This window comes from Alosa pseudoharengus, unplaced genomic scaffold, assembly GCF_046254945.1.
Source record: "Alosa pseudoharengus isolate Yale_2024_CS ecotype anadromous, Long Island Sound unplaced genomic scaffold, YU_APseudo_1.1 YU_APseudo_1.1_scf_5, whole genome shotgun sequence".
Taxonomy (NCBI): domain Eukaryota; kingdom Metazoa; phylum Chordata; class Actinopteri; order Clupeiformes; family Clupeidae; genus Alosa; species Alosa pseudoharengus.
Genome location: NW_027468837.1, coordinates 15,782,340 through 15,925,243, shown reverse-complemented (window position 1 = coordinate 15,925,243; position 142,904 = coordinate 15,782,340). Strand labels below are relative to the sequence as shown.

Below are 142,904 nucleotides of genomic sequence, written 5' to 3'. Positions count from 1 at the left end.
TTCTAGAAAGACTGACCTAATGCAGCAAATATATTAAAAGGCTGAAGTCGTACATTGGCTAGGCCTATCCCCAGAATATCAGCAGCAAACTCAGTCTCTGTCGCGCAAAACAGTCTCCGAATAAAACGCACATCGGCCTGTTGCCTATTCTGCCAGCTTGTGACAATATATCGTCCAAAATGCTTGATTGCATTGCATTCTCCACATTTTTAGCTAAATTTTCATGTACCACATCAGCATTTTTGTTCAGTAAATCTTTTGTAAATTGCTTTACAATTACCGTCGGGCCCTTGTCAGCAGACTTCGGCTTGCCTCTTGCCACTATTCACTCCTTGTCTTCCGATGTCATTTCTGAGTCATCTACAGATGTTTACACACATTCACCTCCCTAAATAGAACAAACTTGACGTTGACTTCAACCTGTGTTATATCCTAGATGAGACTGCCTGGGTTATTTTGTTTAGATATTAGCCTATAGCCATTATAAAACACATAATTGTAGCCTACCATTCAGGGAATAGGCATTTAAAAGAGAGACAGAGAGTGATATAACTCAAATGACATCGGGCGATGGCAGTGCGAGATGTTAGAGCTTAAGAGAACGTAAGAGCTAAAACTTCTACAAACTCAATAACATCCACAGCGGAAAAAGAAGGTAAGAAAAATAGTCGGAAAACTTAGATGTGTAAGGCAAGCAAGCAAGTTTGGCGGTTGTTACTAAAAATGTGAACATGCACGTTGCACTGTTGTGCGGTGGACTTTCATAATGAATGGAGTCGGAGTTTCTTTAATATCGAGGCGTCATAGCCTATTTGTCCGATGGCCTGCTATAAAATGAATTGCGTGTCTGTCTGAAAAAGACGCGCTCGTGCAGTCAAAATGAATGGGAGTCTTCAGAACAGGCTTGTCAGTCAACCTGACATGTGTAAAGTAGCCTATAATGCGAATGACTTGTTATTTTATCAAGGATTTCTTTCTTTTTGCAAAAAATAAAGTACAATAGGCATTAATTAGTAGGCCAGGAGCATGCTGAAATTATGTGGCAAATTGCGTTTTTTATTACAATGATAAAATTGTAAAAGGACGTGACCGAAGCTGAGGCAAGCCAGGCAATAGGCCTATAGGCCCGACGGTAATTGTAAAGCAATTCACAAAAGATTCACTGAACAAAAATGCTGATGTGGTACATGAAAATTTAGCTAAAAATGTGGAGAATGCAATGCAATCAAGCATTTTGGACGATATATTGTCACAAGCTGCATGGCAGAATAGGCAACAGGCCGATGTGCGTTTTATTTGGAGACTGTTTTGCGCGACAGAGACTGAGTTTGCTGCTGATATTCTGGGGATAGGCCTAGCCAATGTACGACTTCAGCCTTTTAATATATTTGCTGCATTAGATCAGTCTTTCTAGAACAGGCAAGGGCTTTCTAGCCTCACGTCAGCAGCGCTGCATCACCCATATAGCCTACATTAAAACAACCAACGGATGGTGGGCGGGTGCCATTTTGAAAATTGGTCAACAAACTTTGGTGCTGATGGATGGCTGATGGATGATAAGTTTTGCTATGCAGTTATGGTTGAAATAATAGCCCATCCGCGCATCTCTAGTGTGTGTGCCTCTCTCTCGCTCAGAGGGGAGGGAGAGGCTGAGGGTCGATCCAGCATGGATTCTAAACTCTGTGGTGGATAGGATCTACAATTAGGTGTTAATAATATTACCACGCTAGGTCAAAGTACTCCCAAGTGCTATTGCGCCACACATTGTAGTTCTCCTGTTTATTCGCTTGGAAAATCGCCACGTTTCATGTTGTGTGACGTACACATTTTTATCAACTACTCGTGCAACTGTATTTAAGTAGGGAAAAAATGGAGGTGTTTGATTACTGCTATGTTCCTCTCTACGGCCACGGCAGAGCCCGCTAGCATAGCAACATGCTAACACATTCGCGCCGCGCAACAGAGCGTTTGAGTGCACCTACCGGCGCGGGAGAGGTATGACTCAACTCGTGAAAGTTAAGGTAAGAACATATATTACTACTGATTTTGGGTGGCGTGTTCCTTTAAGAACGACAGACAGATGGCACAAGCTAGGTCAAAACATAGGTCACAATATTGACAGGTAGGGGGAGACAAAACTAACAGTCCAGGTGGGGATCCTGACAAATAGCTGTTTAGGAAACACCAAAAACCATAAACTAAATTGTAAAACAATATCATTCAATTCAATGTAAGGTAAAATTCAGATAGGCATATATAGTATAACAAGTTGGATGCCAGTTGAACAAAGTAAGCTTAACCAAATAACAAACTTAAACATAAATGTAACAATTTATAAAACAAGTTAGATGTTAAATACATCAGATAAAACAATACATTAATAAAGAAAATAAAACAAACCCCAAACAAAGGAGAGAGAGAGAGCCCGGGAGGTCAGAGAAAGGAAAGAGTGACCTCCCGCCAGTGGTAGACCAGAAGAATAAGAGACTTATCTCAACCCTGCTTTATCCCTCTCAACTGGCCTGCAGATCATTAGTCAGTTGGTTACAATACAATGTAGTTCCTAGTCTATAACTATGCACAGATATTTTCAATTATAATGAAACCATCAGACTGCTGCCCCCGTTAAAAATATTAATTCAAGATCAAACATGTGTCATATTCACAGCATATATTTACAGAGATGTTAGAAGTGACAACCAAACCAGTTTCTCCCCTGTGTGGTGAGGAATGTTCTTTGTTTGAGATGGAGGAGGCCATTTGGCTGTCTTAACTGTAAAAGATCCTGGCCTTACACATACATACAACGTCAATGACTATAAAATACAGAGAGGCATATGAATCTTTCGACCAGCCACCACCCCTGACCTACAAGGAAAACGGTGGTTGGCCGGACCACAGGATAACCACAGACAGGAGAGGCTGTGAAATTCCCGAAAGCCGGATTTGAAGTTGTCTGAGTGACACAAAAGCTAAATATCACATAAGATTAAGATAAGATTAACATTTAGGAAATTATAATCTGGATTCTTACAGTTCCCTCTCTGATGCTATGAAGCCATACTGAGCATCATATCAACTTTCCTTCTCCGAGTCCCACCTAAAGAGGTGGCCAGTGGTGGTGCATTTAAGAACACCACAGCCAAGGGCACGGTCTAATATCAATCAAACATAATGGCATCTGACATTCAAACATAAGTAAATCTTAAATCGGCCAAAATGGTCATCAAACATTAGAGCATGTATCTAAACAATTTTAGACCAGTGGCACTTAACTCTGTTGCTATTAAGTGATTTGAGTGTCTCGTTTCGACCCACAAACTCAAGCACATATCGACATATTACAGTTTGCTTAAAGAGAGAAACAGGGTGTGAAAGATGCTATCAATGCCATCCTGAGTGGAATATATTAACACCTTGAACTACCAGCTTCATATGTGTGCATCCTAGTACAGTGGATCCAGGACTTTTTAAAGCCCCCCTAAAGAGTTCCTTACCCTACACTAATGTTTCCAAAATAATTTTGATGGCACATAGACTCTTAATAGGGCGAACAGCATTTCTGCCACACTCTGAGCAGGTCTTATCGCTTGTAAAATAGCTGTTCGGGTAGGATCACTTTTTTAGCCAAGTTAATGGCTTATAAAAGCAATTTACTTTGTCATAGCAAAGTTACCCCCCAAAGGCTATGTTGTATGCTATTCAGTTATACATATTCTGATGTATAACAGGCATTAGAGGCCTATTTACAATTAGATGTGTACAATCTGAAACAATGGTATGATATGATTTTGATAAGGGGTTGAGGATTCCCTGTTTGGAAATATGTGATGACAGAAAACAAGACAAGGTTGTTTTAATTTGCTGCATGACTTTACTTCCATCAAAAGAAAAGTACAGAATCATTCACTGTAGAAATTCTCATCTAGGGAACAGTTTTTTTTGTGCATTTTTATTTATTTCAAGATAGCTATTTACAATTTGCTGGCCTTAGATAGATAGATAGATAGATAGATACTTTATTGATCCCCAGGGGAAATTCAAGAAGGCATTAGAGGCCTTGGTAGACTATGCAGATGACTGACGTCTCAAAAAGGGTGTCCCATTGAATCGACTGTAGTTTTGAGAGGGTGGTGCATTTACACACACGAAACATCATCCATTCTTCTTAATGGAAAGCATTTCATTGAAATAACAAAGATATGTTAGATATATAATATATACTGTACAAAAAGTCCCATTTGTTTCTCTTTTCCAAGTTCCAAGCGATGGCATGTGGGGAAATTATGCAGGTGCCACAGACGAGACTTCTGTTTTGGATGTGGAGACTTCAGATCCATCATCAGCTGCTTTGCCAAAGAGCTCCATGATGCATACACGGAACTGAAAGGTATTTAGAAATTTGTTTAGTTTAGATTTTGGATTTGGGCTAGACAAAGTAAAACTTCAGAAAAAAATCAGCATTTTGTGGTTAAATACAACTCACCTGTCGGTTCATGAAGACATAGATAATGGGGTTGTAGATGGTGGCGCTCTTGGCCATGTAGGCAGGCATGGCTGCAAGCAAAGGATGGAATGGATATCCTGGGTTAGCTGCACCGAAGCAGGCAAAGGCTGTATATGGTCCCCAGCAGACGCAGTAGGCAACGATCATGACAACCACCATCCTGGACACTTCCCTCTCAGCCTTCTGTGTTGACTCAGAGTCTTTCTGCTGTGCTGCTACCTGTTAGCGAGAGAAAAAGATCCCATTTCACATAAAAGTCACTCTTTGTTTAAATGGTTAAACCATATCAGTTTCGGACAGAGAACAACCAAACGTACAGCGCGGATGGCGAGCCAGACAGCAATGTAGCAGAGGATGATGATACTCAGGGGAAGGAAGCAGCAGGTGACCATCAGGATAACCATGTAGGACTGGATCCCAGGGACCTCGGGTCCACTGAACACATCAGGTCCACATGAGGTCTTCAGGCCATGAGGCCAATACCTAACAAAAAAGAAAAACAAAGAGCATGAGCATATTCATACATAAAAATTCAGGGTAGTGAGATACATGATGTTCAAAGAATGGTCCAGGTGTGGAGAACAGAAATGCAAGCCTACCTGCTCCAGCCAAAGATGGGAGGTGCACACCAGAATGCTGCCCACACCCATGAGAAGATAATTCCTCCACTGGCCCATTTGGCATCAAACTTGACATTTCCAAAGGGTTTGCACACAACCACCCATCTCTCCCAAGAGATGATAGTCAGGGACCACAGAGCCGCAATACCTGTTGGAGGAGCCAGTGGTACAGTAAATAAAAGAGTAAACAGAAAAGAAACTAAATGCAGCACACTGTTGGATTCCCTGGTTGTTGCGTTGTGTTTTAGTTCTAATGTCTGTATTGAAGATGGTCGATAAAGCTTGACGGCTGGATCAGGATCGGCAATTAGATGATGATTTATTGTAGATGGTAAAACAATGAATAACAGAACACAGGCTAAGTGTCGAACAGTAAAACTGCAGAGTCTAACAGTCGTGGTTGTTATTAGCATCGGGCTGCTTGAGCGTCCTGACAGAAGGTGCTCCCCGAGTCGCTTCCTCGATCCGTATCAGAGTCCAAGCCTAAGACAAAGCCTGTTATAATAAAACATACAAACGTTAATCATGCCAACGTGGCAGGTGCCAACCAGTGTACAAAACCGGCCCTGACCAGATGGAAATACTAGCCCGAACAGAACAACACGCTATCTCCTTTGGCCCATGTTATCACTGATGTTCCTGAGCACCAGGGCAGTATGATCTCCTTCATGGTAAATAGTCATAGGCCTAAGCCTCTCTTAGTGTCAACATCTGGTCAGGCTTTTGATATTAAACAAAGTTATACTGTATACAATGGTATGGACCTCCCCCTGTTGTATACTACACACAGAAGTAACATATGAACACATTAGAATACAGTGAGAATACCCCAGAATTCTACAATACTCTAAATCATTGTATAACAGTTATTTATATTAAAGCAAACTGTTTATTATACTATATACCTATTCAGCATTTAACAATGAGATTTCAAGACTACTCAACAATTAGATTTCGAGACTACTGTAATGTGAAAAGATGTCATTTAAAATTAATTAATGGATTCATAAATAGACAGCGAGTGAAACATATAGTCCCTTACCGCAGGTAGCCACAGTGTAGCCTTCAAGAATACAACAGGTGTGTCCCAGGATAAAGTAGCCGAATATCTGGTTAATCACACTGATGGTGCTGGCTATGACTGTTTCCCCAAGATCAGCAATAGCCAGATTGACCAAAATCCAGTTGAGAGGGTGACGGAGCTTCTTGAACTTTGCTGTAGCCACCAGCACCAGGCCGTTGGTGAAAACAGAGGCAACGACCACAAAGAACATCCAAAGTGTAGCGATGTTGTAGATCCATCGTGGGGCAATTTGGTAGTTGGGTCCCTCAAATGGATCTATGGAAACAGAAGATAGTAAACACTCTGAACTCCACTACATCAGAACACAGAACTCTACATTGTTGCCTTTTTTTTTCACTGTCGGGCACAAAGTGTTAGAAAAGTATTCCCTTGTGCATAAGTTGCAAAAAGGCCATAAAGACATCCCTTAAGGTATAAATTGTGTGGCACTTACCTCTAGTATTATTTGAATTTGTGTAGGTGAACATTGATTCCCTTGTAGATTCATCTCCTCTTCTCCTCGCAGCAAAGACTGCGTCCTCCCACTGCTGCGCCATGTTGTTGGGTTGATAAGGGTTGTTATTCCGTGCGTGTCTCTGGTGACTTAAATTTATTTGTTTGGCTTTTAATAGTCCAGCAGACCTCTACTGTCAACTGCTCTCAGGCTGGAGGTGCCTGCAGATGTCTGATGTGCAACATGCTGATTTTATATTTTGTATGACGTCACTATCATTAATTAGCTTCGAGGTCATTGGAGTAACTTGGCCCAATGTCAGACCTATCTAATCTCTAAGTCTCTAAGCTTTTCCGAAAGCTTCTCCTTTGCATCCAGATAATCTTGAGTAACATTGCTTGGATTTCATGACATCCGATCTATTTGATTTAGTCTGAGAGAGGATTTTCAGTACTGACCTACTGCTGCTTGTGCTACTTTTGCTGGCATGTCCTCAAACTTTAATTTGCAGAGAGATACAAAAAATGATGGCTCTTGTGAATATGAAAGTCCTACATGCTCCTACAACATTTCTCCAGACTTCATTAGTTTGAAGTATTAGCCTGAACAGTTGGAGGATTCTACTGGCCTCTTGACTTTAGGCTAACAAAAGTTAAAATGATGTGGGCAGCGATAAAAATATTAAAATGGTACAGTATATACTGTAGCTCTGTAGCCTAAATTTAAAAAAGCTTAAATGTTAATAGCCTAAATGTTATTCCATTGCTGTAAGTCACTTTGGACAAAATGCGTCCGCCAAATGAATATATGTAAAAGTAAATATTCTGTTTCTGGCTCTTACAGTGCCGTTTAGCCACTTTAATATTTGTAACATTTCATGAGTTTGGACCATGACTTTGTTAAATGTAACCATATTTATATTATAGGCATTAGAGGCCTATTTACAATCAGCTGTGTACAATCTGAAACAATGGTAAGATATGATTCTGATAAGGGGTTGAGGATTCCCTGTTTATAAATATTTGATAAAAGAAACAAGACAAGGTTGTTTTAATTTGCTGCATGACTTTACTTCCATCAAAAGAAAAGTACAGAATCATTCACTGTAGAAATTCTCATCTAGGGAACAGTTTTTTTTGTGCATTTTTATTTCTTGCAAGATAGCTATTTACAAATGATGTATGATCATTCCACTAGTAGTTACAAATGCACAGCAACTCACAAAACCTTTCAGAATGCAAAGGTTGTAAGTAGGCTGAAAGTAAGATGTTCAATGAATATTAGACAAACATTTTCTTTTTAGAGCTGTGAGGCCATCTTAGCCCGCATCTCTGTGAAGGAGCAGGAACTCCCATTACTGGTTGCGTGTTCATGTCACGTATACAGTTATAATGTGTTATGCACTTTTTCTACAGATATTTGATGACAGTAATACACACTTATGTCCTGTGTGTTTTTCCTCTTCACTGCTGGCCTTGGTAGACTATGCAGATTACTGACGTCTCAAAAAGGGTGTCCCATTGAATTGACTGTAGTTTTGAGAGGGTGGTGCATTTACACACACTAAAGATTATCCATTCTTCTTAACTGAAAGCATTTCATTAAAATAAACAAAAATATGTTAGATATACAATACATTCTGTACAAAAAGTCCCATTTGTTTCTCTTTTCCAAGTTCCAAGCGATGGCATGTGTTGGGGAATTTATGCAGGTGCCACAGACGAGACTTCTGTTTTGGATGTGGAGACTTCAGATCCATCATCACCCGCCTTGCCAAAGAGCTGCATGATGCATGAACGGAACTGAAAGGTAAAAGTTAGAAATTTGTTTAGTTTAGATTTTGGATTTGGGCTAGACAAAGTAAAACTTTGAAATATAGAATCAGCATCTTGTGGTTAAACACAACTCACCTGTCGGTTCATGAAGACATAGATAATGGGGTTGTAGATGGTGGCGCTCTTGGCCATGTAGGCAGGCATGGCTGCAAGCAAAGGATGGAATGGATATCCTGGGTTAGCTGCACCGAAGCAGGCAAAGGTTGTATATGGTCCCCAGCAGACACAGTAGGCAATGATCATGACAACCACCATCCTGGACACTTCCTTCTCAGCCTTCTGTGTTGACTCAGAATCCTTCTGCTGTGCTGCTACCTGTTAGCGAGAGAAAAAGATCCCATTTCACATAAAAGTCACTCTTTGTTTAAAAGGTTGAACCATATCAGTTTCGGACAGAGAACAACCAAACATACAGCGCGGATGGCGAGCCAGACAGCAATGTAGCAGAGGATGATGATACCCAGGGGAATGAAGCAGCAGGTGATCATCAGGATAATCATGTAGGACTGGATCCCAGGGACCTCGGGTCCACTGAACACATCAGGTCCACATGAGGTCTTCAGGCCATGAGGCCAATACCTAACAAAAAAGAAAAACAAAGAGCATGAGCATATTCATACATAAAAATTCAGGGTAGTAAGATACATGATGTTCAAAGAATGGTCCAGATGTGGAGAGCAGAAATGCAAACCTACCTGCTCCAGCCAAAGGCGGGAGGTGCGCACCAGAAGGCTGCCCATACCCACGTGAAGATAATTCCTCCAGCGGCCCATTTGCCATCAAACTTGACATTTCCAAAGGGTTTGCACACAACCACCCATCTCTCCCAAGAGATGACAGTCAGGGACCACAGAGCAGCAATACCTGTTAGAGGAGCCAGTGGTACAGTAAATAAAAGAGTAAACAGAAAAACTAAATGCAGCATACTCTAAATCATTTCTATAACAGTTATTTCTATTAGAGCAAACTGTATATTATACTATATACCCAATCAGCATTTAACGATGAGATTTCAAGACTACTCAACAATGAGATTGAGACTACTGTAATTTAAATTGAAATTATGGATTCATAAATAGACAGCGAGTGAAACATATTGTCCTTTACCGCAGGTAGCCACAGTGTAGCCTTCAATAATACAACAGGTGTGTCCCAGGACAAAGTAGCCGAATATCTGGTTAATCACACTGATGGTGCTGGCTATGACTGTTTCCCCAAGATCAGCAATAGCCAGATTGACCAAAATCCAGTTGAGAGGGTGACGGAGCTTCTTGAACTTTGCTGTAGCCACCAGCACCAGGCCGTTGGTGAAAACAGAGGCAATGACCACAAAGAACATCCAAAGTGTAGCGATGTTGTAGACCCATCGTGGGGCAATTTGGTAGTTGGGTCCCTCAAATGGATCTATGGAAACAGAAGATAGTAAACACTCTGAACTCCACTACATCAGAACACAGAACTCTACATTGTTGCCTTTTTTCCCACTGCCGGGCACAAAGTGTTACAAAAGTATTCCCTTGTGCATAAGTTGCAAAAAGGCCATAAAGACATCCCTTAAGGTATAAATTGTGTGGCACTTACCTCTAGTATTATTTGCATTTGTGTAGGTGAACATTGATTCCCTTGTAGATTCATCTCCTCTTCTCCTCGCAGCAAAGACTGCGTCCTCCCACTGCTGCGCCATGTTGTTGGGTTGATAAGGGTTGTTATTCCGTGCGTGTCTCTGGTGACTTTTAATACAATTAATATGTTTATATTAGTCCAGCAGCCCTCTCTCTGTAGACTGTGTTGCTGGAGCGGCCTGTCTGATGTGTGTGTCTCTACCTTTATATACAATGGTCACTTAGACCACAAAGTGGCTTTTGCCGTCTAAGCCAGACAATACATTTCTTGAACCTGTTTAATCTCTTTATTCTCTCAAGCCATTTAACGCATTCCCATTGCCCCCATTATGGATCCATAAATTGGATTTACCAGGTTGCAGGGGACTTTCAGTGCTAACATACGTTAGCTTCTACAGCTACTTTAAGAGTTGGCATGCAGTGCTTGGAAATTCCACTATCCCTTTACAGACACACAAATCTATTATGGGATCACTTCTTTTGTTTTGTGCGAATAACAATGTGCGTATAACAGGCCTTACGTCTAGTTTCTCAATCTGTTGTAGCCTGTCCAATGTTTTTTTTTTTTTTTTGCCAACTTACAATGATTTATGATTATACCTTTAAATGTTGTAAATGCATAGAAACTCACAAAACCTCTCATGTCACAAATGTTGCAAAACAACCTCTCAGAGAATGTTAAAGCATTTTCTTTTAAGAGCTGTGACCCTTTGATGTGACCCATCTCTGTGTTGGAGCAGAACCCTTTACTGGTGACCTGTTCATATCACTAGCAGATATGATGTTTTGCACACCTTTTTTGATAATATTGAGCATGGTAATACACTCTTACATCCTGTGTACTTATTTTGATCACTGGTCTTGGTAGGCTTTGCAGGCCTCAAAAAGGCTATTACATTGAAATATTGAAAGGACGATTCATTTATACACATTGGAAAACATTAATGTATGATGACTGTCTGGGAGAGGAAGCAGTTGGTGATTATTTAAATAATCATGTAGAAATTCACCTCCGCTGAACATATCAAGTCTGCAGGATATCTTCAGACAATGTGCTCAACAGTTTAAATGTGTCAATGAAAGTTTTGCAAGGTATTATCAAAAGCAATGCCTGAACATTGTATGCATATACTGTATATCAGTGTCTTTGGCCTACTTTTGTAATGTCATGATCTTGGTTGTGCTCTTCTGATATTTGGGTTACCTAGGCACACACACTTAAAGTTAATTGTTTAAAGTTAAAGCTTAAAGTTAATTGTAAGAGAAGTTAATTTACCAAAGCAGCTTATTTGGACAACCGGGGTCCCGAAATGCCTAACCCATGAGAGTCTAATTGAAATCGACAATGATGCGGTTGGCCTCAAAAGCAGGGTTTATCCAAAAACCTTGATGGGGTCAACAATAGTCTTTCAGTGTAGACTGCCACTGTGTTTTTTTCCCCAACTTCTTATCCTCCCTTCCATTTCTACTGTGCAGAGCAAAAGGACACGACTGCCAAGAGACGACGGCTCCACACCATCCTGAAGATGGAATCCTGGCCATCACTGAGAACAGTCTGTACATTTTACCATTATTGAGTTTATGATTGACTAACTATGAAAGAAACTTTGGAATGTGCAGTATTATTGTTGGAGTGTTGTGTGGTTATCTTAGTATAACAAGTTTAAGACTGACAATCTCCAAGATCTTTAGCTACTCAAATGTTGTGCTGTATGTCTTGTTTTGTTAGGAGCTAAAACTTCTATGTAAAGGGTGTTAGACATACTTTATTGTGTATGAAAATGAATGGGTGTCTGACTTTCTGTCATAATTAATCAAAAAATTTGTAATAATAGTCGCTGATATTATTCTCAAAGGAAATATTACATTTCTATGCATGTGTCTATGAATCAGGCTTTTCCCCCCCATGTTGATGTAAACAGATGTTGATGGTTCATCCATTGATGAACATCAACGGATGTTAATGAGGGTTTCCAAATGAACTCTGCCTCCCAACTCGCCCTCTCATCCGACCTTTCTGCGGGAGTATGTCTGGAATTCCGCTAGTTCTGAACTATTCATGATTGGCAAAAGTTCACTACTAGCAGAACTCGGATTTGCACCCGGCTCTCAGCTATTTAGACTGCCCTCCAAGGGGCACCGGACACCTGGTATGTTCTGACACTGAAAAATAAACATTAAATTGATGCATTCAAAAGACTCCATGCATAAGGAATTCAGACCATGCCATTTGTGTGAAGACAACAAGGACAGCTTTTGTATGTGATCAGTACCTTGTTTTCTTCTCACAGTTTTATGGTTTTAATCCCTTAGAGTTTAACTAACGAATCCAGTTATTATGAAGATACTGTTATAAGATACTAAATATTTATTTTATTCATGCAGTTAATTTGTTTTAGGTACTGGAAAATAATTGCACTTCAGAAATATGCTGCACTGGATTGGTAAGTAATACTTTTAAATTTGAATGTTTGTGTAATTTCTTAATGGGAATGCACTATTAGATAAACATCAATGCATGTGGGGTATTTTCATTTCAAAATTAAATGACTAAATCACTATTTTGAAATGAAAATACCCCACATGTATTTGAGCAGCAAATCCAGTAGCATACCGCATGTTGCCAAATTCTTCTGGCTGTCATGTATCATGAGTGTATTACAGAGTGTTATACTCACAGTCATACTGAGAGATTTGCAGGTCACTTTTCCTGTAGCAATTGCATGAGTAGTTAGACTGAGAGCATTCTTAATATCTAATACAACAGTATGCATTTTATTGTTCTCTATTTGCATTCTAATGCAACAATATACATTTTATTGTTGTTCGTTTGGAGGAACATTTTTGCCAGTATATCCATTTTAGCCTCCTTTGGACTTTAATTTACACACCAAACCTCCAATATTTAGGTCTAATTTAATTAATCGAATAATCTGCTTTCTTTAGGCTATGCCAGTAACCTTGTCGAGCTACTTGTTGGTAATGTCAAACCTTCTATCATTTTGTACATTTTTAGAGCATGCAGTGTTATTAGACTGCAACGCCGAAACTAGGCTACAAGTGTCTACAAATGATTTAAGTAACCACAAACAATGTTACTGTTGTGTTTACAGTGGGATAGGATCATCCTTGATCAATTTATATGCCAAGGTAATCTCTGTTGAATTGTTTTAATTCATAAAATGGCTGCAACTTTATCCCTAAAGCCAAATCTTTACCTATTCTTAAAGTGACTAAAGTTTATTTAGTAGTATTTAGTATTATATTCTGGCAAATACTTGCCATGCTTATGCTTATTAAATATAACCTTACTATTGTGGATATTAATTATTGTACATTGGACAGTTATGTGTTTGTCTCTCATTAGCTATTAATTAATTAATGTACATTGGACATTGGACAGTTATGAGTATGTCTCATTAGCTATTAATTGTAAGGGCAGCTATTTGAAGAATTCTTTTTTACTACTATTGTATTATTTTTTTTTACTATTGTCAGTTTTGCGTTACAGTTTAAGGGTCTGCCAGTACATGGTTTTAGAATGGTGATTCAACTTGTGGCATAAACCTAAAACAGGTTTACAAACACATCATTGCCACAACAGAAGTTCAGTTGGCGCTGTTGACAGTTGTCAGAGAGTGGATATTTATTTTCATCTGCTTCAAAGAATTTCCTTTGAAGAATGTACCCTGTTTATATGTTCCCCGTTGCTGTTCCATGTTATAGTGTTGTTATGAGTACATTATATTGATGTAAAATGATTGATGTAAAATTCAAGGGTTATTCAAATCTGTTTTGAAAACTGCTACCCGATATTACTTTGCAAAAATAAAGGCTCATGTTTTCACATATCTACTTTATTCATCTGTTTCAAAATGTTGAAATAAAATGATCTGCTCTCTGAATAATCATAGCCTACCTAATCATGTAATATTACGCTACTACACTGCACATATCTGTACATGTTGTTCATACATTGTTCATACTATAGCCATATCTATTATGCTCTTATAAGGTTACTGCTACACTGCACATATTTATATTTAATTTATTTGACTGTAAACCATACCACCTTCTTAACTGTACTACTGTCTACAATGCACTATATAGCATACTGCTTATGCACCACCTTGCATAACATTGCACTTAGACGCAAACTGCATTTTATTGTCTTTGTACTCTGCACAATGACAATAAAGTTGAATCTAATCTAATACAGATTTGTGGGGACAACTTTGTCTATCTTTAAATTGCTGGAACGTCTGTTTGTCTTGTGTTATTCACATATCTCGAATATCTCACATATCTTAAAACGTGGCAGGTGTCTTACTACGGGCAGAGGTAAGTGCAGTGCCAAGTTTGACGTTGTTTGGATAAGAAATGTATAAGATATCGGTAACATAAGCACACATTGGCTTTCTCTGCTCTACTGTAGCCACTCCCCGGCTCACATAGCACAGTGCAGGTCCAGAGACAGAGAGGGTAAGTGGAGTTTTGGCATCACTCAATCAGGGAGCACAGCACGAGTCAAGATGCAAGATGTTTTGGATGATTATCATGTGTGACATCAACAATAAAGACTCCCTTTATGCAGTTTGCTTGCATAAAATGATTCCGTGGATTTTGTAACAACACACCAACAGACATGGGTAGGCCTATGCAGTGGCTATTTAAAATGACGTAAAAATTATGTACAATAAACTGACACTTTGAATAGCACAAATTACTTTGGACTATAAACAAACAACAATTCCGACTTCAAGGTCCCAAGTTGAAATGAGCGACAGGCTATGGTCCCGAATTTAAGGACATTTCAGAATGCCACACAGCTAGACAACGAGTGGCAGACAGAGCGGCATGTCACTTATACCAAAAACTGTTTTTGAGTCACATCATTGCAAATCTCATATGATGATGAATCTTTCTACAAAATGGTTTGTCTTCTCATTAAGTTATTCAATAGGCTAAACATATAGCCTTACATCAAAGCTTTAGGTTGACATCTCAATCAGGTACAGACTACAAGTGGCAGACAGAGCGTGTCACTTTAGAGCGTGGGTACCAGAGATTGAGTCACACACCACATCGTTGCAGATTTCTTACAATGATGCTACATTCCACAAAATGGTTTGTCTTCTCTATCAGGAAGTTATTCAATAAGCCTAACAATAAACATATAGGCCTGGCCTTAACTCAAGACAGCTGTTAAGCTTGTCATTTTGATCTGTAAAAATGTCACATTCAGACTAAATTCTGTGATGGTTTTTGAAGTCATTGAGTATCCCAAAGCTATGTGGTGCCTCCATTAATATATCAGTTCATGGAAGGTTGTACATGCTCTGGCCGTCTTAGTGACCAGTTACTAGGCAGTAAGTTAAACAGTCATGTTAACAGAAATGTGAGTTTCTTTTGCATTCATCTACATTCCAAATATTGTTGAAAGGCAAACAGTAAAGAAAATGTTGAGTAACCTTTTCTGTGAAATACAACGTAAAAGTAAAAAGAAACATGTACACAAATACTCCTGAAAGTTGGAAGGTGATACTTATATAGCATATTATATTCTCAAACTTTAGACAGCAATACTGGTTGAATCAGTCCTAGGCCATAGATTAGAATATGCCACACAATTCCAAATGAATGGAATATATACTTGGTGGAGCTGCCAAGCAGTGTAGTGTCCAAATAAGAGCAAAGTTAAATTGGAACTAAATTTGGCCACTGCAGAAATAGGTCAGATAAAGATGATTGCAGCATGTGGTGACACGACTAAGGACGTAAGATTGTATGTATCCAGAGGAGACCATTACAGATGTATGAAATATAGTTCCATCAATTCTTTCAAGATATCACTTCACTGACTGAAATCATAGTGCAGCCGCAGAGACATAAGATTGAGGGGCATTAGAAAATAACACACCATAACTCCATCAATGAGTGTATAGAGAGCACAAAAATGTTTCACCATCCTCTACATATAGTACATTGTTTTTTGTTTGTTTGTTTCATAATGTCCATGTCCTCCTGGATTCCTGTTAAATCACTGTCTGATTTTAAGAAATAATCAGCGTGCTGAATGAGGTAACTGGAGAAATTCATGATATAAACCTGTGTGATATGATTAACTATGCCCATTGTACAATACCAACTCCCTTTACCATAGCTGCCTTAGGGAGGGGATCATTGTTGTACTAGTCAGAGTGCACACGACACATTTTGCTTGTGACATGTATCACGCTTTCTGTGATGTGATTCAATGTTATTTTCATGTTTTCAGAGAGAGAGGGAGATGTATTTCCCAGGGGGCCAGATCCGGCCCACCAGAAGGTTTCCTTCACATCTAGTTGTCTTTAACAATGTGTAACAGAGCTAATGAGCGGAGCGGAGCGCGAGCGAGCGAGGAGCGGATCGGATGGAATTTTGCTGGAATTTTTTTATTCAGAGGCCAGAGAGGCCGCTCTTTCTCGCTCCATTTTCGCTCCGATACCGCTCACGCCGGAGTGTGAGGCATGCCCAAATTCACCCTGAATTCATTTCAGTATCTAAGACCGCTACAATTGAATTGAAGGCTAGCTTTCAGAATCAGGGGAGCGAATGGCTTACACATCACACACGAGGAAGACCTAAAAGGGTAACACACTAAAACACGTATATGAAAACAGTAAATAAAGGCATTAACACACACAAAGACCCCCAGAGTTCCCCGTATCCCAGAATGCATTGTCCCAGAGTCCCTACAAGCACATAGGACTAGTCCAGCATGCCGACGTTACAGTAAGTTCGTTGGGGATGAAGTCGCTAAATATTTTTAAAAGGAAACTGAAAGTCATAGGGCTTACAAGCGTAGGCTACTATTCCTACAAAACAACTAGATACTAACAATGTAGAGCAAGAACAACTATGTGACACTGTTCCAGTGAGATTTATTTTGGAATTTAAATTTCGCGGAAACATGAGTGTGCTAGGAGAGCAAAGAAAAACGTGAGCAATTTGAATAGCGGTGTTGGTGTTGCATTACAATACATGTTCTATGAGTGACATTGCCGTTGCTCTTAGTTCTTTGGGATTTAAGTTTTCTAAGGTGACAATTTGGCTTGTAGATTATTTCTTCCTCAATTTAAATTTGGAGCGAGCGTGGAGCGATTTCACTGGAGCGGGAGGATTTTGAAGTGAAGCAGGGAGCGAAATTGAGCGGCGTGGCCTGACGTGAATTTGAGCGGAGGAGCGGCCGAGGGAACAGCCACCTGAGCGAGGAGCAGGATATCCGCACCGCTCAGCTCCGCTCACTAGCTCTGATGTGTAATAAACAATATCTCTCTTATATAATAAATTGATTAAACTGAGAACCTAGCACAAACCGTCCCCAAAATAAGAAAGATACAGAAAAACCTTGCTAAGGTAGGTTTTTCAAGAAAGAGAGAGCAGTATATTACAGCAGTCTATGATTTGTACTTGTTTGCTCATAAGTGGGTGTAGTAAAGGAGTGTCAAACAACAATCTGATCGTGGGAGCCGAACTGGAGTGCATCACTTCAATATCAGACAAAAGGACCCTGAACGAACTGGGCCCGGTTCCCCAAAACGTTCTTATCGCTAAGCAGTGGCGGAGCTAGGGGGTGGCTTAGGGGGCTTAAGCCCCGAATCTTTTTTCAAAAGCCCCGAATCTTTTTTTAGTGTTTTAAATTCCCGGCAATTCTTATTTCCAATATAACTTCCCCTCGGTTTCTCTATAAATGTCACAAAATGCTCTATTACTGAGGAAATATATCCCTTACCGGTATTTTCAAAGCCCAATATTGAAAAATAATTTGACTTGCTACACGATCTATGCCAGGTCTCTGGGCTATCCGCTATGTAATGGTGATTTCAATGGTTAGATTGATTTGTTTAGATCCAGTGAAAATGCTGCCTTGACAACGCTACGTCATGGCTTCGGTGTTCCAAAAAGCCTCTGTCAGAAGTCTGTCACTTTTACAGTCTGTGATAAAACACTTTGTGTACATGTTGTTGAAACGTTTTGGATATTAGAAAGTTTTTCAAAAGACCACCCAGCTCCGTTCAAGCAACAGCATCGCCCAGTGAACTGATGGATAGTGTTGTTTCAGGTTGGTGATTTCACGTTAAGAGCTTTCAGTCAGTTAGACAGACTAACGTTAGGCTACTTGGCTAGCTCCCTAGCACTAAATGCTTAACGTTATATGTCCTCTTTCGTCGGCGGTAAAGGCAAATTCAGTACTCTAATAGGCTAGCTAAGCCTACTGCAGAATAAGAAATTCCAGCTCTCAAAACAAAGTGATCCTCGTCTTGTAATAAATTAGGCTACACTGTTTTGAAATGTCAGAAAAACTCATTAACAGTTATCTGCCCATGTCAACTTTTCAGTGTCATATGTTGCACAAAAGAATGTTAACTGTTAGCCTACCTTAAAACCTTGTTGATATCCTATCCACCACCACAGATCTTATAATCCAAGAGTCCACATAAATATAAAAGTCATGTTATGTTGTTTTGGCTGCCTAACTAATGATATATTGAGAGGAAAGGGCCCTTTCCATAAGTGTGTTAATCAAGCACCATGCAGTCTGCATTCATAATCTAGGTGCTTGATTTTATGCACCTGTGTAAAGGGACCTGATGAAACCTATGAATAATCTTGCTAAATTACAAAATTAATATAATTTAGAAACGCCTATGTCAAGATGATAATGCATTCCTTCTAAAATACCCTTGTATCATGATGACTGGCCATACTGTAAAATATATCATAATATTATGTATATTATAGTATAAGATATTCTATATATTTGTCACACAGATGAGATCAGGGAAGAGGAAGAAGGAGAATAGCAATAATAAACAATAATGTCATATCAAACAATAGCCTAATGAAAATAAACAAATACTATAATATACAAACCATAAGAAACGCTTAATTAACTAAGTACATGCTAAACAGATATGAACAGATATTGCCTCTTGAAAGACCCAAAACTATAATTTTACACAGTGTAGTGCCAGTCAGATACCTTGAATCTGTTCAAAAATGTGAAACTAACATTCAAGTCTCAATGTGTCCATTAGTTTACACAAAATTCACTAGAAGTCATTATTTAAGGGGTTATTTAAAAAAAAAAAAATTAAATGGGCTAAGCCCCGAATGTTTACAATGTCTGGCTCCGCCCCTGTCGCTAAGTAGTTCTTAACCTATTCCTTAACCTCTCTCTTAACGTTATGGCACGATTCCCGACACGTTCGTATGCTAAGTATATCTTCTATAAGTCACACGTTCGTAAGGTTGGTCTGGGCCCACTTCCCCGATAACGACGGAGACACGCTCTTAAGAGGGTTTTCTACGATTCATCTTACGATCGTTCGTTTGGTTTTTCCGACTGTTTCCCGAACATGCTCGTAGCGTGAACTCGCGTGCACTGCTCTTAAGATGCTCTTAAGGGGAGCTGTCCACGTTAATAGTTCTGAAATATCCTCTGATTTGACGGTGATGTCAGGTGACTGCACATCACAGCTATAGGCCTACCATTTAAACTTCGGATCTACACATTAATTCACATCAATACGAAAATAGAAACACTTTGACATCTGCATGTAAGCATCCCAAGTAGGTTATATACCACAAAGAGACATAAATAATTGTCATTATTTTAAGATTAGATTGTTGCAATAATTTTTCGCGGTGCCACTTAAGAACACGTTTGAAGATAAGAAAGAAGTCGAGTAAGAAAGAGAGGAAATGTGTAGGCTTAGATTTTGATGCAGTAGGCTACAGACTAAACCACATGTTGCTTTCTCTGCTTTTTACCTCATAGGCCTAATAAAATATTCACTTAGCAAAGATAATGTCAAACTATTCTGGCAACGTCTCGTTTCATAACTTGATTGCATTTTTGTCCGCTTTTCATCACATTATTATGACCATTAAATGTAGGCTATTTTGCATGCTAAAATCTGATTCATCACAGGTAAAGACAATAAAGAATGGGAACGTAAATTGGATTATGTATTCTAAGTTGTAATTCCTCTGTATGTCCTGTTGGTGACCTCAGTGAGAAGTACTGGCGCTCTTAGCCGGTAACGAGTACTCTGGAGCACTCGTAGATCTACGAGTGTTTTCACGATGCTCTTAAGCTACGATGGTTTCGGGAAACAGTCGGCAAATCTTAAGACGTTCGTAAGAGGGACTTTACGACGCTCGTAGGCTTAAGATGCTTTCGGGGAAGTGGGCCCTGGACCATTCGTAAGCTCTTTCTTAGCGTTGTTTGAGCTCAAGAATAGTCGCCGCCACTGTGCAGCAGTCTTTAGAAATCAGCGCAGCGCAGTACAAACTATGGTAGGCCTAGGCTACAGTATGTTGACATGATGTGGCTCAACGATGATTTTATTTTTTTGAAATTTTAAGACTAATAATAAAATATGTTGGCAATGGATACAGGCCTATTTATGAAGTTTACAATCGATGCCAACTTATTCAGCACCTTCACTTGGGACAGCGCCTTTGTAACGTTGAACGTAAGAGGCAGCTTGTTAAGAAGCATCCTAAGGGACACTTCGGGGAACACACTTAGGAACATAATCAACTTTGGTAAGATATATCTTGTGAGTCTTCTTAGCGCGCTAAGATTGAGCGTTATCGGGGAACCGGCCCATGGACCATTCGTAAGCTCTCGTTGTTTGAGCTCTCAAGACGCTTAGAAATCAGCGCAGCGCAGTACAAGTCAAACTATATGTTGACAATATTGTGGCTCAACGATGATTTTATGTTATGGACATTTTAAGACTAATAATAAAATATGTTAGCAATGGATGCAGGCCTATTTATGAAGTTTACTTTAGGCCTATTTGGTATCAGAACTAATATGGCGGTAATAGCCTAGGCTATTTCATAATGTCATTAAAGCGTTCAAATTGGCAATCATTTTTGATAATTAAAAGCTGGCAAAGAATTTGCCTCTAAATGGCCAAGATCTATAAATGGGTAAGCATGGTGGTGTCCAGTAAGCGACCAACTAGGCCTATGGCAGCGATCCAACGTGTCCTTGTAAGCTATTGAATTAAAAAACGGCGCCTGCCGCGGAGCCGTGAGTCCATGTCGCTCCATAGCTCTTTTTTGTTGCTGTTGCACAAGTTATTCCGAAAGCTGGAAAACAGTGTCACCTTGCAAGCTCACCTCGTCCAGCAAAACTTCAAGTTCTTTTTGGTGCCCTTTTTTTACGTTGCTTCCTCACCATACTGTATCTACTCTCTCTCTGTTCATTGTAGATAGGTTGCTTATTATTGAAAACATTAACCAATGGCAATCAATACCACATTAAACAGAAGTAACTGCAGGTGCTTGCCAATCAATTGTAGGTACCTTCATCATTAATATACAAGTGTATTACATAATTTTTAGAAGTCGTTAAACCCATGTCAAGAAGCGGCACAAGTGGCACAACGGGATAAGGAGGGTGGATGATTCGAGGGATAGGCCTACCCGGTTAGTCTACCCGTCACAACATATCTTGTGAACATATTAGCCTACTGACAATTTGATAATTTAGTTAATAGTTTATATTCCACTGATAACTTAAACTATGTTAAAATAAATGTTACTGAAATAATTTGAGGAATGTTTCATTTGCATAGAACGTGTTGTCTTTCTTAATGCCGTCATGCACCTTCGCGTGAAGTAGAGAATTTTAATTTCATTAGGAGAATTCTCGGTCTAACCGTTCATGTGCTGTTGAAACGGCGTAAATAGGCGACCCATCAGGCCAGTTCCCCGAAAGCATCTTAAGCCTAAGAGCGTCGTAAAGTCCCTCTTACGAACGTTTTAAGATTTGCAGACTGTTTCCCGAAACCATCGTAGCTTAAGAGCGTCGTGAAAACACTCGTAGATCTACGAGTTGCTCCAGAGTTCTCTTACCGGCTAAGAGCGTCTTAACAGTACTTCTCACTGAGGTCACCAACAGGACATACAGAGGAATTACAATTTAGAATACATAATCCAATTTACGTTCCCATTCTTTATTGTGTTTACCCGATGAATCAGATTTTAGCGTGCAAAATAGTAGGCCTATACTACATTTAATGGTCATAATAATGTGATGAAAAGCGGACAAAAATGCAATCCAGTTATGAAACGAGACGTTGTCAGAATATGAATATGAAGTGAATGTAACCTGCGTTGTGTTGAACCTGCGCGATTCAGCCCTGCACACACCCGGACTCGAACCGGCGAACAGCAGCACCTCGGATCGGGAGGCGAGCGCGCTAACAGTTGAGCCAATAGCCCAGGCTACTGGCTCGCATGCCAGCAGCACTCTTGAGGCGTCGGGGAGTGAGGTTAACCAACGTTCCACAAGCACAGCTAAGCTAGCTGGCATCCGTTATATGAAGGCTATATTTTATTAGGCCTATAAGGAAAGGAACATAGTTTAGTCTGTACTGCATCAAAATCTAAGCATACACATTTCCTCACTTTCTTACTCGACTTCTTATCTTCAAACGTGTTCTTAAGTGACACCACAAAAAATTATTACATGGTGCAACAATCTAATCTTAAATAATTACAATTATTTGTAATTATTTGTCTGTGTGTGGTATATAACCTACTTGGGATGCTTACATGCAGATGTCAAAGTGTTTCTATTTTCGTATTGATGTGAATTAATGTGTCGATCCAAAGTTTAAACGGTAGGCTTATAGCTGTGACGTCACCATCAAATCAGAGGATATTTCAGAACTATTAACGTGGACAGCTCCCCTTAAGAGCATCTCATTGAGTGCCAAAAACGTAATATTAAGTTTTTCCTTCCCATGCGTTGAGTGCCAAAAACGTAATATTACGTTTTTAGCTTTTTTTTTTAAAATTACGAAACTAGACACTCTAACACACCTTATATGTGATTTTGGGACCTCTGTGATGAATGGAAATGAAATATATGACGATCGTGAAACTCTTGAAAACGCACAATCTGGACATTTTATTTTGACATTCTATCATAACTCGGTTGCCGCTTTGGGTCGAATCAGTGACACATGCACGTCAGGTCAAAACCAGGCCATTTTCGTGGGTCTATCACTAGGTGGCAGTCTCGCCAGGTCTCGCTGATCACTTCCCGGAAAGTTTACACAAGTAAGTAACAGGCAACACTTCATATTTCATGAAAGACGTTATATCTCCATTTCTAGAAAAAAAACAGCGATTTTGATGAAAACTAGCCAGTTTAGCTTGAGATTTATCAGGAACAGAGGCATGTAGAAATACACGGTTTGCACCCACCGAGAGCTTAAAGTCTCACCTTTTAATCAAGCTATTGTATGTGTTCATAGCTATAACACAGACATGTACAAAACAGTACAAAAATGGTCAACAATGGTCTAGATTGCTGGCACTCTAGGACGAAGCTCCCGAAAACAGCTTGGCATTCAATGAGTTAATGTAGGCTCACCGACTTCTTAAAACTGTTTACTAGCGAATTTTAGCTATTGTAATGTTCATATTCTTTAAGTCACTTTGGACAAAAGCATCTGCTAAATACAATAACCATAACTATAAACAAAATTGTATTGTGTGTATTTAATAGTGTCAAATGAAGCCTAAGGGACACACACACACACACACACAAATACACCCAGATGCACGTGCAAGCATCTTTTCCTACTATAATCTTCAGATCCCTCCAGCCAGACTACCATGGTGATCCATGGAGGTGACACTCAGACACCAGGAAGCCGCTAAAAGGGGTGTGGAAGGTGAGGTCACCTCTGTATGTGTCACTCACTGATCACTGATCTAATAGACCTCTCCAGAATATATCCCGCCTCCTAACTTCCGTATCCATCCAACTTCCGGGCGTGGATTGTCTATGGGAAATAACATGGCGTTTTGAAAGATCGTACCTGTCAAACTCTGTAGGTGACAAAGTAGAAAAAGCTGCTGGGCAGATTGGCCTACACACTTCTGCAATCTAGTTTCCACTGGATTTTTTGATTTTCGGTGCCGTTTAAGTAGTATAGTCTATAGTATACTACTTAAACGGCACCGACAATCAAAAAATCCAGTGCAAACTATATGGCAGAAGTGTGTAGGCCAATCTGCCCACCAGCTTTTTCAACTTCGCTACCTATAGATGTTTTACCGGTATGATATTTCGAAACGCCATGTTATTTCTCATAGACAATCCACGCCCGGAAGTTGGATGGATACGGAAGTTACGGAGGCGGGACTTATTCTGGAGAGGTCAATGACCTGCTCTGTATGGTCTGAGTCTCTGTGTTTGTGTGTGTGAGACATATGTGCATGACAGGAAATAAACTTTTTTTCCATAAAATGAAACTTTGGCTGTTTCATAAAAGTAGGAATGGGTATATTGTTTAAATTTAAAACAAGTTACAGTTTTTTCAACTTAGACTAAATCTTTAGCCTGGAAATCCAGACCCTGGAAATCTAAAAAAAATAGGCCATGACTAATGGCCCAACTCGAGGGGCAGCACCAAGCATGTATTTGAAAATATCACTGCACGCAATTGGATAACACTACGACCAATGACAATGTTTACTGACTGATTCCGGCATACCTCCATGGATTTCGGACTTCAACGTTGCAGCGCTGTCGTCATCTGTTTAGCTTGCCTCTGGCCTGCCTATATCAGATACACAGATGTGATTGGTGCACCTCGCTACAAGGGAATAAGTAATGAGCATCATTACTCATAGTTTTACGGCCCAGGCTCGTGTTTGCAGCAAACATGAAATAGAGGCCAACACCAAATGCAATTTCAATACTTATTTACTAACAGATAAACTGTGTCTAGGGGATATGATAGGGCTACTGGTTGCAGTTGCAAAGATGAAAATGCCGGCAATGACGGAGTAGAGTTTGAAAGAATGGATGTGTGAGCACATGGGAAAGAGAAAAGCGTGTGTGCAAATGAGTGGATGTTGAGTGTCTGGATGTGGTGAATGAAAGTCTCGGTGTGTGTGTGAGTGCAAGAGTCAGAATGCCAGGAAAAAGTCCCAGCCACAGTGAGGCTGATCTTCAGGCTTATATAGACCACGCCCACTCCAGGTGCAATCAGTCAATTAACCACCCCACAGTTGATGCATAGGCCTCTACACAGACAGCAGGGGGAGCAGAGGGTCGTAACAATAGCCAGAGTGACTCGCTGAGCAAATTCAAATTGTGCTCCCACGAGAACTCTGGATTTCCAGGGTACAAAATCTTTGCTTATCACACAATTTTCTAAACATGTCTTTCAAACACCATAACCGCACACCAAATCTGCAAAGCCATACACTAATTCTGGATTTCCAGGGTACTAAATCTTTGCTTGTCACACATTTTCTAAACATGTCTTTCAAACACCATATCCGCACATGAAATCTAAAACCATACACTTATTCTCAGTGTTTGCTTCAGTTTTCAATTTTGTAAAACACATTTTGCAAAATACCACACACAATTTTCTACCAAACACACAAAAATCTAACCGGAAGTACCTTGATTTCATTTTTTTTCAAACACAACCTATACTGAACACCATCAGATCATTGCCGTATAGGTCTCTGAATAGATATACTATATAGACCTTTTTAAATACCCAATACTTCAATACAATAATACTGTGAATTTCAACTTCTCTCTGCACTGTAAAAAAGGAAAAGTCAGGGCTGTTCAATTTATCAAACTATATTATATCACAATTACATAAAACAGTCTAGTTTTGATAGTCTGGCTTTCACCAGACCAAGCTCAATCTTTTAAGATTGAACATTAGTCTGGGGAGTCCCCTGTGTATTTTCTACTGCACAAGAGGCGTGATCAACGGGCATAGTTCAAATGACTCTGTACGTAATTGGATAGTCATTCACCAATCTGACCAACGAACCGGGTGACGTTTGCAGAGTGACGCGAAAACTCCAGGCTCTCCTGCTATCGTCATCGTTTTAAACCTGCCAATAGCGCACCAGGTGGATAAGCCAGTTTGTGATTGGCCCCCGCAAAAGTGTAACGGAAGCAGGAGAAAGAGATGTACAGGTTTGACATATTGACATATTTTGCCACAGCAATGAATTTATCCAACTGAATCATGTAAGATCAATGTGAAGCACCTAAGTACTGAACCAGTAAGGCATATGAACACATGGGATGCCTTGGTGTCACCATTTCATTGTGTTGTCATGCCTTTGCAAGAACACTGAGATAATCACGCAGCTAACAGTGTTGCCAAACATTTTCACATACAGTTTCTTAAAGAGGGTTATGCTTAAAGACCAGTAGAATTTGGAGCCGAGTTGTATCTTATGTTATGCTCTAAGATGAACCATGCTTTGTTCCCACATGAGTGCGTTGTGCATTGAGCATGCACAAGGTATCAGTGGTTAACAGCACATGTTTTCGACCTCAACGAATACTTCTGAATACTATGGCACAACATATTCAGCATGTTTCAATTTAAGACTTCATCTTGAAGTCTTTAATATCAAAGTTATCTTCCAATATCTTGCAATACTAAGTACATCTGAATGCCTACTCTCAGTACACAGTCCACCTGTATACACACAATGACACTGAAATTACATGAATAATTCATGTAAACTAAATTTAAACAATTTCATTGGAATTACTTGATCAAATTGAGTAACCATGGCATGAATTAATTTAGTAAACCAAAAGAGAACTGCTAGACTAATTCTGGACATGTGCAATCGATGTACACAAAAAGAAATCACACAAAGCAAGTGTGTAGATGACTTTCACTCTTAGAAATATACAGCCCGTGAAAGACAGAAGAGCTTTAGGTTTTGAGAAACAGTGTGTACATGTATCCAAATTATAACAAATTATGATAAAAGTGTTTAATGTGAGGCAAATATTTGCTTTAGGGATGTGCTTATGCCATTTTGAAAGTTGTGTGTCATTTTTATGGAGATTTGAGGCATTTTGCATTTTGTGTGAGCAATAGTGGGTTTTGTATGTAGAGTTTTGACACAGACACAGAGTTTTGAAAATGTGTGTAAACAGTTGTTAAAAATGGTAAGTCAGTACTCAATGTTCATATCTTTTGTCACTAAGACCATTTCAGATCACATGGTTATATTTCCGAAATACACCCGGATGCACCTGCAAGCATCTGTTCCTACCATAATCTTCAGGTCCCTCCAGTTCCTTTGAGGTTATCTCTTTAGCAGCTCAGGGCTCATGTGCAGAGCAGGGCTAAAGCTCTGAGCGTCTCTAGGACACCAGGAAGCAGCTAAAAGGGGTACGGGAGGTGAGGTCGCCTCGGAATGCGTCACTCACTGATCACTGACCTAATGACCTGCTCTGTCTGTTTGTGTGTGTGTGTGAGAGAGAGACACATATAAGCACGGAATTTATTTCATTAATGAAACTGACTTTTTCATAAAAGTAATGATACATAAAAGTGAATGGTTATTGTTATTGTTTTATGTATTCTACTTATTTAAAATAACAGAATGTTTTAAACATGGTCTTAAAACATTTCTTTTTAGCAGAGTATATGATTTTTAATTAACCTGACTAGCTGCTGGTTTAAACCCTGATGGCTGCTGCCTTTTAACTTATCTATGTGATTATCTTTCTTTTACAGTTTTTACAGTTTTTTACAACTATATATCTATATTTATTCATAGGCCTATACCAAGGCAATGATCGGATGGTGTTCAGTAAAGTACTGAGTGTTTGTACATTGAAGACTGAGAGTGAGGTTTGAGGTTTTGTTTGAAAAAATAAATCAAGCTACTTCCTGTTAGATTTGTGTTTGTTAGGTAGAGAATTGTGTGTGGTGTTTTGCTAAATGTGTTTTTGGAAATTGAAAACTGTGTCAAACACTGAGAAATAGTATATGGTTTTACGGATTTGGTGTGGGGTTATGGTGTTTGAAAGACATGTTTAGAAAATTGTGTGACTAGCAAAGATTTAGTGTGTAGTTGAAAAAAACTGTATTGGCATTGTTTTTTATTCTGTAGCACTCTGAGATTCCTTGTGAATGTAAAGTGTTTTACAAATAAAATGTATTAATATTATTATTATTATTATTATTATTATTAGTAGTAGTAGTAGTAGTAGTAGTAAAATGAGTTAATTCTATTTCAGTACCCAGTATTCTGTATCTGTTTCAGATCACATGGTTTATCTTAATATGCATTTAGAACTTCTCATCTATCAATTGCAATTGCATTTGACAGGTTTGTACATTTTTACTGCTGTGGGTGTAGACAAATTGCTTCCACATGGTAAATCCGATGACCTTATTTAAGTGAGAGTTGTAGTAAACATGGGTTGTATAAGGGATAGTGGAGCGGAAAGCGGCAAGGTCAAGCCCAGATTGTGGTAGGATGATGCACTCAAGCTTGTACGTTTTCTGGATGAGACTTCCGGATCAATGAGGGTGTAAGTGAAGTGGAATAACATGGCAAGAGGAAGCTTAGTGTTTTCCTGAACTCTGACACACAAACAGCACTTTCCACAACGGTTTTAAAATTATGCAAAATTAGTTGTCTTTGTGGTTTAGCATTGCACCTACGTAAACTGAATGTGGCAAGCTGATCCTATATAGGCCTACATTGTATGTTGTGCCAAAATATTTCAGAGATATTATTAAACACTAAAGCCAGCATCCATTGAATTCATATTACCTAATTAAATCTTCATAAAGCCTCATAATGACATAATTGATGTCCATTTATCCAGTCATACTACAACCCCAAAACAGAAAAAGTTGGGACGTTGTGTAAAATGTGAATAACAGAATGTAATAATCTGCAAATCTCTTAAACTCATATTTAGTTGCAAAAAGGACACAGACAACATATAAAATGTTGAAAATGACAAATGTTACTATTTCATGGAAATATATATGTTAATTTTGAATTTGATACCAGCAACATGTTTCAAAAAAAGTTGGGACGGGGGTAACAAAATGCTGGAAAAGTTGTATAATGATAAAGAAAACAAAAGGAGGAAAATTTCACAACTAATTAGTATATATACTCTTTTGATCCCGTGAGGGAAATTTGGTCTCTGCATTTATCCCAATCCGTGAATTAGTGAAACACACTCGGCACACAGACACAGTGAGGTGAAGCACACACTAATCCCAGCACAGTGAGCTGCCTGCAACAACAGCGGCGCTCGGGGAACAGTGAGGGGTTAGGTGCCTTGCTCAAGGGCACTTCAGCTGTGCCTACTGGTCGGGATTCGAACCGGCAACCCTCCGGTTACAAGTCCGAAGCGCTAACCTGTAGGCCACGGCTGCCCCAGTTAAGTAAGGTAACTGGCAACACGATTGAGTATGAAAAAGAGCATCCCAGAGAGGCAGGGTCTCTTAGAAGTAAAGATTTAGGGGTATTCATTACTCTGTGTAAACCTGTGTGCAAATGATGAAACAATGTAATTTTAATGTTTCTTAAGATGAAATTGTGAAGTATTTGGGGAGTTCATCTACAGGACATAATATTATCAAAACATTCAGAGAAATATTTGCAAACAAGGGAAAGAGCTGAAAAAAAACATTGGATGATCGTGGTCTTTTGGACCTCAGATTGCACTGCATCAACACCAGACCTGTTTCCAGACCTGTCATTGTATGGGCTCAGGGAAACCTCTGATAACCATTGTCTATATGCACAGTTTGATACTCAATTCAAAAACTGCAGCCAAAATTATAACAGCCAAAACAGCCAAAATTGTATTAAGACATGATACAGAAAATACCACGTCTTCTCTGGGCCTAAGCTTGTTTAAAATGGCAACATGGAAAAAGGTTCTGTGGTTTGAAAGTAATTGTGGTGGATATAATTACTTGACAAAAACACAGCAGACTTCAGCAGGATTCCAGATATCCAAGATTCAGGCTTTACTTTACAATAACGCGCGTCAAGGGAGAATATAGCTTTCAGCTTGGAAGCGTCAACTACAATTCTAAAGACTACCGGAAGAGACTGACCTTTTATGCTCAATTTGCAAAGGTGTGGTTCAAGTGGTGGTCATAGGTACAACGTCCTGTGATTGGCTTTCTCTTCCCGCCGTTCCAGTCAGCCACACCCAGACACACCTCACACACCTACTTGCTATTAGCATATTAGGCAGGCTCCTCAAGTAGAAATGTTATACAGGATGTTCTAAACATTCTTACACTTAAATCATTGTACTCCTTGTACTGAGACTATAAAAATTATACCAAACATGAATACATTTACAGTTAATAACACAAACATATAATTCAGCTAAAGTTTAACCAAGGTCTTTGTCTAACCAAAGACGGAACAAAGGAGTTTGTGGACAGATGGTAGCAGCAAATGGTGCCAAGCCAGTGGGGAGCATTTCACACCTACATCTGCATTGAATAGATCAAAGGAAGAGAGAGAGAATACACTTCCAATGTAAATGTGGCTAAGCCTCCATCTAGTCTGGGGCAAGAAAATGTCATATAAAAATAATTCCCATCAGGCTAGACCAATCAAAATTTGCCATTCTTTTTGGAAATCATGGACTCATCTGGGCTAAAGAGGAGAGGGCCTATACAAGTATCCAACCTATCCAACTTGTTTTTGTCCTCAGTTCAAAACCCAACATCTATGATGGTGTGGAGGAGCATTAGTGTCTACAGCATAGGTATCTTGCACGTTTGGCAAAGCACAATGAATTCTGAATTATGTATACAGGTTTTGAGCAACATATACTGCCTTCCAGGCACATATTTAAACAGTATTTCTCCATAGACGATGAGTTCAGGTGCTAAAATGGCCTGTCTGCAGTCCAGATTTGTCAAATTAGGTGCATAATGAAATAAAAAACAGAATACCCCATGGGTCATTCCGTGTCAAATCACCCAGTGGCTGACAGGTCACCCTCTCCAAAAAAATCAGAAAAAAATCACAGGTGTTCGTAGACCAAACCTATGCATAAATCTTACAGTTTTTCTCAGATCAGAATGAAAATTCTCATAACTATTAGTTCAACCTCTACAACATTTAGTCATTTGTGCACATCATAGTAGCAATTTCTCCTTCCTCTGAACAAATTGCAAATGCTTTTGAACATGTATTAGTATTGTCATGTCAGTCAAAATGAACTATACTTATGGATGCTGAATAGTCATTCCCAATAAAACTAATAGTCTTAATTTCATTGCTTGAGTCATTACATACAACATTGGTGAACTAGTTATCAAATTCTGTCACAATGCTGTAGAATTGCAAAGAGCATACAGTAAAACGTACATTCAGTGTCTTGTACTCACTTACTCCCCTAACTACAGTAATTTGTACTTACTGTAGTTTTCAGCATTTCCAGGTAGTGTCACCGAGTTCTGACCTTTTTTTGCATGGGAAAACACTGAGAGCATACAGTAAACTGAAAACATGACAAAGCCATTTGACTATCTTGTTCATAAACGATGGTGTCAAGACTTCTCATTTTGATGACACTGGCAGTTTCATTGACATAAATACTTGCTTTTGAGGAATGGACTATCCATTTTGAGCAAGTGACGTGCTTTTGCAGGTTATCCACTAGGTTTTGCAGTTTGCACTAATTGTTTTAAGAAATGCACTAACTGCTATGCAAATGTTAATAGTGATGTGAGAAAAGCACCAAAGCGACTGAGAAAAACTGTAAATGAGGGGCAGCCGTGGCCTACTGGTTAGCACTTCGGACTTGCAACCGGAGGTCTGCCGGCTCGAACCCCGACCAGTAGGCACGGCTGAAGTGCCCTTGAGCAAGGCACCTAACCCCTCACTGTTCCCCGAGCACCGCTGTTGTTGCAGGCAGCTCACTGCGCCGGGATTAGTGTGTGCTTCACCTCACTGTGTCTGTGTGCCGAGTGTGTTTCACTAATTCACGGATTGGGATAAATGCAGAGACCAACTTTCCCTCACGGTATCAAAAGAGTATATATACTATACTATACTATTTATACACTTAAAGGAACCATATGCAGGGATGGATTACTGCACGGGCCTACCGGGCCCAGGCCCAGGGGCCCAAGGGGCCAGGGGGCCCTGAAGCCCAAGCCTTTGCATGGAATCATTGCCTCAATATCAACAAATCAGAATGTAGGCTATATGAATCTGATTGAATTTAGTATTGGCCATCCCCAAAATGCACCAGAATACATAATCACATCAAACAAATTAAAAATTTGCTGGGGGAGGACCCCCAAACCCCCCCTCCCATATACGACAATAAGTGGGGGGCCCTTAATACATCTGGGCCCAGAGGCCCAAAAGTTCATAATCCGCCCATGACCATATGTAAGATTGTGGCCAAAACTGGTACTGCAATCACTTTCAAAATACTGTAGAGCGGTGTATCCCCTCCCCCTCCCCCCTGACTCGAGGTTGCCAACCCGGATGCCGAAACACGACTGACTTCGTGATTAGTAAATAGGTAGAGGGTGGCGCATCAGGCCAAAACACAACATCAACATCAGTTGAGGGCTGCAACTTCACTTTTTAAAAGACAATATCCTGGCCGGACTACTGTTGTCAGTGATATAAGTATTTGAAGTGAACATGATTTCTTAATGTCTAGTGACATATCAGGGCCATTTTATGATTAATTGAAATACATTTCTTACATACGGTTCCTTTAAATAGTATATCTGTATCACTAATGGTTTCAAAACTACAGCCCTTTGAAGCTTCAAGTCATGTTAAGCATTGTGGTATTTGTTCAAATTCCAACATTATTGGCTCTTTTGGTATTTCACACACGTTAATGAAACTATGCGAATAGAAGTACATTTTCCTGTTGAATTAAAAAATCCAATTGGATCAGACGTATCTTGTGTAATTTCCCCTCTGCAAAGCTCTGAAAATGGTTATAAATTCATTATTTGAAAAGACATAATCACCTTTGAGGGCTTCTCATTCAAAAAGTATGTGACACAAATTCATCAGATTTTCCACTTATATATGGATTATAAGGTCATGTCCATGCATTTTGGTTATTATCATTATCATATTGTCAGAGCATTTTTTTTTTTAATCGGGCTTGATTTTCAAAAAACCTGTTTTCATCTTCTCGTGTCACCACGTGGACAGTTAACAGGATCATCTGTCCAAAATTTGGGCTTGTTGCTGAGTTTCTTTATTGAGATAAGATTTTTGAAAAATATTGTCTATAAATCTTGAATTTGTACTGGATCTGCAGTACCACTTTGCACCACATGTGGTCCTCTTTTACAATGTAATAGTAAGAGAGTCTTGTTTGCTGCACATATCCAATCTAAACACACAGTTTATGGTTCATAGTTGAATTGCTCCAAATAATTATTGCAACATGAACACCATGAACTACATAAATAAATCTTGTTTAGAGAAAATAAACTGATCAAGTAAATTATACACACATAAGACATGCAGCAAGATAAGAGGATTTAACATAATTGCCATCTTTGTAACGAATTTTCTACACCAGCTTCAACCTATCAGTGCCTATGTGAATGAATACTTTATGGATTTGTTTACAAGCCAGCGAACGGTTAGCATAAGTTTGGCAGAACTATGTGGATGTTACAAGGTAAGAAACACGATTTCAAACGAGTTTCTTGTTTCTCACTTCTCTTTCCGGGACAGTCTCAATGTTGCAAGGTTGGTTTTCCGCCTGGGGACGCTAGGCGCAGCGGGGAAAGTCACCATTTTCACCGGAACAGGTAATTTAACCATCCAAATGATTTCTAAACGGGTTTATTACGTTGAAAAAGTTCCCCTATAATGTCATAAAGGAATAGGAACATATTCAAGAAAAAGGGGTTTCTAAAATTCAGTGCATTTCAGATTGAAGTGTTACGCACATCCATAGGCCTATTTACAGGTGCAGGATCAAAGATACGAAGATCCGGTCTGTCTGAGGAAGGGCCGTATAAGGGCTTGAAGCGTTACTAATAAAAAAATCTCTTCGGTGTGCGGATCTTCACTTTTTCTTTTAACTCCATCATCAATGCAATTATCAAAATCTACCCTGATATAAACAAATGCCACACCTGTCAGTCATTTTATACCATATCTGACTTCTGTAGTTCATTGTATATTTAATTGTAATTATAATTGTTAATAAATCACATCTTGATGCAAACTATTCAGATCTATACACAGGGGCGCTGCTAATTTGGGCCCTAATAACAGACAATAATTCTGGGCCCCACTCCCCCCCAGCGACACCCCTGTCTATACATGCAAGAATGGGAGAGCAGACACTAGCCTATACAAATGGTATAGCAAGTAGGCTATATTTTGTGATCAGCATGGTCAAATGGCTACAGTGGACAGAGACATTTCCCCATTTCCTTGTATAGCAGCACGCTTAATAGATGACATGGCCCTGATTAAATTTAAATTGTAAAATGTGGCTTTGACCGACAGAGCTATAGCTATTTTAGGTATATTTCCCCCTTTTAGTTTTATGCACTTCATTAGTTTGCATGAGGCTAGCACTCAGTTGAAGCCACTTTGAGGTAATCAAAGGCCACCAGGGCTTCACCGCCCCCTGGTGTGTGTCTTGCGATATAGACCTACACCAGTTGTAGGGTCTTCATGTCATGAAGTGTCCTCATTTCTATCAATAATGAGAGATTTCCACAGCATGTGAGTGTATTTATTTCCTAGGATACATTTGCAAACATATCAGCTTGATGGCATAGTCATGTGAAGGAGGATACAATAAATTATATAGGCTAAGGTAAGTGTGAACACAAACTATGCCACGGATAGACCTTTAGTGGTAAAGGCACATACTGCAATGATAAAGTCATCATCAGGCAAGATATTTGCTCTCAGTTTTAAAATCCACATTTCTCGCGGGAATAACGTGCAAATCTCGTACAGCACCAAAAACACACAGTATAGGTGGGCGGGGCACACTGTGTGAATTCAATATTATTTATATAAATAGTGATTGAAAAAATGGCCGCCGCGGACAGCGGAGGGAGAAGGCTGTAAGTGTGTATTTAAAACATTGGCCTTGACATGTATCACTCTAATTTGACTGTCAGTGTGGAATTATGTCATGTACAAACTGTCTATTGCTGTTCTCTGAAAGGCGGATAGGATATAGGCTACGTCATAAGCAGTGTGTTTTGCGGTTCATTTGCAAGCGCGCTGGAAATGACTTGCGCGCTCAGCTGAGGAGAGAGGTGCGTGCGAGTTTGTGTGCATGTCAGTTTCACGAGGGTCGTGTCAGTAGTCACATTAGTTGCTTTACTCAGTGCACGAAAGTAGCCTAAACGAGGTACAAATAACCTACTTCGGTTGACTTGACTGGAGGACGCTAACTCTGTTGGCGTCAAGGAAGCCCATCCTCTCGCCTTGCAGATACAACATTTGCTAACCACATCAGTAAATGACCAACATATTTAGATACAAACATCTCGCTCTAAGGGTGTCCTAAGTATGCCCTAGCCTATGAGATACATATGCTTTCATTTGTGTGAAGGTTTAACCTGCTATTTTGAATAGCTGTTTTATTTCCAGGTGCGTTTTGTAAATTAGCTTATTAGAGCTGCATCTCATATTGTTGGAGACTAACGCAGTAATCGTTGGTCCCTGAGATGCAATGTTGACGTGATTTTATTTGCACCATTTGCATGGTGTTTATTATTTTGTCCTGAAAACTCAACTGCAGTGGGTAGTTTACACTGTAAGGGCGCAAAGAACATGTGCTTTTCCAAAACGTGTTACGTTAAACAAAATTGTCCTTGAGTGAACATCACGAAGATGCAGTGCAGTGAAGCAGCAGCTCCAAACAGTCCTTAGCAGTAAACACACTTTCGACAAGATGACTGCACCTCTGTATTGGTAAATTACCCCGCGCTATAGGCCTACGCTACCAACTCTGCCCAATCATGCCGTTCTTCAAGTACGCCACTGATAGAATAGCATGCTTTTGGTCGTAGGGGGCTAGGGCTATGCACGGTTAACTAAACTAATATAGGTGACTCTTAGATCTGGAATAAGCCTAACTCTGACTATCTGTAGGGGTACTGATCAGGCTATGGTAGAATCAATGTGACCTCATTTTGAAACTAAATTGATAGGCTAATGGTTTTGGTAAAGCTTCCACGCCAGACCAGGCAGCTAAATCAGGGATGTTTGTTTCTTATCAGACGTTTTGTCCGACTTAAAATGACATCAACAACCTAAACCTAATTTTAAAGTAAAGTCCCATAGTCTAAATAATAATAATATTAGTCATTATTATTATAATTATAATAATAAAACACAAATATTAGTAATATACTAAATTCAATTTACTAGAATAATAACATACAGATAAAACCCCAAACTCTTTAAGAATTAGTTAGATACATAAATGAGTCTTTCAATGCTTGAGTTTGGGCTATAAGGGATATAAGAAACTAGTCGTTGTGTTTCTGATGAGTGCCTATCCCTTTTTCAATCATACAATTACGTCTGTGTAGCCCATGCCCCTGACGCCATTAGAACAGCGACAATTTGATTCTGTAGTTTGAATAAATTGACTGTAGCAGTTTTACTAGGTTAAAACCTCTCTGTTTACTAGGTTTGTTGAAAATGTATTAAAATAGTTAATTGCAAAATGTTGGATGTGGCCATGGCTTTATGATGTGTTTCTAGAAGATGGATGTTGTGGTCAGCATGTTCCATCCCTATTTCTTTAAAAAAAAAAGGTTGGGAAAAAAACCCCTTCTGTTTTCCCTGTAGAAGAACCCTTTTAGATTTCTTCCATTTGGTCTGTATACAAATATGTCCAATTCCAATCTATATTTCCCCCATGCTATGCATCCAATTCAGGTCCTCTCAGAAGAGAAAAATAGCTTCTGGTCACAATTACCATATAAATGACCCAAATAAATGAGCACATTACAGAATATGTTGGAGGATATCTTATAAAACGAATCAATTGAAAAAAATTAAATGATTAAATAATTCTGTGAGAACATCAGCTGTTTTTTTTACCTATTCAGCCATCAACAATTGTGGACATATCAATTGCTATAGTTCTAACACAATGCCAATATTGTGAATAGATGGCTCCTCACCTAGGTCCTATTGTGTAAGAGCACATCAGACATATATCCAAACAACCCTTTTCTCTTTTGTCAAATATTAGAATTTTAGGAATTGACCATCAATTATGGGTTGAGGCAGGGAATTGGTCATCAGGATCTATCTCAGTCTGGCTCCAGACCTTCATCAGACAGGACTGTCACTCTCAGACACCATCATTTTCATTAGGAGTGGCAATCAGAATCACATTATTTGGTAAGTTTAAGTGTGTCCGAATGTGGCAAGCCGATTAAGTTCACAGATTATGTACGTCAACATTCAAGAGATATAAGAAAAAAAGTAAGAAAGTAGACAGGGCCAATGTGAAGGAGCTCACAATCTTAAGTGAATGCACTTATGAGGAAACATGTAATCGGAGTCTGTTACTTACAGTATATTATACAGCTATGTACACCGCACAGCCGTGCATTATGCAAAGTTTTTAGTTTATTTATATAGCGCATTTCATACACAGAGGTCATTCAATGTGCTTTACATAAACAAAAGCAAACAGTAATAACAAATAAAAGCATGAAGGGCAGTATTGCCAAAGAATAGTTAAAAAGGTAAAGATCATAATAAAAAGAAAACATAAAAGGCACAAGGTAAAATCATTTAAAAATGAAAAATAATTAATAAGACAAAGACAAAGTAATAAAAGTAAAAGACAAGGTATAATATTTTTTGAGGCAGATTCAGAATTTGTAACTCAGTGCAGTTAGCAGAAAGCATGAGAACAGTTTGGTCTTAAGTCTAGATTTAAAACTGGCTACAGTTGGGGCCTTTTTAATGTCATACGAAAGTTGGTTCCAGAGCTGAGCCGCATAGCAGCTAAAAGCTGCTTCACCATGTTTAGTTCTAACAGGAGGTTTTACTAACAGGTTTTTCACCTGGGACCTGAGAGGACAAGAAGGTGTGTACTGCTGAAGCATGTCTGATAGGTATTTAAGTCCTGCTCCATTTACTTATTTATAAACAAGCAGTAGTGCTTTAAAGTCTTAAAGACTTAAGGATTGGAGTAATGTGGTCAGTTAGTTTAGTTTTTGTGAGAATCCTAGCTACTGCATTTTGTATCACCTGAAGCTGTTTGATAGTCTTTTTAGGAAGGCCTGTGAACAGTCCATTGCAGTAATCAACCCTGCTGGAGATAAATGCATGAATGAGTTTTTCTAAATCATGTTTTGACATCAGCCCTCTAAGTTTGGCAATATTTTTGAGGTGCTAAAAAGCTGATTTATATAGAAAATAATTTCACATTTATATTGGCCACAAACTACTAGGCTGTGTGTAGCAGTTAGGGATGCAACGATTACCGGTATAATGGTAAACCGCGATAAAAATGTTGACGATAACAATTACCGTTTAATTTCAAATATCATGATTATCACGGATGATTACCACGGTGTGGAAACCGTGTGTTTAATCCTTCCCAGCTTCATCCGAGCCTGATTTTGACATACAGTAGGCCTGGTACAATGAAACAAAACTGGTACCCTACTGATTCTGTTATCTACTTGATGGATTTAATTGCGGCACAAAGCCAATTATACATGACCAAGGAAAAAGTGAACGTGACAACACACAATGTCACGGTAACGTTATGCTATGAATTAAGAATGCTCAGCTCAGCCAGGTTTGTTTGTGCAGTCAGGATGTAGGCCTATGAATGTGAATGAAAATATGCCCTTCTCCAGTAGCAATAGGCCACCTTAAAATGCACCAGAATAAAAGAATCACATCTACTCAGTAACAATTTTTTACCCTCCCTCAGCACCCCCTCTATGAGCACCGCCAGATGAAAATGAGTTCCAGCGTCCCTGGTTAAATGGTTCGGTTTTGCCTATATTTTGTAATAGTAAATGCTGTCACACTTTTTGAAACTATTTCAGCCTATTAGTCCTTTCTGAACATATTGAACACACTTTTAAAAATATTGCGATAATACCGAAAACCGTGATAATTTTGGTCACTATAACCGCAAGGTTAAATGTTCATATCGTTACATCCCTAGTAGCAGTGTTGTAGTCAAGTCACTATGCCTCGAGTCCGAGTCCAGGTTCAAGTCTCCAGTGTTCAAGTCCGAGTCAAGTCCAAGTAAAAAAATTCCAAGTCAAGTCCGAGTCGAGTCCACTACTCATCCGAGTCAAGTCCGAGTCAAGTCACTGTTAAATGCAAAATAACCTTCGGCAGGGAATTTGGCGCCATTAAAGTTAACGCCCATTGCACTAATATTAATACTACAAATAATTTAGATATTAAAATCCTATACCAAATAATATTCTAATGACATATTACAATTATAGCCTAATGACATTACAAAAAAAAGTCGAGTCCTCGTCTCAGTGCTCAAGTCCAAGTCACGAGTCTCTAAATTTAGGTCATGACTCAGACTCGAGTCCGAGTCCTGGACTCGAGTACTACAACACTGGTGTGTAGTGTTGAGGATAAGGATGAGGTCAGATGCTGCTTAAACTAGAGGACTATCCTTTTGTTTTCCTACGGATTGAATTTGGGTAAGAACATATTGTAATGCATTTTCCTAAATAATATTGATTTTTGTGGATTGTTTGTGGATACACCCAAGTTTATCTTAATACAGTCTGTTTCATGCCGCATGCTGCTGGTGAAATTAGTCTGCCACAGGGCGTGTTGGTGAAAATTAAGTCTTTGATTTCATTAAAGAAAGATTGTTTAGATTAGATTGTTTAGAAGAAGATGAAAAATATTTAATGATTAATTGTCATATACTGCTTTAATCAAAAATAATTTCATCAGGGATCCAGTCAAAATGTGTCTAATAAAATGTATGGCTAACCTGTCATTGATTGTGAGTTATCTATATAGTTTGTTCTGGTAAACATTTTAAAAATGTGTTTACTTCATTATAAATTTCTAGTCATAAAAGGAGTGAGCTATGTAAGGGATAATGTATAGAACGCCGGTCATTATTGGGAAAATAAGTCCCGACAGGGCGAACCGGACCCCGACGCGCAGCGGAGGGGTCTTGTTCCGCCCTGAAGGGACTTATTTTCCCAATAATGACCGGCGTTCTATACATTATCCCGCTTATTACTTGCCAAACCGAAACAATAAACTCCCCACGATATGACTCTTTAGCCTACATAGCCTAGGCTATAGCCTATTTGTTACCGTTTCATCGTGGCTTTTGCAGAAAAACAGATAGCACACGCTGAACTTGAATCAAACATTCTTTAGAACACAGCTGATCAACCGTCCGCTTTCACTTTTGAATGAAAAAAGCAGCGGAGGATAAACTCCCCAGTCCCCACGATGTGACTCTTTAGCCTACATAGCCTAGGCTATAGCCTATCTGTTACTGTTTCATCGTGGCTTTTGGTGAGAAACAAATAGTTCGACAACAGCACACGCTGAACTTGAATCAAACATTCTTTAGAACACAGCTGATCAACCGTCTGCTTTCACTTTTGAATGAAGTTCCAGTCCTTGCGTAGTGATATGAAAGACGTGAAATAGAAGCACAAAGCCCATTTTCCTTGACAGCGGTCTGTTATACTTAGCAACGGTCTGTTATTGAGAATTAGCAGACCACCGAACCTTGGGAAGGCCCATTCAAGTGAATGGAGCATTCTGCAGAAGAGCCGTGTAATAATGCTTGTGAATATGGTGTGCCTCTTTTCACCATGTAATGTAGCCTACACACATATTATTTCTCCATGTTATGTCACTGGCTCCAATTTGAAATGGTAGCCTTCGGGGCTGTAAGACCAACCATGTGAAAATAAGCAGCGATACCAATATTTGTTCACATATTAACAGGATACAATCACACATAATGGGTTGAGTACTTAGTTGCACTTTTTAACACCTTGTGATTTGTACAGTTACCTTTAAATGAAAGCAAGTCGTTTTTCATACAAATGGTGTGGCATTGAAGGTATTTTTTTCTTGTTTGTGTGCAGACACCTGAACTTTGCAGTATGAGCAAAATAGTTTTGCCTATATTAAATTATTGGGCTACAGTCAGAGGGATGGCAGAATCTGCTTCTCTTTTGGGATGAGTTTGTGTAACCTTGTACACAAACATTTACATTATTTATTTAGCTGATACTTTTGTCTTACGATGTTGAGTGACGGATATATAGATTTTTTGGGACTTATGTATGCTACCTGATCAGTAATGGTAGACCCTATGAAATTGACTTGGAACAAAAATGTTTAACTAATGTGCACATTGGTATTCTGAAGATGTGGCCTATAGCTGATTTGCAGTGCTGAGATGTCTATTATTGAAACCTAGCTTGCTGTACTGCAGTTGGTAGTGGTAGTGTCTCTCTTTCTGGATAGGCAGGTCTGGCTGCAAAAGGGAAAAAAAAGTTTGCAAAGGTGAGGTGATGCGATGCTGTGAGAAAGGGCTAAAAACTCATGACCTTCTAATATGCACCATGAGTCCAAGCTTGCAGGCAACAGTTGGTTATTTTGGTTGCCTCTTCTTTATCACATCACAAAGACATTACAAAACAAAGACATTATAGGTGCTATGCATAGGATTTAATAACCATTTTTACGTAATGTTATAGCTTGTAACCAAACTCTCTCATAATACCACTTTGTACCTCATGAGGCGTTGTATAGAATACATGCAAGTCAATGGATGAGTGTAGGGAGTGGATGGATGTAATGATTTATTGAGACTCCTCAAACTCAAAATACAAGGCATCAAAAACTGTATGCTTTTACAGAATCAACACTGATGCATACATGTTTATATCATCTGTGCTTTTTATGAATCTGCAGATATACATCTAATTGTAATAACAGTCAACCTCATCTGTTGTGTCTTTACAGAGAGAAAAAGAGGCTATATCTGGATCAGCAGGGTCAGAAGATCAGTGTTCCTCCACTGAAGGAGAAACTCAACTTGGACCATTGGGATGATGGGCAACTGAAGTCAGCCTTGACCTCGCAGCGACCGCCACACATCACACAGTCATGGGCCGGCCAGGATGACCCCGGTGGGCCTTGGAGGGTCAAGGATTCAGAGGACGCTGAACACATCTCCTCTCAGGAGATCTGTTCAGTCTCCCCAAAGCAGAGGGAGAATGCCACGAGAGATCGGGGGCCCCTCTATGATGACCCAACACTTCCACTGGGCTGGACACGCAAACTGAAGCAGCGCAAGACAGGTAGATCAGCGGGCAAGTACGACGTCTACCTGATCAAGTGAGTTGATGAGATGCGTCTCATATGAACATGCCACGAGGAAATCAGAGAATAAACTCTAGCTGGTGGTTCTTGTTGTTAACTTTACTGTGTGTGTTTTGTTCAACAATCTAAAAATAGATCTGTCAATTTGTTGTGTCACTGGATGAAATGTAAAACTCATCAAACTGTTTTTATGTCCTTGTTGTATGATGATGTCAGATAAATTCTTTACAAATCCACAACCACATTATCGTAAACGTGCTAATTACCAACTATTTCGTTCGAAAATTCTAAAACAACAATGTTTTTTAATACTTCAAAATAACATTTGCTAAATTAACCTTACATTTTTCAGTAGCCATAGTTGTGTAGATTTGAACAAAATCTAGTTTGGTTCTTACCGGGGCTTTTACTGCCTGAAATATCCGATTTTGTTTACCACGCTCTGAGTTTAATCCTGGGCTGGTGGGTGCTTATTCCCAACCTTTCTCACAGCACATCAACGGTTAGCCTGAGAATTCTCGTCAGCAATTCAACATTCCACTGGAGCTCCAAGCAGATTTGTACACGCAGCCTTACAACACTGTTTACAGCTCTTCGAGTCACGATAAAATGTGATTTTTGGTACATAGCTAATTTAGATAAACGTATGGTGTGGGTGCTTGTGTTTCTTTAGGAATCCGCCGTCTTGGTTTGTATAGAAAATGAATATTAAGTGACACATACACGTAAGAGGTTGGACATACGTGACGGTTGGTAATATGTCACGTTCCTATAATAATTTTTCTGTATTCAAGATAGTGAATTTGATCCTATCGACACAGATCTTTGCATGTAATAGGAGGGTAAGACAGTTAGGGCTGTATGCACTGACCATTTTCACGGTTGTCAAACAGATATTTGGTGGAGAGGTCACCTGCTCTTTATTTTATAGGGGGGAAAAATCCTCTGTTTATTAATCTTAAGCATCATTTTCTTATAGATTATGGCCTTGAAAAATACAGAATGCCTCCACAGGAGCTGTCAGGTTCCATAGTTCTCCATTTTACAAATTTGTGTATCTTTTGTGAACTATATTACTCCCATGGTTTGGTGTGATATAATTAGGCAGAAAAATAATTTGTTCTGTCATTCCATTAACATGGCAGATTATGTTGTACTCAGAGGCTATTAATTGTTCTCGCCTAATGACTTCTTTGTCTGTCACATTCAGACAATCACACTGCCCAGACAGAGGGAAAGTGAAGTCTTGGTCACAATGGCTGCCTGCCTTAAAATATATATGACACATAATAACTCAAGCTAACATTTCTTATCAGAAGTACATTGTTATTATGCTAAATTAGCACTATTAACACTATATGTAATAACTGCTGCAGCAACCAACATGCTGGGATAATGTTTGTCTTATTTCCAGCATCTGGTTAGGCTGACATCACAAGTATGTGGTCACTTGGACATGCATTCAAGAAGACTTGTGGTTTACAACCTAAAGTAGCCCCCCCCCTCTCTATTTTTCAGCTCGGAGGGAAAAGCATTTCGTTCCAAAGTTGAGCTCATTGCCTACTTCCAGAAGATTGGAGACATGAACACTGACCCAAATGACTTTGACTTCACCGTGACGGGCCGGGGATGCCCCTCACGGAGAGAGAAAAGGCTTGTGAAAAAGCCAAAAGTGATGAAACCCGTTGGCAGGAGGCGAGGGCGTCCAAAAGGGAGCGGCAAACGTAGGCACATCGATGGCGTGGCAGTGAAGCGTGTGGTAGAGCAAAGCCCTGGGAAGCTGTTAGTCAAAATGCCATTAAACGCTCTGCGAGCTGAAGTAGATGGACCTGCTGAGCTCGCCAAAGTGCCCGTTGCCAAAAAGCGCCGTGGACGCAAAAGGAAGATGGAGCAAGACGTGCACACGGCCCCAAAGAAAAGGGGACGAAAGCCCAAAGGAACCACACCGTCAGGGAAAATCACTAGTCCCAGTATCAATGTGACGCTCCCAGTGACTGTACACATTGCAGATGTAAGGCTGAAAGCAGTCAGGGGAAGTTCAGCCAAGTCCCTCCAGGAGACAGCTCTGCCCATTAAAAAGCGCAAAATTATGGAGGATCAGACAAACTCCTCAGGACCTGTGTTCTCAGAGAGCAAAAGGAGCGACAAGCTGGCTGTAGGCACAGAGGTCAATATGAATGTACTAACCGAGGAACAAAAGGTTTTACACACCGACACCCCAACGGAGAAACCAAAATCTTCCATGTCCATGGCAGGTAGGGGATACGCCGCTTCTGCTGATACTCCTTCCAATAAATTAAGTGAAAACCACCAAACAGCCCAGCTGCATAAACACCAATATCAACACTCTTCCCACAACCAACGCCACTGTCCTTCCACCACCATACCCCCTCTCTCTCTTCACCCAGCCCACGCTCAGCGGGCTGTCACCACCTGTGAACCCCAAGACTTGAGCAGGCAGAGGCCCTACCAGCCCCAGCTGCAGCCGCTGGCAAATAGGCAGGCGGTGATCAGACAGGCCCATACGGCCCACCGCTTGTTGAGTTTGAAGAGTCGTGTAGCGGCCGCCGTGGCCACAGAGCCCAAAACCAAGCACAGGAGTGGAGGGAGGGTTGAGGAAGAGGAGGAGGAGATGAAGAATGCAGTCGTCGCTTCGGCAGTGCCCCGTCCAAACCAGGAAGAGACAGTAGAGTCCAGGACCTCAGTCACTGAGCGACTGTGCTGACTTTGACAGTCAAGAAGAGAGAAGCATAGAGGACAATGCAGAGGCATTGGAGCAAATTGTACATGGTAGATACATGTGTGTATATGTGTGTGTATATCTGTATAGATAGGATCAACAGGCAGCTTTCCCCCCGTGGTTTAGGCTGGTATAACCATGAGTTGTAAGACACTTTTTATGTTTATTATTATATTATTATATATCCCAATGTATTGGCTTTATTGATGTTTTGCGCTTTTAAATCAATAATATTCATAACCCTTGAACATTTTAAAGTGCTTTTAAACCCCCTCTCTCGATCACATTTTCATAGGGGCTGAAAACCTCAAGTGACTTAAGTATGAAATTATTCACTCGTCCACAAAAGAAAATCGAGCATTTATTTATTTGTAGACTTACTTGGAGCTCTTTTTCATAATTCTCCGTAAAAAAACAGCCAAACCCATGTGGCTGCCTCTAGCTTAGAAGATGGGTGTAGCTACTGATGTTACCAAAATATTGCTGGTCACAGATATATGCCATCAAACTTGCTTTTGATACAAGTGCCTGCTGTATGAAGGGAAACCTGCACAGAATACAAACATAATAATGTATTTATCAATGATTGCATGGATATACATTGCCATGGCCATGTCAGTTTTGACTAAACAGAGGGGCTATCTGGCATATTGGGGTGGGGGGTGGGGCCAGGTATCAATTAATTAGCGCCATGTCAAATAGGCGTGTCATACCAACACTGACCATTTTCTTACCCTAGATGACACTCCAGTGTCTTTTACATGTGTTTCCAGATTGATTACAATATCTATGTTAGTCAGAGTCCGTGGATAAAAACAAAATAGCTGTTTATTGTATGATGTTTAACAAAGCAGGGTACTGAAATATTTGTGGATATCTTTGCAAATCATTATTTAATTCACAAAATACTTAGTTTGCAAAATACTAGAGACGGCAAGGGATGTAACGATATGAAAATTTAACCTCACGGTTATAGTGACCAAAATTATCACGGTTTTCGGTATTATCGCAATATTTTTAAAAGTGTGTTCAATATGTTCAGAAAGGACTAATAGGCTGAAATAGTTTCAAAAAGTGTGACAGCATTTACTATCACAAAATATAGGCAAAACCTTGTCAAAAGTGAACCATTTAACCAGGGACGCTGGAACCCATTTTCATCTGGGGGTGCTCATAGAGGGGGTGCTGAGTGAGGGTAAAAAATTGTTACTGAGTAGATGTGATTCTTTTATTCTGGTGCATTTTAAGGTGGCCTATTGCTACTGGAGAAGGGCATATTTTCATTCACATTCATAGGCCTACATCCTGACTGCACAAACAAACCTGGCTGAGCTGAGCATTCTTAATTCATAGCATAACGTTACCGTGACATTGTGTGTTGTCCCGTTCACTTTTTCCTTGGTCATGTATAATTGGCTTTGTGCCACAATTAAATACATCAAGTAGATAACAGAATCAGTAGGGTACCAGTTTTGTTTCATTGTACCAGGCCTACTGTATGTCAAAAGCAGGCTCGGATGAAGCTGGGAAGGATTAAACACACGGTTTCCACACCGTGGTAATCATCTGTGATAATCATGATATTTGAAATGAAAACGGTAATTGTTATCGTCAACATTTTTATCACGGTTTATCATTATACCGGTAATCGTTACATCCCTAGAGACAGCACATCCATCTTCAAAACAAAAGTATACAAGCAAATATGATACACACGTCATTAAAAGAAAAATACTGTTAACTTCAGCCTATGTTCTCTTGTCAGAAGCTGGATGTGGCCTAGCACTTTTGTGCAGTGTACTGAAAGGGGTTGAAGGATCTGTCAATACAATCTGTCCATTAAAACTGGTGAGATGAGGATATATATCTAGAAAAATCATCTTGAAGAAAATAAAGTGCAGCCAGACTGTCCCATGCAAATGCATGATGTGTTCTCAATATACAATCAGTGCAGTCATAATGTATTATTGATTGAGTATAATGTGGCACTGAGAACAGAGCAATCCTAATGAAAAACACTATTATCAGTTAGTTTCCTAGATCACCATTTTTGGGAAAGAGAGGCTTTGGCTACACTGTCAGATGAGCAATACCCGCCACCTGACATTTCCTTTCTTGCAGCACAGTCTCTTACTGATTCTACAGCTGTCAGAAATGGTATTAATATTGAACTGCATAACAATATACATTAGAGGAATTTAGCCAAGCAGCCAAACTCTGGAAGATACAGGTGTGTATAACTGACCAGGTAAAAGACCTGACTATGTTTGAAGGGAGTAGGGTGAGTGAAGCTGTTTGCTCAACCTTACACCTACTGTTGATGATAAACTTTTCATGATGGTATCTGTCACCACAGCACCCTCCTAAAATCCTTTAAATATTAAATCTATGTTGAGTGCAAAATCTCCAAACAAATTAATATGGTCCGTTGGCCTGGAGTAAACATAAGTAATCAGTGAATGTAGCATGGTTTCTTGTGGAGGAATCAGCCTATACTTTAGGAGGATATTTTAGACAATAACAAACTGTTCAAGCCCAGCTTTCTATAATCATTGCCTAGACTATTATTGAAGCCACCTTTAAAACTTAAACAACCATAATTATACATGTTGTGCCTTGATGTTATGAACAATTCCTTTAATTGAAAAAATATATTTTCATTTATTTTAGACCTAAAATCATTGAACTGTCGTATTGTAGCCCTTAAAACATAAAGCAAATGCCAATGCACCGTGAAAGCTGATACATCTGGGGAAATTGAAGATCTGCATTAACTGCATGTTGGGCTTGCCTCCTTTACTATATGATATTACATATTATACACAGATAAACTTATTATTGCATACTGATTGCACCTTATCAAGTATTCAGTAACAGGAACCCATTATCTATTTTGTATATTTCTTTGTGTTTCTCTAGAGATGTGTTATTTTTATAGAGTCCATTTTGTAACCGTGTAAATAATGGGTTTGATTGTTCTGCTATTTGCTTTTTTTGACTATTTCATTTCAGTGGTGTTCTGTTGTTTCAAACGTGTCAATTTAAATATGGCCTATCTTATTAACCTGCTCACTTGGAAAGGGGGGTCCATTGTGATGTGATCAACAAAATAACATCACGTCTTGTTTACATAGAACAAATAAATGCATGCTGATGTTGTCAAGCTCATAATTAAGTGCACTGGCCTAAGAATTGTAGCTCTTGACGATGTGTTATTACATGTGCATGTAACATAGGCTAGATTTGAATAGAAATCAGTATTTTTTAATCTGTCTTGAAGTCCTTCTTTCGCTGAATATCAAACATCCGTAACTGGTGCACACATTTAGGTCTGTGATGCAGGCTAGTAGGCCTAGCTGAATCATTAAAGTTTAGGCTACAAGATTCTGCTTTGCATGTTTTTTGGAGAAAGCAGACCTAGCCAGGGGGCAAAAGGATTTTTACAGATTATGTTGTAAAAGTTAGTGATCCAGAAATCATGTGGCTGTCAAGGATCGCACAACCTGGTCAACAAAACTACTGGAAACCAGAGGTGGACGAAGTACACAATTCCAGATTTTTGAAGTTGAAGTACAGAAGTACTTGCTTTTAAAAATACTTAAGTATTTAGAAGCAGCAAAATCTATGTCACATGGGAACCAAACTGGTAGTATAGCCAGAGACTTTCTAATGAGGAGACGCAGCACTCAAAAAATCCTCCATAGAAATGCATGGGGTTAGTTTGTAATGCCAATAAAGCAGTTTTCTACACATATCCCGCCCCTTCCATGGCAAAAAAGTCGACATGTGAATACATTGTGCCAATCATGTGATGCGTTGTGAATACATCGTGCCAATCATGTGTTGTGATTTCACCGCTGAAACAAGGTTGGTGTCATGAAGCCTTGCGCACGCGCATTTCTGCCGAAATAGATGGCCAATAAATGCCCCAAAAGCGTTACAATATGGCCGCTGAGTGGAGGGACTTGCCTAAAAGGACTTTGGTATAGCCTGAGCACCCTCACAAAAGTAATTACCTCGCCATACCTCTAGGGTGCACTATAAAAGGGACATTTACATTTTGGGTCATATCTCAGGTTCTGTGTGGAATTTAAAAACAATTCTGTCTACAAGGAGGCGCTACATGTCAATAAGATCATATAATGTAAAAATGTCAGATTTGGTACACTTATGCCTGATCTCATTTGGCTACATTTGATCAATCAAATTTCAACAGTCATATGTGAAAGTATAAATGGTAGGTATTCATGAAACTTTACAGGCTAATTTATAACAGCACTTAAGCTAAATATCAAATACAGGGTTCCCATCCTTGACCATGACTTTTCAATGATCTTGAATGAAATTTCCATGACTTTTCACAGCCTACAAGTACAAATTCCTGGATGAACTGAAAGATTTCACTCGCTTATTTCAGTATGAAGATATGTGTATAGCCTAAACTATTTTGCACATTAGAATTTTAACCATGCACACACAGGTGGAATAGTTATGATGATACTGCAATAATATTACAACCACAAAGCATGGTTGATGAGTTTCACATTCTGAAATGGTTAAACAAAGAGCACACATTTCAGCACTCCGTTAAAATTATGTCGAAGTGGTTCCCTGTGTTCAACTAGGTATTTGATAAATTCTGTGTAGATCAGGTCTACTCTAGACTCTACTATTTGCACTAACATAAGCCTATCTTTGAATTTGGACACGTGTGTCTCTGCTTAAATTTTGCATTGCTCCTTTGATTTCTGTTGACATTACGGATTTGACAACATTCCTTTCTTTTTCCGTTATTATCTAAATACAATGTTGCTGCTAAATACAGGAACTAGTTGAACTTGAGATTGTACTGGAGCACAGTAGTTCAGTACTGGGGCACGGTCCCCGGTAAAGGGGATCTAGCGAAGCCTTTGCGTCCTATGACAAAATGAAATGTCATGATTTTTTCAAAGCTTTCAATGAATTTACTAAATTCCATTTCTCCAGGCATGGACAATATTTTACAATTCCATGACTTTTCCAGGCTTTCCATGGCCGTTGCAACCCTGAAAATATGACACAAATTGGCCATCTCTAGTATTGATTTACAATAATAATAGAGAATGTAATTCCAGGGAATTACCAGTGCATGAAAATGCAAAACATATGATGTAAAATATCATACAGAGTAAACACAGATAATGCAGAGATAGCTACAATGGTGTTGCTAGGGTAATCATGTTGGTTGCTATGGTGTTTGCTAGGTTGACACTGTAGTGGTGGTTGCTAGGTTGTTGTTACGGTAAATCATATAGTTGCTAGGGTGTTGCTAAGGTACTTATGGTGGTTTCTATGCAAAATAAAGCGGTTGCTATGGTCGTTGCTAAGGTTATCATGTTGGTTGCTATGGTGGTTGCTAGGTTGACATTATAATGGTGGTTGCTAGGTTGTTGCTAGGATAATTCAGATGGTTGCTAAGGTGGTTGCTAGGTAGACATTATAGTGGTTGTTGCAAGGTTGTTGCTAGGGTAATTAATATTTTGGTTGCTAGGTTTTAACTGTGGCAGTGGTTGCTAGGCTGTTGCTAGGGTAGTTATGGTGGTTGGTATGCTGGTTGCTAGGGTAATCATGTTGGTTACTATGTTGGTTGATAGGTTGTCATTGTGGAAGTGGTTAATAGGTTGTTGCTAGGGTACTTGAGGTGGTTGCTAGGCTGTTGCTAGGTTAGTTGTGGTGGTTGCTATGCTGGTTACTAGGTTAATCTCATCGGCTGCTAGGTTGTAACTGTGGAAGTGGTTGCTCGGCTGTTGCTAGGGTATTTTACATGGTTGCTAGGCTGTTGCTAGTGTACTTGAGGTGGTTGTTAGGCTGTTTCTAGGGTAGTTATGGTGGTTGCTAGGCTGTTGCTAGCTTACTTGAGGTTGTTGCTAAGGTATCCATGGTGACTAGTATAAGTAATAAAGGAGTTACTATAGTGGTTTGCTTGTATAATCATGTTGGTTGCTAGGAAAACTGACATAGATGCTTTATTTCAATGGCTGCTATGTTGGTTGCTAAGTTGGTGGTGGTTTAATATAGATAGATAGATAGATAGATAGATAGATAGATAGATAGATAGATAGAAAGATAGATAGATAGATACTTTATTGATCCCCAAGGGGAAATGCAAGTATAATATAGTTTAATATAGTAAAATAGTATAAGCATAGTTGATGATAACTGAGAGTTGGAATGGCTGAACAGTTAAATAGTTGAGTAGTTTAAATGGTTAAATTACTTAATAGTTAATTATTGTAGTGAGGACTTTTATTTTGAAACATATATGGGCAGAGGAAACAGTTGAACAGGATCTGTAGTCTTAAGAAAGCCAGATTGTATGCTTAAAGCCTGAGAGAGTTAAATGCATAGCTTCAGATGGCCCAACACAATTTCTTGTCATGTTAAGATGTCTTAATTTAATGGGCATTGAAAATAATCAGTTTGAAATAGGGCTGTCAATTGATTAAAAAAATGAATCTAATTAATTACATACTCTGTGATTAATTAATCTAAATTAATCGCATATATAATTTTTGCTGTGAAAGTATTTTAAATATTTAAATTCAAATGAATCATTGAATAATCAGCATTAGTGATTAAAGTTCAAAAACGATGTTATTATTATTTTCACTGTTCAAATAATTGCCATAATAATCTATGATATGACCTAATATGCTGAGGAAATAAATTCAAAGTGCTTCAAATTCAAATAAATTCAAAATAAAGTGCTTCGGGAAGAAGTTCTTTTTCACATACAAGGCATTTCAGGCCACAGATATATCCTAGGGAACACAATGCAAATAAATTAACACTCCCCTCAATGTCAACACTTATTTCTTTGCATTGATGTGCGACTATAGAGTTGATGAATTCCGGTGATATGCAAGTTCCTTGCTGCAGACATTCCAGAGGACTTTATTATCAACACCATCAGGCCGTTTTTCAAAAGTAAATGTTCCAATCAATGATCCAGGCAGCACGTTTTCTTCTCTCTCCTTCATTTTACAGTCTAATTTTTACTGACTAGAACGGCTCGGGGGCAAAGGTCATACGGAATCGATTAATCTGCACTAATTTTCAGTTATTTTTTTCTCAAATTAATTAATCGAAATTAATCAGTTATTTTGACAGCCCTAGTTTGAAACAATTATATTTTTCAAATGTTTAAAGTTGAAAAGGCACCGATTGAAGAAGAAGAAGAAGCACAGTACAGTGCATTTTCATGCACTGTAAATAATAATGTTTCTCTGATTGCCTTGAAGCTCCCAAATCCAGCGCACCCGGCAGCCAGGCCCATTTCCGCATGCCAGAAATCTCTTCCACTTATCATTATTGACTTAATATCACTTGTCATTATTGACTAATATCTCGAATTTCGAAACTAATAAAATTCACTAAGTACTTGTTAGGCCTATCTACAACCCCAAAACAGAAAAAGTTGGGACATTGTGTAAAATCCAAATAAAAACAGAATGTCATAATATACAAGTCTCGTAAACCCATATTTAGCAGCAAAAAGGACATAGACAACATATCAAATGTTGAAAATGAAAATTTGGACTATTTCATGGAAAGTATGTATTAATTTTGTATTTGATGCCAGCAACATGTTTCAAAAAAAGTTGGGACGAGAGCATGTTTACCACTGTGCTGCTTCACCTCTTCATAGAACTGAGGAGACCATTTGCTACAGTTTTGATAATGAAATGTTGCTATTACTCCCCGATTTCAGTTGCTCAACAGTATGGGAAGTCATGCTTTTCATTCCATTATGCACCTAATTTGACAAATCTGGACTGCAGACAGGCCATCTTAGCACCTGGACTTCCTCTATGGAGAAATACTATTTAAATATGTGCAGAATTAATTGTGGCACTGTTTTTCTGAAATATTCAAGGTCGTCCCTGAAAAAGACATTGCCTGGATGGCAGTATATGTTGCTCAAAACCTGTATACATCATTCAGAATTGATTGTGCTTTGCCAAATGTGCAAGATGCCCATGCTGTAGGCATTAATGCTCCTCCACACCGTCATAGATGTTGGGTTTCGAACTGAGCACTAAAACAAGTTGGGTTGAATACTTGGATAGGCCTCTCCTCTTTAGCCCAGATGAGTCCATGATTTCCAAAAAGAATAGCAAACTTTGATTGGTCTAACCACAGGACCTTTTTCCACGTTACCTCAGTCAATTTTAAACAGGCCCAGATAAGAGGGTGGTATTTTCTGTATGTCTCAATACAATTTTAGCTGTTACAATTTTGGCTGTCGTTTTTGAATTGAGTATCAAACTGGGCACATAGACAATGGTTATCAGAGGTTTTCCTGAGCCACAATGACAGGTCTGGAGACAGGTCTGGTGTTGATGCTATGCCATCTGAGGCCATCCAATTTGTTTTTCAGCTATTTCCCCTGTTTGCAAAGATTTCTCTGGATTCTCTGAATGTTTTAATAATATTATGTCCTGTAGATGATGAACTCCCTACACAATTTCATGTTAAGAAGCATTAAAATGACATTGTTTCATCATTTGTGCACACAGGTTTACAGAGTGATTAATACCCCTACATCTTTACTTAAAGGACCAGTATGTAGGAAATAATGGAAAATAAACTGTAACCATTCCAAAAAGGATCACCATATGTTGTCAGAGTGTAAGGTTGTCACTGAGTGCTTATATGTTAGGCTAACAGGCTATCTCTTATTAGGCTATCAGGTGTGAGGTTCCAAATAGTCAGACCAATGTTGCGGTTCTCAAGTTTTGAGCTCAGCTTGGAGTGAGATTTAAAAAAAAAAAACGTTTTACTATACTAAAAGGAGTGCACATATGGACGGATTCTACACAGCAAATTGAAAAGAGTTATTTTTTTGGTGTCAGTGATTTTTTAAGGAGGGTAGAGTTAATTATACTCTGAATAGAGTCAAATCCCACATATTCAACTCTCTGTTGATATATAGTTAGTGTAAAAACAAAGTGTCATGACGGAGTGCTTTTAAATTGACACTTCAAGTGTCATACCTGATTTGACAACTCTGTAACTCTGAACCTGGCCGTGACACTCAACGTGTGAACGTCACCCCCGCCCTCATTTCCTCACATGCACCGACCACCGGCACCGACAGAATCTCAAGAGTCTCTCCTGCTGTCCACACTCGGTCCTCAACAAATCTATGTTGTTCGGTAAGTAATTAATATATCGTATGTTAAAGTAATAGTTTGATATCAATATTTTTTCTTGTTCTTTTTTTCATTCGATGGTAAACTAAACTAACTATACCACCACACTGTTACACGCCACCGCAACTTGTGCTAATTGCAGTAGCACCATCTTGTAAACATTTTAGTTAACTAAAACTTTGCCCTTAATGGTAATGAAAAGTTTGCAACTTTGCGCGAATTTTTCACTTTGAAGAGCTTAAGCTAAGTAAGTTAATGCTAACGTGTCAGTATTTTGATGGCTTAGCTTGGCATTAGCTAGCGTTAACGTGATCATTAGCCAACGTTAACGTTGACTAGCATTAACGAACGCTAATTAGCTATAGTTCCATGTGCGTGAACATTCTGTCTGGCATGCCTCGCTTGCTAGCAAGCGCTGATAGTGTACGATTGTGTAGTGATTGTTTAATAGTTCTATGTAGCTCATGTAACGCGGTGCGGCTCTTGCTTTGTTGTTGTAATTCAGAAGACCTTTGTATTTGATCACAGAAACGTTTGTGTTTGATCAGGTTCATTGTGGAAATAAATGTACAATCCTAGTTCATCTTGTGTGCCCTGACTGCCTGGTAGCCGTTACACTGCATTTGGCAGATGCTCAGTATAACTTCGGTAATGATATAAGGGCTGATTTATACTATAAATTCATACTCGACGTTCCCGACCTGTTGCGTGACAATGTGACGTCACGAGACCGTAACTATACTCGCGCCGGTGGTTGCGACACAGTTACACAGGGCACACGAGATGAATGGGATTTTTGTCATCCCCGTCGTTTCTTGTGATAAAATGTTGTAAAAGTTGCATGACATTGGCTTTCATCGACCACTAATTTAAACTGCATTACATTTGCCAGAGAAAATATGTTGAAAGCTTGAATTTGAACATGAATTTTCTAAAATTTCTACAGAAAATGCTGGCCAGGGTAGAATATAGGAGTCCAAAAATACATGAAAGTTCAACAAAATGATGAAAACTTTGATTTTCTCCAGTTTCTTCAAGCAGGTTTGTATCCACCTATTTTTTAAACTCAAAACAATAATGACTTACAAAGGTCAAATCCAAATGATATGGTTGACATGGTAGCTAAATGTAATTTCTCTTTGTATTATCCTAGTAACAGACATATTTAGCCTGCAGGCTGAATCTCTGAATGAAGGTCTCCTCAGCTTGACTGATACATCAGGTACTGAGGTCGACGCAGACATATTTGATGAGCTGAAAAAGTCAGGGATCCAGAACTTCAAGATTGGATATTGTCAGTATCCAGTATCAGGTATGTTTAATAACGTTATCTTGGTGTAAGTTATGTGTTGATATATCCTAGCAGTTTATGATTACTTATGAGAGTTAAGTTTAGAAATAGTTTTATATAAGGACTTACACCTGTTTATGCATATTCCAAAATGTGTGTAATTTAGGCTGTTTATTTCTTGCCAACTCTAAAATTCTTTTAAGTATTTTAAAATATGATTTCACTGTCATTTTGTCAAGGATATTTTTTTTAACGCTTCTCCCTAATCCTTATGGAAATATTTATTTTATTTCCTGTGGAACATTTTTAGTAGTCGAAGTATGTCTTGTGGCAGACGAGACACAATCCTCAGTATTACCAGGCCCATCAGTGTCACCAGTGTCATTGCCAGCACCCCCTGTGTCAACGTCAGACCGATCAGCATCACCAGCTTCTTCTGCTTCAACAGCTTCTACTATTCTCTCATCCACTAAGAACAGGAAGAGGGGCCTTGGTGACCTGGACCATGATGAAGCAAGACAGGTGAAAACAATGAAAGTCAAATTTTTAAATGTAAATTAGAATGGAAAATTATTACGCCTAGATTACTAGCACTTGAACTGCCACCATGCATCTCATAGCAGGTCATTGTTAGAAGTATATCTAAAATTAATTTAACAGGAGTTACTGTTAGAATAATTAATTTGCTTAAGCTGATATGTAAAAAATGTCTTTGCAGAAGATTGAAGCTGTCCTGAGGTCCAATCCAAAGGGTGAAGAAATCTTCAAAGAATATTACAAAAAGAAAACGCTGTCGGATGCAACGCGTAGACAGATGATCAATATTTTGATTGCAGAAATGACTGAATCCTACGGGTAAGAAATGGTTTGAAACGACCAAGGATAACATGCATAGACTGGATACAAATGTAAATATGCCACATTATAATACATGAACAGCATGCATTCATAGTAGGTTGTACAGTTGATACTTTGTACTTTGATGAACACTTACATGCATTCTGTATAGAGGAGCAAAATTATGACTATGTAGTGATATGCATTGACCAGCTCACTTATTTCAGACCCTTTGATAAACAATACTCTAATGACAGTGACCGAGCATACATTGTTCCATATTATTATATGTCTTAAAATATTTTTTTTAATATGTAAATATGTTAATGTGGTGCATGATTTAAAAATAAAGGTGTTTTAACTGAACTTGGCCTCATTATTTTAGCAAACTTTATTTTGAAAATAATCCACCAGAGAGTAAGAGTTAACATTTAACACTACTTTAAGTGTTGAGAAAATGTTACACTGGTTGGTGTTAAGCAGTGTTAAATGTTTTACTCTACAGAGAGTCAATAAGTAACACTGAATCAGTGTTAATGTGCCAACTCTCCAAAAAGTGTTAAATTAACACTTTGTGGTGTGGACCCATATAGACACTTCAAAAGTGTTGAAATCAACTCTGACAGTGTTAATTTGGGTATACTGATTTTGCTGTGTATCGATTTAGTAAAACTTCCGCACTAGTAAAAGGAGTGCACATATGGACGGATTATAGGGAGTGTGTGCCTGGGCAAAGAAGTAAACTCAGCTAATTTTAGTCTAGGTCAATTTTGAAAATAAATTAACCCTGAAGGCAAATCATGTTAATTTTTGGCATACAACACTTTTAGGGGTTTTGAAGGGTGCTGAATTCAAATCTTCTGTATGCCAGGCTCAAAAATGTCCCATAATGCCTCAAAACGGAGAAATCCAATATCGCCGCCACCGCCAGGTCAAAATCTAATTAATCACTTATCTTTAGGACTGTACAAGGTAAAAACCTGAATGTAATGTGCTTTTATAGGTTTTCACATATAGGGAATTCAATGCCATGCTCAGATTTAAGATCAAGACTAGAGAAAATGCTTGAAATGAATGTACATGGTTAAAATTGTTGTCTCGGATAACGAATAATTCATGAAAAAAGAGGACCATGAAACAGGTTGATGACTTTCTGAAGAATTTACTTGAAACATGTTTTTTATTTTTATATTTTAACTATCTATTTATATTATTTATCTGTATTTTAACTATTTATTTAGTATTTGAAGAAAATGCTTGAAACTCTTAAGCTATTACTACTAGATTTGCCTACTATTGAAATATTGTACCTGAGCCTATTGTTTTGATGTCAGTGTGCTATGATGACATGTTTGCCCATCCCACCCCTACCCGTACCCCTACACACACAAATACCCATATGTAACCCTGAATGAGGCCACACCCTCTACCTATACACTGAGGAGGCACTTTTTAGCAATTATGTCGCTCCTCTCACATGATGCTCAGCAGTAACAGGTAAACTATAACATAATATCACAACAATTTGTTTAGGACCATGTAATACATCTTTATTCCACTGCTTGGTTGAATTTCCCATTGTCCTACGTAATTTAGAATGACCATTAACCGTATGTTATCTGCACACCTATGAAGTAGATCCATTTTTTTGGCCGTATCACACTTGTATATTAATTCACCGAACTCATTGTTAAGTTTAAATTAACTGTCACGTTGCATCCGAGCTGTAAAATGCATACGTTCAGAACATTGCAACATTGTAGCATATGACGGAGGTGGCTTTTAGCTAGATGGATGACAGCAGGCTAAGTAAAATAGCGATGTTTCAAAGCTAAAGTTCATCAGAATCTTGGGATACGCCCGCTTGACAACGGGAGAGATAGAACTAACGACTGGCCTTTGGCCATAGCAACCATCCATTTAGAACTAGTAACGGCAGTTTATCCTGTGAGTTGAGAAATTAGTTGATATGTGTCGGAAGAAATTAGTTCTACAAACAAGACAGTTTTAGCGATTAAAACGTTTAAATTGTAACAGGAAATGAACACAACGCAAGTGGCAACAGTGAAATAAGCGGGATAATGGACTTCACGGTGGTCTGTTCACAGAAGTTAATGCACTACGAGGTTTAAACGGCCCTCCGCTTCGCGTTGGGGCCGTTTTACAACCTCGACCGTGCATTAACTTCTGTGAACAGACCACCGTGTCGTCCATTATCCCTTACATAATAGCATGTGAATATTGTTATGTGAGGATTATACTGAATGATTAATATATCATAAGAAACTAAAAAAACGTTAGCTAGTTAGCCTTTGTGAACAGGCACCTCTGGACTGGGCGCATGTGAAGGGCCATAAGGCCCAAGAGGCGAAGGCAGAGTTTCCACTCCGCCTGGGCATGCAACGTGAAGCAACTGAGACATTGAGACGGTTGCCCTCCTGGAGTCCAGGACCATGCCCAGGAAGGTGGTGACCTGGGAAGGCTCGAGCCTGCTTTACTTGGGATTGGGGCGCAAGCCAAAGTCCTGAATGTGCTTCAACAGCAAGGCCACGTGTAGGCGGCATTGCACTTCTGAGGTTGCACAGATGAGCCTAGATAGTTTAATATCCTCAGCCCCCTCTGCCTCCATGCACCTGGTAAAGGTTCGGGGGGCCAGAGAGATTCCAAATGGGGGGACTTGGAACTCGAAGACCTGACCCTCGAACGCAAACCTCAGGAACTGCCAATGCCCTGGCCATGGGTATCTGAAAATAAGCATCCTGTAGGTCGATGGTAGCAAACCAGTCCCCTGCATTGATGGCCTGCCGCACCCTCGGAACTGTGATGAACCTGCACCTCAGAGACCGGTGTACGTTGAGAGCCCTGAGGTCTAAAATAGGACGAAGGTCCTCTGTGTGCTTGGGTACAGGAAAATAACGGGAGAAGAACCCCGCTTGGGGGTCTGAACTCCTCACTTCCCTTATCGCCCTTTTGTCCAGGAGGGTGGACAGCTCTGCATATAAGGTCTGAGCATGGGTCATGGTGGAGAGCACCCATGGATCTGCTCCAGCCAAGCCTTCCTGCATCGAGCTGAGAGGTGAGGCTGGCTGGCCCGGAGATTGTCAGGAATGACGAGAGCACCTGGAGAGGCCACTGCTAGTAGCACGCTGGCCCCCTGGCCAGCTTGTGGGCGGCCACCCCGCCCCTGGGATGCCTGAAGCCGCTGCCTGAGATCAGTCAGCCCCCAAGACGGATGCCGCAAGGTAGGTGTTGGCTGAGGCGTGAATGCTCTAGGGCGCCTAGCGCCCCTGGTACGCCTGCCAAGAGACCCTCTCACCTCTTCTGCACAGGGCCAGCTGTCACGCGCCTGCTGTGGGCCGAACATGGACCCAGGCTCCACCGGCCCTCTCAAAAGACGTTCTCTGTCTGCCTGCTGGAGCTGAGATTAAGACAGCCAGAGATGGCGTCTAGCTACTTAGAACTGAGGCAAGGAGTGGCCCGATGCCACTGCCTGCTCCTTAGACACTGCAGTGAGGTACACAGAGGCTACATCACTATGGGCCTATGCAGCTTACCCAGCAGAGCCTCCATAGTCCTGCCATTGGCACTGAGGCAGGAGGGACCACCAAAGAGGGAGTTGGGAGAGTTGAAGAGGGGCTCCAAAGCTTGATCCACTGGGGGGAGCGAGCCACAACCTATCACCCCTTCACCGTGCATGTTGGAAAGCACCTTAGCCTGGCCAGACCACTTATGAAAAGTAGTTGGGGAGGAAAACTGGTGACAGACCAAGTCACTAAAGTCTGGTAGGAGGGGAATAAGTGCCGCCACTGGGCGCTCAGTCATGTCTGTGTGGAACCTAGATGCAGAGGCAAGGGGCTTTTCTGGAAGGGGAATATCAAGAGCCCTGGATGCCCTGCCAAGGACCTCCTCAAACAGACGGGCCAGCTCGCCTCCCACGGGGCTGGCTACACAGGGCAGTGCACAAGGTAGCTCCTCTCCCTCAGACGCAAGAACCGTCTCAACGTCCACAATGGCCTCCTCATCTTCCTCCTCCAGCTCATGCGGACTGGTAGAAGGAGCAGGTTGGGGAACTGCAGGCCTTGTGCTAAGAGAAAAAAGTGAGGCTTGTAAGGCTGCTGAGGACTCCCCAAGCGCCCTGGCTACTCTTGCCATCTTCCTTGGCGGAACCTCGGAAACAGGAGAACCCGCACGTTTACCAGAGAAAAAACGACAACGGGCTTCCCTTGTGTGCGTAGGCATAATTAAACAATTCATGCACGACTGGGGGGCGCCAAGAAAGCATGTTGGTGGCCCAAACACAACACACACTTATCAGGCCATCCAAATGTGCATGATCAGTTAGTGCCACAGCTACTATCTCTCACCAATTCCAAAAGCTTGTAAGGAGATCACCTCCTGTGGTTGCGTCAAGGGATGTCTAAGCCAGCGCTACAGTTGCAGGAAAAGTTGCATGTTATGCATGGAGTCATGCAGCTGCAGCAGCACCTGTCAGAACACTGCTGGAGAGGAGGATGAGGATGATTAGGATAGCCTAAGTGTGTAGCCTACCTCTTCATACCAAGAAGTTTAAAGAATTGATTAGAACAGAATGGATTAATTACTAAATAAATAGGTAAATATGCATTATTAAATAAATAGTTAAAATACAGATAAATAGATAAATACAGATAAATAATATAAATATATAATTGAAATATGGTAATCAACCTTGCTTCTAAACATGTTTCAAGTAAATTCTTCAGAAAGCCATCAACCTGTTTCATGGTCCTCTTTTTTCATGAATTATTCGTTATCCGAGACAACAATTTTAACCATGTACATTAATTTCAAGCATTTTCTCTAGTCTTGATCTTAATTCTGAGCATGACATTGAATTCCCTATATGTGAAAACCTATAAAAGCACATTACATTCAGGTTTTTACCCTGTACAGTCTAAAAGATAAGTGATTAATTAGATTTTGACCTGGCGGCGGCCATATTGGATTTCTCCATTTTGAGGCATTATGGGACATTTTTGAGCCTGGTATACAGAAGATTTGAATTCAGCACCCTTCAAAACCCCTAAAAATTTTGTATGCCAAAAATTAACATGATTTGCCTTCGGGACTTTAAATAAGCACATTTTCCAAAATCCTGCCTAGTCTATTTAGGAGGGTCTGGGGGCATCCCCCAGAAGACAATTTTGAAAAAATAACCCCTTAAATAATGACTTCTGGCGAGTTTGAAAGAAACATTAATCCTTTGAGACCTAGGCAGTGTAATTTGTCATTATGAAGGCCATCCTATAACTTGTTTGGTGTATTTCTCAGGACAGTCATGGATTTTTCATGGATCCTATAACTTGTTGCTGTATTTTTCAGAACAGTCATGGATTTTTACCCATCTGGGAAAGTTTAATGTAATAATACTTGCATAGCCTCTTATAACAGCCTTTTTATAATGGAAATTATTTGTGTTTTTGCATTAGTGTCACAAGAAGCATGCTATAATCGTGATGGTGGATATTCATTAGCAATTTGCAAGAATATATGTAGGCTAGTGAGTGACATAAATATTGATAATACTCCTCTGCATTTATATAATAATACTCCTCTGTATTTGTGACCTGAAATAACTTGTTCTATGCAGATGCCATGTACCCAAAAGCACAGTTGATCTGTGCATGCCGAGACCAACTTTTTATACTTTGATAAGAACAGCAAGTTCATTATTTTGGGTTGCTATTACATTCGAATTGCAGACCAAAGACAATGTAGAAATGTGCTGTAATTTCAAAACCGGATTACTCGGGAACATCTTATTGTACCGCGGAATGCTTTACATCTCCGTATTCGGTATCCCAGACAGCATTTACATCTGTGCCAGATCCGTTTTTTAATCAGCAGATACGCGCAGCAGTCGCACTCACTGCAGCTCTGCACCAACTTTGCGCCAGACTTGTCTGTAGCTTCTAACTTTGACAGTCCATCCAGCGGGTGCGGCGCCTATCCGGGGCAGCTTCACAGACCAGACGCGCCACAACTGAATTGAGTCCGCCCGGCGGGTGTGGGCCGGATCCGCAGGAGCTGCGCAGACCTGACGCGCCACAACGAACACTTTCCCCCCACATAAACCTGAAACTACGTTATGTGATGATGCAGAGTGGAAGACTGCTGGCTGCACCGTCTTTGTGATTTTTGGTGCATTAAACAAGTATCATTTTAAAAGTAAACTGGTGTTGATGTCATCTTAGTCTGTTAAATATTTAGGCCTGTATTAAACATGAAAGTTTACAAACTTAGTTTAGGGCCTACTCTGAAATTCTGACAACCTGAAACGTGCCAGACAAGCTAGGTAGCTACGGTTAGCTGGTAGTCTAGGTTCTTTTAAACATGCATTCACAACTAATGTGAACATACTTTTAGGCTGAATTGGTGTGATTATTCACCAAAATTGCTGAATATCGTGTCCATTGTGTGTTAGCTGCACATTCGTAACCATGTTAGCGCTACCCACTTTGTCTGTAGCCTTGCTAGCACTGCAGGTATTGCATAGCCAGCCGGGCAGCGTTTTTTTAAGCCTGTTTAAAATGGATTTAGAGTGGAAAAACTTGGCAGTAAACAATAAGGCTTTTTATCTGTAAGGCCCGTCTTTTGCCCAAACCTTATGCATTTCTAAAGAATGCCTTTTTGCATTTAATTTACATGTGTGGATGCCTGTGTTTGATCTGTATTGTCTTAGGCCTAGTCCACACGTACCAAACACCGGGAAAAACAGTGTTCAGTCCACCAAGTCATAAACTATCGGTGCTGGGCAGCACCAGTTGTGATATTTATCTTACGGAGTGTAATCGTAGGTAATGTCATGTATGAAAACTAGTATTGTTAGGCAATAGTATAAGTGCAAGTCCAGGGCAGCTGACATCATCTGGCGATGACATCATCGATACGCAAGCAGGATGTGCAGTTTCGCTGTCTAAACGAATTCAAACGGGCTACGGTTTCAGATTTCTCCACCCTGGGACCAGGTTTCAGAAAAGTGCGGTTTCGGGCAGTGCGTTTACAGGATTAATTTGGACGCTCGGCCAAAATGTAGCCTAGGCTTAACAAGCTGCAAATGCACACTGGGTGCAGCAAAAATCCCAGCTATCCACACGTTTCCTACATACCACGTCTACTTAATTGTCATTTTCGTTGGATAGCCTATTGCTTAATAGGCCAACCTGTCCAAATATAGTATTTAGGGATCATTATTTGTGAAGCCTAAAGTGACACAATATTGATTCGCATAGTTTATTATCACATATGAACATCACATTAAATAACCTAGGACTTCAGAGAGAGGGCCAACTTTACCACCAATCCCAAAATGTTATCACAACCAATTAAATGAATTTGCGCTTATAACGAGGTGAAGCGCGTTCCCGAACAACTTATTTTCCTCTGAGGGAATGTCCAATCTTCATCAACGACATACCGTTGTACCTTACGTTGTTTCCGTCTGTAACGTGGAATCTATAGGCTACTGTTCTACTGCTACACTGTTTTTCATGCTATATTAACACACATGACCAATGGCTTCTGCTACAATACTGAATGGCTGTAACCCTATTACCTCAACCTATTCTTACACTGAAATAGTTTTTATATTACCTTGTCTACACTATACATTACTCTCTTATCTGTCCATATTATTTATGCTGGTCTCTAGACCTTACTCTTGCACTGTTGGACTACTTTTGGACTGCTTTTTGCACCTTCACCATGACACTCACTCTCTTGAGCACCTTATCATGCACACAGGCCAGTCCCGGCCCTGTCACTGCAAGCGTCTCATGCTTGATCATCCTCAAGCACACTGGATTTTTTAAAATTTAATTTATATACAGGGTTGGGTATGTTAGATTTTAGTGGTTTTCTGTATGTCATTCTTTTGGTTCTTTGTTTAATACTGCAGAAACTGCGAGGACAGGATGTTTATTGTAAGCAGACGGAATGTTGTCACTTTACAATAGCAAATGGTGTACCTAACTAATTGTTCCCCCACAAGACGTCCTAATTGAATAAGGCTATATCACTGTCTGTTTCCCCCCCTCCAATTTGACCCCAGACGTGAATGTATATTCTGGTATTATAATTAGCCAGAAGTTTTCCAGATCTTTGCTTCAGTTTCTTACCTTGGCTTCACCTTGCAACACTGTGCTGTGCTGTGCGTACAACAGGGTTTACCAGAACTCTGTTGTTACATCCAGAATAAAGAACTATTCTTTCGCAAGCCAGCCTCAAGTTTTTACCTGCTCTTAACTACACTGGAAACTACTCGGTCAACTGTGTCTCCATTTGGGATTAAGGAGACAATTTTATTAGCATTCTTCAGGTAGTAACGGATTACATGTAATCTGGATTACGTAATCAGATTACAAAAATCAAGTAACTATAATCAGCCCAGATTACAATAAAAAAAATGGTGTAATCAGATTACAGTTACATTGTTGGGGATTACCTCATTACATTTTATCATGCAGACAATGCAACTTTTTTGTGATAGCCTAGCTATCTTTTAATTTGACAAGCTTCGGGCTTGCCGGTTCGGTCCCCGACCAGTAGAAAAAATGTGGGCGGGGGAAGTGGTTGAGCACTGCTCTCCCATTGCCCACATCCACGGCTGAAGTGCCCTTCAGTAAGGCACCTAACCCCTCACTGATCCCCGAGCGCCACTGTAGCAGACAGCTCACCGCTCCGGTTTGGTTCTGTGCTTCACCTCACTGTGTGCTTCACTAATTCACAGATTGGGAGACCAAATTTCCCTCACGGGATCAAAAGAGTATCTATACTTACTTACTAACTTATTTACTATTGGGCAGGTCTCTCGGCACACTGCCGGATCTTTTCCTCCTAATCTTAATGTAGCCTCTTGTTTTAGTGTTACCGTTTACTTTGAGAAAGTCACCAGGTCCCCCTGGTTGAAAAACATCCCAAAGGAATAATTTTCTCACCCCCACAATTGAAATGGACATGGTGTCAATTAATCTCAGGCCATGTCCCTGGGTCAAAAAAATCCAGCGAAAGCTAAATTCATTGTCCAGGTGTGCCCTTATAAAGGTTAAGCTGAGTTGTGCATGTTTGGAGAATAGTGATCCATTATCACATCCATGATGACTAAGTGATCAATTTTGGGATGGGGTGAACATTTCAACCACCAAAACACCACCCCCAAAGTGGAAAATAGCTATAGAAATGTATTAGTTTTGGGTGTTTTTCAGACAATGGGACCTGGTGACCTCAAAGTATGGTAACACTAAAACAAGGGGCTACATTAAGATTTTTGGAGGAAAAGATCAGTTAATTCACACAGGAATGCTTTACTCAGAGCAAAGAGATTTCTTAGATGTAATGAAATAATTCAATTTCATCAATTCAATGGTGGTGTCTTTTACTTAAGGGACATATTTATTGATGTAATCTAAAAGTAATCCTAAAGTAATCAGATTGCGTTACATGTTTTTGGTAATCCAACTGATTACGTTACTGATTACAAAAATTGGCATGTAATTTGTAGTCAGTAATGGATTACATTTCAAAGTAATCTGGCCCAACCCTGTTTATATAGTATATTTAGTATTTCGTTTTGTTAGTTTTTCTTATCTTCTACTGTCTCTATTGTACAGTGGAGTTTTGTTATATGTATATTCTTATATTTACCCTTTCTCCTGTAAGTGTATGTTGTGTGTGATGTCTGTACTGAGACCTTGAATTTCCCCTTGCACTGTAAAACCGAACAGTACAAGTAAAACAATGTTTTTGATTTGTAAACACTCAAAAATGAAAAAAAGTTAATAGTACTCTAATCGTCTGTGTTACTTGAACAAATTTGAACTTTTAAGTTGACAGCACTCATCCGCTTTAAGTAATTTGAAAAAATAGAAAGCGTGGGAAACTTCGCAAATTGTAGAAAATTTGTAGGCGGATCTTCTGCCATACGTGGACCTTGTGTACAGCACCAACGCCGAGTGACAAGCGACGCCGGCAACGGTCGACGACAAGAGACGAGAACAAGAGCAGTGAAAATAGACAACGGGAGAGGAGACGACGAGAAGAGAGAAAAACCGCAATTAAACGTAAGTGGAAAAGTGAGGTGCATGTTGACCCTAAAGCACGTCCTTTATCATATTGTTTAAAAACCCGAATGTTTGAAAATATTGTCTTAGGCTACGTGACGTAACTTTATCCGGTTAGAACTAGCTAGCACTAGCAGCTAAGAATTTGGCTGCTGTATGCCAGCACTTGCTGGATCAGCCAGCGATCTAACTCAATTTGCCAATGTGAGTACTAAAAATATGAACTAATTAACCCCCGTTAGCACTATTTAACACAATAGCTTGGAAGTGCAAGCTTTGTGGTGCACTGCTTGATAACAGGCCACAGGTCCTGCAACATTATCGTTTACAGCATGTTAGCAATGTTTCCTCCATTAACGTTAGTCCACTGTCATGTTACTGACTGTCTGCACATTTAAGTCAGTAGCCTAAATTCATTTGACACGGTCACACACAGTTCATGCTCAGTCAGAATGTGTATTATTCGCATGTCAGCTGTGTAGTTGAAAACAACCATTTAATGTGCAAACTGTTCTCGGCCATTTAAGGATGCATTTAAAGTGGCATTTAAAGCGACATCATGAGATGGTGGATTGTCCTAATAGAGATTGTCAGTATGTTCAAATGTGTATTCGTCCTTCAATTCACAGATTCAGAAGTTGATGCAAACAACATTGGCATTGAGAAGGAAGGAGATCATATCAGACGTCCTTCCCCGCAGACATAGCCTATTGGTTCGGTGGTGGCCTGCAATCATGTTGGAATCCCAGGTAAGCATTTCTTTTGTACAAATACTTGGAATAGATTCATTTCATGTGTGGTTCTGACCAAATGTGTTTTAAATCTTTACACTTACCCCCCTATTTTGAGTTTTTGCTCGAAATTGCACACCGCCTACTAACAATGGCCCTGTTTCCACATACTAAGAGTGCTTGACCCCCTTTGAAAGCAGAGGTCTTGTAGATTACAACTCCTCCATGGACTTAAGATAAAAAGAATGCTTTGGTTTCAGAAGCTGTACTATCAAAGAAAGGTAATCCTATTGAATTGCATTTTGTAGTTATTAACTGGCTTGACTCCATGTTTTCTCATGCAGGGATCCTCAGATGTAAATATCCGACGTGCTGTGGCGCTCCGTGGCCTTCCTTTCTACCTCCATGAGGATGATGCCACTTTTCTAAAGACATGGGATGTAAGTAAGTATGTTTTCTATTGACATGACAGTTAAAGCGTAACTGTGGCATTAAGCGACCCATGGCCTGTTGTTTCGAGGTCAACGCATGCTATTAGAATGAAAAACAATGAGAAAATTGAGTACAACATAAAGCAAATACTGGTCCAGCAGCTTAAATGGGTGGTTCAGGATTTTGGACATAGGACCTAATTTCCAAGTTAGCAAGTGTGTTATTTATCAGTGGAGACCGTTTTTAACACGTTTCACCCAGTCCTCGTCTATTCAGGCGTTATATTTATTTGCCTCGGTGTACTATGGAGTGGGGAAGACTGTTTTTAGTGGCAGGCTTACACATACTGTTGACTCGCGCCAGCCTAGCACCTGCGAACTCTGCAACTAGAAGGACTGGATGAAACGTGTTGAAAACGGTCTCCAACTTGTGTTTTTATCTTGGATCTTGGCACAAGGGATTATAACACCTAATCCTGTGTATTAATGTAATATCACACTTGGTAACTTGGAAATGAGGTCCTATGTCCAAAATCCTGAACCACCCCTTTAAACTAACCTAACAAGGCATTTGAACTGAACTGAAACTAAAGCCAAATTCCCTGGTAGGTTATCAATAGCTGCTGGGCCATTACTCAGTCTATGTTGCACCAATTTTTTTCATTCTTTTAATTTTATTCTTACGAACAGCCGTGACCTCGAACAACAGGGCTATGTGTCGAATAATGCTGCAGTTACATTTCAAGCTTTTGTTTTTCTGTTTGTTTTTTCACCAAGAAACTCCAGGGAAGTTACTTAGTATTATTTCAAGTAATTATTTCAATAATGCAACTGCCCTGGAAAAGTTTGAAGATAAAATGTTAAACTTAATATGACATGGTATCACTTGACATGTAATGCCTATTAGATATTCAATTAACACACAATTGTTCTTTGTTAATTTCTTCAGGTCTCTCAATCGGAGTCCCCAGATATTGAGGACCTTACTGTTGAACTCATTCTGATCAGCACGAACAGTGCAAATGCATCCCTCTGCCCAAAGAAGACTCCTGTTGTTTTGGATTGAAATGATTGTTGAATTTCCTAGCATTGGTCAGGCATTTGTCATAAAGTATCTATCTATCTATCTATCTAGATAGATAGTAGATAGATAGTATCTATCTATCTATCTATCTATCTATATATCTGTCTATCGATCTATCTAGTCTTTATGCCCTTGATCTAAACTGTGTTTATTTGAATTTAGCCTCCACTACAGCCCTGTTCTGAACTCCAACCTGTATTTGTTTCCATGGTTTACATGAAAATAAAAGATTAAGAAGAATTTCACTGGCCTTTGTCAACCTTTTTAATAATTTTCTTTCAAGTCCTTAGTTGAAACTAATCAAAATTGACAAGTTTGTTCAACTTTCTGGAAATTAAAACTTTTAAGTTTTAAATTTAATTTAAAGAATTGGTTGAAGCAAAATGAAATATTTCAGGCTGACATCAATAAATCCAATTAAGCTATCTAAGCTTAATTTTATTAATTACCGTGAACTCATGTAGTTGATGTTTCTTTAACTTAAAAAAACCTTGTTGAACACACTCAAAATTTGCTAGTGAAGACTAATTAAAAAAGGTAAGTTTCTTTGACTTAGCAAAACCGAGTTACTATTACTTAAATTTTTTTGTGTAATCGGTTTCACCAATTTTTTTGAGTTCAATTAACTTGTCGGGTTTTACAGTGTGGGGATCAATAATCTATCTATCTATCTATCTATCTATCAGCCAATCAGACCTAAGACTCGCGCCTTTTTTTCACACCAAGCGTGTTGGAAGCGTTTCCATTCAAAACAGTGAAGGAAAAAAATTACAGCACTGCATCAGACACACTTCTGGGGGAAAAAAAGCAAAACGCCACACAGCCGCCACGCAACAGACACGCGACGTTCCCGGTGTGAAACGGGCCTTGTCACTCTTGCTTGCTTGCTTGCAGTAGACGGGCTCTGATGCAGTAAATTCCCAGTAACCGGGACCCTGGGTTTTGCCCCCAGAGTGTAGGCTAGCTTCGGACCACTGATTGTTTTTGTTGAAACAGAAAACTCGATGTTCCATGATTCAAAATAATAATTATGATAATAATAATACTTGGACGTATTTGGAACATTTAGTTTGCTGATGGAAAATTCCAGAATGACCTAGTTCTACATTGTCAGCGCAAACTTTACATGATTGCAGCTGCCTGAATAAAAACTTTCGCAGCCTCATGTCGCCATCTTTAGTGAGGGACAATACGGCACATCATTTATCTGTTTTTCCTCTCTTGGCAGATATTCCACAGAAATAAATGTATATCCGCGTATGTTGAAATTCACCAATGGAATACACCGCACTGGCAAGAAATGTTCACAAGCAATCTGTTTATCGTTAACCGTCATGTTTAAAAGAGTCGCCATATTTGTTAGGGATGAAGGCTCCTCGTTCGTAAATACCATAGGGTAAATACTCCCCGAAGGACTCAAAATATGGCGGCTTCCAGGCAAGCATGAGAGTGGATACTTCTGCGTTAATCGAATGATTCTGGAGTATCGTGTCTAAACTAAACCTGTAAAAAATATCTGCTGAAGAATAGTTACTCGAATACGGTAAGTGCATATTGATTTTGAGAAAACGGCTTCCTGTAAACTATGTTTTGTTTTGACAAACGGAGCGGCCATTTTTCTTGAGGGAGCTCGAAAAGTGGGCTGATTTGTCGACAAGATGGCTGCTTCCACTGGACAGCGTGAAAAATCATAACAATTGAAGTTACGCGCGTTAATTGTACAAGGGGTATTTCTATTGTGATTGTTAAATGACATGAATAAATCTGCTGCTCTTGTATGGCACTTACCTATCCGTGCATCTACATTTTAACGTTAGCCAGTGCTAACGTTACGTTGAGTAATTGAAGCTGGCGAGTTAGAATATGTTAGCTTCACCATTCATGTTATTGGAGAAAGTGATACAGTCGTGTAACTTAAGCAAGACGTAGTAGTATACTTGCGCTTGGGTATTGCATACACTTAAATCATTACATACTTAGGTAGGAGCAATTTTCCATTTCTTCATTGAATTGGTGACAAGATGGCGACTCCCAGGGAAGCATGAAAATAGATGCCTGCTATAAATGGAGAAACTATTTCATACATATTGGCTTTGTGTTTCGATGCAATGTGTACTCTCTGTTCTTACATTTCTCGCGATTAATTTCTGAATGAAGCTAAGTAAGTTGTTTGCGTCACCATATCACCAGATGTATGTTACCTTCTTAATTCTCAATATTTTTTTTTTTTCGAGTCGCCATTTTTTAAACTGGCGGAGGAGGTTTATTTGGCTGTTACAAGATGGCGACTCCCATGGAGGGGTACTCTCTAGTTTCTGAGGGATATCGGTGCAAAATGCAATTGCTATATGCGACATTTTGAAAATTTACTATAATATACTTTTTTCTTATTAATGATAGCAGTGTATGCACGCAAGTTTGCAAGTTTAGGAACCTGGTATTTTGTTGCAGACGGACCGGCTTTTTGTCTTCTTACGGAGCGTCTGTAAAATGGCGGCTTCCATGGATTTTAACGTTACATTTTCCTGAAATCATTTGAAATATTTGCAGTGGCTGTGGAAACCTCTTGTTTATCTCATTAGATAGATGTGAATAAACAACTTAGTTATCTTCTTATTGTGCGACAACAGACACTGAGTTTGATTGGATCCTCTGCTATTCTGCCAGCTAGCTAATTAGCCTGCTAAGTGGGATAGCTTAGCAGACGTTTTATTCATTTGGCGTAGCTGGTTAGCACTAGCATTTAGCAGGTTAGCCAGCCAGTTATTTTTGTCTTTAACTATATTTTCCATCGGTTCTATCTAACGGTGGCTGAAAAGGACTGCGCGTAATATAGATATTTTCTATACCCAGAGGACATGACATCCCCTGGTTCCGCTTTGTCTGGAACCAGCGGTTCAACGCTTCAGCCGCGTTGGAAGCGAGTTCTTGGATGGTCTGGCCCCGTCCCTCGGCCAAGACATGGACACAGAGCAGTTGCTATCAAGGAGCTAATGGTGGTGTTCGGAGGTGGGAATGAAGGGATTGTTGATGAGCTCCACGTCTATAACACAGGTATGTATTTTCCTTGGACTGTATAAAACCACAGGCTAAATCGCCTAGCTGAACCTCTCGTCACTTGGCATTTTCCCTACCACCTAACTAGCTGGGTATGCTCGCTATGCTGGGTAGCTCATATGCTAACACAGCATTCTTAGCGGTTTTGTTGCAAGTGGCTAAATCGGCTAGCGTTAGCAATGCTGCCTAGTATGCTTTCATCTAATGAGCAGATAGAGCTTAAATTAGCTGTGCATATAATGCTTTTTTATTTCTGTGTAAACTCGACAGAGTGTGTTTAATGTTACGCCTTAAAAAGTTAATTTCACGTTAATGGAATGGTTAGATATGCATCGGCAGTTTGATAGTAAGTGCTAGGTAAAAGCTTTCTTGTTAGTTGGCCATAAGTTAACCTACATTTACAGTTGCGAGCTGGTTAGCTATCTAGAATGCTACCTCAAGCTATCGGTAGTCTGCATGAGTGCTGGTTGCTCATAATATTTCCAATGTGGTGAATGAATAGTGAAGTAGTGCTGAATAACGTTAATTTATTACCATTCCGTGTAAACACCTAGCTTTTGTCTCACCAATGTCATCTACATTGGGTCCATCGACTCTTGGTAACGCAGCGTTACCCCTCAGTACCCTATCTGTACACATCACAAAAACTGTCCAAAGTGGTCCAGTAATTGTAAACATCAGCCGTGTAGCTAACCTTCGGTAGCGTTAGCCAAGCTATACCCCAGCCGTAGAGAGAAATGGCGCCATGAAGCAGAAGAAAAATGGCGGATTTGGCGTCACACAAGTCTTTCGGTTGCCATCAACTTTACAAAACATGCATCTTTTGCAAATCCGGCTTAGCCTTAGTATTATCATATAATTCAAAATTGATACTATTATGAGTAACATACTGTGCTACGAGTTTTGGAAATGCAACGTTTTGTTGTCTCTACTTTTTGTAATCAACGATCATAATGCGTGATCTTAATTTCAGTGGCAGTCATCAACACTAAAGGAAAACGAAAAAGTTTATCACTGACTGCTGTAAAGTTACTGTAAAACGGCTTAAACGGCAGATTGAGGGACTTGTATTGTGTGGGCGTGTCTGGTTAATGAAAGCTGTCGAAGATGGTTGTTCACCCTCTGCAGTCCATCACCAAATGTTGCACTGTACGATACACAACAGAGTTGATACTTTCCTGCACTGCATTCATCTTTTGTATTTTGTGATGTGTTTTTCTTAAGGAAGGTCGAAGGTCGTTGTTCACCCTTTACAGTCACCAAATATTATACTTTGGTACACTCACCTTAATTGATAGATGTTTTTGTCTGTTTGGATTTGTTTGCAACTGTAAATGTGACATCTGTTTGTCACAGCATGCCAGTAAATAAGCATTTATAATTTATCTAGCATTTAAGAAGTTAACTACCCAGTACCCATCAGCATTTTAGATTATTCCCGGCAATTTCCAAGTCCCTTATCCCATGTGGATTCATCTCTGCACCACAGCATTTAGAGCGATCCGAATATGAATGCCTCCTTACGTGCAGAATAAACTGACGTTTTCATCCATCCACTTCCAGCTACCAATCAGTGGTTTATCCCAGCCGTCCGTGGGGACATTCCTCCAGGCTGTGCAGCATACGGTTTTGTGTGCGATGGTACTCGACTGCTGGTGTTTGGAGGGATGGTGGAGTATGGGAAGTACAGCAATGACCTTTACGAACTGCAGGTAAGATTACCTACGCAACACTCTTTAATTACCCCCTGTTCTCACAGTGCAGAGGTCATGGTTCCAACACAGATGTTGGTTATTGATGGGACTGGCCATTTGACTGCCTTCTAGAGGTGTCCTGAGAAACTGTTACTTACAGGAAATTGTAACAGAATCTAAGCAAGTGACTGTTGTGTTGCATTGGCTGTTCTCTGGATTTAAATATGCCCTCCTATTGCATCATATTTGTCTTTCAAAACAGCAGAGCAACGTGAGCGACAGAAAATAAATAGTAACACAGCATCTGACAAAACATTGTGTTGCATTGCGCTGCACATGTGGTTGTATGATGTTGATTTTTCAGATTTGTAACTGTATTTTACATGTTTCATTCACAGGCCAGTAGATGGGAGTGGAAGAAATTGAAGCCAAAAGCCCCAAAGAATGGGCCCCCACCTTGCCCCCGTCTAGGGCACAGCTTTTCTCTAGTGGGCAATAAGTGCTACCTGTTTGGAGGGTTGGCCAATGATAGTGAAGACCCTAAAAACAACATTCCCAGGTATGCCGCAGCTGCAGCATATATTACAGTATAGCAGAAAAGAGTTGTTGTGCCTATGAGTAATAATAGCAATACATTACAGTAATGTCTTGTGTATTAGCCACATTGTGTATAAAAAGCAGGACAGTGTTTTATGCAAGATAAACAAAAAAAAACCTATATATTAACTGCCCCTGTTTATTAGATTAGATTGTCATTGTGCAGAGTTGTGTGTGTGTGTGTGGGGGGGGGGGGTAGTTATCACCGGAATTCAGAGCTAGAGTTCAGAGTTCAGTAGGGTGACAGCCGCAGGGAAGGAGTTTCCTCTGAACCTACTGGTTTGGGTGCAGAGAGACCTGTAACGCCTCCCAGAGGGTAGTGGGGTAAACAGGCTGTGGTTGGGGTGAGAACAGTCTTTGATGATGATCCACGCCTTACACAAGCATCATCTGTCCTGGATGGTCTCGATGGAGGGGAGGGAGGAACAGGGTTTTCACCACCCTCTGCACTGCTTTCCGGTCGGAGGCAGAGCAGTTGCCTTACCATACTGTGACACAGTTGGTCTCAATGGTGCAGCGGTAGAAGTTCACCAGGACCTGAGGAGACCGGTGGACCATCTTTAGTCTCCTCTCGATGAAGGGAAGTGAGGAACAAGGTTTTCACCACCCTCTGCCATACTGTGATACAGTAGGTCTCGATGGTGCAGCGGTAGAAGTTCACCAGGATCTGAGGAGACAGGTGGACCATCTTTAGTCTCCTCAGGAAGAACAGATACTGGTGAGCCTTCTTGATCAGGGTAGAGGTGTTGAAGGGTCCAAGAGAGGTCCTCAGAGTTATGGGCACCCAGAAACTTGAAGCTGTTGACACGTTCCACCTCAGTCTCGTTGATGATAATGGGGGTGTGTGTGCTAGCTTTAGACTTCCTGAAGTCCACAATTAGCTCTTTGGTCGTCTTGGTGTTGAGAGCCAGGTTGTTGTCAGTGCAACACGATGTTAGGTGCTGGACCTTCTCCCTGTAGGCCGTCTCATCGCTGTTACTGATGAGACCAATCACCGTAGTGTCGTCTGCAAACTTGACAATGCTGTTAGAGCCATGTACAGGTATGCAGTCGTAGGTGAAGAGGGAGTAAAGGAGAGGGCTCAGCACATCCCTGTGGTACGCCGGTGTTCAGGGTGATGGTTGAGGAGGTGTGATTATCTAACCTAACAGACTGAAGTCTGTTGGTTAGGAAGTCCAGAATCCAGTTACAGAGGGAGGTATTGATGCCTCAGCTGAAGAAATTTTGTAAAATCAATGTCATAAACCTAAGCTAATAGTTGGAAAATTACAGCTTACATTTTTGGGCGTAACATTCTCTGCTTAAAAATGCATTAAGAGGGCAGTGGTCTAATAATAATAAAACAAGTCACTCAGCTGTGTAAGTAATTAATTTGTATCTGCTGCAAGGTATCTAAATGACCTGTACACACTGGAGCTGCGTCCTGGCTCCTCTGTGGTGGGCTGGGACATCCCCATCACATATGGTGTGCTGCCTCCCCCACGCGAGAGCCATACTGCAGTGGTCTACACAGAGAAGGACACCAAGAAGTCACGGCTCGTCATCTACGGGGGCATGAGTGGCTGCCGCTTGGGAGACCTGTGGACCCTTGACATAGGTGGGTAAAAAAAGAGAGTGGAAGTCAGCCATGATTCAGGGATTCTAGTGATTCAGTGATTGAGCTCAACAGCTGAAGTGGGTGGTTCATCAAACTAACAAGAGGGTCTAATCTCTTTTGCCCTCATGTAGACACTCTCACCTGGAACAAGCCCGCACTGAGTGGCACAGCTCCCCTTCCACGCAGTCTTCACTCAGCCACCACCATCACAAACAAGTAAGAGTCCTCCCGCATGATGTCCCCATGAACTTGGCTCTGTTAAAGATTCTTGGTTCTGGTCTTTGCCAAAGATTTGGTGTGACATTATGTTCTTGTTTTTGTGCAGGATGTTTGTTTTTGGTGGCTGGGTGCCCCTGGTTATGGATGATGTGAAAGTGGCCACACACGAGAAAGAGTGGAAGTGTACAAATACACTGGCTTGTCTAAATTTGGGTATGAATTTTACCAAAAGCAGATATTTATTTATTTCATGACCTCAGTTCTTCCAAGCCTGCCATACCAGCATTAAAATGGTTTATGGAACTTCTGTTTTAGAATTGCTTTTGTTGTTTATGTTGAAATGTTTTTTATTTTTCCAAAGATTCAATGAATTGGGAGAATGTGTTGATGGACACCCTGGAAGATAATGTACCCAGAGCCCGTGCAGGACACTGTTCAGTGTCCATTAACTCTAGACTGTATGTGTGGAGTGGACGTGATGGGTACCGCAAAGCCTGGAATAACCAGGTGTGCTGCAAAGACTTATGGTATCTCGAGACAGGTGACTGCCCTTTTTTCTTTTTCGTTTGATTTGCCTCAATTTTTTATAACCCAAGGATAGTATGTATGTATGGTTAGTCTAATGCTTCATCATCAGTTTGGGTTAATCTGTTTCTTGACTGAGGTGCTACACATTTAGTTGAACAATATCTGTATTTGTGCAACTAGCATCTTAACCTTTGGTGTTGGCCATCATGTCTAAATTTGAAGAAGCTGACCCAAACTGTCTCCCTGCAGAGAGGCCACATGCGCCCTCGCGTGTGCAGCTGGTCCGTGCCAACACCAACTCCCTGGAGGTGAGCTGGGGCGCGGTGCCTACGGCCGACACCTACCTGCTGCAGCTGCAGAAGTACGACATCCCCTCTGCCACGGCGGCCACCTCGCCCAACCTCAACGCCGCTACCTCTCTCCCCAGCAACTCCCCCAAGAGCCCCGCGCCAGCGTCCGCCGCACCCGCGGCCCAGAGCCTGCCCCACACTGGCATCAGCCTGATGGCCCAGGCCTCCTCCCCGACCGCATCAGGCCTACCCGTCCTGCCCAACATGCCAGGCAGCCCACTGGGGGCCTCCACTGCTCGTGGCCCAGGTGTGTGTGTGTGTGTGTGTGTGCATACATTTCCAGTAGAGGTTCACCATGTGACTGGCTGTCAGGTTAAAGTCAAATGAACTGGATTTTGTGTTTTTCTGCAGCAATCCTGAAAGTGGCAGCTCCCCAGGGTGGCACTGGCACATCTATAGTCACTGTGCGTCAAGCCAACCAAGCTGGGAAGTCCCCAGTCACTGTGACGTCGCTTCCTGCAGGTGTTCGCATGGTTATACCAGCACAAACCACACAAGGAACGGTAAGGACTACTGGCTTCCTAGATCATATGGGTCTATTTGGAATAATAAGAAATATTTTATTTGACATCATTACATCACTTTCTTTAAGTAATAAATGCTCATACTTTTTTAACTGTCTGATGTTCTGCCCTCCACACCCTAATGCCAGGCTAATGCTTAAAGTTCTTTTATGCTTCTCTTTTTCACAGCCAATTGGAAACAGCCCTCAGATGAGTGGCATGGCAGCTCTGGCTGCTGCTGCAGCCGCAACACAGAAGATCCCGCCCTCATCCACTCCCACAATGCTAAGTGTTCCAGCTGGGGCTACCATTGTGAAGACTATGGCTGCTTCACCAGGCTCCACCACAGTCAAAATGGCCTCACCAGTCATGGTAAACTTGTTTACGTGCAGTGTTCTTATCATAGACAGATATGGACACAGCCATCTCATAGACTTCGAACATCACTTAATTGTTTTTTCCCCCTCGATGCTTTCCTAAATATCTTACCTGTGGACTTTCCCCAGACTGCCTTCAAGTTTCTTTTCCAGAGAATATGGTTACTTCGCTCCTATGCTCATAACGTCGTGATTGCATTGTTTTCGGAAAAAAGTTTATTACTCAGCCGTACACTGAGTTACGAGGTTATGGCACCATCACACAATGTTGTATTTCTCCAAAAATAGAAAATGTTCACATAAAGGTTTAAAACGCTTAAAGCGTTTCTAGCCTCAGAGCCTCCGAACGTTCGCCTAGGCCAGGGGTGGGCAAACTGCGGCCCGCGGGCCGGATCCGGCCCGCCAAGCACTTTCATCCGGCCCGCCGAGCATTTCATTTGGTTATCAGGCTGCTTGCTATTTTTTTCCTGTGTTAGAGACGACGTTGGTTAGCTTTTCTGCAAACTGCTTTTCACTCTCCTTAGAGAACAATGTCAATGTCAAAACATCATGTTAAATAGATATGATAGGCTTCTTCGTTATCTCCTTTGCAGCAGATCTAACGTGAATGTTATGCGTTTAATTGGGAATGCGTCATGCGCTCACGAGAGGGAGAGAGAGCGGCACGTTCCAGCTGGCTTGTCATTGATAATCGATATCTCCTTCTTATAAGAAACTTTTAAAAGGAAATCATGAAGGCAACAGTAGTTCCCACTACTGACCATTTAAAAACTGTGAGAGGGCGCAGCCATAGGTACAGCACTAGCCATAGCAGAGTGTGCAGAAGATCATGAGAAGAAATAAACGTGAATTCTTAAAGTGACAGTGCACAATTTATACATTTGTTAAACAGCATCAAATTAGCAGTAATTTTTAAGCAATTAATATTTTTAAACAAATACTTTTGATACACTAAATGATAGGCTATAAAAAACGTTCTTTTTTTATGTATGTGTCGTTGGGGGGGGGGGGGGGGGTGTTGTGCGGCCCACAGGCCAATTTTCAAAACCCAATGTGGCCCTTGAGCCAAAAAGTTTGCCCACCCCTGGCCTAAGCCCTTGGTTATTATGGAATGTACTTGCAGTGGTTAAAAAAAAAACCGAAAATATTAAAGGTCTTACTGTTGCCGAATTTGCATCTCATTTGTGAATGTGCTTGTTATTTATTTATTTATTTATTTATTTATTTATTTATGATTAACTTTCTGCTCTCTGATTACTTAATTCCATTCCAGGTGAGCAACCCCGCCACCCGCATGCTGAAGACGGCCGCAGCTCAAGTCGGCACGGCAACTGTGTCCAGCCCCAACACTTCCACTCGCCCCATCATCACTGTGCACAAGTCCGGCACCGTTACAGTGGCTCAGCAAGCCCAGGTGGTCACCACAGTGGTCGGTGGGGTCACTAAGACCATCACTCTTGTGAAGAGCCCTATCTCAATGGCAGGAGGAGGAACACTGGTAGGACTCCAATTTGAAAGCCTTCAGCTGCATTGTCTGGTTTTTTTTTTAAAGAGTTGCGAAATATAACATTAATAAGCTGAAATGGCTTAAAGGTGCAGTTGGATGATTTTTGGTGAAGGGAGGGCAATCGTTTCTGTGTCTTGTTTTAAATGGATGTGTTGGATGGTTGCACAGAAACAGAGAAACTGAACTGTGAAATGCATAGCATTGGGAAACACTGTGATATGTTGTTTGAGTAACATCATAATCTAAGTCTTGAGGTTGACAAGAAGAGACAAAATAGTTGCTGCACATTTAACACATCAGTGTGCTTGTCTGGCCCTGCTTTGTAGATGTCGTTTGTTTGTAGTTGTAATTATGTTTATGGCTAATCTTTGTGTTGAAAATGTGCAGTAGCTGTTTGCGTATCTGTCTGCCATGCAGTCATGTTTTAAGTGCCTGATAGCTCTTGTGCTGCAGGCTGTCACATCAAGGGGATTTCTCCACATCATTATCTGTGTGTTACTGTAGCTAATATGGAAGAGCATGGCTACTAGCGATGCTGGTAGTGCTTCAGGTCAAGTGCATAGTGATTCATGTCCCTCAGAGCATGCATACTGCTACTAATGTCTGCCAACATTGCACTGTGCTGTACTGTCGCTTTGGATAAAAGCGTCTGCAGAATGAGTAGATGTCGTAATTTTTTGTTGTTGTTTTTTTTTCTTCTCCCCCGTCTCTTGGTTGTTTGATTTTTAATTCAGTTTTTTTTCTCTGCACATATAACTAAGAAATACTTGCCTCCCTTGCTCTCCCCCTCTTAATGTGTAGTTCTCTAACCTGGGGAAGGTGATGTCCGTTGTGCAGACGAAGCCAGGGCAGTCTGCCTTGACCGGACAGGCCTCCACCAACCCACTCACTCAGATCATACAGGTGTGGGCCCGCTGTGTGCCTGTGTGTGCATGTGTGTGGTAGGGTGTGCATCCGTGGAGCTCACTACAACTGCCATCATCGGAGTCTTTCCTACCACCCTTCTGATGTGTTTTCCTGTTTTGCATTTCTTCCATTCCTTTCATGACGCTCTTTTTTAATAAAAAAATAAATACATATTATTTTATATATATATTATTTATTATTTTTTATATTACTATTTTTATCCAAAGCGACTGAGATGTCCTAAGAAGCATTATGCATTCAGCTAGGATAAGTTTTAATACAACACAATGCTGTGTATGCTTTTGTGAATAAATGCCATGCCATGCTAATGAGTGCTTAGTTTGTTGTGTAGTTGTATGCATATCCATTTAACACTAGGGTCTGCCAGTCTTCCTTGTTGGCCTTTCTTTGGATAAATCTAAGTCATATTGTCATCACAGGCCCTATCTCCAAGTGTCGTTGGATAGCCCAGTGCAAATAATGCAGACCTTAATTTATGTTCTCTGTCCTGCAGACAAAAGGGCCCCTCCCTGCAGGCACGATTCTGAAACTGGTGACCTCTGCGGATGGGAAGCCCACCACCATCATCACCACCAGCCAGGCAGGGGTGGCGGGCGGCAAACCCACCATCCTGGGCGTCAGCAGCATGTCGCCGACCTCCACCACCAAACCAGGCACCACCCATATCATCAAAACCATCCCCATGTCCGCCATTGGGGCCTCTGGTAAGAGCCACACATACCGGCCCTGTCAACAGAAACAAGTAATGTTGTTTTTGAGTAATACATGGAAAGTGAATATTTAGTTCTTACATTTTGCAAGAAAAGGCATTGTTCTATTGTGGAATTGGAGCAAATTGACAACCATAACTCCGGTATGCTCTCATAGTGTGCATTGTTCCATGCTGCTTTATTTTATTTTCATGCCGTTTTTCTGTTCTTTAAATCCAGGTGTTACCAGTAGTGCTGGGATGAAGTCCCCCATCACCATTTTCACCACCAAGGCCTTCACCTCTGGCACGGGCACCCCTGGCAAGATAATCACTACTGTGCCAAAGCTGGGCGGTGCAGCAGGCCAGCAGGGCCTTACTCAGGTATCACCACCAAAACCATGCTTACTTCCAGTAGAGGATGTCTATGGGAACCGTCATTTAAAACAAGAGACAATGGAGTTGGAATTTTATATTTTGTGTAATTGTTTTTGTTCTATTCTGTTTTCTTGTAGGTGGTTTTGAAGGGAGCACCAGGTCAACCTGGGACGATCCTACGAACAGTGCCCATGAGCGGAGTTCGACTGGTTTCCCCAGTGTCCGTATCTACTGTTAAGCCAACTGTGACCACCTTGGTTGTCAAAGGAACCACAGGTAATCATTATGACTCCGGTCACTATTTTCCAATTGTCTGTCCATGTGTGCATGGTTCCGTCCGTTACAGCAGAACCAATTAGGTATACAGGTCAAAGGACAAGGTCGTGGGTTCATATTTGAATTATTTTTGATTGACATTTACTTTTCATGTAAGTACATGACATGATTGGGTCAGGGGGTCATGGTCAGGTTCTGTTTCAGACATCTGAAGTATGCTATCTAAAGCATTTAGCATTTTTTACAGAAGCATGTTTTGTTGACAGTGCTACATCTCATTGTATAATTATCCAGGGGTCACTACTCTGGGCACAGTCACTGGGACCGTCTCTAGCAGCCTGGCTGGTGGCAGCGTCCCCAGTGCCAACGCCTCCCTGGCCACACCCATCACCACGCTGGGAAGTATCGCCACCCTGTCTAGTCAGGTGATTAACCCAGCAACCATCACGGTGTCTGCAGCGCAGACTAGCCTCACCACGGCAACAGCCCTCCCCACCACCTCCATACAGGTGAGTTGGCTAGTCTGTTCTTGCTTAATGACCCAGCCAACAATGTTCAGGTTTACTTCACAGATCCGATGTAAAAATAGGGTTGGGTATTTCTTACACTTTAGTTTTTTTCTTGCTTTAACTAATTATTATTTCTTTAGGTTTTTGTAATGTAGAAATCCATTTGCCTCTTACTCTGAACCCCCTTTTAAGAATACATAACCACATCAAATACCCAGACTGACCTTTTGCATCCCTCCCTTCTCTTTATGTAGTCGGCAGGACAGCCTACCCAGGTGACCCTAATCACGAGCCCCAGCAGTGCAGAGGCTCAGGCGGGTCAGGACCTGCCCGTGTCCATCCTGGCGTCGCCAACGTCCGAGCAGCCCAGCTCTTCCGAGACGGCCGCCAGCGACACCTCTGGCTCGGTCACACTGGTCTGCTCCAACCCTCCCTGTGAAACGCACGAGACGGGCACAACCAACACAGCCACCACGGCCACCGTCAACATGGGCGGGACGCAGCGAGTCTGCTCCAACCCGCCCTGCGAGACCCATGAAACGGGCACTACCAACACTGCCACCACGGCGTCCTCGAACATGGGTGGTGCCACTCAGGTTTGTTCCAACCCACCCTGCGAAACCCACGAGACAGGCACTACTAACACATCCACCACAGCGTCCTCAAACATGGGTGCTGGCGACCAGATGGCCACCGGTACCGCGCAGAGGGTTTGCTCCAACCCACCTCGCGAGACGCACGAGACGGGCACTACCAACACAGCCACCACAGCGTCCTCAAACATGGGTGCTGGCGACCAGATGGCCACCGGTACCGCGCAGAGGGTTTGCTCCAACCCACCTCGCGAGACGCACGAGATGGGCACTACCAACACAGCCACCACAGCGTCCTCAAACATGGGTGCTGGCGACCAGATGGCCACCGGTACCGCGCAGAGGGTTTGCACCAACCCACCTCGCGAGACGCACGAGACGGGCACTACCAACACAGCCACCACAGCGTCCTCAAACATGGGTGCTGGCGACCAGATGGCCACCGGTACCGCGCAGAGGGTTTGCTCCAACCCGCCCTGCGAAACCCACGAGACGGGCACTACTAACACATCCACCACAGCGTCCTCAAACATGGGTGCTGGCACTCAGACGGGCACCAGTACCGCGCAGAGGGTTTGCTCCAACCCGCCCTGTGAGACGCACGAGACGGGCACTACCAACACTGCCACCACAGCGTCCTCAAGCATGAGTGCTGGCGACCAGACGGCTACCGGTACCGTGCAGAGGGTTTGCTCCAACCCGCCCTGTGAAACCCACGAGACAGGCACTACCAACACTGCGACCACAGCTACCTGCAACCTGGAGACTGGAGAAGGCGCAGGTAAGTGCTCAGGGCGTGATCAGCAAAGCATCCTTGACGGGGACAAGTGCAGGGTTCTTGTGTTCCTGTGTGGTTTAGTTATTTTTTTTGGTTGACCAAACTTACCATTCCAACTTATTTATCAGTTGGAATGCTTATCATGTTCTGCTTCAGATTGGCATTGAGTGTGTGACGTCAGTAGTCTGACCGTGTGTGTGTCTGTGTATAGCCCAGCAGAGTACAGAGTCTTCGGAAGCAACCAGCAGCACAGAGGTGCCCTCAACATCGTCCACGGCAGCTGGATCCAGTCGAGCGGTCACCACAGTTACTCAGGCCACACCCGCACCTGGACCCTCGGTTCCTGTAAGTGTTCACCTCACTACAACTCCTTTCAATTTGACACCACTGTCTTCGCAAGCATCGAAGTAACGACAGTTTAAATGTTAGTAAAGGTTTAGATTAGTAAGGACTAATTTAAATTTTCTCTGGTTGACTAGGAAAATAATGTACAGGTAAATATTGTTTGAAATAGGACTTTATTCTGCATCAGTTTGTGTGCACACGATGAACGGTTAATAATCTTTTCTCTCTTCGTCTGCCTCATTAGTCCATCTCGTCCATCGCTGAGTCGTCGGGTTCCGTACCAGCAGAGCTCACTCAGGACGAGCTGACTGCAGCGGGCAGCTCCGAGGCTGTGGCGTCTGAGGAGCCCATGCAGACAGACTGCCCACCAGAGGGTGCCATGCCCATGGAGGAAGGAGATGCTGCACACACAACTCAGGTACTGCTGCTGCTACACACACACAGGGCAATTTTGAAATTGGCTTGTTGTGATCATAGATAGCAGTACAGACTGAATTTAAGAATAGTTTTGAGGGACATTTTTTTTATGTTCTTAAAACAGAAGTGTAATGTAGGGAAAGTAGTGTATGTCAACTTGAAATGAGGGAATACATATCACACTTACAAGCTAACAGTGTGTATTGGTTATGCTTTCTTCATAAGCTTTGTTGTCTGACTGAGTTCATGGTGTTTAACAGTTAACATTACACAAACTCATCCTTACTTCCACCCCCCCCCCCCCAACCCTACTAGAGCTACATGTTGCTGGAAGCATCCTCTACCCAGCATTTCGGCATGTTGAGCTCCCCTCTTCTCACGCCTCTTTCTCTTCATGATGTCCAGATGGCGGAGTCCGCATCCCAGGAGGCCGAGGCCCTGGGCCTGCCCCCAGAGCTCATGTCTGAGGGCCAGACCACCACGCTGATGGTGACTGGCCTGACCCCCGAAGAGCTGGCCGTGACCGCCGCGGCGGAGGCCGCAGCACAAGCTGCCGCTACGGAGGAAGCCCAGGCTCTGGCCGCCTCTGAGGAGGCCCAGGCCCTGGCCATCCAGGCAGTGCTGCAGGCCGCCCAGCAGGCTGTCATGAGTGAGTACTGGACTAATGGAGCTCCACAATGAGGGTCTCTGACTCAGACGTTTGAGAGTGATAAAATCCTTGAGGAGACGTAACTTTTCTGCCAGGCGGGTTGGGTTATGCCTGGGCAGTAAATTAAATATTCTGCCAAGGCGTGGATTTTGGTGTGAATAGTAATGCTGCTTCTGTTGTGTTGTGAAACCTAGTTTTATTATGGCAGTGCTGTGAGCAATGTTTGGGTGCATCTGAAAGAAAAAGATAGGCCCACCAATGTAAAAAGTTTTGTAGCTCTGGCAATACTGTGTAGTTTCTCGGTGTCCGGTATGTGATTGATTGACAACTGCTGTAAAGTTGACTTGGTATTGGGCGTTGGCTTGATGCTCACGCTTTCTCTTGTTCCTCCCCAGGCGAAGGCAACACTGGCTCAGAGCAGCAGACCCACACCATCCCCATCGTGCTCACCCCGCAGGAACTGGCGGCACTCGTTCAGCAGCAGCAGCAGCTCCAGGAGGCCCAGGCGGCCGCCCAGCAGCAGGCACAGGAGCAGGCTGCGCCCACCGAGGGCCTGGCCCCCGCCGACAGCCTCAACGACCCCGCCTCCGAGAGCAACGGCCACGGTGACATGGCCGCCGCCGTCTCCAGTGCTGTCGCCGGGTTGCTCCCCAGCACCGCTGCTGAGAGTAAGACCAGACGCTCAGAGCTGTGTTTAGAGTTCTCACACACAGTGCTGTAATTCAGGCATGGGCCAATAGATAATAAATAGTAGTAATAACACTTTTAATTAGTAAAGCCCTTTTCAAGACACTCGAAGATGCTTTACAGTTTTCATGTAGATGCATAACACACAAGATATGAGCAAGGCTACCTAAATACACAAACACTCAGGTACATGGATAAAGCAGAAGACAAAACATAACCAAGACAAAGATATAATTGCATGCAATGGCTTTGAAAATGATTGATCTTTTTCTGAAGATTTTTTTTAAGGTTTTTTCCTGAATCTTCAGGTCCTAGTATTCACATTCTGTTTTTGCTGTGCTATACATTTCACTGCTTTACTCTTGAATTCCAGACATAATATGTAACCAGCCACTGTTTTTACCTGTCTTTGTAGCATTGGCGCCATCCAACACCTTTGCAACAGTAGCAGTAGCCAGCCCCGCCAAGATGCAGGCTGCAGCAACACTGGCTGAAGTGGCCAATGGCATCGAGGTAATGGACAATTGTCTGAGCATGGTCAATCCAGCCATATAGTTATGTGACAGATATTTGATACTTCAAACTGCCATTACTATCATTATCCAATTCCAACTATCAACTATCCAATTAATTACTCAATACTAGAATTGGTGTTGAATATTGTTGGGAGTCATTGGGACTATTGTTTGGAAGGAATAAAGAAATGTTCGTGCTTCCTGGTCTTGCAGAAGCAGAGTGCTCCTCCTGCCCCAGTCCGAGTCCCAGTAAAGAAAGAGAACCAGTGGTATGACGTGGGAATCGTCAAGGTGACCAACATGGTGGTGACGCATTATTATATACCGGGAGGTGACTCTGCCTACTCAGAGGTGAGACTGTTAAACCCAGCCTTTTGTTCATGTTTGCACAAATGCCTTGTATTTGACTTGCCATGGCACATAAACATCCAAGTTGTTCAAATGCATATTGCTGAATAATTTTGTTAATGTCTTGTAGGATGAATAAAAGGATTGTATTTAAAGTTTGCAAAATATTTGTATTTTTCTGCTGAGCACTATAACACAAGCTGATGTATGTATGTATGTGTGTTTTAGGATGACTCGGGAGCCATGCCCGACTACACTGAAATGAAGAGGATGGAGTTGCAGCCAGGCACAGCATACAAGTTCCGAGTAGCGGGAATCAATGCCTGCGGCCGTGGCGCCTTCTCAGAAATATCCGCTTTCAAGACCTGCCTGCCAGGCTTCCCAGGGGCACCTTGTGCCATCAAAATCAGCAAGGTGAGGGAGAGTTTACCGCTACTCGCTTACACCGGCTCTGGTCTCTACTGATCTTCTTTGTGACCATAACTAAACTCGTATTCATAATCACATTTCTGTGACCATGCATTATCTCTTACCTCCCATACTTAGTTCTTTTTTAACTGAAGCATCATTTCGTCCATCTTCTGTTTCTCTCCAGAGCCCAGACGGTGCCCACTTGACGTGGGAGCCGCCGTCGGTCACGTCGGGCAAGATCATCGAGTACTCTGTGTACCTGGCCATCCAGAGCTCGCAAACCACCGAGGCCAAGCCGTCGGCGCCAGCCCAGCTGGCCTTCATGCGGGTGTACTGCGGGCCCAGCCCGTCCTGCCTGGTGCAGTCTTCCAGCCTGTCCAACGCACACATCGACTACACCACCAAGCCTGCCATCATCTTCCGTATCGCCGCACGCAACGAGAAGGGCTATGGCCCTGCTACGCAAGTCCGATGGCTCCAAGGTGGGTCCCGTGCTCCATTTGTGAACATTTGAAGGGCTCGCTGTTGAGTCCAATAGATTCCTTGGCCGTGTCTTCCAACCATATGTGACCCTGCAAGGCGAGTCGTTTTGGTAAAATTTACACAATTAAGTCATTGTGCTCACATGAACGGCCATTGACTAAGCCCTTAAAACGATATGTATATTCGAGGGTATTGCAAAAAGTATCGCTCAGATAACCGCATCCAAAGTTGGCATGGTTCTCCTGTCACGATACGCCAGAAGAGGAGAAAATCACCTTTTTAAGTAAATTGTCACGTGCGATAGTGTGAGGACACGGCTATCATTAGCCTTACGGTAGCGTGAAGCAGGTGACTGACTATGTCCAGTTTCATCAACCGAGTGAGTGTCTTTTTCTGCCCCCTACTTAATACCTGGGACGGTCATAAGGTGTCACTATAGTGTTAATGTATTTCGGGGCAAGTAAGGGGAGAAGAAGTTCTGTGTACACAGATTGTGTAGGCTAAAGGCCCACTTTTAAAATGTGCTACGTCAATGGAATATTTCTCCCGGTCCATAAAATGACGCCAGGATATTTTTAAAAGTTTGTGCTTTTGACCGTTCGTGCACTAAACACAAGTCTTTTCACATTCATATTCGGTTACATCTGCCAAGAACGATAGAGAGCTTACACATTGAGTAACGAGTAGCCTAATGAGTAAATTTTAGCTCTACCGTAAAACCTTATAGCGGCCTGGACTAATGGAATGACTGCTAATGTGTTAAATCTTCACCTAAATAAAGACAGGGTTTAACAGTCAAAACGTATGTTTATCCGTGAAATTAGTTCACAATATGAAAGTGTAGACTGTATACTGTCGAATTATGCGAAAACGTGAAATTCGTCATTTTAACCCGTACGTTTGTTTATCGTGGATTTTCTCAAAATAGCACTGTGCAAGACGACTGGTTTCGCCTTGCAGGGTCACATATCTGGTGTATCTCTAGTGTCACTAATTGTCAGTTACATTGTTATTAATAGATGCTTTTTTTAAAGCCTTTATGCTTATGATGCTTATTTGAATTTCAGAGTCTAGCAAAGATGCTGCAGCTAAGCCGGCTGCCAAGAGAGCAGTGTCCTCCCCAGACGTGTGAGTTTTCAAAAATCACATTTATCCATGTTTCCTACATCTGTACCCTGTAGTAACCTCCTATTCTTGGCACTGTAGTAGCACTGAAGCAGGTGTACGTGTGTGTGTGGGTTTGGTTTTTGTCAGCACTCATGTTGTGTGTTTTCTCTTTTCCAGGAAAACTGGTCCTAAGAAGGCCCGGATGGATCAATGAGGCAATGTTGAGGCCTGTGCCCCCACCCCCCCCCTACCCCCCCTCTCTGCATCCCTCTGCCTCCTCCCCAACCCTTTAGCGACTTTAGAGACTACAGGCACAAACACCATGGAACATTTACTGTACCCAGCCAAGCAGTGTGTGTGTGTGTGTGTGTTTTTGTTTTTGTTTTTCTCTTTCTCTCAACATTTGGCATTGCATCATTTACCATTTACCTTTTTCAGCTGTGAACAAAAGAAATGATCAAGTACGTTTTACTTTTGTTTCCTCTTTTTTGGCGAAAACCCCACCCCCTCACTCACACACACTTTTTTTAAGCGATAGGTGGCATTCCGGAAAAAAGAAAAACCAAAAAAAAAAGCCTTTCTCTTCTGCCAAGTCTTCCTCTTCTTTTTTTTCCCTGGCCTTCCTGCATAATTTCCTAAGTATGCCATTTGCTCCTGGCAGGATTTGATTAGGTGAGCTTTTTACAAACAGCATGCCAGGCTGCTGCCAGCTGGCTCGGGATAAGGAGGAAACTGAGCAACTCTGGCAAAACAGGCAGAGGACTGCAGGGGTGGACATTTCATCCAACAACTTGCAAACCTAAAGTAAAACAAAGCACTTGACCATACACGCACGCACACACACACGGGACACACACACATTGGACACTCTTCCCCCCCCCCCCCCAATTTTTTTTTTCTTTCTGGTGGAAGGACCACCAGCCTCCCACTCAAAACAAAACACATGGAGACGTTAACACTGAACGCGTGCAGCTCTGGAATCCTGGTTAAGGCATCAGTGTGCACCGGTGTGAGAGGAGACCCGTTTGGGATGTTGCCACCATGACGTGAACGGCGGAGTGGACAGGATCGAGTAGAGACAGACTTTGTTACAACCGAGACTTGCAGTATATATTCACATACACGCCACATGCACACCGAAACAGAAAAAAAAAAGAAAAGAAAAAAAACTTCCCAAAAAATTAGAAAGCTATGATGCAGAATATCTTTGTGTAGTTTATTTTTGTATTTTTACGCTTTTCTCTTGTGTGTATGTGGATGTCAAGTGTGTTTTTTTTTTTTTTTTTTTTTTTTTTTTTTTTTTAATAATCCCTGTAGTTATGTCAAACCTGGGCTCGAGAAGGACATCATTTTAAAATCTCAGTTGGACCTGTTCATTGTTATTGCAAGAAAAGAGAAGGGGCTTTTGTACTTTGATTCGGCACGTAGATGAAATAGGAACGAAGGGAACTTGGACTTGGACCCAGGGAAAAGGGGGTTTTTTACCCTTCTTTTGTTTTTCTTTTCCCCCCTCTCCTGTTTACGACTTTTCAAATGCTCGTCATTAATTTAGTGGACATGTATGCCAAACATGGAATTGTAAAGTATATAATAAACTAAATCTGTAACTCATTTTTGACCACCCCCCCATCCCCCTAAGCATACCTTGATTTTTGTTTTTCCCCAGACCTTGGTGTCCATTTAATGCTTTTTAAAATATATATGTATAAATATATATATTACAGGCTCTAAGACTTCATGAATCCTCCCTCAACTACGTTTTTAGATATGTTATAAACAATTTTTAGATATCTTTTCTTTTCCCTTTCTCTCCCTTACCCTCGGCTTATTTTGTGAAGGAAAATTACCTGTGAAGCTCTGAAATAAATTTTTACCTTCATTCTTTTTGGGACTCCATATTTTACAGACTGCTTAAAAGCAAAGAGTTTACTGTGGGTCAAGATTCCAGAAGTTTCCCTGAAGGCAGTGTGTTAGGGAAAGGGGGGTGGGGGGGGAGTGTAGTGAGTTGCCAAGTCTCGGTACTGCATTGTGGATACAGTTGTAAAGGAGTCTATTCACACTATAAAAAAGTTATGAGACATTTGGGCCTTTTTATATAATTAACGGTAAGAGGAAGAAGTTGTTTTTACATGTTAGTCATCTCTTTTTGTGTTGGAAATATTTGAAACGAAAATATAAATACTGTCCTTCATTAAGCATCTGACTTCATATTGTTTTTATTAATTTTGTAACAGAAAATTAAAACAATTTAAACTTTTACATTTTGCATTATTCCATTTGAACACAGACAAATGGTTTGTGAATAGATGTAGTACGCCTTTTTTGCAGATACCCCCTTGTACATAGATTTGTCTTAAGAAGACATGCATGCAAACCACTGTTTGTGTTGTCATGCCTTAAACTCTGACCCAATCTGATGAGGATTGAAAAAAATAAAAAGATTCATTTTAAGTGCATGTTGTTGGTGCTGTTTGCTGTGGACATGCTGTTTTCTGGTGATGTGGTTCAGCTTGTCTTGATAGGGCCTGATGTTGGCAGAACTGGTTCTCAGGTCCAGTGGCGGAGTTGGTCAGCACTGGCACTTATCCCGGCGGATCTCACTCGGATTTTCACTAATCTGGATCTTGCCATCAGTGGTGTCCACAGAGTCCTCCTTCACCTCAAACTGCAGGGAGTGATATTAGATTATAATAGTATATACATGGGGTGGGTTCACCAATGTAGGCATGGACGGATTATGAGTCATTGGGCCCATGGGCACAGACATGAAAAAGCCCCCCCCCCCCAAGACAATCTCCAAAAAGGCCCATGGAATTCTGGAGGGACTGGTCAACAGATTTAACGTTTATGACAACGCTTCTGTTATTAAGTGACATGAAAAAGCCCCCCCTCCCCAAGACAATCTCAGAAAAGGCCTGCAGAATTCTGGACGGACTGGTCAACAGATTTAAGGCATCTTGCTGTGAATAAAAGATGCTGATTACAAAGCATGATTATCACACAGTATGACCTGTGGGGGCCTATTCAGATATCAGGGGTGGAGAACATAATGTAGTAGTAACTTCACACAGAGCTTCAGGGCCCCTTGGGCCCGGTAGGCCCGTTTAATAATCCATCCCTGCGTGTAGGCTACCACTGATTTTAGCTGAATGTAGCATGTGAATTACTTTTCACAATATCAATGACAAAGCCTTTAAGAGTACACAGCAAAGATTCTAGAACAGAGTTCCGCTCTAGAATCTTTGGTACACACTCACATACTGAAGTGCAGCACAAGCAGCCTGATGGAATGATTTCTCCACGTTAATGTCCTCTTTTGCACTTCCCTCGATGTAATCCGCTCCTGCTACCCGACACCATCGTTGGGCCTCTTCTCTGGATACCTTAGGCACACCGTGGAGTAATTTAGGTGTGGCTGGATTAGTCACTGTATTTATACATCACGAGACAGCTGGTCAGTATGGTGTGTACACAAACCTGCCTGTTCTTCAGGTCTGTCTTGTTGCCCACTACCACGAGTGGGAAGTTAGTGGGGCTTAGAGGCTTGACCTGCTGTGAGAGAAATTCGTGAAGCCAAGTGTCCAGGGCATAGAAGGAGGCTGTGGAGGTGACGTCAAACACAAGCAGGCAGCAGTGAGACGCTCTGAAGAAGGCCGCCCCTAAAGACTGGAACCTCTCAGTACCTGCGGTGTCCCAGATCTGAGGAGCAAGACATTTAAGATTACAGCAAACCAGTCCAGAGAAGCATGGATTGCCAAGTGAATTAATCACTTCATTAATGCCTGCTATGAAGGCAGTACATTTAATTTAATAATATAACTAATCTATAAAGACTTATTTGCTATTTTCTCAGAATTTATGTATGAATCAGATGCTCTTAAAATCTTGATATATTAGTGGACTCTTCATGGTCCCTTATTTGAATCATGTTAAAGTAGTATGCCCACAGGTCACAGGGTTTACCTTGACAGTTTGGTTATACTTTACTTGACAGTATAGACGTAAGAGTGACATGACACTGTCATGAACGTTTATGACATAACGCTTCTGTTATTAAGTGACACTTGGTTTTTGTCATAACAAGTTAGGGTTAGGGTTAGGGATAGAGTTAGGGTTAGGATTAGGGTTAGAGTTAGGATTCATGTGTCATGACAGTGTCATGTCACTCTTATGTTGATACTGTCAAGTAAAGTGTTACTGACAGTTTTTTGTGACTACTGTTAGACATCTAATACTAATTTGGGAAAACAGAAGTGGAAGTTGTCTGCACCTATAACAGCAAAACAACTTTCCACTGAGCTATACTTGCCCCTTTCCTAGCCTTACGCTGTAGCCTTGGCTTATGTGTTGTTTTTTGTTTGTGTTTGCCTGTGTGTTTGCAGTGTGTTCTGAATGAAGGCTCAAATCAGATATTCATTATGTGTGCTTTTACGATTGTTGACAAGCATTTACCTAACTTTAAAACACTTTTTCTCTTCACAGAAATACACCTACATCATACAGTTGCCCAAAATAGTTAATTTTCTGAAAAAAAATTTTGTTAGTTAAGTTTACATTTCAAAATACAAAAATAAAACTTTCTCTATACATACACAAACTTTAACAAACCATAGGGAATCTGATTCAATAGTGGATATTTTTTGCAAAACACTACCATGTGTTTTCTATCTAAGAGATACTACAGTCAGTAATGTGCACCAGCTCTCAACATAGCATTTTAAAAACTGCATGCTTTTTATGTTTCAGTGCAGTTACCTACAATGCACAATACGAAATCCATTGTTTTTTTACTGTAGCCATCTATTTAGTAGGCCCTAGTGTCAAATGTGTGAATCTTAGCATCATGTTATCTAAAAATCATAGTCTTTTTTTACAAGAAAGTTGAAAGAAAAGTAGAAAGTGACAGAATTGCTGTAAAAAATTCCTTCCTGATAACAAAATATGTGATAAATGAACCAACCTTTTTGAGATGCGTTGCTGGCTGGCATCAAATTCAGAACGAGCATATATTTCCAATTAAATAGTACAATTTGTGAGTTCTGATGTTGTCTATGTTTTATTGCAACTATATAAGCTTTATGTGATTTGCAGATATTTATTTTTATTTACATTTTACACAGAATCCCAACTTTCTCCCTTGAACGTTTTTTGGTCCAACTACCGATACTCTTCTGCCTGATTCAGCTTCACCTATTCTTCTTCCTCTATTTTTTCTCTGCTCGTTTTCTAGATTGAACAGAATAAATCCAAAAATACCCCTTTTTACAGCATTGTTCCATTACAATAAAAGAACGTCAACACCTATGCCTCCATTGAGGGTGGAATTAGGTATGGTTGGTCTATTTTACACAATGTACAGTAAATCAGTAAATCTCAATCTTTCGATGATCTGTTCATTCAAAAATGCTCATCAACCGTTTCAGTATAGCTTTTGAGCATCTGTTATTGTGGTAGAGGCTTTGTAAGACTTTGAACATTGGGTTCTCTATTGCATGCTGTGTGTAAGCATTTGAAAATAATACAAGAAAGATTGATACTTTTGGTATCTGTAACCTTGTCTGTAAAGAAGACTGTTAATTGATTGCATATTGTGTTAATGATCTACAACAGACGGATGTTGTGGTAATTGTTTTTAGTTGACTACAGACTGGACAGAAGTATGTTAATGATTATAAAACATGTAATCATTTACATCATAGCTAAAGCTAAACACCTCCTTGGAATTAATTGTAACACTAAATATGCTGAAAAACCTGGAGATTATAGATTACAAAAACTCTGTTCATTGAAATCTGACTCAACTTCCTCTACTTCTGTGTCCTGAGAGTCTGATGCTGCTGATGTAGGCCTACTTGCTCTGTATAGACCATTTTAAAAATAACTTTCAGTGTCCCGCCGGCAGTACGGTTACCCCCCTCCCCCCAACATTCTAAATCAATTGTATGCACCATATTGCTGTGTAGCATAGTAATGTTATACACCATTTCAAAGCTTTGACTCTTGGGAATCCAACTTTTTTCATGTACAATCGGTATAGTGCTTTACATTCTCAGATTAATTTTATTATGTCTCAATTAAATTTGATCCAAAATGCCCCCCTCCCCCTCCTCCGCTTTTGGTGATACCCTGACTTCTGGCTGCAGTGTAGACAAGAATCCATAGAAATGGAATCTTCATGTTGTATTATCCAATATTAGTTGTACAGATGTATAGTCTATCTTATACACACTCATTGAACCAACAAAGTAAATGCAAAAATAGAGACTTTTTTGTAATTATTCCATATTTTGTGTAGTCAGTCTATATCAGAACACCTGACATACAATCTAAATAGTCCACAAGAAACCTCAAAGTGTTACCTTTCATTTGAGACCAGGATTATGCTTCTACACAAAGGGGTTCATGTGCAGTAAGCCTTTGATTGTCAGTATGCATTTTGGATAACAAAAAGTCCTATGGGGAGTATCCATAGGCATTTTACAAAACGCATGGGCATACCTTGGCAAATAATAGTCTAAAGCACTCATATTTTCATTTTATATTGATCAACTTTTGCAAACAGCTTCACAAGACCTGGTGCTAGGGCTCAGTTGTGTTTCTAAGGGATATCAAGTGACCTAGAGGGCTGAAATGTGGTCAGTTCAGAGATGCTTGTAATCCGGGAGAAAGAAAAAAATATATTCTAGCCTCTGTAGCTCTTTGTCAGTACATCACACAGTTATCTTGACTGCTTCATACGAAAGCTACAGGTTCTCAGCTTTCTATAGAGGTCCAGCACTTGATGGTGGACCCCAAAAGAGGTGGGAACAATGCCCTTGTAAATAGGCACAGTGCAATTTCAGGCAAAAACTTGACATTTTTACTGAGAACTATGTAGTTAAATTATCATATCACTGGCTGATACAGGCTTATCAAGTGTGTGTGTGTGTGTGTGTGTGTGTGTGTGTGTGTGTGTAGGGATGTAAAGGTATGAACATTTAACCTCACGGTTATAGTGACCAAAATTATCATGGTTTTCGGTATTATCACGGTATTTCTAAAAGTGTGTTCGATATGTTCAGAAAGCACTGATAGGCTTACACAAGCTGAAATAGTTTCAAAAAGTGTCCCGTTCACTTTTTTCTTCATGTTAAATTGGCTATGTGCTTATAGCTTAACTTACCCTACCATAACTTGGAGTTTGCTATTTCTGTTATTTGGATGCAATGAGTGAGACCAAAGTAAGCGTTCAAAATAAAACTTTAGGCTACTGTATTGTCCTGATAACTTGAGTGGAATGGATTTAATGTGGACGTGAACATAAAAAGAAGCAGAGTGGCTACATGATACAGTGCACATTTTGCGGTAAAAAAGTTCCGCCTTTTAAAATCAGGTGTAGCCTAATCCGAATTGTAGTTAAAACCATCAATTAAACAACAGAATCAGTAGGGTACCAGTTTTGTTCCATTGTACCAGGCCTACTGTATTTCAAAAGCAGGCTCGAATGAAGCTGGGAAGGATTAAACACACGGTTTCCACACCGTGGTAATCAACAGTGATAATCATGATGTTTGAAATGAAAACGGTAATTATTATCGTCAACATTTTTATCGCGGTTTACCATTATACCAGTAATCGTTACATCCCTATGTGTGTGTGTGTGTGTGTGTGTGTGTGCGCATGTGCATGTGCATGTGCATGCATGCGTGCGTGTGTGCGTGCGCGTGTGCGTGCTGCTTTGACACAACAGACTGGGAAATGTTTAAGCAGGCAGCAACTTACAACAACCAGACAGACATAGAGGAGTATACAGACACTGTAACCTCTTACATCACCAAGTGCATTGATGATGTGACCCACACAAAAGACATCATCACTCGGGCTAACTGGAAGCCATGGCTGACAGGGGATGTCCTCAGGCTGCTGAGGGCCAGAGACAAAGCCTACAGAGCTGGGGATGAAGCTGGCATGAGAACAGCGAGAGCTAACCTGTCCCGTGGCATCAAGGAAGCAAAAAAGGAATACACTCACAAGATAACCACCCACTTCAAAGACAGCAGAAGCATTCAGGCCATCACGGACTACAAGCCCGCGCCACAGAGCTGTGAGAGCAACATCCCTCTGCTCAACAATCTGAACCGCTTCTTTGATCGCTTTGAAGCACAAAACAGCACTTGCCCACAGAAGACCCCTCCCCCTCCACACGAGCAGCCCCTGTGCCTCTCTGCCGACAGCGTGAAGAGGACACTTGCTGCTATCAACACCCGTAAGGCAGCAGGCCCAGACAACATCCCAGGTCGTGCGCTGAAGGACTGTGCTGAGGAGCTTAAGGATGTCTTCACAGACATCTTTAACACTTCCCTGAAGCAAGCCATCGTCCCATCATGTTTCAAAGCTGCCACCATCATACCTGTGCTGAAGAAAACTGCTCCATCCTGCTTCAATGACTACCGCCCCGTGGCACTGACACCCATCATCATGAAGTGCTTTGAGCGGCTTGTCATGTCACACATAAAATCCATTCTCCCCCCCCACCCTGGACCCCTTCCAGTTTGCATACCGAGCCAAACGGTCCACAGAGGATGCAATCTGCTCTGCCCTCCACCCAGCCCTCACCCACCTGGAAAAAAGAGACTGCTGTGAGATTGCTGTTTATAGACTTCAGTTCTGCATTCAACACCATAATACTACAACAACTCATCTGCAAACTTGACAAACTGGGACTCAGTACCTACCTCTGCAACTGGCTACTGGACTTCCTCTGGCTGCGTGCTCAGTCCGCTGCTCTTCACCCTGCTGACGCATGACTGCACTGCAACCTACAGCAACAACCACATAGTGAAATTTGCTGACGACACAACTCTGGTGGGTCTCATCACCAAGGGAGACGAGACTCAATACAGGTTGGAGGTCGACCTTCTGACCACGTGGTGCAGGGACAACAACCTCCTGCTGAACGTCAGCAAGACCAAGGAAATTGTTGTTGACTTCCGGAGAGGTCACACCCAACACCTGCCACTGACCATCGACGGTGCTGTGGTGGAGAGAGTGAGCAGCACCAAATTCCTGGGGGTGCACATCAGTGAAGACCTCTCCTGGACCACCAACACTGCATCACTGGCAAAGAAACCTCAGCGCCGCCTGTACTTTGCGGAAACTCAGGCGAGCAAGTGCTCCACCAGCCATCATGACCACATTCTACCGAGGCACCATTGAGAGCATCCTCTCCAGCTGTATCGCTGTGTGGGGCGGAAGCTGCACTGAATACAACAGGAAAGCCCTGCAGCGCATAGTGAACACAGCTGGAAGGATTATTGGTGCTTCACTCCCCTCCCTGAAGGACATTTACACCTCCCACCTCACCCGCAAGGCGACCACAATTGTGAGTGAGGCAAGTCACCCCGCTCACAATTTGTTTGATCAACTGCCCTCTGGGAAGAGGTACAGAAGCCTGCGCTCCCGCACCACCAGACTCACCAACAGCTTCATACACTAGGATGCTGAACTCTCTCCCCCCTCTCCCCCCTCCACCCTCAGCTACATAACATCCTGGACTTTGGACCCACAATGGCTGCCTTGCACTACTCGCACTACTCTACTTGCACACTTTGCAACTTGTTGTTGTTGTCCTGTTGTCCTGAAAACACTTCTGAACACACTTCTGCTGCTCTTACATAACTTGCACCACTATGCCACTTGCATACTTAGGTCAAACAGAACTACCTCAGCCATTTATTGGCCTGACTTTTGCACTATTATATTGACTCTCTACTGTATGCACAATTACACAATTTCAACCCAAATTTTGCTGCTCTTATTTTCTTCATTGTATGTGCCTTCTTATTTTTTACTTTTTATATTGTTTACTTGTATGTTATGTGTGGACCTAATTGGTAAAATATGTCTTGTCTCCACCGTGGGATAGTGGGAAACTAATTTCGATCTCTTTGTATGTCTTGACATGTGAAGAAATTGACAATAAAGCAGACTTTGACTTTGACTTTTTGACTTGTGTGTGTGTGTGTGTGTGTGTGTGTGTGTGTGTGTGTGTGTGTGTGTGTGTGTGTGTGTGTGTGTGTGCACGTGCTGACGCTCACATGGAGAACCACAGATCGCCCATCCACAGAGATCTCCTTGGTGAGGAAGTCTGTGCCAATTGTGGCACGGAACAGATTGGTGAAGCGATGGTTGACAAAGCGGTTCATGAGGGAGGACTTTCCCACACTGAGCAGGACAGGAGAGAAGTCTTTAGTGCTGCTGTCAAAGGCTAAACGGTAGGCCTACTGCAGAAACTTCTAGATAGATAGATAGATACTTTATTGATCCCTAGGGGAAATTCAAGGTCACAGTAGCATACAGACAACATACACACACACATTCACTAACAGCAGAAAATAAAAGTATATAATATAAAAAAAACACAACTAAGCAATAAGGACTGCACTTCTGCAGTCCTTCTGGGGATAGTACTATTTATGCTCTTGGTTGTTTATCATTCAAATCAAAACAAAAACCCTCTATCTGCTAGACAACATTTAAATATCCTGTAAATATATCAATATGTACTACAACTGTTTCTATTTGACTTCTTAAATGCCTTACCCAGAATTGCCCATCATGATCACCTTCAGATGTGGTTTTCTCCATTCTGGCTTCATGTTTCAGGTGTGGTTAGCAAGTTTCAACCCAATTTTGATCCTCAACATTTGTGGTATTGAGTAACATGCAGTCTTCTGGGTGCCTTAATCCATGTATGGTAACATATGTTGCTCATAATATATCTAAGATCAACCACATGGTCTAATTCCAGAACGGCTGTTTGCTTCACACAGGTGTTCCAAACGTTACTGTACCAGCTGTTCAACAGGTATTTCGGGTTGGTAATGTTTAACAAGGTTATCATTTTAAATGACGGATCGATAGCTAAACAAACAGGTGTGGCTTCTGTAATATTTCTCTACTCAAGTCAGTGGTGCTTATTTGGTAATAGCCTCCACATATTATCTGCCATTTTGTTGTTGAATTAAGAAAAGTTCATTTCTCTGTAAAATTATCATAAGGAGTTGTGTTTCTCTGGAAAAACATTTGCATACCAGTTTACCAAACAGAAGTGAATGCTTTCGGATCCACATTAAACTTAAGTATTGCTATTAAAATTAAACTTTGGAAATATAAGACTATTTTATTTATTTTTTTACCAGAAATTTGTCAGTCATAAAATAAGATAACAAATGTGAGAACATTGAGATCCATTGAGTAAATACCAGCTCTCATAATGTCATATTATATCCTTATAAGCCATAGAATTGCCAGCACACATACACTCGAGTGAACACAACTCGTTGGAATCTTGGAGAGCTAGACAGTTCCTGGGGATTACCAGCAGAGGATGCTATGTATTCAAATGGAGGCCATGTTGAGGTTTGGGCGTCTGAGCCATAAGGACCAAACCACAAACCATCCATATGTAAGACACTAGAAGAACAGACTAGTCACATTTACATGTATTCTTTTCACTACCTCCATTTATTATTTTAGCGACGAACAGAACTTTTTTCCCCAAGATTAGATCTAGCAACAGGCCAGCAGGGCCAGTTCCATGAGGCCTCGGACTGCCAGGCTGTGCTCACTGTTAGGCCCAGGATGTTCAAATTACTGTTCGGTCTTTCTTCACACTGCAGGCCCTGCAGTGCTAACAACATGAGCTCCCTCAGTACCAGCAGGGAGTAGCAGGAGGAAGTTTGTCAGTAGGGCCCCTGGGTCCTTACAGTGCAAGTTGACCACAAGGGCTCCTTGGTACTCAGATGTGTGCATGCATGTGTGCAATGCATGCGTGTGCGTGTGCCTGTGTGTGTGTGCTTACTCAACTCTAAAGCCACAACAACCAGAAATTGAAAAAAATGTCTTTAACCACCATATGGTTTACACACTAGACGTATCGTTACGTCTCAAAGTATTGTTTAGACATTATTTTACTATTTGGGTGTACAATATCTGCTCCTTCATTTTCTTCAAGGAAAAAGCAGCTCGTAATTTGGTTGCTGGCCAGCTAGCTGTTGTGTAAAATCTGTACACAAACATAGCAGAGAAAAGCATTTACCAACTGATGCCCATTTTTTTGCCATACCTTTATTGTTATAGTTATTTAGTTGCTATAAGGACATATGATGCCTTTATAACTAGCAAAATTCAGGTACTTATCATTAAGCCTGTCTCCAGGGATGGATGCACACAATATTCCCTCATGCTTTGTAATTCTGCATTTTCTTCCTAGTGCTTTTAGCTGAAATTAGAAGACCCCAGAGAGAATAAGAGGGCGTGCCTGAAGTCCCTGTGGCAGTTAGGGTGTGGATCCATAAACTGTAAGCCATAAAAGTGATGAGGATGAAAACCTACTCACACTACCTCTCTGTTACGTCTTGGTATATGTGTGTGTGTGTGTGTGTGTGTGTGTGTGTGTGTGCGTGTGTGTGTGTGTGTGTGTGTGTGGACTGATCTCTTCCTGTAGGTCAACTGACAGAGCTTTGAAGGTGCTCGGAGGCCTTGGAAGGTCATGGGGTTCATTCCTTGAGATCATGCATTTTGACTAAATATATTATGTCACTGCATATTGAGATACTGGGGAAAACAAATGTCAGCAGGTGTTAGCTTGTGTTGGTGTGTGGAATTGTGTTGCTATAGTGAGCTGAGGGAGAGTCTAAACTTAACCTGATGGGTTTTGTTCCTCTGTATACAGTGATGTGAGCTGAGGTTTTGAGGTTGCAGACACATCCTCTTATTTCAAAGCTTTGAAACGTGGACATTCTCTCCCTTACCCACAATCTCCTTCCTCAGAGGTCGACCTTCCCTGTCCAACCGACAATGCAAATATTCTCATTCTTGGTATTGGTATGGCAACTGGTAACACTCAAATGCATGTGCACACGCACACACACGCACACACAAGCACGCACACACACGCACGCACACACACACACCCGTGGCGGCCGGTGGTTAAAAAAATAACGGAGGAAGGAATGTCCGCTTGATTGGTGTAAGTGGCAAATGTGAGGTTGTGATGGTGTTGGTGGCATATGTGAACAATAGAGTATGTAGGCCGCCTACCCAGACACATTTATAGCAGCAGTATGTACTATGTAGCATTTTAACTGGCAATGTTGTGCAATAAATGCTGTTCTGACATTCTCAGGGGGGGTCTGACCTAAGGAGCTAGGCTAGCATACAGCAGCCAGAAAAGTTGTGGGTTCAATTCTTGGCTTCCACCATTGTGCATTTGAACAAGGCACTTAACCCCAGATAACGTTCTTGCACCGTTGCCGCTAAAAACAGCACCCCCTATCGCCCTTGGCCATTGAAAACGGCGTGATTCACGAGCCGCTGGGGTCCGAGGCGTTTATAATGGACTTCAATGAGGGGCTTGAGGAGGAAGCTCCTCCATACAGTAATTTTCGATTGTGATAGGGGGTGCTGTTGGCATTTTGACCTAGGGGAACGATTTTGTTCATTCAAAGTGTTAAAAATAGTAATATTACAGTAATTTATCAGATTAGTAATTCACTTTATATATTTTTATTTTTCTCTGAAATTTTAGGGAGGGTGTTCCTCCCTTTCCTCAATGAAGGAGCCTCCTCTGACACACACACACACACACACACACACACATACACACACACACACACACACACACACACACACACATACACACACACACACACACAGACACACCTCAGTGCTCTTCCATTCTTGTTTTTGATCCAGTCATTTAAGCACACAAGCCTCATATTACATATTACAGTAATGTTATATGTTCATATTTCAAATGAACTATCACATGAACTATCATATAATTTATGTGCCAATAATATGGAGCCTTAAGGAGGAGGTGAAGAGATGAAGGTGGTGATATTTTTGGCAGTATCACATCCACAGAGATAAGAGATGTAATATGTGTGATCCCTGAAGTTATTTTTTCCGTAACATAGGGCCTTTTGGCTGAAGATATACACAGCCATACTTATCTGTTGGATAAGACAGAGAAGAATTGATTTGAAGGGGTTAACATAAACTACAGTTAAACACAGTAGTTTTCTGTTGCAGTCACATCATACTGACATACCTGGGAAAGTACACTAGAACACAACAGCAGTACAGATACATTAGATCAGGGTAAACATGAAAAACTGAGGATGAGACACACATAGAGAGGGTGGGGGGGCGAGACAGTCAGAAAGAGACTGTGTGAGGCTCTGATGACACAGAGTTGCTCAGCTGGCTGTGGTACAAAGATAAGAGACCTGCTTTCACAGAAAGCTGCTTCATAGGAATTGGAGGTTGGCCGTCATAACGCTCCTCCCCCATCACACAGAAAGACAGGAGAGAGAAAGTGAGAGAGAGAGAGACAATAAGAAAGAGATAGAAAGCAGAGAACCTACAGAATGGATGTACTGATGAATATTGACAAAGGTAAACATACTAATCATTCAGGTTGAATATCTCCTATTATCATACATGAATAAGTGTGTGTGTGTGTGTGTGTGTGTGTGTGTGTGTGTGTGTGTGTGTGTGTGTGTGTACAGTGGCCTGGCTTCTCCACTCATCTTGATAACGTCTTATCACGACCCAGCAGCCAGAGCCTACTGAGACACCCGCCACATCCCTGAACCACTCTTGCTGCTTACTCCAGACCAACTGTCCTCCCTGTGCCCCCCCTCTCTCTCCCTCCCTCCCACTCTGTCTTCCTCTCTCTCTCTCTCTCTCTCTCTCACACACACACACTCAGACATATGCATACAGTACACACACACACACACACACACACACACCCTCCCTTTCTGGGCAGGCTTGTGCAAAATTCCAGAATTGAATTGAAACTGGCTCTTAAATTCCAATTCAATTCTTGAATTTCACTTGCATTTCAATTGATGTAGCAAACAGGAAGCAGAATTGCAATTCGAATTTTGCACAACCCTGTTTCTGGGTATCAAGCAATTTTGAGAAATATTATCCAAAACATCTGCCTAATCATTATAAACTGTAAACACTGCCATACAGTCAACACTATATCTGTTCTCCGCTCTGTGGTGGCGCTACTGAAGGGCCAGGCGTTCTGAATTCATGAACTCCTCTATGGCAATATGAAAATGAGCCCTCACAATAGCCATGCACATACTGTGCCCAGGTTCTGCCTGACCAGACACAGTTAGTCCTAATTTCCCTGAGAATTGTAAATGAACAGTGGAGGTGGAAAGCTCCAGATGTTTTGACTACCAAATGTCTGAGGCCTCTGGTTAGCTGAAACCCATACCTGGCACAGAGAGAGAGAGAGAGAGAGAGAGTGAGAGAGAGAGAGAAAAGAAGGAGTGTGTTTAAGAACAGTATCTCCATGATTGCAGCGTTTGTCCGAATTTGCATCACAGCCCCCTACACTGTGTGGGACTGTGCCACAGAGAAACTTGTCATTTTGCATGTTTTATTTGCTTTGTTTTAAATGTCCCTCTTACTTTTCCATAGAGCTTATTGTTGTATTGCTGTCACAAATCACACGTGGTTGATTATACTCTCTGATGGATGTTTTCACACATATCTTAGCCCAAAACCACCTGTTACATTGCAAATGGGTTAGTACTCATTGGTATAAAAGTAAAGCCATGGCTTACAGTTCCACTGAATTGTTTTGCATACTTTGCCTGGGTTTGTCTGAGGTCAGGAGCAACTTATCTCACAACAGCAGCTCTCTGCTCCGCCAGACCTGCCTACAAAAGAGCTCCATGCACATCGCTCTAACTTCCCAATCCCATCCCTTTATGTACTGCATATGACGGCAACACTCATGCAGGCTTTACAAGTTGAACTAGAATCATACACTTTTGAAGCAAGTTCAGGGCCTTTTTATATATTCATTGAGGTTTGTTTGTAGAAATATAGAAGGCCTAAAGTGTATCCATGAAAAGTGTCATAAACAGTGTGCAGGGCATCATTGTAAATAAACTCATGCACTGCAATAGAATGGACACCGTGTACAATAGATATGCTGTAGCTCATGTATGACAGCAAGGAACATTGCAGAAGAAGGAGGTGTGTCTTTCTATACCGAATAAAAAAAAAAGAAAACTGTATCTCCACCCAACCCAAGCCTTCCCTCCAACTTTAAACCAAGTGTGTCATATAGAGAGCACGGGGGATAAACCATCCAGTGAAGAGACCCAGTCCTGCCACTCACTGTGCACTTCCCCCTTTTAGGCATTTCTGTAAGCGTGTTGGCCACAGAGCCTCTGCTCACCTGTGCGCACCTGAGTTCACCTGTAGGAGCCCACCCTGTGAAAGGAGACCAGGTAGGAGAATTCTACTGCAGCGCTGCTATGACTGAGACTCACTCTGCAAATGCAACTATAGGACAACCTTTAAATAACTACTTTACAAAATGCCATATAATAAGATTTTTATGCACTTTTAAAGGAGCAAGTATATCCATCTAGGACTTTTTAAAACATTGTGCATAGTGCAGCATGAGCATCATGATACAGTGTGGCTGCTTAAACAGAGCCATACTGTAACATAGTCATGGTGTGCATGGTGCACGGTACTCTTTATCTTGAGGAAGGAAAGATAGGGTAGCTCTTGGTGGCAAAGAGGACTGCTTTAATATCTCTTCGGATCTACAATAAGCTGAAATTTTACTCTATCTTACTGTGAAAGAAAAACAGTGATTTGGCAGCGCAGCTTAATGTTACTTCACATTTTTTTATAGTTTGTCAGCACTAAGAGTGATCTCTCACACCGTGTGTGTAGCAGACTACATATGCAAAATAAAAGGTAAAGACATCAGGCAGCATTTAATGTATGATTTTTCACATTTATTTTAAAGCTTCAGGCAGATAAGTGACTATTATTAAATATTTAATACAAATATATTTGCTATATCATCTTTAAATTAATTATTTATCATCTCAATGTGCAGTTAAACTAAAGACTACATGTATACGTCATTTACGTGAAGTCCCATATGTGTGGACTATCAGTAAATTCAGAGCAACTAACATCATGACAATACATTCCTATATTCACCCTTTATGTGGCAAATTTTTTTTTTAAATAATTCATTCACAGTCAAACAAATATAAGTTGAGATAACAGAAGGAAATACAGATAAATACCATGAATGGTTAACCAAAATGAATATCTTCTTATTAATATTGTGACATTGCCCTTTGTCTGTTTTGTCATGGTATCACTTGGTTGAGGATGGGTGTTGAAGGGTTCCGGGATAAGAGCTAAATGTATTTGATAGTTTCTCTTGCTTCGCATTTAGATGTGGCAAATTGGTGTTGCTTCACACTCTTCTACTGAACTCTATGAAGTTTGTTCATTTGTTTGTGTGTATAAAAGTATTTAGAGAAAAGAGAGGAGTTTAGATATCAGAAGATGGATTATGACAGTTCGTTTTAATAATTAGATGGATAAGACAGTTTAATGTGAGTCCAATAATAATTCGCCTATCTGATTTTCACACACCTATCTCTCTTCTCTTTTCCTTGTTATCATGAATGCGTACAGATATGACCGTTAATCTCGGTTTCGATGAATTCTCAGTCTAAAGTACATTTTTTTGGTTTAGTTTTCTCTAAATTTGGCTCTAGATTTCAGATAGGCATACTGCTGGCATTATTAAGAGAAATAACAGTAAAAAAAAAAAAAAACAGGATAACAATTACATTTAGTGATTCACTCTCAGTTATACTCAGTTAACAGATAAAATGAGTTTTAATGAGTTTTTGAATGAGTGATTATCTACCGTTACATTCAGGCATTTCCAGTTGGGGCTATCACCAACATTCCACGATCATGCACAATAATATTTCAGACTTGGGGGTACACCAGTGAGCATGGGACAGGTCACTGCTAGAGCGTATCAGCAGCTCACAAAAGATCAGGTATATTTAGGGCCGACTTTCGGCCACAAGCAAATGAGGATCTCTAAAGGGAAGTTTGAGAAACCCAGGCAGTCGGAATACCTTTTCTACAGTCTCTAGAAACTTCACAGGGCCACAAAAATAGCACCAACAGTTATTGTGGCCTCTGATAGACTTCCATGCAGCTCCTCTGATGCGGTAGTAGACTCCAGGGACTTAGCTAGCTTAAGGCAGCCATGTACCATAGCTCTTTTGATTGGAATAAGAAGCACATCGATGTGGGTTCAAACTAGGTGTAGATACTTCTATTTCTCTCGACCACCAAGGTCAAGAAATATTTTATATACAGTAACCACCTTTACAACTGCCACAAATGAAATATGGTGATTATACATTTTTTGCAAGATCATATAAGAATTCTGTCAGTCTAGTAAATAGTCACAAATACAAGAAACCCATTGGGGTGCTATTTTCCCAAAGGTTTAGGAAATCACCCCCTTGTTGTCGAAGCGATGGAGAACTCGTCAGAGCAGTCCCGCTGGGTGTCCCCGTCACTGGTCAGCGGAGACCCATTGGGCCCCTTCTCGGCGGAGCAGAGCCTGCTGCCTCCAGGGGACGAGGCCGAGGCCTTCTACACGTCTGAGGCCGACTTCACCAGCCTGCCCTCCTACTTCTCCAGCGGGGGCCAGAGCCGACCCTCCGCCGCCTACAGACACAGCCCAGGTAAGACGAATGCACACGTACACACACACACACACACACACACACACACACACACACACACACACACACACAAGGCAGATCTAAGGCAGATCTCCTCATACACCCAGCAGAGTAGCTTTACTCAGACTGTGACCTCAGACTCATACTGACTGAGACCTCAAGCTTTCACGGTTGGTTTGTGGATGTAGCAATATGCAGTCCTTTTCATTTTATTGTCTTGAGAGATTTTCTCTTCAGTGCTAGTTTCTGCAGTTTGTTTTCTATCATGGTCAATTATACACCACTCAAGTGGACCACTGTTGAGAGTGGACTGTTTTTTTTCCCCTAATGCACTTTTTGTTTGCCCCCCCCCCCCCCCCCCCCCCACACACACACACACACACACCCTCCTCATCCCCCAGTGCGGCAGGTGTACTCCTCCTCCTCTCTCCTGAGTAACATCCAGTGGCTGGACGGGCCGGGGGGCCACTCGCTGAGCTCCCCCTACAATCCCTCTTCGTCTGGCTGGGCCAGCGGGCCCTTCTCCAAGACCCCCCTGTACTCCCATCCCTCCGCCTCCCTCTACACCACCAGCGCCACCTCCTCCTTCAGCTCCCCCAAGGAGGACTTCCCCTCGCCGGGGCGCGACGGCAAGGAGAGCCCCAGGCTCCAGGAGGCCCTGAAGGCCGAGCGGCTAAGCCCCATGGGAGGAGGAGGAGGGGGTGGTGGCAGTGGTGCCGGCACCAGTACCGGGGGCAGCTTCTTCAACTTGACCTCCACGGCTGGGGGGATGTACACGCCCTCCCCCCACCTCCTGGGACCCTACAGCTCCTATATGAACTCTCAGCAGGACTACAGCTCCCCGGGCCTCTACTCCTCACCTGGGGCCTGGATGAGCCCTTCGGCCTACTCCCCCAAATTGCGCAATAAGATGCGACTGTCCCCACCAGGTAATCTGGTGCTCGCTTTACTGTCAGAGACTCCCTCTTATAAACTCATACTAGTAATGTCAGACACTGTCAAGTAAGATATATTTGTGAGTGTATGTGTGTCACTTGTCTAGGCATGTATATATGTCAACACACACACAAACATGTGTATGCTATGAATACCTGTGTATGTGTGAGAGTGTGTGCGCGCATCTATGTTGTATACTCAGAGTACATGTGTCTATCATTGCTGTTTTTCAACAGAAGCTCGAGAGTGTGTGAACTGTGGAGCAACTACCACCCCTCTCTGGCGGCGAGATGGTACCGGCCACTACCTCTGCAATGCTTGCGGACTGTACCACAAAATGAACGGCCAGAACAGGCCTCTCATCCGTCCAAAGAAGAGATTGGTATGGACATAGAATTAAACCAGATTTCAGTTCATTTCAGTTCAAGCATCAAGAGCAGATGCAGAAGTGTACACTAAAGTGTAGCTAATGCTATATAAATCTAAATAGGGTAATACCAGTTGTCCTTTTCCAGAGCAAAATATATGCACTTGCATCATAACCTCTGAAAAGTGCAAAAAGGAGATTAATGACTCATCCCTTCCCTGCATGACCATGCCATACCCTTTCCAAGGTACAGGTTTTAAATGTAAACAGCAAACGTGTTTTGAAAAGTAATGACCACATGCCTGTCCGCCCCTCGCTTAGATTGTCAGCAAGCGTGCAGGAACTCAATGTGCTAATTGCCACACCAGCACTACAACCCTGTGGAGACGCAACGCCAATGGCGAGCCTGTGTGTAATGCCTGTGGCCTCTACTTCAAGCTGCATAATGTGAGTGATAAAACACTATCACTTATCACTTAGAAGATAAAAGTGTCATATTTCTACTACTGCTTCAACTGTAATTACCACTGGCTGTGGTTAGACAAACCCTTATCACAACTTAAACCACTTCACATACAGTCAGTCTTAATACTGGGATTACTGTTATGGCATATCTAAAAATATTGCCAATAATCACTGTGGGTGTATTTACATTAAAATAACCACTAAAATGCCTTTTTTGACCATATACATTATAGGTGAACAGACCCCTCACCATGAAGAAGGATGGCATTCAAACGCGGAACCGCAAAGTGTCAAACAAAAACAAGAAGGGCAAGAAGAACGCTCCCATGGATGCATATCCTGACCTGGTCAACGGACCCCCACATGATGACCTGGGGGGCCACTACTCCCTCCCCCAGGGACCCCTCCTGTCTTACGGCCACCCCTCACACCTGCTCCCCCCAGGCGCCAGCCTGCACCCCTCAGCCAGCCTGCCGTACTCCCACCACCCAAATTCGGGCATGGTGCCCACCCTGGTGTGAAGGGCCGACACAGGAGGGCACAGCATCAGGACTGTGGACACAGACACAGATGAGAGCACACACCATCTGCTGCCTATGTACACAGATGAATGCATTAAGAGAACTATAGGCCCACTGAAGACCATACACTGAAACTGGATGGACATTCTTGGGCTTTCTGGAGGGGTGAATGTATGTTTATTCTACCAACTTTTTTCCACATTTGTTTTTCAAAGCATGTGAAGCTTAATATTTTATGGAGTTTGCCAGTTTGATATGATCTCATCTTGTCCTAAAGATTCATTTAAAAAAAAAAGGAAGACAAATATGTTTACTTCTACAATGTACAAATGAAGAAGTCATTCACTTAGAAATATGTATAAAAGCCTTTTCCCACTGTAGACTGTGAAATGCAGATATGAATATTGTTTTGTGAATGATTTGTTATGTTCTTGATGTAGGCCAGCATTTAATATTTAAAGTATATTGAAAGCATACAGGGATACATCACATTGATATATTTTTGTAAATATGAAGTGCTGATCTTTGAAAAAGCTGTGAATGTTGATTGAATTAATAACATATTGATATACCTTAACAGTTTTGTGCTTTTCATACAAAAGGATTAAGAGGCATAATTCACAGTTATGCACCTCAGTTCTACATTTTTCAACAAGAAAAACATTAACCTCTGGTCAGTGTCAAACAGTTCATCAAACAATGAAGACCACAAATGGTGTTTTGTTGAAATTTTAAACTACCGAAACATGATACACACACGCACAGATCAATGAGAATAGAAAACGGATCCACAGAAAATTGCCACAGTGCTTCAGTTAAGTTCTATACAAATGATTGGGGTGACCTCAAAGCTTGCCATTTTTTTCAATGTGTAAATGTCATTTACATTTTTCGCACTGTTTCAGGTGCGGTGCTCACAGGCTATCTGTATGCACATTGTCATGACTCCCACGAGCCCCATAATGGTGTCATTGTTTGAGCGTCTCCAGCGCCAGGCCTCTGCCAGGCGGTTAGGATGAGGGAGCACCGGACATGCAAATTTACCACTTTCCATAAAGCTGTCGGAAAGTGACTAAACATTTAACAAGCATCGCGCCAGTGCCAAGTGTGCTAAATTTAGATAGACACAGCTATGCGCATGAGTCTGCTTTATTGACACTGTAGACACTTCACCACTTTAAAGTGATGTATAAAAGTCATAGAGGTCATAGAGTGTCACTACACAGAGGAATTAACTCTACTGTGACTCTTGACCTTTACGGTGTGACTAATTAGATTATAGAGTACTTGGAATTAAAATGAGGTGACACAAAATTAAATAGTGATTAAAACAAGTCCTTGTTTGTTCCATCTGCACAGACATGTCACCAGACCAGTTCATGAAGAAATGCACCCAGTAGGTGTTTTTCTTGTTCTCTATTGTCAGCTGGAGTTTCCAATTGGAGGGGAGCCATGACCTTAAAATGTGCCGTGGGGTCCTGATGCGTTCCTGCCCTGTAGTGGAGCAGGGGTCTCCGAGTCCAGTGCTGCAGAGACACAGATAGCTTATCATTGGAGTGTCACACTCTAAACGCCAACTAGCAGCCAAACAGGCACTCACTCACAAATGCTACATCACTCCTGGTGCACAGGTACACCCACCATAGCATAGGCCCCGTGCATCGGTTAGATGACCTCAAAAGACTTCAGGGGGAAAAAATACCATTCTCTACTACAACGAGCAATAAAATACAAAATGAGGTTCTCAAAATGTGAATTGTTGGAATGCCTCACTGCCATGTCACACCACGTGTTAAATGAAATGAGTTTAACTAAACCCACTCCACTGATAATGTGACCATGTATATTTACAGAGTCTAATGAGGACTTTTTATTCAGTTGTTGGTGAGTGTTATTGAGGAATGTGACTTCATGTGGATTAGAACTTGAGGTTTTGTCTCTGAATCATAACATCATAACCATGCAGTCTTCAATCAGACAAAATGAAATAACTCAGTGTCTCGCCCCAGAAACTTGCACTGCCAGACTGCACCAATGACGTGCTCAAGTTTTCCTGAATAGTAATTAATTAATAACTATGATGACCCTAATCACCACCTGTCTGCTTGAAAGCACACTTAAGAGGACGTGGCAAATCACAGATACACTCCATTATCACCCCAGCCGCCTTCTCCATAATCTCACCTCTCTCGGACTCGCAGCAGATCTCATACTGAAAGAAACATTCCTACCATGCGAGGCAGGGGTCAGTTTTGAACATGATAATTTGCCCACTTGGTTTCGTTGTGTGGTGATTTGCACGAGGACAGTTCTTCTCGCTTTTTCTCTCGCTCTCAGAGGGCCCAAGGGTGGTCACTGGGGTTTATTGGTCAGGCCGACTTGCTTTCACACGTCGCTGTGTTTGAACAGGCTGGCGCTATGTGGCTGCAGGTTCTGCATGGCCCTGAGTGTGGTTGCAAAACTGGGGAAATAGCTCCGAATGACAGAGAGAGATTAGAAAACCACAGGTTCTGTCTGTCTTGGGTTCAAGGGCATCCGTTACAGCCAAGTACCTCAGTTTATGTTCCTCCTCAGTCTGGCACTCCCTGTCCCAGTGTGTTTCTGAAATGCCAATTTAAACTCCTCATCATAATATTACAGATTTATAAACTGTGACTCAATAGCCAGTCTGACATGCCCTTGACAAGGTCATGGATTCCGTTTCTAGTCCACATGATCTTGCATGGAAGTTGTCTGTTTAGCATGGCCTTGGTTTGTTCAGTTTAGTCAACTCCCATACAGCATTAAAGCATTAATACCTCATGAAAGTTAATTACCGGAAAAAGATGCTTCTGAATCTTTTTTTTTTCTCCATAGACCAAAATAAAAGATTACAAAGATGAAAAATTCTTTGTGCATGCGTATGCCATGTTTTGAAACTACAGAATCCAAAATGTACATGCCTAAAGGAATGTCTTCCATTTGGTTTCTTGTCCTGCAGTGTCTGATCTTACATGTATGACTTATTCAGAACCTCAGCAATTGTGGGTACAGGTCACTATAGCACAGGTAAGGTATACACTTTTCAAGAGTGTGCACCATTCGGGAGTTGCACTCCTGTCTTTGATATTAAAGGTGCCGAGGAGATCAGTGTATATTCTACCTTTCAACTGAACACTGACTGTCCAGTAGCCTACTTAAATTACACAAATGAACTATCAAAAAGCATGATGAAGTGATGACAGTGAAGACGGTTACAGGAAACCAGAGAGAAGTAACATCAAACATTTTCCCACAAACACAGTCAATTTCATTCTTTGGAAATTCAGCTTCTTCAAAAATGTGCTTGATTTTGGTCCTACTACATATGACCATTGTTGTATTTTGCTTTCTTTTTTTCCTACGTGCTGTGCAATACTCAACAGCAACTCAATATTCACAACAGCAAATTATTTGCAAATATAAATATTTTTGGTTTCAATATTGCTTATGTTTACTGTGTATGTTTTGACTTCTCTCTGCAGATTACCGGTACTTCCTCTTGAATGGAAATATACATAGAAGCTCATGAAAGACATGACAGCTTTAGGTTTAGAGTGAGTGCATGATATATCCAAAAATTATATGACAAAAGTGTTTGCAATGTGAGGCAAATGCTTGCTTTTGAGATGTGTTTAGAATATTTTGAATGCAGTGTTTCATTTACAGAAGATATGAGATATTTTGCATTTTGTTTGAGCAATAGTTGGATTTGTGTGTAGAGCTTTGAGAAAAAAACAGAGCTTTGAAAATGTGTGTAAGCAGTTGTAAAACTGGAACATCTTTCATTATGACAGTGACGGGCCAGTTGAATGGTACATCACTGTTATCAGTATATCAGCCCGTATGATGGACAAGACATCCCTCATAAGACACCACCTAGATAACACCTCATGGCCAGCCAAAGCTATTAAGATGTCATTACAAATGATTACAAAAGAGCTATCTGAAAATCACCAGCAATAACTAATGACATCCTCCCCAGAGAAAGTGTATCCAAGTTAAAAGCGACTCATTCCAACACAGGTTGAGAGCGCAGGATGCAGTGGCTGAGAGGTATGGCCTACTATTTTTAAAAAAAAATAGTTTATTTGCAGACTTTATATTATCCAGTAAGTCTGTGTGATACAAATCTACCTTAGAGCAAAGCCCTGTCCAAGCCTTGTGATCTTTGGCGCCCCCCTAAGGGTGGCCCAGACCTTGGGTTGGGAACCAGGGGGTCAGGATTTATTGAGTTAGCTTCATCCTCACTTCTGGTCACATTTTCACAAGCAAGTCAATTGGCTGCCATATTACTGGTGGGCACAAGAGTATGTTGTTTGTTTCCAAGGAGCCAATCCACATGGACGACATCATTTGTGGACATCTGTAAGGTGGCACCTAATTGACTTGTTTGTGAAAATGTGGTCAGAAGCAAGAACGTCAAGACACCTTTTTTTTTTTTTAAGATGTTGTAGTCAATTAAGGATATTTTTGGCTGAGTTAGCTAGCCTAGCATCGGCCATTGAAATTAATTGAAGCAGTACTTGATCACTCTCTCCAGGTCTATAATACCTCCAGTCTATGCCAGCAACGGCCATGGCATATTTAATTGTTAGTCTTATGCCTCAAGAGATATATTATCTTCTGTTCTCAATCTTAGATTAGCCGTCTCTTCCTGCTTTCAGAGTTTATCCACAGATTATCCATCTCTTCCTACTTTCTCCTCAAAAATGTGCATAGGAAACAGTCCAAAACAAAGACCATGTGAAGTGATTGCCCCCTTCTGGTGAACTGCATCATCCCACAAAAAATATTTCAGCATGAGGCATCTCAAACAGAAGCAAACTAAGGGCAGGATGTCCACACTGTTGTTCAGAGAATCACATTAGAGAATAGTTAAGAACTGCCTGCATTTCAATTTTACACCGACCAGCTTTCTATGTGGTGTCTCAACAAAAGTTCACTTTTTATTATTTTTTTTCAAAAGGAGTTTGTTCAAAATAACTACATAATTTAACAAAAAAGATGCTACACATTAGTCACACAGAGGACAAATACCTAGCATTCAGACAGTGAATAATAATCATGACTGCCAACATAAACATTTCTGAGATCCTTACACAAACCCTCACATTCCAAAAAAAAGGAAAAAAAGAAAAAATAATAATAAAGAAATAACGTGGGCATCTGTCTCTGAATGATACAGAATAATCGTATTTCCCCCCCCCCCCCCCCCATCATATATAAAAATACAAAAACACTTGTGGGGTTTCATAGCACAATAAGACGGTAATTAATAAACACTGTATTAATTTAATTCATTTCAGGCAAATCCCAACATATGAAAAAAGCTGACAAATGTAGTAGAGTCAAGAATTACATGAGTGTTTGAAGCTTTCAATCAATCGTATGGGGTACAAATCTGATTAGATTAGATAAACTACATCTGCACAGCTCTTCAATGATTCAAAAGATCATTTCCAATACTGGAAATAGGAATTCACCAGTACTGCCATGGCTAAAAGAGAAATAAAGTCCTCAGAAAAGCTAAATCTACAGTGTCCACATCATGCAAGTTATTAAGACCACCAGAATAGTGTCATCCTCCCAGGGACAATAGTCTACACGAAACCTTGTATTTGTGCCCTTTTTAGAAAACAACATATTCAAGCTTGTACAGGTAGATTTAGCTCAAAAGAAAAAACAATGTTTTTCCCCATCTGATTATTATCCTAAGCATCTTAATGATCGAAGCACTTGAAACCACAAAGCAGGAGCTGAGAGAGCACACATACTCACTCAACACACACACACACCAACTTTTACTCCAACATCTGGTCTGATCTCCCAACCTGCACCCTTGGGACTAGCTGAGGTCTTTAAGTCTACAAGAGCCATTCACATTCAGAGCTTCAACATCTGAGGGATGTGAGAATGTTCTCTGTGTGAGGGAATGGTCTGAAGCCAGGAAGAATGGCAAAAGAAAAATAAATAGGAAATAAACAGAAAAGTTATGCATGAGATCATCTTCTATAAGTTGAAAAGTTACTATCTGTATGACACAATTTCGATTACTTTTGTGAAATTAGGCTACGCTTGCCTTTTTTATTGACAAAAAAGAAAAACAAAAGAGAAAACCCATTTTTTCCATGATTTTTAGCAACTACTTGTTAAGAATGATTAAATAGAGGGAAATGCATATAAAATATACACAAGAGACACTTAAATTATACAATTTGGGAAAATAGAGGTCCATATTCATCTCAGTCAAATCCAAACAGTACTTCCAGCAGGCAATTTTTCATCACTGCCGTTGACACCCTTCAACATCACTGAAGTGATGGAAACTATCATCAAAATGCATATTTTTTTCCACAGTCAGCACAATGTATATTTTTCAGCACAACGGTTTTACCAGAGTGAATCAAATTAAATGTTTTTTTTTTTTTTAATTGTTGTTACTTTGATTTAGCAATGTCTTCTCTGTGTAACCATTTCCTCTGTTATAGCCATAAACAAATGGTAGGGAGGTCAATATTCTCATAAAGTCAGTCAAGTCTTCTCCTGTGGAGAGATACAGAGATTGGCAGCAAATTGGAGGGTGATCAAGGTCCTGTTGCTCACCTACCCACCAACCCCACTTCCTTCCCCTGTCCTTCAAAAATACCAGCTGGTCTATAACTGCTATCATCGAGGGTCACTGAGCCACGGGCCCATGACTCCTCCTCGGGGCTGGATACAGACAGAGAGCTGTCCAGGTTCTTGGCTGCATCTCTGGCCGAGTGGCCCATGGAGGGTCCATCTATGAGTCCAGTTAAACTACGTGAGGAGTTCTCTTGGGGCCTGGGCCGTCTCTCCTGAGAGAGGAACACCGGCTGCTGGCCCAAGTGGCCACCGGTTCCCCTTGCCAACACGGTATGAGGTCGCTCGTAGGGCTTAGCGTAACTGGTCATCTCTTCTACATCAGAATCACTATCAGAGTCAATAGATATGGGTTCTTGATAAGAGCCGGGTTTCGGCGTGAAGGCACTGTTGCTCGGCTTGTTTAGACTACCCTGTCCTGCGATCACAGGCTGCCTGATGACAAAGTGTTGGACTGCTTTGGCATTCTCACTATGATGAAAGCCTCCAGCATCCTTCAATCTGGATTTAGTAATCTTTGAGAGCCTGCTGTCGTCATCATCCGTGCCCTCGAAATACCACTGCGGGTCAAAGTCCAAGTCATGCTTGACTTGGTTGACAGCACGCATGTTGAAGCCGAGCAACACAACAGCCTTCCTTGTGACGAAGTCTCGCTCACATGAGCGGCGCCGGTTGGCAAAGTGGCTGGAGACATCGGACTTCCATAGCCAGAGGCTGGCCGCGAGCTTCTCCACCTCACGCTGCGACGGGTAAGGGTGGCAGTTGAAGTAGGCAGTGAGGAAAGCTTTACGAGCCTCGTAGGTCTTCTCCGCATGGCCTTTGGGATCCAAAGCCAACACAACCGGTTCCTCGGGCTTCTCCACAAATATAGTGGGGTAGCATCTGGTGTGGTCCACCATTTTCCTCTTTTTCGCATCCAGACTATCGGGCGGAGGCAGCTCACGTTTCAGAGTCCCTATGCCTGGGGGACGCAAGGTGGCCACAGGCTTGGTGACCTGACCAGCCCTAGCAGTGCTAGGCCTGGCTGTACCTCCCTGAGACTGAGCCACGCCTCGACAGTGCACCAGGTGCAGCGTGATGGTGGAGGCAGTCATGGTGCTTGTGTATACACCGAGGCAATGGATGCACTTGTAGGTCATCTTCTTCTCCACAGGGTGCATTGTCTGGATCACCTGGTGACGCTCCCGCAGATGGAGAGACAGAGCCTCAGATATGGGCCCTTTCAGGATGGAAAAGCAGAGGGGGCACAGGGTCTTGCCGACCTCCGTCTTGGGTGTCAGACTCGCAGGAGGCACCTTTGGAGCCGGTGACTCGTGCTGACTGTCTGGTATCTTTACATGCACTTTCTTGGGTTGGTCAGACATGTGGGCCTGTGCCTTAGTGGAGGACTGTTCAGAGGCGTCCTTCATGTTATAGGTAGTAACGATCAGCTGGATGTTCTTGGGCTTGCCAAGAGCAACAGTGAGGTCAAAGGTTAGTGGAGACTCGCCAGGAGCAGTCTTCGTGTCCTCGGGGCAACACTGGCGTTTGTGTGCTACAATTTTCTCCACTTCGTTGAATGTGGTGTAGCACAGCGGGCACGAAAGCCCATGGACCAGCAGGTGGCTCAGTAGTGTGTCGGTGGGCAGGTAGCGGTTGCAGTACAGACACTTGCTAGTAAAGTTATGGATCTTCATGATGTACTTGGCCATCACTCTCACCTTCTCTGCCTGGTGCTCCTTCTCAAAGTGGGCACTGTATGCACTCTCTGGGAAGAGCTGACTGCACACTGTGCAGATCTTCCACTTCTGTGTTTGAGCAGTGGACACATTATGCGGCTTCTTGACCGGGATGGGATCACACGCGCCCAACAGTTTTGCACTGTCAGCGGGGCCCATGCGGATAGGCTGCCCCATAGGAAGCTTATACCCTATAGTATTTTGCTTCAAGTGATCCAAGACGGGTATCCCCTGCATTTTGGGGGGGGCCATGCGGTTCATCTGCTGGGGTGTCTGAGGTCGCCAACCTCCAGAAGTCAAGACGGCTCCTCTTGACAAACCTGCCTGATATGTGGGTCTGGACACGGGGATGTTTGTGTGGCCAATCAGTGCAGTAACTTGGTATCCAATCTTCTCATGGAACTCGACCACATGCTGTACCAGTGCCTCGTAGGAGCGTGGTGCAAACTGACAGATCTTGCACTGGATGCCATTTATGCCAGCGCCGGAGCCATTACCACCTGACTTGTTCTCAGAGTCCATGTCCACATAGGCCTTAGCCACATGCTGGAAGTGCTCGCGATAAATGTGCCGACGCACTACGTTGTACAGGGGGTCCTGGTAGGTGCACGTCTTGCAAAAGTACACAGCCTGGAGCGAGCCGTCCTTCATCGCCATCATGTTGGCCTGGTTGGACGTCATGTTCTGACGGTAAGCGTTGTTGGCCGCATGGAAGAGCCGCACATGAGTCTCCAAGGACCTCTTATTGCCACTGTACATGCAGTAGGGGCAGTTGAGTAGAATGTGCTTCTCGTAGTCCTGCCTGTGCACATTGCGAAAGTGGTTCTTGTATCCCGAGAAGTATTTGGAAGAGAAGGGGCACTCTGAACAGCAAAACTGCTTTGATCTGTAGTCCTGTAGGACATTGCAATCAAAAGAGGGAAAAAAACAATCAATCAAAAGAAAGATCTGCACACTGTTAGATTCTCCCATAAACTTTATTCGGTAAAGTTTTAATCCTTTAGATTTTTGTCAGGAATTTAAAAAAAATAAAAAATAAACAATCAACTAAGCAATGTTATAAAAATGGTTTGATTAATTTCGCCAACATACCATATACCACTTAGTCTCTGAAAATGAATGAGTTTTGACTTTGATTCATACCTGTGGTTTTTGTGGATACCACAGACAGACATCCTCCCAACCAAGACTCTTCACATAATGATCATCAGGACCAAACTCCTTGAAATCCTGTGCATAACAAGGAAATATTTAACATAATAAGTCATTTAATTCTATAAAATTGCATAGTGGTTACATATTTTACAGCTTTCACGTGGATATGACAGGCAAGGGTTTTTAGGGCATTTTACATTTTCAATGTAAGTCATATCCTAAATGCCAGAACCCTGTACTTTATGACTATGAAACTGGACCTTTGCATTTCAAACTTAAATAAAGGACCAAAAATAACACAATCGTATTATTTTACCTCAACATGGTCCTTGCAGTACTCCAATCCAATGTCAACAAGCACTTTTTTCACCGACTTCCTGGCCTTTCGTATCCTGGTGAGGTTGTTCACCGGTAGCTGAAACATCTTTGCTGCTGCTGTTGGAGAGCAAAAAACCTCACAATTTAACACTCGCAGTTTAATTTATTAATGCTACACGACATACACGAGAGATGATAGTCCTAATCAAGTAAGGTTTTGCCCCGTTTTCCCCCCGCAGTCAACAGGGAGCATAACAAACTCGGCAATTGTGCTGTGACATACAGGCAACAAGGGGCCATTATGAAACCGATTTTCTTTTAACCAGCGGTGTGCATGCTCCCGCCAGAAAGTCATGCACTCAAAACTCAGAATAATAGAGTTATGTACTTAGATAATTAACTCTGGTAGGGCACATGTAGCCTAATAACGGACTAGTTTTAAGGAAAACGCAACAAAGCAGTGCATTTCAAATAATAATCACGAACTGTTACTTCGCTTATCCGGCGCTGCTTAGTTATCTGATAGCAAACGCTAACGTTACTTCAGCTAGCTTACTACATTATTGAACATCCAAAAAATGGGGAGATGCAATCAACGACAGGCCAACTGGCTAAGGAAATGGCTAGTCAACACACTTGCGCTAACGTTATTTCTCTGCAACAAAAGGGGAAAACAGCTATCGCTGGCTAGCGAACACCAGCTAACTGACTAGCTATATGTCTTGGATAGCAATGGGTATGTCACTGCGTATAACATTAGAGTTGCTATTGTAGCTAAAGCAGGCCAAACCTACGCTAGCTGCCTGGCTAGGTCTCAATCTATACATCCGATCTAATTGTTCTAACTCGTAGCTGGCAGCAGACGCTAACGAGAGAATCCAAATGACGAGAACACTTTCAGTTTGATGGACAGTTAACTAATCGCACATTAAACTTTCACCTCGTGCTCCTGATTGCCAACAATTGTATCTCGCGGGCTATCTTAGTTTAGATGGTGTTTACAGTAACGTTAGTCAAGCGATTCAACCCCGAAAACTGGCAGACAATGCTTTATGTTAGGTACTGAAAATAGCTTCACTATTATCTACCTCTCTTTCTTTCGGGACAGCAAATATTTCACCCCTCAGGGACTGTACGTTACTCCATCCAAACCGCAGGACAGAGGAGACCGACTCCAGTTTATTGTGTCCAACCCGGTGCTGCAGTTGTCCTTCGTCTAAACTCGGCTGCCGGTGGGGCTGAGCAACTCATCCTGATCATCTGTGCCATGTGTTTCAGTAAATTAAATATGCCCAGTTGCTGAGGTGTACGCTGGCCAGTGCGATACAGTGTGTTGTTCTACAGTGGTCAGATTATCCTCAAATCAAATATACAACGAAGAAGCATCATTAACGGCAAGTTTTCCTATATCGAGACCATTCCTCATCATGGCTCGGGCCAAGCCTGTCCAAAATGGCGAATCGAGTACAGCGGAAGTGACATATATTTGTGTAGAACTTAAAAGAAAAAATCTCGTATCCAGATGCAGCGAGCGCGAACTTGTTCTAAACACAGAGACGTGGATGCACGCCGCAGTAAATATCAACCTCGTTATCGGCTACATTGGCATCAAACAAAGTAGCGTGTCCCCGGCTGAGAAGAAGTATAGGAAAAACACGGCTGGCCAACAAACATTGCCGACTTGCCAACACCGCCAGTAGGGGGGTAGGCTATGGTTTACACAGACATCAGCATTATTTCATACATTTATTTATCATAAATCCACATCCTCTGTGAAGCACCATAAACAATCAGAGTAGGCCTGCTGTTTATTAACGCAATTAAACAATGATTTCCTCTGTCTTTAAGTCCAAACAAATATGATGTAGGCTAGGTTTGGGCATTAATAAGTTGACATTTAGCCTATAGGCCTATTGGCTAGACTTAGGCCTGGTCTATCCATAGGCTACACAATATCTGCATGTGGCCAATTACCAGATTAGTTAATAACTATAGGCCTAAACAGTGTGTTGATAGCTATGGCAAAAAGTGAAACCAAAATCTTAGAAACACAAGAGCTGTCATAAATGTATGCTCCATGGAAGATGGCTGATTGCCATAGGTTATTCAATTGGCTCCATCACTTCTAGCACCACAGTACGAGGCCCAGTCATCACAAGCTTTCTCAGTGTACGGTAATCCAGATGGAGAACACTGCGCCCATTCACTTGACAGACAAACTGACGCACCTGCAGGGGTGAGACAACAGAATGAGAAAAAAGTTTATGCATTTGTTTGGGGTGTGAGTGTGTGGAGGTAGGCTATACCTTAACCCCAGCAGTTGCTGCAGGACTGCTGGGATCCACAGCTTGCACATAACACGGGGATCTTCCCCTAACCACAAAACCCCAACCCAAAGCATCTCCCAACACCTGTGAACACACATACACACATTCATTGAAGGGAACATAATGATCAGTGGAGATATATAACACTGTTGTTTTTCTGTCGTTGGAAGGATCAGGGGGAAAAAACCCAGGCCTAATCTTACTAAATCTTACCGTTAAAACCCTCCTGATGAAAGGAGCACCAGGGGACAACAGTTCTTCACATGTGACATTTCTCCTCAGCACTGCAACATTAGCACACAAAGTGGTCAGTGAAAGAAATCCTCAGTCATAAAAAAAGAACCTATGTTGCAGGTAAATGTCTATCTCTGTGTTTTGCACTGTATCTCTATTGTGGTGTGTCATGTACAGTAAACTGATAAAGCACCTGATTTGGGGTTGCACCTCACCACAGGCCCTGAGGTGAGGGAGTTGGCATGACTGTAACTGCCAGTGACTTGTTGATTTGTCAGACTGCCCCGACGTGCTCCTGATGCCGCCTTCAGTTCAGAGGGCTGAACTAGAAGTATCAACAACAGAATAATAACCAGTTTTTCATGAAAGCATTTGAACGCTTGGTCCTCTCTTATCTCAAAGCATCCACTGACCACCTCATGGACCCCCTTCAATTTGCATACAGACCCAACCGCTCAGTTGACGATGCAATCAACATTGCACTTCACTTCATTCTACAACACCTGGACAGTCGGAATACCTACGCAAGACTTCTGTTTGTGGATTACAGCTCTGCCTTTAACACCATCATCACTGACCTCCTCCACAGCAAACTGACCCATCTGAACATTCACCCCCTCCTCTGCTCATGGATTACAGACTTCCTCACCAACAGGACTCAGTATGTCAGGCTGGGCCCACATCTCTCACAGCCCTGCACAGTTAACACCGGTGCCCCCCAGGGCTGTGTGCTGTCCCCCCTGCTCTTCTCCCTGTACACCAATGACTGCACCTCTGGAGACCCTTCTGTCAAAACCATCAAATATGCGGACGACACCACCATAATAGGCCTCATCTCCAACAACGACGAGTCAGCCTACCGCAGAGAGGTCAGTCTCCTGGAGTCCTGGTGTGCAGTCAGTAACCTGGACCTTAACATCAACAAAACAGTGGAGATGATGACAGGTCAGTCCCCCCATCTTGGTACAGTTCTACAGAGCGGTCATTTAGAGTGTGCTAACATCCTCCCTCACGGTCTGGTTTGCCTCTGCGTTAGCCCGTGCAAAGGCCAGGCTACAAAGAGTCGTCCGGGCAGCAGAGCGCATCATCGGCTACCCCCTGCCCCCCATCATGGACCTGTACAGCTCCAGGTCCATTAACAGAGCTGTGAAGATTGTGGCCGACCCCTCTCATCCTGCCAATAGTCTGTTTAATCTTCTCCCCTCTGGAAAGCGGTACAGGGCTTTTCTGCCCAAAACATCACGCCACAGCCACAGTATTTCCCCCCCAGGCAATAGCCCTCCTAAATAACTCTTAAACTTAGACTTCATTGCACTTTATTTTTATTTAACACAGCACTATTTACATTCCTATGAATGTATTGCTCATAATGGTCCTGTCTGTCCTTGTATTGTGTTTTTTTGTCTTTATTTTTGTCTTTCTGTTGCACTTTGTGTTGCCTGCATGGAGAAGACCAAATCAAATTCCTAGTATCTCTGTATACATGGCGAAAAGTTGAATTGAATTGAATTGAAGCTTTTTAAGGAAAAGTTAATCGCCTTCTCCCAGCAGCTATAATCTCTCCCATAATCTAGCAATTATTTCTGCCAAACTTTACGAGTTTTACAGCTACTTAATTATTGAAGTCAAGAAGCCAGGTGTAGTTACCAACTGCATTACTCTTCATGATAAATTATCATCTTCAGTGTTTGGTACTAATAATTGGTGATGCTACACTATACACACTTGACAAGAAGGTGGTGTTTCCATGTGTGGAGGGGTTCTTGCGTAGAACGAAGGGGCTTTCGGCTCCTTCCTCCTGCCTTGATGGAGCCACACCCTCCTCGTCATGCTCGTTCTCATTCAGCAGCTCCGAGAGTCGGCGGCGGCGGCGGAAGTTGATGCAGAATTTGTACAGGAGCCCGCTGTCGAAGAAGTTATGCTTCAGAGAGACTATAGCAAGATGAGATCATAGGAGAGAGGAATAGAGATGAAAACAGCAAGAAAGAAAGTGGAGGTGTGATGGAAATGAGAGAAGAGAGAATGGTAAAGGGTGTGGAAAGAATTAGATTAGATTAGATTAAACTTTTTTGTCTTTTAGTAGAGTACAGGTAGAGCCAATGAAATGCAGTTGACCAGAAGTCCAACCAGAAGTGCAAAAAAGCATTAAATACCAAGTGCAGGTATTCTGTGCAGTTGTGTAGACAATATAGAGATTAATAATGTGCAGTGTATAGTTGAATAAATACAGGTTTTCCAGAGTCTGCAGAGATAAGTATATATGTAGAGTATATAAAATGGAAGAAACATGAAAGGAGAAATGTGGAGTCTGTGTAGGCAATATCAAGTGAGGCGACTGTTGTATCGGCTGTTTGTGATGGTGACTACCACAGATATGAGATGGAAGGGAAAAAAATCTTCCTAATGTTCTCTGAAGGTGTGAAATAAATATGATGCTGACAGGTTACAGGACCTTTTCCATATGAGACAAAGATAGTAGGAACTTTTCTGTGATTTTGTAGTTCTCAAAAAAACCTCAGAAACATTTCACCGTTCTGCTCTGTTCATAGCTACCCTGGAAATCCAGAGTTCTGAGAGCAATGATGCACGTTACTTTTTCCCCTTGCATTCCGGGGAACCATCTAAACTGATGAAGACAGCGCTGCAACGTTGGAGGACAGTACACACTGGTCATAGTGTTATCCGATTGCGTCGAAGTCCGAAATCATTCATAGTAAACATGATCTAGTGTTATCCAATTGCGTGCAGTGAGATTTTTAAATGCATGCTTGTTGCCGCCCCTCGAGTTGGGCCATTACATTGCTCTTTGCCAGACCCTTAATCTTTCTAGATTATCAGGGTCTGGATTTTCCAGGCTAGTTCATAGCCGCGTTGACCTAAGTCAGGCATTGTGTCCCACTAACCGTGCTGAATGATGCCATGCTCCAGCAGCGCCCTGCACAGTTCCAGCCCCTGCCGACGGCTGGGCACCTCTCCATTCTGCAGCAGCCAGTCGATGAACTGGCAGCCGGGGAAAGAGCGCTCATACATCACCCCTTTCTCCTCCCGCAGCTGGAGGATGGAGTCCCTGCCGCCGATGAGACTGAGAAGAGTAAGCATTGTTGGTGTTGTCACATAGAATTTTCCATCTTTTAATGTGACGATACATGGGGCAACTTTTGGAGCAATGCTGCCAAGTAGGCCTAATAAAAGGATAGATTGTTAATGTTCTGGTTGCATGATCACAAGTTGTCTTCTGATGATTTACATTATCCAAATAAAAATGAGTTGCAAATATTGGAATAAAAAGTGGAAAAGAGCCAGAATATCATCAGTAACATCTTTGCTCAAAAAGTTGCATGTGTATCAAGACGGCAGTCTTTCTCTTTTCTGTCTGTCTTTCTTTTGTTCACTCATTTGTTCCCTCTGTCACTCCATTCCCTTTTTTCATTTCCCCGAGTGTCACGTTTATCTGACTCCACACTTTTAATCCTTTGTAAGAGGTTCTTAAATTCAGTATTACTGTGTGACATATCATAAGTAGGCCTAGGTAATCCACACCAAACCTCTCAACTTTATAATGTTTAACTTGTGCAGATGGATTTGTTGCTGTCCAATAACATGACGGAAACATTCTGTATCATCAAAGGGTATTTTACTAAATTAATTTAAACAAACTCTTACTGCTCATAAAGACTCTGCCCACGCATGAAGACCTTCACTTCAATGTTGAAGGGAAATGTTCCATCATCCTTCCTAAAGCGGTACAACATCTTGGCATCCTTGAAGATGGGGCTCTTGTCACACACTGTAGAAACAAAACACAAAAAAAATCATTTTCCCAAGCTTAGGAAATAAATCACTCAGAATTTATTTGGACGCAATCATGCACACTTCCAACCTTTCTCTCATCTACTCCTATGTCAGTAAAGTAAGTTAATTTACTTTAAATTTGCATATGTGTAGTGTTTTATTATAAGAAAACTATTATAAGAAAACTAACTATCTATTTTCACATCCCTTGTATTCCATAAGAGATAAGATGTGTACCATGGTGAACGATGTCATGGTCTATCAAGTGTTGCATGAGCTGGAGAGCCACTTGGCGATTTGGTACCTCTTTGTGGCTTACCAACCAATCAATGACCTCATGTGCTACAAAGCAGTTTGGGTAGTTACGCAGGTGGTATCTGTGCTCCTTTATGAGTTTTCCGTCATGCAATCGTAGTCTGCAGTAGAAGAAAACAGGGTTTCACATTTTTAATTATAATATACAACCGCAAATCAGTAAAAGTTGGGATGTTGTGTAAAATGCAAATAAAAAAAGAATATGATAATCTCCAAATCTCATAAACCCATACTTATCTGCAAAAAGGACATACAATTGGGCTCATTAGTTTACACACCCATGCTAAAGTTGACTAAAAAAGGAATACAAAAATTGATCTTAATGCCTTAATTTAACAAATGAAGACAAATCAAACCTTTACAGACACTAATTAAAGTATTTGGGGATTTCATCATATAGTACATAATATCATTAAAATATTCAGAGAATCTAGAGGAATCTTTGCAAACAAGGGACAGAACTGAAAAACAAGAAAAACAATACTGGATGGGCATGATCTTTTGGACCTCAGATGGCACTGCATTAAAACCAGACCTGTTTCCGTAAAGAATATCATTGTATGGTCTCAGGGAAATGTCCGATGGCCATTGTCTAAGAGCACAGTTTGATACTCAATTCATAAATGCTAGCGTTAACTTTACCATGCAAAAGACAGAATTGTATTTAGACATGATACAAAAATACCATCGTCTTACCTGGGCCTGAGCTCACCTAAAATAGACTGAGGTAAAGTGGAAAAAGGTCCTGTGGTTAGACCAATCAAAATGTGCAATTCTTTTTGGAAATCATGGACTCCTCTGGGCTAAAGAGGAGAGGGACTATGCATATCGAACTTATCCAATTACTTAGTGCTCAGTTCAAAACCCAGCATATGACGGTGTGGAGGTGTATCAGTGCTTACAGCATCGGCATTTTGCACATCTGGCAAGGCCATCAATTATGAATGATGTACACAGGTTTTGAGCAACATATATTGCCATCGCAGCAACGTATACTGCTATCGCAAAGTTTAAAGGAACACGCCACCCAAAATCAGTAGTAATATATGTTCTTACCTTAACTTTCACGAGTTGAGTCGTACCTCTCCCACGTCGGTATGTGCACTCAAACGCTCTGGCGCGCGGCGCGAATGTGTTAGCATGTTGCTATGCTAGCGGGCTCTGCCGTGGCCGTAGAGAGAGTAAGATGGCATTAATCAAACACATCCACGTTTTCCCTAAATGCTGCTGATATTCTGTGGATATAGGCTACAACATAGCCAATGTAGGACTTTAGCCTTTTAATATATTTGCTGCATTGGATCAGTCTTTCTAGAAAGAACAGGCAAGAGCTTTCTAGCCTCACGTCAGCAGCGCCGCATCCCATATAGGCTAGATTAAAAACATCCCATATACATTATAAACACAGCAGATGGCGGGCGGGTGCGGTTTTGAAAATTGGTCAAAAAACTTTGCTGATGGATGGATTAAGTTTTGCTATGCAGTTATGGTTGAAATAATAGCCCATCAGCGCATCTCTAGTGTGTGTGCCTCTCTCTCGCTCAGAGGGGAGGGGGAGGCTGAGGGGTCGATCAAGCATGGATTCTAAACTCTGTGGTGGATAGGATCTACAATTAGGTGTTAATTAATATTACTACCTAGGTCGAAGTACTCCCAAGTGCTATTGCGCCAGACATTGTAGTTCTCCTGTTTATTCGCTTGGAAAATCGTCACGTTTCATGTTGTGTGCCCTAACATTTTTAATCAACTACTTGTGCAACTGTATTTAAGTAGGGAAAACGTGGATGTGTTTGATTAATGCCATCTTACTCTCTCTACGGCCACGGCAGAGCCCGCTAGCATAGCAACATGCTAACACATTCGCGCCGCGCGCCAGAGCGTTTGAGTGCACATACCGACGCGGGAGAGGTACGACTCAACTCGTGAAAGTTAAGGTAAGAACATATATTACTACTGATTTTGGGTGGCGTGTTCCTTTAAGGTGTGTCCAGTCCACATTCTCTAATTTAACGGTGTGATTTTGTGAGGCAAGGCGCATTGTTCAAAAGGGTTGTTCTTATGTTTCTTAATCAGTCATGGGTGTGTTTTGGGTGTAACAAACCTTTAAACCATTGAGAGTGACTTCTGACTTTGACAGTCAGTATATTTGAATGAGTCTGCTTGCATGCGAGACTGTGTATGCTAAACCTTGCTTTACTACAACCTGTATGTGACTAGCAGAGTATAGCCTTCATGCATTTGCACTGGCCTATTATTTGAACTCATAGGCAAAGTGAAACTAACTTTACCGTTTTACTTACACTGTTGACTGACAAGGGGTTATAATCGAAAACATAGCCTGAAAAAAGCAACACTTACCCCAATAATGTTCAAATGACAGTTTTCTTGTGACAGTCTTCAGCTGTGCTTTATATGCATCATTTGCTTTAGACGAGGTTTCTCTCTGTCAGTGGCATAATGATTTTTAGAGGGTGTAAGATAGCGATATTTGGATCATGCGCCAGACCACACCTGTTTCGTTAATTTGCACACCCCTGGGCGCAATGTTTAATTAAAGCAGAGCACATGCCGAAAAATTCATCACTAAATTAATAAGATAAGAACAAGCCTTGCAGCGCGATTTGCACCGGGTGTACGATAGGGCCCAGTGCTTTTTTCAGGGAAGACCTTGAATATTTCAGGAAAACAATGCCAGAATTAATTCTTAAACAGTATTTCTCCATAAGAAGAAGAGTCCAGGTGCTAAAATGACCTGTCATAAGTCCAAACAAATTGGGTGCATCATGGAATAAAAAAAAAAAACAAGATTAGGAAGAGCCCAGACTGTTGAGCAGCTGAAATCCTATATCGGGCAGGAATAGGACAACATTTGATTCTCAAAAGCAACCGGTCTCCTTAGTTCCTAAACATTTAAAGAATGTTGCTAAATGAAGTGAAGCAACACGGTGATAAACATGCCTCTGCCCCTTTTTTTGAAACATGTTGCTGGGAACAAATTCAAAATGAACATTATATTTTCTATGAAATAGTCAAATTTGTCTTTTTTTAAACATTTGATATGTTATATGTCCTTTTTGCAGCTACGTCCTGATTTGGGGTTGTAGTCTGCACTCCTGTGACGGAAGAGTAAATCAGCTGTATATTATGGTGCTCTAGCTGAGAGGCATGAGCTCTATACTCTAGGCAACTTATATTACTGATACACAGATCTCCAGCCAGTTTATATACACCAGTTATACCACAGTTACATACTGTGTGTGAGCAAGAGAAGTTCAATATATGACTTTTGCATTGATTTGCATCTCTCTCTCTCTCTCTCTCTCTCTCTCTCTCTCTCTCTCTCACCTGAGTTGTTCCCCAGCAATCATAACTTCAGCCTTGTGTTGTCTTGACTTCACTTTCCTGTGAATGCTTCCCGTTCTTTTAATTTTTGTTCCATTCCTATTTTTGTTCCTTTCTGTTCTTTCCATTTATGCTGTTTTGCTGTTCTTTATTTTACATCTTTGTCCTTCTCACTCAAAGTGCACTCAACTATCAACTATCTTATTGGTGGATTCTTTGTTTACCAAATACCAAAGAAAGGCCTAGAAGTACCCACTCACCACAATGTCGAATGATATTATGTACACAAATACAGGGGTCTGTCCCTCACACACAGTTACATTCTCTCTTTTTCATTCTCGTTTATCCAGATTTTTGGGTGAGGCACATTTAGTAAGATAAAGTATTTCTATAGGAAAATACTTTTTTGAATGAAAGTAAAGTTTGAAATAAAAAACAGTTCACTCCAAGTGTCCTTGAAAGGTTGCAAGTATTACAGTTTTTTCCCCAGTCGCTTTGGTGCATTTCTCATCATTGTTAATTATCAATAATAAGTGCAATGTGAAAACAATGTGTGCAAACTACTACACACGCTGTCACATTGTCACACATGTGTAAAAAACAAATATTTATGCCAGTTAAAATGCCAGTGCCATCAGAATGACAAGCCCTTGAGCCATTGTTTATGAACTAGTCAAAATTGTTAGCTATGTTCTATAACAGTTTACTCCTCAAGTATGTTGACTTGTGACTACCATTTTAGTAGCACTGACTGAACATACAAGGTGGCACATGTTTTCCTGTGTGGCATAGCAACTTCAATACTACAAAGTTACACATTATTGTGGGTGCATTATTTATGGAGAAAAAAAGATTTTTACAGCACTGCATTGCACAAAGAGAAAATTAAAAATTACAAATTTACAGAAAAAAACCATAGGAAACACACCTTTGGCAGGGCATGTGCACCTTTGTATAGGAAATTACAGCACAGTCTTTCCACACATACTGTCGTTCCTATCAGTGAGAGGACAGAGTTCTTTCACTCAGTCACCATCCCCTTCATCATCTTGTAGATCTGTTTCATGCTCATCTGGTGTCTTTTCAGCACGCTGTCGGGGCACTCACAGATTGGATGTTCTCAAAGACGTTATTGTCGGCCCTCTGTATCTCCCTCAATCGAATGGCATTATCTGCTCACCATGGCTCAAATGGGGCCCTTTGCCACCTCTGTGAGGTAGTAGTAGTAGTAGTAGTAGCAGTAGTAGTAGTAGTAGTAGTAGTATACTTCTCACTGCGCAAAGACATGTCTTTTGCACGTCCAATTTTGGTCCCCTGAAGGTTCAGACTGTGACGCCAGACGACGTCACAATACGTCCAGTACTGACATCCACAGGACCTCTGTATAATGTCCAAAAAAGGTTACCTAATCCTATTGACGTCCAAATGGGGTCATGGTTAGACGTCCAAATAGCGGACCTAGTTTGCACGTCGTGTAGTCTTCCAGAATTGGTCTTGGACCGACGGACGCAATAAAGACATGATCTGCACGTCCATCAAACGTCTAATGTTTAGTGGGCTTTATTTAATTCTCTGAAAGCTCATTGAGAGAAGCCCTCATTTACAATGAAGCTGAGATTACATGGTCACAAATTAAGTTATACTAGTAGAGGAGGAAGGTAGTCTGAAGGTGGGTCTGAAAGTTCATTATTGAGGGAAGTCCTCATGATGACCGCATGATGAAGTGTAGCGGTCATATATGTTTAGTCATGTTGTTAGGGGGACATATGGAGGACAGCCGTGACCTACTGGTTAGAGCTTCGGGCTTGGAACCGAAGGGTTGCCAGTTCGATCCCCGACCAGTAGGAAAAATGTGGGCAGGGGAAGTGGTTAAGCACTGCTCTCCCATGCCCTTGAGCAAGGCACCTAACCCCTCACTGCTCCCCGAGCACCGCTGTAGCAAGGCAGCTCACTGCTCCAGGTTAGTGTGTGCTTCACCTCTCTGTGTGTTCACTAATTCACAGATGGGATAAATGCAAAGACTAAACAAGTATACTTGGCCTATAAACCTGATTTACTTTTTTTCTTCAGTTACTTTTGTGTCAACGATTCCGGGGACAACTGAAAGGAGGGTAGGGCGGACACAGTTTTCTGTGTCTAGGAGGACCACATTTTTTTTGTACGTTGGGCTTAAGGGGCCATCTCAACCCATCCCATAACCACTCATTTACGGTATAGCGCCACATAGTTAAAAATGAAAAAGCAAAAAAGGCATGCACACAAAAGCACACACACACAGGTACATAAACATACACACACACACACACACACATACACACACACACACATAAACACATATAAACACCCCCCCCCCCAAAAAAAAAAAAGCAAGAGTAGGGGATGGAGTAGGAGATGGAGACAAATTGACAAGCGTGATTTATTTTCGTGGAGAGAATGTGCAGGACTTGGCGGCGGTCATATTTTGTACCGCTCTGTGGTACATCTAGTTTACAGTGAAGCATAGTAGAGAAAGAGGAAGGTAGTCTTACAGTATTTATTACAATACTCCAATGTTGCACCCATTGACCAATCTCAGCCATTTTAATACCATGCTTAAGAACAAGGTCAACAATTAATTCAAGGTCATACACGCCTTGGCCTCTTCTTCCTCCTCTGTTTTGTCTCCTTATCCTTCCACCCCACATCCACACTGGTCCTCTTGCAGGCTGTTGACCATGTTCATTTTCTTGGTTGTCTTTCCATGACAGTGTCAGAAATTGCTCTGTGTAGGCTATACAATATAGTATATGCTTGCCAATTGAGTGTTCACCTCTGAGCCATTGCAGAGAACAGATTGATCATTGATCTAATGCTTCACACATTACCCCTTGTAAGTGAAAGTTAAGATTGGCATTAGACCACTTAATCAATTTAGGACACATTTACCAAAAACTGTGGTAACAAAGGTGGGCCTAATAGAAGCGTATAGATTATAGATAGAACTTATAGATTATGTCAACTGTTTTGCATTTAATGACTTAAGCAATTAAAAAAAAAAAGTGTAAATGTTTTTGGGGTAGGACTATTAAACAGAGAACCACTATAATAATTGTTTGGTCTAGGCTACATGACATGAGCAATTGATGTAAAAAAGCAGACAATGAACACATTGGTATAGGTGTAGCCTACCAAAGCATTTTGTTTCAAGCTGTTTGTTCAAAACAATGAGAAATTGCTTTTTTATGCAAAATGACTATACCTTGTGGAGTTTGAACAAGCAGTTTTCAGAATCTGTATTCTGATCTGAGAAATGCACCTCAGCGACAGGGAAACACTGTAACCCTATTGAGCCACAAGGGTTTCGCGATTCACGGGCACTTCAAAATGTTATCCACGAGGTGTCAGCAGGTCGCCTCCTTACAAACTATTTCACCAGGGCAAAAAAAACAATCTTTCGTATTGTGAGCAGCTCTAGTAAAGAAACTGATTAAAGCCGCTAGGTATTTTATCAATCCTGTTCCTGGACTCAAGTACTAATAATTGCATTACCCCGCTGTTCTGCTTGTTTTGTCAAAGTATTTACTGTTTTGAAGCGTTTGATTTATTTAACAGACTTCGGGTTTTTTTTTTAAATAGGTTACAACATATTAATTTAAAAATTAAACGTATGGCCTATCAAAAAACTAGCCTAGGCCTATACTACGACCAACACACCAACATTTTCAGTGGGGTCATCATAAACTGTAGGCCTAATGCTATAAATAGACCTACATCGTGATTTTATAGTCTTATGATGTTACAAACCCTTTGCTTTTAGCAACCTACCTTAATACTTTAAACCATAATAGCCTACCTTTATGATTTAAAAATCAGTTTTTTACCATAGACAATAAAATGTTTCTTACTCATCCATAAATCTTATCGCTCTTTGATTGGACGAAAGAGAGGAGGTAGTCCTCTTATACGCATGACATCACGAAACGCTGCTTCAATAAGAAGGCGTGCTGCTTTGACAGCTTTAACACGCCGGAGTTTGTATCCGCTGAGGCCGTGCGCTCGAACGCTCTTTACTGCTGACGTGCAGTTTTTGTAGGACGGTTTGATTGTCTCTTACGACAAAATCTCGAGAGTTTCAGTTGCAAGCCTGACTCCTACAGTGGTATTTAAGGATTTGCATCGGACTTAATGAGATCCTGCAGCCGGGTTCTCGGCGGACATCGCATGCGTAAAAGGCAAGTGTTGACGAGAGCTCTTGACCACGTCTCCTATTGAAATAAAAAGAGCATGGCTGCTGAACTGCACCACTTGAGTGTTGCAAAAAATCAAACTGGACTGGAATTCGGAAACGACTTTGACTTCATGAAATTTGACGTGAAAAAGGAACATATACTGGGACTTGACCGCACCTTTATTCAGCAGTGTAGCCAGGTCCAAACTCCAGGCTCATTGTCTACAACACCAATGAGCACCCCTTGCAACTCCGAGCCCTCGTCGCCTGGCTTTAGTCCAACCGGGCAAAGGAACAACCAAGAAGAGTTTTACTGGACCATGTCAAGTGGCGCGTATCCCTCTCATCTGGAGCCGCACAATTTGGGATTGACACCAGAAGATGCAGTGGAGGCCCTTGTTGGAAACTCAGTTCACGGTCATCCGTCGTCACCTCAGATGCACTCGTCTTATCAGCCGACGGAGTTTGACGCTTACAGAGCAGCGCATTATCCAACGCAGCATCCCGTCCCACTCCATCAGCAGCAGTACCCGGGACTTCCACATAATTCCGGCGCACTTCAGAGTCACCCTGGGGCGCAAAATCCAGGAAAAAGCGAATACCTTCATAGGCAAGACCTCAGCGATCTGTCTCCATCAGTGTCCGATGAGCAACTCGGTCTACAGCAAGCACAGCATCAACAGTACCACCAGTCCCGACACGGCCGGAACCAGGGCATTGAGAGCCGCTTTTCAGACGACCAGCTCGTGTCCATGTCTGTGCGGGAGCTCAACCGTCACCTCCGGGGCCTGACCAAAGATGACGTGATCCGCCTGAAGCAGAAACGCCGGACCCTCAAGAACCGGGGTTACGCACAGTCCTGTCGCCACAAGCGTGTGCAACAGAAGCACAATTTGGAGCATGAGAAGACCAGTCTTGTGTCTCAGGTCGAGCACCTAAAGCACGAGCTGAACCGCTTAGTTCGAGAGAGAGACGCTTACAAACTCAAGTGTGAGAGTCTGGCTGGTGGCAGCGGTTACCGTGAAACTGGGTCTACCAGTGACAGCCCGTCCTCGCCCGAGTTTTTAATGTGAGTTTGTTACAGTACGGGACTGTTACTGTGATGTTCAGGGCGAAGGTAATTGCTCTACAGACTGCAATAAAACTGGCTACTGTTTGACCAGGCTTTTTATGGAAAGGGAATTCCTTTCTTCAGGGGAACACTGAAGTGAACAGTTCCAAAGCCCAAAAGCCTCTATCTCATTTGCCTTTTCTTCATAAACATATTTATTCATAGTTTATTGCGCTATGATTCAGTGATTATCATGCAAAATGACTGTGAAGCGGCGGGAGAAACGAGTTGTGCTGGTCACCGATATGATTTCTCGCACTATTTCTTCCGTTTCATGTGCTAGGGCCTATGTTATGCAATGCGATTGTTTTATCCTCTCTTCAAAGTTTCTATGATAAGTCAGGGACTACAACTTTGTATTCTGTTTGACTTTGGTACAGTTATTGAGACGTTCTTCTGATTTTGTACAGTTTATTCTCAAAACGAAAATGACACCAAATTGTATTAGTCTATTCAAGTCACCCTGTCTCAGTTGAATGGTGCATATTTGTGTATAAAAGTTTGACTTCTGAAAGCAATTATATTATGTTTATGTTCAGTAATTAGGTCTGCTAGAAGACAGATCAGAACATATATTATCACTTCACTGGAAACATTGAATATTTTTTACAAGTGATATATTTCAGTGTAACCTGTCATGTAGGCTGTCTGGTGTATTTTGGAGATTGTTTGCTGGCCTTATACAAATTGATGGACTGTGTGTCCACCTCTGATTGTGATTGTAAATCCATTTAATGAAATGCTCAGCGCAGTCCGTTTAATTTTTACCTTTAGATATAATGAAGAGTTTTTGTTGATTTGTTTTAAATGGAATTCATTATTCTCTTGCTGTCCATCTTATAGGGAATGGGGTGTTTTGCAAGTTGTTCATTAAAAATCATACTGTACATTGTTGAATTGTTGCTTTTTAATTATCACTTTCAGTGTTTTAGATTGCAGATAAACATTCTTAGTATTAATATTACATTCTTAATAGCTACTTTAATTCACAAGTTGCTAATTAGTCTTGTTAGCTAATAGCTAGTTACTTTAATTTCCTAATTGCTATAATGTGCTCAAATTTTAAATTCAGGGCTATTTAGTTCCCGTGGGCACCCAAACTCAGTTAAAATGACAAGCAGTTGTATATTTGTTTTCATTTATTACTAAGAATTATTATGACCTGATGAGAGATCACTTCTCTCTTGTTATTATCTAAATCTATGCCCTTGTTAAATGTCCCCTCAGATTTGATGTGATGGTTTCTTGACGGTTTGAATTTCTTGTAGCTGGACATTTGTGTGTGTGTGTGTGTGTGTGTGTGTGTGTGTGTGTGTGTGTGTGTGTGTGTGTGTGTGTGTGTGTGTGTGTGTGTGTGTGTGTGTGTGTGTGTGTGTGTGTGTGTGTGTGCACGTGTACTGCGTCTGTGGTGTGTGCACATTTTCAAGGACAGGCAATACAACAAGAGATGGTCAAAACAATGCCACCGTTGTGCTTTTCCTTCATCTCAGACTCACTGTCAGTGTGGACTGTCAGCTGAAATCTTGTCTGGAGTCACAGAATATATTGCTCCACTGAAACCGAGCGTGCTAAAAGTCTACGTATGCAGTGGCATATAGTATGCGTGTATGTCAACAATGCAGTCCATTGCATACAGTATAAGGCCATGTTGAAAGACACCATTGTAGTTTTGACGAAATGTCCAAAAACACACAAAAATAAGGATTGAGGTCTCTGTGTTTCTTTCATCACAGGGTAAAATTGAAACAGTGTGGGCATAACATAATATTATTTTGGTTGTTTGATGTTCTTTAAGATTCTGGCATTTAAGGAAATAGTAAATTAAATATTAAATTGGAATGTCTTGGACTGACACTTCACTGAGAGATTGAAGAACTCTCATTTTAATTTTTCTGAGAAGGGGAAATAGTGTCTATTTCAAACGCTGCTAAAACTCAACCTGAAAAAGATCACACTAAGAGGCCTGTCCTCGTCATGTTCTTGTCATTGTATCATCTGCCTGGTACTGTCAGTAGTGTCCATGTGTGTATGACCTTAGTCCAGAGGGGTTTGGTCGATATATACAGGTACAGGTCCAGTGGAATGAGTTTTAGACAGAGTACTGACTTAAATTTTACCATTTATATTATAATCTCTATTTTCTTTCTTTCTATTGTTTCTTTGGCAACCATCTCTATTCTCGTTCTTTCTGCTTCCATACTCCCTCTCTCTCTCTCTCTCTCTCTCTCTCTCTCGCTGCCTTTCTAATGGAGCTCAGAGCAGCCTGTGCCACCACCATTTCCCCCGCCTAGCTGCCATTTGACCCCCATAGCTGGTCTGCTTCCTCCAGGACCCGTGGTTGCTGGGCGGTGGGGAAGGCACGGGGGTATTTTTCTGGCCGGCCTGAGAAGGCTGCGTGAGGGAGAGAGATAATGGCCAAGGTGGAAATCAGCCCCTGTCACCTCTGCTCTCTGGCCCAGAGGAAAGGCTCGGAGCTCAGCTCCACTCTCCACATAGAGGAAACGGCAAATAGCAGAAGGGGGAAAAGAAGAAAACAAGAGAGCGGGGGGGCACTGTGTTTATGCCTACATTTCAGTACATTTCATTACACTACATTTAGTTTGAAAACGACTCAAAAGAACAAAAGAACGTTTGGCAGAATACTTAATGGTTCTGCTTCAAAACTCTTTGGTAAGGGAGTGATTTTTGGAATCATTTTGTAGAAGTTGTTAGTATCGAAGGATGTTGGTCAACCATTGAAGGAGCAATCTTTGGGGAAAATGTCCCACTTTTTGTATTGTTACCGTTATTCAGATGACCCTGGGTTACTTTGGTATGACCTTTAATCACATAACTTAGTTTCACTTTTATTTTATTTTTTTCTCTAGGATGTTTGTTAAGAACTGACATGCAAAATTAAGTGAAAAGAAGGATGTGAAAGTATGATTGTGTTTGTATTTATGAATGAGTATGTGTGTGAATGGGTTTTGCACAGGTTTGTAGATGTACTCTTTGAGCGTTTTTTTGTTGTGGCTTTTGTTACATGTTGAGAAACGGTATTTCTGTGGTATATCTTCACTTCTGTGTGCATGTTGGCACGACTTAGCTTGTGTATCTGTTTGCATGCCCATCACAGCTTGCACATCTTAGCAGAAAAAGACATCTGTAAAAAAAAAAAAAGCGGTGAGATTATAAACTACGCTCTTTGCGTCCAAACTATTTGTTCATGTAGCATTCCTCTGCACAGGCCTGTTCCCCCAAGCTCCACACAGCAGGTGCCCCCCTCTGTGAACTCTGACCTTTGCCCGTGCTGTCAACTGGTCCTTAACAGTGTGCCTGTGCGGGAGTGACCTCGCTGCAGAGGCCTGGCCACCTGTGCTGCTCTGACGGCCAGTCGTGGAGGGGCCATGACGGCTCACAGGTGCAAAAGCACTTTCTCACCCGTGAGCAGTCGGACGAGAGAGGAATTACGACACACTTACTTTCTTTAGGGCCGTGCTGCCTACATGGAGGTCGACAACACTCCTGAAGGTTAAGTCAGCTGTTTGTTTCTCAAGGAGGTCGTTGTATGGACACAGTATAGACATTTATGCGTGAAACAGTTCTGAATTTTTTTTTATCTAAATCTCTATATTCATTAATATGTTTAATGTTGACAAAAGCTGCTTTTCTTCAAAACGTTTTCAATATCATAGCGCAACAATACAGCCGCACACATTAAATGTGAACAGAATGTGACAATAACAGGGATTCAAAAGAAAACGAAACAAAAAGAAAAAACAGACCACATTTGGAGACAAAACTGGATATAAATTTTATTTGTATGTAAAATGTAAATATATACTATATGTCAAATTTAACAGAAAATGACATGGTATAGTTAAACTGGTCATCTATAATATAGTATCTTATGATAAACAACAATACAGTAAAGTAGACAAAACTATGTCATTTGTATGATAAGGAGCTCTCTGTTGGCCTGGTCTCTGCTGGTTATGGCACTGTGAATGAGAGTGAGTTGATAACTGTAGGAATGCAGCTCGCCATGAATGTCACTGTTTGTTTTGCAATCCCACGCTCCAATCAACTCCCTGCTTGTCCTCTGATGGCAGAATCAGAATCATCTAGAGCAAGCCCACATGCTCCGGCTAATGACCGTTACGCAACCTTGTCACATTGCGTCCTCCATCTTAATATATATATATTCATATATATATATATATACTGTATGTATGTATACTATGTGTACTTGTAAAGATGTGATCATGTGTATTGTTTTATACGTGCATTGTCCAAAGAAATACATTAATCTACTCGTACAAATGATGAAATGTTATTGTGTGTGTAGGGTCGATGTGTTTTCTCAAGAAAAAAAGGGCGATTTTCGCTGTTTGCCACCCCTTTCACACGCTTGGGAGGGGTGCCATTGTAAAAGGCATTAGCCAGCTCTTTTTCTCGGGCATGTGATAGTGTGCCACAGGCCTGACCACCACAACCCCTCCCCCAACCCCAGTCCGCCACACTGCCTGCGGCTCAAGACTGAGTCAGCAGGAACCGAAGGTGTCTGCTTCCCCGTGGCGTCAAAGAAACACACACACACACACACACACACGCACGCACACACAAGGCTGAGCAGAGAGAGAGAGAGAGAGAGGCATGGGGGGAGGGGTGGAGAGGCAATGGAGGCAGAGAGAAAGGAGGGAAGAGAGAGGTTTGGATAGGGAATGAGAGAGAATAGAGGATGAGTGAGAAAGAGGTTTGAATCGAGAATGAGAGATAGAAAGGAGAGAAAGAGAAAGGGAGGAATAGGCAGCAGAGCATGGGATAGAAGAGATAGATTGAGTTAGAGGTCTGGATAGAGAAAGAGACTGAGGCTCAGAGAGAGAGAGAGAGAAGAGACAACACAGAGGATGAGAAAGAGAGATGGGGGTGGGGAGAAAGCGCAAGAGAAGCAGAAAGAGAAAGGAGGGTAGAACAAGAGAAAGACTGAAGTATAAAAAAAGCACGAGGGCCAGATGGGGGAATGATTGAGGGAGGAGATAAGAGATAACCAAGAGGAGAGAGATGGAGACACCGCCAGAGGAAGACAGGAGCGAAAAAAAGGCGCCTGAGAGAAAGATGGAGGCAAAGACAAACAGACACGCAAGCGCTGCTCCGACTCCCACCTCCTCACCACCACCGGCCCTTTCACAAGGACATGCGTGCCGTGCACACACTCACTCCCTGCTGCACCTGATACCTCCAGACTTTGGCTATCACAATAATCACTGACATAAATACTTGTCTGGGTGACTGCAACCTTATCCAGCAGGATCTCATCAGGGCAGGGGACCTTTTCTCATTCCTCTCTCTCTCTCTCTCTCTCTCCTTTTTTTTGTTTTGCTGCTATTCCGATCCAACAGAGGGAACAGGACAGTGGTGGTGGCTGCGGATCTGGAGCCCGTGTAAACAGCTCATTATGATAACTTTGCCCCCAGCGATTCTGCCCGTCCCACTTGTCAGCATGTTTTCTCTCTGATGGCCGGTCTGATTAGAAAATGCAAGGCGCCATCAAAATTTTCAGTGACATTCAGAGAGTGAGGTCATCACATTACATTATATGACACTACTGCAGGGGCGAACTGACAGTAAGGCCCATAGGTCCAACGGATGTGATACTCTAGTAAATACTTTAATAGATGTGAAATGTGCCGTTTATGTTTATTTCGTACCAAAACACTAAATGAAATAAATGTATACGTCAATAAAGAAAAGAGGAGGTTTGGCTAATATTACCATATTTCTGTAGCACAAATTGTTTTATCACCAATGTATGTTAAAGGAAATGAAAGGGAAAATAATAAATATCCAAATAAATGGTAAAGTGGCATGTGCAAAATTTGTAGGAGATAGTGGCATTTACAGAGAAATATTACTGCTGGTTTACACTATACTGCTACACTGGTGTACGTGTGTGGGGGTTTGTGGGTTTGTGTTTGTGTATGCGTATGTGTAAATGTGAGTGTGTGTGTGTGTGAGAGAGAGAGAGAGAGAGAGAGAGAGAGAGTGGTGTGTGTGTGTGTGCGTGCGTGCATGTGTGTGTGTGTGGGGTGTGTGTGTGTGTGTGTGTGTGTGTGTGTGTGTGTGTGTGTGTGTGTGCGTGTGTGTTTGGATTGGTTTGGGGAGGTCAGTGGCCTCTGTGCTTCAGTTCAGCACAGAAAACACATGAGCTGGAATCCATGCGATGCATTGAAGCACTGTGCCGTGAGATGCACTGGAATGCTGCAGCAGGGGAGTGTGTGTGCGTACGTGTGTGTGTGTGTGTGTGATAGGGAGAGAGAGAGAGTGTGCGTGTGTGTATGTGACAGTTATGTGTGTGTGTGTGTGTGGTGCGTGTGGTGTGTGTGTGTGTGTGTGTGTCTACGTGTGTGTGTGTGCGTCTGTGTGTGTGTGTGTGTGTGTGTGTGTGTTTTGTGTGTATCTGTGCGCGTGTGCGTACGTGCATGTGTGTGTACAACTTTTGCAAGTAAGCTTTTATATTTCAAAGGAAACGTTGCACATTTTCTGCTGCATACTTCAGCATCCTTATGCTGGTGCTCTGTGCCATTACCTACATGATAACCAAGAGGGGTGAAATAGATTCATGAACCTCTCAAGAAGTAGTTTAGAAGTCATCTCCCAACAGAACGTCTGAACATTAACTAGATGATTTACGTGGTTTGCCATTATAATTTACAATCATTTACACACAGATAACACTCATTACAGTTCATAGACCTGAGTGCCCAAGTAAACTGCTCTATTCTAAACACTGCTTCTGAGACATCTTCTCATAGAGGATCATTTACCTACTCCCACTACAACTCCATTTAATCTTATTCAATTATTGAGAAAATTCAGCTGACATTCAGTAAGGGCTTGGTGGAGATGTTTGCTTGGAATATTCATTTAAGTTTGAAAAAAAAAGGAAAAAAAATGTTTTTCATTGTTGGTCCCACTGGTACCCAGCCTGACTTGTCTGGTCAGAACCAATCAGATTGTTTTGTGCATTCATCTGTGCGTGTTCTGTGCATGTGTGGGGGATGTGTCTGTGTGTGTGTGTGGGTGTGCGTCTGTGTGTGTGTGTGTGTGTGTGCGTGCGTGTGTGTGAGTGTATGTGTGGGTGTCTACGTATGTGTGTGTGTGTGTGTGTGTGTGTGTGTGTGCGTCTGTGTGTGTGTGTGCGTGTGCGTGTGCGTGTGCGTCTGTGTGTGTGTGTGTGTGTGTGTGTGTGTGTGCGTGCGTGTGTGTGAGTGCATGTGTGGGTGTCTACGTATGTGTGTGTGTGTGTGTGCGTGGTCACTCACGTGAGCACAGGACTGAGGGGACCTGGGTCGGACACAGGGGGTGGGCTTCCTCTTTCACTTCCTGCATGATGGCCTGGTCAAGTGACTCAGAGTGTGAGCCAAAAAACTGGATAGAGCCAGACAGGAGCTGGTTGCTGCTGGTCAGTGAACGTTCATGAGAGTTGATATGTATATGTAATGGTATGAGTATGGGTGAGTGTGTTTGTGTGTGTGTGTGTGTGGGGGGGGGATGTTCACCCATGTGTGTCTGTGTGTGTGTGTGTGTGTGTGTGTATGTGTGTATGAGTGTGTGTGTGTGGGGTGGGGGGGGGGGATACGTTGGTACCATCCGTTTCCACACAGGATGTCCACCATGAAGTGTGAGAAGTGTTGTGACAGTGAGTTGGGAAGAGGCTGAGTCAAACCTTACTCACACTGTCACTCTTTCACTCACTTTCACTCACTCATTCTTTCACTCACTCACTCACTCACTCACTTTTTCACTCACTCACTCACTCACTTTTTCACTCACTCACTCACTCACTCACTTTTTCACTCACTCACTCACTCACTCACTCACTTTTTCACCTACTCTTTCATTCATTCACTTTCTCACACACTTTTTCATTTTATATTCTTCATACTACATATTACCGACCAATAAATACACATGCAGTTACAAATACAGTATGTGCCATTTCACATTTTGTGTACGGAGAGCATTCTCATTTACAACAGCCCCATTTTACATTTCAAGTATGGAAGGTCTTGTCATGTCTAGCAATTGATCTTTGAAAGTCACATGCGACAATAACAGTTCTGAAATACAAGGCCCTTATCTAGATTGCACTGACCTATGACCGAGACAAGGACGTGTGTGTGTGTGTGTGTGTGTGTGTGTGTGTGTGTGTGTGTGTGTGTGTGTGTGTGTGTGTGTGTGTGTGTGTGTGTGTGTGCATGCATATGAGAGAGAGCGAAAGAGAGAGATGTGATCTGTATACGTTTTTGCATGTATTGAATCATGAGTTTAATTGTTTGGTTAGGGGGTGTGCATGTTTAAGAAATAACAAAATCCCCATTAACTCAAACCTTATTCTTTATTGAGAACGTTTTTGTTTTCATATCTCTACAAACCTGTGCCCAAAACTGTAGTTGACTTTACAGTAAGTGTAATTAACTAGTCAACAATTGTTGCTTTTGCAATATAAAACCATATTTATCAGTTGTCACTGTGGTTAGTCTTTATCCAAGTTCTGCGTAGTAAAGGAAACATTTTTAA

The 142,904-nt window shown here is 41.6% G+C and overlaps 9 protein-coding genes and 1 long non-coding RNA gene across 13 annotated transcripts; 5 read left to right on the top strand and 5 right to left on the bottom strand.

Annotated features, from left to right (window-relative positions):
• Positions 1-4,284: 4,284 nt before the first annotated feature.
• Positions 4,285-6,747, bottom strand: LOC143104512 (red-sensitive opsin-1). The gene is made up of 6 exons (XM_076268613.1): positions 6,645-6,747; positions 6,170-6,466; positions 5,107-5,275; positions 4,825-4,990; positions 4,487-4,726; positions 4,285-4,383 (listed from the first exon to the last, which is right to left on the bottom strand). The coding sequence occupies exons 1-6, from the start codon at positions 6,745-6,747 to the stop codon at positions 4,285-4,287; spliced, it is 1,074 nt and encodes a 357-aa protein (XP_076124728.1).
• Positions 6,748-8,347: 1,600 nt separating this feature from the next.
• On the bottom strand, positions 8,348-10,163 carry LOC143104508 (red-sensitive opsin-1-like). The gene is made up of 6 exons (XM_076268610.1): positions 10,061-10,163; positions 9,587-9,883; positions 9,175-9,343; positions 8,893-9,058; positions 8,555-8,794; positions 8,348-8,446 (listed from the first exon to the last, which is right to left on the bottom strand). Exons 1-6 carry the CDS (start codon positions 10,161-10,163, stop codon positions 8,348-8,350), a joined length of 1,074 nt encoding a protein of 357 aa, XP_076124725.1.
• A 24,865-nt stretch (positions 10,164-35,028) lies between these two features.
• Positions 35,029-48,344, top strand: LOC143104200 (uncharacterized). The gene is made up of 3 exons (XM_076268163.1): positions 35,029-35,060; positions 41,977-42,351; positions 43,855-48,344. The coding sequence occupies exons 1-3, from the start codon at positions 35,029-35,031 to the stop codon at positions 45,059-45,061; spliced, it is 1,614 nt and encodes a 537-aa protein (XP_076124278.1). The 3' UTR covers positions 45,062-48,344.
• Positions 48,345-66,395: 18,051 nt separating this feature from the next.
• Positions 66,396-68,986, top strand: LOC143103865 (uncharacterized). Its single transcript, XR_012982952.1, has 4 exons — positions 66,396-66,495; positions 67,125-67,244; positions 67,571-67,670; positions 68,607-68,986. It is a non-coding gene; the product is annotated as an uncharacterized LOC143103865 (long non-coding RNA).
• A 1,165-nt stretch (positions 68,987-70,151) lies between these two features.
• Positions 70,152-90,732, top strand: hcfc1a (host cell factor C1a). 3 transcript variants are annotated; one of them, XM_076268750.1, is made up of 28 exons: positions 70,152-70,284; positions 71,595-71,795; positions 73,362-73,510; positions 73,891-74,051; positions 75,478-75,686; positions 75,818-75,902; positions 76,012-76,118; positions 76,267-76,446; positions 76,683-77,030; positions 77,135-77,286; positions 77,476-77,658; positions 78,937-79,161; positions 79,972-80,073; positions 80,591-80,801; positions 81,027-81,169; positions 81,301-81,439; positions 81,734-81,948; positions 82,203-83,322; positions 83,531-83,664; positions 83,909-84,082; positions 84,397-84,730; positions 85,126-85,398; positions 85,833-85,930; positions 86,146-86,283; positions 86,509-86,694; positions 86,876-87,173; positions 88,242-88,302; positions 88,459-90,732. In XM_076268750.1, the coding sequence occupies exons 2-28, from the start codon at positions 71,600-71,602 to the stop codon at positions 88,493-88,495; spliced, it is 5,658 nt and encodes a 1,885-aa protein (XP_076124865.1). In that variant the 5' UTR covers positions 70,152-70,284; positions 71,595-71,599; the 3' UTR covers positions 88,496-90,732. The 3 variants fall into 3 exon arrangements, with proteins under 3 accessions (XP_076124865.1, XP_076124866.1, XP_076124867.1); XM_076268751.1 differs by lacking the exon at positions 70,152-70,284 and adding an exon at positions 70,350-71,491; XM_076268752.1 differs by lacking the exon at positions 70,152-70,284 and having other exon boundaries at positions 70,351-71,795; positions 84,487-84,730.
• A 96-nt stretch (positions 90,733-90,828) lies between these two features.
• On the bottom strand, positions 90,829-99,097 carry LOC143104619 (ras-related protein rab7). 2 transcript variants are annotated; one of them, XM_076268754.1, is made up of 5 exons: positions 98,863-99,097; positions 98,358-98,484; positions 91,759-91,980; positions 91,539-91,664; positions 90,829-90,946 (listed from the first exon to the last, which is right to left on the bottom strand). In XM_076268754.1, exons 1-5 carry the CDS (start codon positions 98,916-98,918, stop codon positions 90,851-90,853), a joined length of 627 nt encoding a protein of 208 aa, XP_076124869.1. In that variant the 5' UTR covers positions 98,919-99,097; the 3' UTR covers positions 90,829-90,850. The 2 variants fall into 2 exon arrangements, with proteins under 2 accessions (XP_076124869.1, XP_076124870.1); XM_076268755.1 differs by having other exon boundaries at positions 90,856-90,946; positions 91,543-91,664.
• Positions 99,098-104,403: 5,306 nt separating this feature from the next.
• Positions 104,404-109,758, top strand: gata1a (GATA binding protein 1a). The gene is made up of 6 exons (XM_076267927.1): positions 104,404-104,591; positions 106,650-106,892; positions 107,294-107,821; positions 108,065-108,210; positions 108,517-108,642; positions 108,894-109,758. Exons 2-6 carry the CDS (start codon positions 106,682-106,684, stop codon positions 109,179-109,181), a joined length of 1,299 nt encoding a protein of 432 aa, XP_076124042.1. The 5' UTR covers positions 104,404-104,591; positions 106,650-106,681; the 3' UTR covers positions 109,182-109,758.
• Positions 109,759-114,115: 4,357 nt separating this feature from the next.
• On the bottom strand, positions 114,116-120,655 carry adnpa (activity-dependent neuroprotector homeobox a). The gene is made up of 4 exons (XM_076269010.1): positions 120,103-120,655; positions 119,013-119,131; positions 118,685-118,771; positions 114,116-118,435 (listed from the first exon to the last, which is right to left on the bottom strand). The coding sequence occupies exons 2-4, from the start codon at positions 119,118-119,120 to the stop codon at positions 115,802-115,804; spliced, it is 2,829 nt and encodes a 942-aa protein (XP_076125125.1). The 5' UTR covers positions 119,121-119,131; positions 120,103-120,655; the 3' UTR covers positions 114,116-115,801.
• A 91-nt stretch (positions 120,656-120,746) lies between these two features.
• On the bottom strand, positions 120,747-129,238 carry LOC143104741 (DEP domain-containing mTOR-interacting protein). Its single transcript, XM_076269011.1, has 9 exons — positions 129,028-129,238; positions 125,605-125,783; positions 125,239-125,362; positions 124,479-124,657; positions 123,301-123,507; positions 121,769-121,900; positions 121,555-121,625; positions 121,321-121,425; positions 120,747-121,242 (listed from the first exon to the last, which is right to left on the bottom strand). The coding sequence occupies exons 1-9, from the start codon at positions 129,150-129,152 to the stop codon at positions 121,117-121,119; spliced, it is 1,248 nt and encodes a 415-aa protein (XP_076125126.1). The 5' UTR covers positions 129,153-129,238; the 3' UTR covers positions 120,747-121,116.
• Positions 129,239-133,015: 3,777 nt separating this feature from the next.
• On the top strand, positions 133,016-135,229 carry mafbb (v-maf avian musculoaponeurotic fibrosarcoma oncogene homolog Bb). Its single transcript, XM_076268144.1, has one exon. It carries the CDS (start codon positions 133,288-133,290, stop codon positions 134,302-134,304), a length of 1,017 nt encoding a protein of 338 aa, XP_076124259.1. The 5' UTR covers positions 133,016-133,287; the 3' UTR covers positions 134,305-135,229.
• The last annotated feature ends 7,675 nt before the right edge of the window (positions 135,230-142,904 follow it).

What these genes read in the sequence shown, in the direction of transcription:
- hcfc1a (XM_076268750.1), top strand. Translation starts at nt 71,600, where the DNA reads ATGACATCCCCTGGTTCCGCTTTGTCTGGAACCAGCGGTTCAACGCTT. An exon ending in TGGCAGGAGGAGGAACACTG is followed by an intron (nt 79,162 to 79,971) that starts GTAGGACTCCAA and finishes CTTAATGTGTAG; the next exon opens with TTCTCTAACCTGGGGAAGGT. An exon ending in CACTCACTCAGATCATACAG is followed by an intron (nt 80,074 to 80,590) that starts GTGTGGGCCCGC and finishes TCTGTCCTGCAG; the next exon opens with ACAAAAGGGCCCCTCCCTGC.
- LOC143104200 (XM_076268163.1), top strand. Translation starts at nt 35,029, where the DNA reads ATGGCCGCCGCGGACAGCGGAGGGAGAAGGCT. An exon ending in GACAGCGGAGGGAGAAGGCT is followed by an intron (nt 35,061 to 41,976) that starts GTAAGTGTGTAT and finishes GTGTCTTTACAG; the next exon opens with AGAGAAAAAGAGGCTATATC. An exon ending in TACGACGTCTACCTGATCAA is followed by an intron (nt 42,352 to 43,854) that starts GTGAGTTGATGA and finishes TCTATTTTTCAG; the next exon opens with CTCGGAGGGAAAAGCATTTC.
- LOC143104619 (XM_076268754.1), bottom strand. Translation starts at nt 98,918, where the DNA reads ATGAAGCCAGAATGGAGAAAACCACATCTGAAGGTGATCATGATGGGC. An exon ending in GGCGATCTGTGGTTCTCCAT is followed by an intron (nt 91,981 to 98,357) that starts GTGAGCGTCAGC and finishes CTTGCTCCTCAG; the next exon opens with ATCTGGGACACCGCAGGTAC. An exon ending in CTTGTGCTGCACTTCAGTAT is followed by an intron (nt 90,947 to 91,538) that starts GTGAGTGTGTAC and finishes CACTCCCTGCAG; the next exon opens with TTTGAGGTGAAGGAGGACTC.
- LOC143104741 (XM_076269011.1), bottom strand. Translation starts at nt 129,152, where the DNA reads ATGGAAAGAACAGAAAGGAACAAAAATAGGAATGGAACAAAAATTAAA. An exon ending in GGGCAGAGTCTTTATGAGCA is followed by an intron (nt 124,658 to 125,238) that starts GTAAGAGTTTGT and finishes TACTCTTCTCAG; the next exon opens with TCTCATCGGCGGCAGGGACT. An exon ending in GCATGGCATCATTCAGCACG is followed by an intron (nt 123,508 to 124,478) that starts GTTAGTGGGACA and finishes ATCTTGCTATAG; the next exon opens with TCTCTCTGAAGCATAACTTC.
- mafbb (XM_076268144.1), top strand. Translation starts at nt 133,288, where the DNA reads ATGGCTGCTGAACTGCACCACTTGAGTGTTGCAAAAAATCAAACTGGA.
- LOC143104512 (XM_076268613.1), bottom strand. Translation starts at nt 6,747, where the DNA reads ATGGCGCAGCAGTGGGAGGACGCAGTCTTTGCTGCGAGGAGAAGAGGA. An exon ending in CTACACTGTGGCTACCTGCG is followed by an intron (nt 5,276 to 6,169) that starts GTAAGGGACTAT and finishes CTCCTCCAACAG; the next exon opens with GTATTGCGGCTCTGTGGTCC. An exon ending in ATGTCTTCATGAACCGACAG is followed by an intron (nt 4,384 to 4,486) that starts GTGAGTTGTATT and finishes AATACCTTTCAG; the next exon opens with TTCCGTGTATGCATCATGGA.
- gata1a (XM_076267927.1), top strand. Translation starts at nt 106,682, where the DNA reads ATGGAGAACTCGTCAGAGCAGTCCCGCTGGGTGTCCCCGTCACTGGTC. An exon ending in TCCGTCCAAAGAAGAGATTG is followed by an intron (nt 108,211 to 108,516) that starts GTATGGACATAG and finishes CCCCTCGCTTAG; the next exon opens with ATTGTCAGCAAGCGTGCAGG. An exon ending in TCTACTTCAAGCTGCATAAT is followed by an intron (nt 108,643 to 108,893) that starts GTGAGTGATAAA and finishes TATACATTATAG; the next exon opens with GTGAACAGACCCCTCACCAT.
- LOC143104508 (XM_076268610.1), bottom strand. Translation starts at nt 10,163, where the DNA reads ATGGCGCAGCAGTGGGAGGACGCAGTCTTTGCTGCGAGGAGAAGAGGA. An exon ending in CTACACTGTGGCTACCTGCG is followed by an intron (nt 9,344 to 9,586) that starts GTAAAGGACAAT and finishes CTCCTCTAACAG; the next exon opens with GTATTGCTGCTCTGTGGTCC. An exon ending in TCTGGCTCGCCATCCGCGCT is followed by an intron (nt 8,795 to 8,892) that starts GTATGTTTGGTT and finishes TCTCGCTAACAG; the next exon opens with GTAGCAGCACAGCAGAAGGA.
- adnpa (XM_076269010.1), bottom strand. Translation starts at nt 119,120, where the DNA reads ATGTTTCAGCTACCGGTGAACAACCTCACCAGGATACGAAAGGCCAGG. An exon ending in ACTGCAAGGACCATGTTGAG is followed by an intron (nt 118,772 to 119,012) that starts GTAAAATAATAC and finishes TGTTATGCACAG; the next exon opens with GATTTCAAGGAGTTTGGTCC. An exon ending in GGTATCCACAAAAACCACAG is followed by an intron (nt 118,436 to 118,684) that starts GTATGAATCAAA and finishes AATGTCCTACAG; the next exon opens with GACTACAGATCAAAGCAGTT.